The sequence below is a fragment of the Strix uralensis genome, chromosome 9 (assembly GCF_047716275.1).
Source record: "Strix uralensis isolate ZFMK-TIS-50842 chromosome 9, bStrUra1, whole genome shotgun sequence".
NCBI lineage: Eukaryota > Metazoa > Chordata > Aves > Strigiformes > Strigidae > Strix > Strix uralensis.
The window spans coordinates 18,913,790-19,028,663 of NC_133980.1; the positions used below are offsets into that span (position 1 = coordinate 18,913,790).

The 114,874-nt window shown below is 39.0% G+C and overlaps 5 protein-coding genes across 16 annotated transcripts; 2 read left to right on the forward strand and 3 right to left on the reverse strand.

Annotated features, from left to right (window-relative positions):
- Nucleotides 1-3,435: 3,435 nt before the first annotated feature.
- On the reverse strand, nt 3,436-25,214 carry DAW1 (dynein assembly factor with WD repeats 1). 2 transcript variants are annotated; one of them, XM_074878236.1, is made up of 14 exons: nt 25,167-25,214; nt 23,814-23,886; nt 20,875-21,019; nt 17,583-17,641; nt 16,798-16,920; nt 15,038-15,137; nt 12,537-12,644; nt 11,493-11,599; nt 8,188-8,290; nt 7,677-7,791; nt 6,522-6,598; nt 4,422-4,584; nt 3,703-3,778; nt 3,436-3,573 (listed from the first exon to the last, which is right to left on the reverse strand). In XM_074878236.1, the coding sequence occupies exons 1-13, from the start codon at nt 25,204-25,206 to the stop codon at nt 3,744-3,746; spliced, it is 1,248 nt and encodes a 415-aa protein (XP_074734337.1). In that variant the 5' UTR covers nt 25,207-25,214; the 3' UTR covers nt 3,436-3,573; nt 3,703-3,743. The 2 variants fall into 2 exon arrangements, with proteins under 2 accessions (XP_074734337.1, XP_074734338.1); XM_074878237.1 differs by lacking the exon at nt 3,436-3,573 and having other exon boundaries at nt 3,668-3,778.
- Nucleotides 25,215-35,318: 10,104 nt separating this feature from the next.
- Nucleotides 35,319-37,478, reverse strand: CCL20 (C-C motif chemokine ligand 20). Its single transcript, XM_074878239.1, has 4 exons — nt 37,353-37,478; nt 36,979-37,093; nt 36,129-36,206; nt 35,319-35,832 (listed from the first exon to the last, which is right to left on the reverse strand). Exons 1-4 carry the CDS (start codon nt 37,432-37,434, stop codon nt 35,805-35,807), a joined length of 303 nt encoding a protein of 100 aa, XP_074734340.1. The 5' UTR covers nt 37,435-37,478; the 3' UTR covers nt 35,319-35,804.
- Nucleotides 37,479-51,959: 14,481 nt separating this feature from the next.
- On the forward strand, nt 51,960-60,829 carry LOC141947282 (thiamine transporter 2-like). Its single transcript, XM_074878240.1, has 6 exons — nt 51,960-52,061; nt 54,730-54,895; nt 55,230-56,046; nt 57,563-57,755; nt 59,294-59,435; nt 60,650-60,829. The coding sequence occupies exons 2-6, from the start codon at nt 54,746-54,748 to the stop codon at nt 60,827-60,829; spliced, it is 1,482 nt and encodes a 493-aa protein (XP_074734341.1). The 5' UTR covers nt 51,960-52,061; nt 54,730-54,745.
- A 3,776-nt stretch (nt 60,830-64,605) lies between these two features.
- LOC141947038 (thiamine transporter 2-like) lies at nt 64,606-73,344 on the forward strand. Its single transcript, XM_074877654.1, has 7 exons — nt 64,606-64,657; nt 65,159-65,318; nt 65,882-66,038; nt 67,979-68,795; nt 71,056-71,248; nt 71,758-71,899; nt 72,704-73,344. The coding sequence occupies exons 3-7, from the start codon at nt 65,889-65,891 to the stop codon at nt 72,824-72,826; spliced, it is 1,425 nt and encodes a 474-aa protein (XP_074733755.1). The 5' UTR covers nt 64,606-64,657; nt 65,159-65,318; nt 65,882-65,888; the 3' UTR covers nt 72,827-73,344.
- A 2,962-nt stretch (nt 73,345-76,306) lies between these two features.
- On the reverse strand, nt 76,307-111,839 carry AGFG1 (ArfGAP with FG repeats 1). 11 transcript variants are annotated; one of them, XM_074877644.1, is made up of 15 exons: nt 111,584-111,839; nt 102,129-102,222; nt 91,909-92,024; nt 91,221-91,383; nt 90,049-90,205; nt 85,287-85,406; nt 84,590-84,661; nt 83,415-83,624; nt 82,421-82,604; nt 81,646-81,722; nt 81,270-81,362; nt 79,681-79,728; nt 78,121-78,279; nt 77,414-77,505; nt 76,307-77,048 (listed from the first exon to the last, which is right to left on the reverse strand). In XM_074877644.1, the coding sequence occupies exons 1-15, from the start codon at nt 111,748-111,750 to the stop codon at nt 76,989-76,991; spliced, it is 1,812 nt and encodes a 603-aa protein (XP_074733745.1). In that variant the 5' UTR covers nt 111,751-111,839; the 3' UTR covers nt 76,307-76,988. The 11 variants fall into 11 exon arrangements, with proteins under 11 accessions (XP_074733745.1, XP_074733744.1, XP_074733743.1 ...); XM_074877643.1 differs by having other exon boundaries at nt 78,121-78,276; nt 81,646-81,725; XM_074877642.1 differs by having other exon boundaries at nt 81,646-81,725.
- Nucleotides 111,840-114,874: the final 3,035 nt, after the last annotated feature.

Here is a 114,874-nt window from a genome sequence, read left to right on the forward strand (position 1 = left end):
AGTATTTAAAACTTCATTTTTAGTTTGGTTTTGTTTAGGGTGCTTTTGGGATCATTAGAAGTTGAAAAACTATACCTCAATTTTGTCATAACACTGAAGATTTTCATAGCGTCTTCAAGTAAATTAAACATTTTATTGTGGTCTAGGATAAAAATGGTCACCTACGGTTATCCTATTAACTTTTCTGGAAAGGCCAATTGTACTGTTTCTCTTGTCCAGTTTCATGAAGAACTGCATGACAGACAAGCACAGGAATGTCACCATGAATCCTGCACTCTGACTTTCAAAACGTCAGGGGAAAAAAAACAATTGGAATAAAGAGCCCATTGGAGCTACTTTAAAAAACCAAATTCAGCTGAGAAGGAAAGCACATCCGTACTAGCCAATTTAAGAATTTTAATTTAAGACAGAGCCATTCCTAAGCCTTTGCTAAGTATGAGCAAACTCATAATGCCACTACTTCAATTTTTCAAACCCCCTCTAAAGCCAGTCATCAGGAGGAACAGGCCCTCAGAAAGCAACTTGCAGCTGTACAGCACTTAACAGGACAGACAGTTAAATTGGACAGCTGGACTTTCAAACTAAAACAATTTACAGTGAAGACAGGTCTGGCTGATGGATACTGTGCCCTCCTCCCAGCTTCGGCTGAAAATTAGATGGTAAAGTGCAGCAAACTGGAAAATATAACCAAGCAGGATATACTTCACATCCTTTCACTAACTACCCAGGAAATGCAAGTTATCACACAGGAGGAGCTGAAAAAGAAATTCTCACAAAATGCCACTTTTAAAACATGAGTGGGTATGAGTATTATTATCCACACCTCTTCAGAAAAGAATCTGAATCTCAAGAGATACAAAAAGCATACATCAAAAGTGCAAGTACCCATTGTACGCTTACATGGAAATCCTCATCCTTGTCTTGTAAAATATAGGTTCTGTCCTGGAGAAGTTACATGATACAAGCTAAGGGCTTCTTTCCCACAAAACCAAGCTTGTATATTCAGAGAGGTATATACTAAAAGGATTCAGAGGTCTAAAGGACAGAAACAATACAGCAAATATGATTTCCACTGTGACAGCCCTTGCTAAAGCACACTTCATGAGTCTCCTGAAGCAATCCTTTTCAAGAAGGTCAAGTGAATCAAGTTTGCCAGCACTTCAGGGTAACGTTGAAAGCCACATCCCACTCCAACCACCCAGTGATTAAAGTAGTAGCTTGGAGAGTGTAAGGTATGTAGAAGCCAAATGTTTTCATAAGATTAAAAAGGCACCAGACAACAGAGTTAGAGCACACGTGTATGTTATTTCAGTTACAGGGACTGAAGTGGAATTAGAAAAAGGGATTGAGTTGCTACCAGAGACACAGAATGGTTTCAGGATGATACATCTATATAATGCACTTCTAACATGTATCTATAATCTGTTAAATCTATATATGGGCAAACCAAGGTGCAGAGAGCCTAACATCAAAGCATTCATATGATGTTACCTAGAGTACTATTGAAGTTCTTACGAGGTGCCAGGTCAGCACACTTCTCCGCAGTGCTGTGAATCAGACTAGATGTGAAAGTATTTTACATTTGAGCAGGAAACCTGCATAACTTAGCCTTAAAAGCAATTCTACTCACCCACTGAATCTAGGAAGACCCAAAAATAGAGCCCAGATGGCCTCCCAGTCCAATGCTTAGTCTATGAAACCTCAACTCACTCACAATTTCACATAAAAGTAGGACAAGAGCTCAAAGCCAAAAACTACTACAGATGTTTGAGTCACTGAATCATTAGCGTAGTATAAGAGAAAAATCATAAAGGAGAAGGCAACAGAAAATAACCTAATTTGAAAGATTAAGCCAAAACCTCCTAATCACAGTCTGAAGAATTTTTTTACTTTGTGATGGTTACACAGCAAGTCAAATTTGTTTTTAACTATGTAGCAGTATTTGTACACGTTGCATTACACTAGTTTTTCTCCATTTTTGTCAGCCAGAGATCCCTCATGTTCCACCTGTAAGTACAGGTGCAAACTGGCCTAGAGACATTGGGCAGTTCTAAAGTAACACAGAACTGCATTGCCCTTCTTGCCCCTTTCAATTCTGGGTTACTGAGATACACCTTTGATATCATAAGTCTTTGCACAAGACAACAGGAAACACCACACACATTACAGTAACATTAATATCAGCCACTCTGCCTATTGGTAAAGGTTTAATTTTAAATGACTTACAGCACACTGCTTCGTTCTCCCATAACATGACCCTAGTTGAAACTACCAGGATATTTGCCAAGTCATGACAGGCACTCTTGCTTCTTCATTTACACCCAAGAATGCTGGCAAGCACTCAGAGATAGTCAGAACACATCAGCATTACTAACTTCCTATTAAATTTAACAATTAGAAGTCAAGGCTGTAACCACCCAGAGATATACAATATAAACAAAATACCTCCAAGTTCATTCTCTGTTGCACGCTTCATTTCTTCCTTTTTTCTCAGTCATGAACATGCTTTGTTCAATCCTACCCTCTTTGCCTCTTCATCCTTCTTCCAAAGCTGCTAGATAAGACCACTCAGCTCTGCTCCTTAGCCACTACCCTGTGAAGAGCAACATGCCATTTCAGGTGCTCTGCTAGGAAGTGGGGAGAGCTCTGCCCAGGTGAAACCTGTTGGCAATTGCTGATGAGAGGTAAGCCTGGGTGAGAGCTCATCCTACAGTCATAAATAACTTGCAGGAATTCCTCATCCACTTCTCAGTTTACATCATGATCCTTGGCTCCAAATCGTTGGTGTGTAGGGTTTCTTCAGGCTGGCCATAATCTCTGGGCCAGGATTCAGAGTTGGAGCCACCACCCTTATTTTTTTTTACCTCAGGTGAAAATGGGAGAATGAGGGCTGAGCAGAAATGAATGGAATGAATGGAAAGATGTGGGCAAGTATGAGAGGGTCATGACTGGGAGTTTAATTACAGCATGCATGCAATAGTTAACAGCAATGCAGTTCACAAACAGTTGCTGGGTTTCTCCAGAAATTCCAAGGGGACATTCTATTACAAGTAGGGAAACTGGAATTTTGAATCAATATTTTATTATACAACAAAAAAATTAAAACAAGTACTCAGAGCAAGTGCATAACACCACCCCTTTCACACCTGAGCTGAGACTGTATAATGCTGTATTTTTTTTTATTAAAAGGGTTAGAAGTTAAAAGTAACACAAATAAATAGGGCCATCCTACTGAATTCATTCACACTAATGATGATTTCTCTCAGGTGAGTGAGGTAACAGAGACAGACTCTTCTTGGAGGTACCCAGTGAAGAGGCAACATGCATAAATTGAAATACAAGAAAACATTCTGTTTAAACATAAGGGGGAAAAAATCACAACTTTTTTACTGTAAGAGTGATCAAACACTAAGCAGGTTGCTCAGAGAAACTATGGAGTCTCTGTCCTTGGAGATATTCAAAACCACGTCAGTCCTGGGCAGCCCACTTGGTTGACAGTGCTTTCAGCAGGGGTGTTGTACTACATGATCTCCAGAGGTCCCTTCCAACTTCTAGTATTCTGCAATTCCATATCTACCAGACAACAGAAAAGTCAAACATACCAGAATCCAGGTAACTTTTCTACTTCCGCATAGCTGAAGGCAAACAAAAGGTAAAAGACAACAGATCTGAAACACTGCGTTTATTGACTATGAAACTCACAAAGTAAGCATATACCAAACTGGATTTTTCCTCCTCTTCAGTCAGTGCCATATTCTACAGGTGTTATCCTTGCTTCCTAGTAATACACATTGTGAAGAAATAATTTAGCTGTATCACACAATTTATCCATTTTTGTTAACATCTACATCAACAATCTACCCAGAAAGCTGAGGAGCCACAGAAATGTTTTTTCTGTGCATGACTAGCAAGAGACAGCAGAACTACAGCAATATTTTTATCTCAGATCATCCTGCATCCCATATTTTGGTAGTTCAATCAAAAGATCAAAGTAATCACAAATATTCTGTTCATGTCTTTTCCCACTCCCATGACTTTTTGTCTGAAATGAAGGAAACCTGAACAGAGGCCAGTGCCAAATACACAAAAGGTGTGCTCCCATTTAAAAAGCTTTGCCTTTTGCTCATCCAGGCCTCCCTCACTGCAATGCATTGTGAGAAAATGGCTTAGTCACTGGTCTGGTACTAGTATATGCCCATAGGAGAGATGGTAGGGTATGCCCATGACTTTATACAGATTTGTTCATGGCCATATTCACTTAAACCTCAATTCAAAAGGGAGTTTCTAGCTTTTCTTGACTATATTTTAAGTCACTGAATTTGGGATATGGCCCCAGGAAACTTCTCAGACTCTTTTTATTTTACCATAACAAGATTTCAAATGTCTCTCAAAAGAAAAAAAAAATGGAATATATTAGTTACCTGTAATGATTATATCACCTTTGTAATTAAAAGCACAGGAGAATATCTCGTCAGTATGACCCTCTAATATCTGAAGGCAGTGTCCAGTAGCAGCATCCCAGAGTCGAGCTGTTTTATCGGAGCTGGCTGTTAGTATACAATTGCCCTTAGGGTTAAAACAAACCTTTAAAAAAAATTTAGAAAAAAGTAGCAAGTCAATACACCTAGAAAAGGAAGTACATCTAGTGATTTAAAAATGAAAACAGAAACCAGCAACTCTTGCATTCAGCTTTTCAGCTAAAATTAAGTATAGTATTCCACTAGAGTCACCCTGGCAAACTTCCACGGCTGAAAAGTTTGTGTGTATGCACAAAGTTCTATATACAGTGACCTTACTATAGGATCAAGATTCAGAATATCATCCCCCCAAATCGCAATTGCTCTACAACTGTAACTTTATTTAAATGTTATCATTATTCCAATGTAAAATTTATACATATTTTATAGATTTCTCCATCAAACATATGTTTCTGTAATATCAAAACTTCTACTGAAGACAACTCATTTTGTAGTATGTCTTCATATTTGTTAAACATTCATTGCAAAAATTACATACATTTCCAGATAATCAGATATATTTTTATAGCAGTAACCGGACAATACCAGGTTTATTATATAATGTAAAATTGCTTAATAACTGAGGGCAAAATGCCTGTTCCCCAGAAATCTGACTTCTAAGTAATAACCTTCCCAAGTGATCACAGCTACACAGAACATCTGCAAAAATATTCTGACTTTTCAACATGCTCCCAGATGAGCAGATTCTTACTTCCAGCAAAGAAATCATGCCACCACTAAGGACCCTGATAGAAGCTGTCCCTAAGCCACCCACATGTCAGTATGTATTCAGACTGCATTCCTCACTGCATCAACACTGACTGTGAAACATTGCAGTGACTATATTAAGGGAGGAAAGACTAGCCCTTGTGAACTTCCTTCTCTGAGCGGAGTGATTATAATAGTCAAATCAGTACAATGAAAGCATGTGAGTCTTGTTCACTAAGAACCATGCTAGTTTCAAAATATTAATATTTCAGTTACAAAATACATCAAACAAAAGCAGCACAGACTAAACATACTAGTCTGGAAGCTAGTGAAAACTATGCATTTGAAAGAATAATGAAAAGTTGCATAGCAAAGTTTGAAAACAATTTACAGTTTTGGAAGTAACTAAATGTATTTGGAACTGAATTCAAAATCGAGCCAGACAAGCCTTCCAGCAAAGTACATGAGCACACTCCTCATGAACAAGTCATTTTTGAAACAGGCTTTATACTTCCAAGTCCCTTATGCACTTTTGAAAACAAGAGTCTCCATGTGTTTTGCCACAGAAATACATTTTTTCTCTTCCATTCCATAAATCAGGTGTGCAGAGAAATGAAAAAGAGTAAAGAGGAGCAGATCTGATAGAAGCAAGGAATAAGGGTGATGGTAAAAGCCTCATATCAGCCACATCATCAAGAAACTAAAAAACTGATGTTTATTCTGTCAGAGGATCTGGGGACTACAAGGACGTAATTTAGGATAGGTCAGGCAGAAGCTCTGTTAACTATGATTGTTGTAAAAGAACATTTGGACAGCATCTCCCTCTCTGCTCCCCTGTCCTCTGCCAAGTGATTGTGGAGACCCAACCTATGTACTGTTTCAGAAAAAGGAAAGAGGTAAGAAAAACCAATTATTTCAATCTTAACAAAGCCAGGTATCCATCGCTGGGAGGGACAGACTTCTTAAGTAGCTTGTTAACTACCACAATTCTAAAGAATCAAATAGTAAATAACATGAAAATATGGAGAGATGGCTCCTGGTGGAGCCTGTAGGAGTAGCACGCCCTGGGTTATTTTAGCTCAGAAGGGGGGAGTTGGAAACAATCATTGACTGATAACTTTTAGTCAAAAGGAATGTTCTTTTAGTAAAGATAACTTCTTAACCAGAACTATCAATCTTAAATATTCATGATTTTACCACCGCATTCTTTAACAGTATTCCTGTGTCATGGAATAACTAGTGGATTTGATGTCACAAGTAATCAAATAAGAAAGGTGCAAAGCACAAACAACTTACCTTTGAAATTTCACCTCCATGACCTTCTAGCTTTGCAATGCACTTTCTTGTTTCTGCATTATAGACTCTTGCTGATCCTGTAGTAGTAGATTAGGAGCCATTTTTGATTGTTATGCTTAAGCATGCATTTCAATAAGAACACTTTAATACAGTTGGAAGGACCTCATGCTCAGGTTTGTTTTCAAAATAGAAGACAATCTTAACACAGTTTCCCCCAAGGATAAAGTATGTTAAAAAGGGTCTGTAACCTGACTGGAAAAGGTTGACTTCTTAATGGTTTCTGCTGAAAAACTTGTAAAATGTGAATACAAATGTCCACATAGAACATGGACTGCTGAAGTCTATAATTTCAGAATGTATGTACAATATATTCAAAAAGCTTTCATTATATTTCAGATACTAATTCTATTTACTAAGCTGTTAACTATATTTAATAAGCTATTAATATATTTCAGGAAACTTTTTACATTGTCTTATGTCTTAATTCATCAACTACAGCAAAACAGATCCAAACAGTGCCCCCCATCCAGTCTGGTATCCTGCTTCTGAAAGTGCAAATCTAAACACTTAGGCATGTAAAAAATAATATGGTATTGTCATTATGCGCTATAACACAACACTGTGCAGGTGAATACAAAAAACTACTTATTGCGACTCCTAAAAAAATAAGCATGCAAAACTGCAGCCTGCCAATAACAAACCAAAATTGCTTCTTTCACTACCTCTTTGTTGTGTATTCTCTTGCTGTGCATTCGGAAAACCTAGTAGCAAATCCACCATTAAAATTCCAACGACCTTTTTCATTTAAGCCTAAATTTGAGCACCCAAATCAAACTTCACTCAAAAGCTACTTACCTAAACATTTAAAATCCATTTCAGCCACAAGTGAAATATTTACATGCAGGTTTGAAGTTAAAGGGGAAATACATGTTGATTGATTAAAGTGTGAAAAAGAAGAAGATTTTCACTGGGGAAAACTTCTTAAGTTTAATGCCAAACTTTCTATAATGGAACAAACATTGATTGATCTATACTTTTGAGCCATGATACTCCTCCTTTCATCAAGCTACATTCAAAGCAAAACCAAAGGAAAAGGACAAAGGTGTTTCATGCTACTATTGCAATTCTTATAGCAGTCCCAGTCACTTCACTTACCATCAGCAGAGGCAGTTGCAATACGCTGGCCAGCATAATCAAAGCAGACATCCAATATTTCATCACTGTGACCTATTAAAGTTGCTATATGTGTCCCAGTCATAGCATTCCAAAGCTGCATAGATAAATAAGGGTAATTTTTTTGCTTATTTTGACTAATTTACTTGATAGATATCTAGTTGATCCACAAAGCAACATGTATAGGCCATTTCTGATGTCTGATAATGCATTAACATGAAACCTGGGTATAAACCAATAAAGAGTCACTGTTTAGTCAGTTTAATGAAGTCCTATATTTTTTTCTCTTCAGTGTATTGACTAAATGAGCCTTAAAATATATATTGTTATTTAACTGGACTTCACTGAAATGAATAAGCTTAGAGGTTTTACACTTAGTTCTAAATTCTTTAATGAATTACATGTACTTGTTTAAAACAATGCTCTTCCATTTACAAACGATATCTTTTTATATATCAAGTAGCTGTATTTGGTACATACTCCACTTTATTACCATGCATGTTTTGTCCATTGATCCAGTGACAATGAGAGAACAGTCCCAGTTGAACTGTGCACTGCTAATCTCTCCTCGGTGACCCATTAAAGTATGTAACATCCTACAAAAAGAAGAATTTACATTTTTAGTGTGTATTTTGATATACACATATAAATTATAAGTAAGTTTATAAAAGGGTATAGTTAAGGTGTCAAGTCTTCACCATTTTATCCATTAAAGCAATTAAAGGGAGCAGTACAGCTCATTTAAGATTCTAGTACTACATCAATTCCATCTTTCATCTTTGGGAAAGAGAGACAGTAAAGAATAGAATGGAAAAGTCCTCCCTTCTCTTTCAAAAATATTTTAGTGCAGGTATTTCCAGTGAAATGTGATGACTTTCCAGTGCCAGAGACAGATTTCTGTATTCATCTACATACAAAACACATACAGCAAGTTTCTCCACATTACCCTCCCATTATCCTACTTCAACGAACTGTAAACAGTACATTTTTAAAACTCCATATAATCTAAACCTTTTATAAAATCCACTGAAGATCAAATGGAACTTAATCAGGTACTTAATGTGAGCATGTTCTCAAGAAACGAGCAAATGACAGCCAAACTGAAATATGATTTCTAATCCTCATTAATCCTAAACTTCTTGCTGCACAAGATTGGCAATACTAGCTCCATTAAATTCTTCAGCTTTAGCTGAATAGAGAAGGTACAATTAGCCATTATTGCTTCCTATGAATTAATGGCCTATAAGGTAATGAACCCTAAAAAAGATTGTTTTATATATATAAAAGGATTAGTAAATTATGTTATTATCACAATGCTAATATCACTGTATCATTAATAGAAAAGTGCTTTAACTAATGGATAAACCAACAACTAGAAAAACAACTAAATGAGTTTAAGTGACTGAAATGTTTTTATTCATTGCATAAGATATATAAGGGTAACTAAATTAACGTATATACTAAATGAACAGCAAAGCAAATCTCCTAAGCAATTGACTTTTCTTTTTCTTTATGGTAACAAAAACTTGATTATACTCATGTCATTTTACAGAATTACTCCTTTTACTTTCTAACACTGTGAGGTCTGCACTGTGAAGACCTTTTTACAGTAAAAACAAAAATCAACAAGCAGAAAACAACAGTGGAAAACTTCTTAATTTTGTGAACATATTATCTGGCCATTAAGACTGCTGTTATTGTAATACCTAATACCCAAAATACCTAATAATGAAAAAAGTTTTATTTTAAAATTTAAAAGCTTTAATTTCCAAATTTCAAAAAGGCAGTCCAGGCTTCAAGCTTCAACATAAATATCCAATCAATAAGCAAAATAAATAGCAACGTGTGCAACATCTCACAGAAACCACTACCAGATACACAATTAGAAAGAACTCAGAAAACGGGCTTGTGAAATGCCATGAAAATTTTCCATTTAAATTATTAAAAAAAAAAAAAAATCAGCTTCAGTCATGATGATACTTCTTTAGCCTTCAGTTTCCAGTGAAATTTAATACATGGATGCTCTAATATTTGCACCATAATTGCAGATAAGAAGAAACTGTCTCTCTTTCAGCATCCTGGTGTCCAGCACTCCTGACCCCAGTTACAAGCTGTGGATTTGTCAAATGAAGCTCTGCAGACACCTTCAATGGAACTATAGCTGACTATCTGCCATGGAGAAATTATTGATGAAACACAGACCTGTATTACAAAAGCATGTCCCACTCCTGCCCCCTCTTTTTTTTTTTCTTTTAATTTTAACTTTAACATTTTATGAAGAAAATCTTGAAGCTTTCTGAGATTTCTTGTTCCTACATCAACTTCCCTCAGGACAATTCTGGATACCTATCCAGAATAAAACTGAAGAAAAAAGAAACATCAAGTTCAAACTCAAATTTGGAAAGCAGCATTTCTCATATATTTCATATGGCAAAAGACAGGCACACACAACCTCACATACAAGCTTTTTGCAAATCTACCTGAACCTGTAAAGCAAAGCATGATTTGCTCATAGTCTTTGTGACTACAATTTTTCATTATTACTAAATGTAGACATGCCCAACTGCCATCTAAAAGGCTGAATGCTGGCCCTGGCACAATTATATTGCCCACTAGCTAATTACCAGAGCTGCCAGTGTTTAAATGAGAATTTTCTCCTTCATATTCCACTTCCTGGTATTGATGCTGATGTGAAGTCCACATTAATTTCTTAGAAAAAAAGGAATGCAACATGAAAATCCCAAGACTTTGCTTCACTGCAGGCTCAGACAAGAAGCTCAAAGTAGCAGCTCTTTTCAAACAAAAATATTTTTAAGAACACCAGGCTGAATGAAGTTGAATCCAAAGGTCCAAGTTGCTGAATGAGTGCCTCCTAAATATTTACATGCCAAACGTTAAACTGCTGGTGTTGAATAAGCTGAAAACTTACAGGATCAAGCCTTAAATGATGTACTATGTGTACATTATTTTTTAAATCACATGATTATTCTCATTTTGAAGTGATAGACATTGTTTATTACCCCAAGACACCACTATACACACACTTTCCTTTTATATATAAATTTCAGAGATATTCCCCTTGCTCTCAGAAAAAGAAAAAAAGGCATGACCTCTGAAAACATAATAGAATCATTATCTTCATAAATTACTTTGTCAGTAATCAGGGCAATCATTTTATTATTCTACTTATACTGAGTTTCCAGTTGAAAAACCAAGTGGATTTGTGAGGATAATACAAGAAGTTCATATTTAGCTACTACATTATTATTTGTTGGCATCATAATCAAGACATTTTGTTCTCTGCAGTCAGATGGGCCAAATTTTCTCCTCTTTATAAATTTATACTGACATAAAGGATTGTGAGACAGGAAACAGACCCTCTATAGTTTTAAAGACAACATGACCAGACTGATTTTCTATGACATAAACGATACTGTCTTTCTAGTTAAACAGTCTGTTCAGTCTAGACACCTTCCAAATCATGAATTTCCACGTTGATAAAATATCTTCTTATTTGGAGACTTCATCATCAACAAACACAAGATCTGTCCATTCTGTCTGCATCCTCAGTGCTCATAAGATGGAAATTTTGAACAAAAAGCATATAAAAAAGCATTTCATGAGCAGCATTTCTTTTCAGAAGAATCAAGGGAACAGGAGCAACAAATGATAAGATGAAGGAAAGCATACTCTAAATGAAGGAAAAATACAAGGTCTGTAATTTGTAGCTCAACATTGTCTCTCTGATTTGTCATTAAAACATGCAATGTAAAATGGTATTTATTAGTACTTTAGTACCTGCCAGTGTCAACATCCCACACTGCCACTCTATGGTCAAAGGAGCCAGTGATAATCCTATCTCCCGTGGTGTTGAAAGACAATGCAATAATTTCTGCTGAGTGCCCCTAAGAGAATATTTTAAAAGGAGTATGAGAATGCAAATTATGACTTTTCCATTAATGTAGTTTAACAAGCAGCTTTTTTTCAGCAGCATAATCCTTCTATAACCCTTCAATACATTATTTACTGTCTTGTCCAGTATATCACAATTTTGACAGGAAGATCTACTGGACTGCAGAATAGTCAATATCCAAACTGCAAAAAATCAGGCACATCACTTAAGCAGTGAGCACTTATGCACTGATGATATCACTGGACATTTTCTATATTTGCTTTAAACAGAGTCACATTTGTTCACCAATACATACTGAAATCAGATGATTTATTTACAGTAAACTACAGCTTGTCATTGGTGTTGGTGGCGAGGGTTAAAAAAATGAATGTAAGCATATTTTTAGAAGCTAAAGGTTCACACATTCCACTGCTCTTTGCTCTGATCAGGGCTCTGAGGAAGAGAAAGTCAAGGCAGAGAAAATGCCTTCCTCACTCTATAGGCCATACACACCAATATAGGCCAATCTGAACCCGTGGAATCCCAGCAAGCCACATAGAGCAAAGAGACATCACAAGAGATAATTGGATGGCTGTTCTCTGCTTATGTTTACAGGAAGAAGAGCCACACAGATAAGGTGTCTGACATTAATGTTCTTAGAGTTACTTTATGTTAATGCAGAGGAGGTCATAATTTACAGTATAGCGGCATGTTTTAATGAGTGATGGAAGGCGTTCTAATCTATACAAGTAGTGTCACTGAAGTAAGAAAATCTGTCTCTTGATAAGTAGGACTTCTTATAAAATACCATAGTTTTATCATTCCCTTCAAGTTTTCTTAATCTGTTTTATAACTGCAGTCACTGTGGGACCACCTGGTAAAAGAAACTGCAACTGCTTTGAAACAGAAAGCAAGGAACACCTTTAAAAACATAAGGAAGGCAAACATACACTTAAAGTGACTATTTCTTCTCCTTTCTCTATATCCCATAATTTGGCAGTGGTATCCATGCTTCCAGTTGCCAGCAATGTGCTCTGAAGATTAAATGATAAACATACCTGTAGCAAGAAATGTTGGATGGAAAGAGTGAGAAAGGAGAGCATTTATAAATATTTTCTCAATAATTAATAATTTAAACATGACAAGTATGTCTTGTTTTTAAATAAGACAGTATTAAGTCTGACTTAATATTTTATGGCATACAGAAAAATTGCAGAGTTCTTCCAACAGCTCACTAGAAGAGCAACAAATCCTTATCACATATCTCTGGATGACTACTCAAATCAAATGGACTAATTGGCTGCTTTGCAATGGCAATGCATTAACAAGACTTACTGGAAGATTTCCTCTATTGTTTTCTGAGCCTGGATTAAAATTCACTATTTAGGTGCTTCATTTTTTGTCACAGGGAGAAATTACTTAGTTCACAAAGTTTTAATGAAAATCAAGACTGAAGCAGTTTGTTAATTTATTAACAGTGCATAGTTAACTGGCAGTGAACTACATATTCAGTATCAGTATCTGTAATACAATAGATAAACTTATGCAATCTTAATAAACATCTACAAATTTCTAAACCTCTTCCTCTAACCCCAAGAAGTCTCAGTCATACATACACTTTCACATTCTTGCATGCACACTCTGCGAGAGGACGAGTGGGTTACAGGTGCACCCCCCCTTCCTAGGAGTATGTGTTCCCCTAATTGCACACCTCTCCTAGGAGACATGAGTACTCTAGCTTTAGTTGAACCCATGCCACTTCCTACAATCTGCTGATCCACATGCCAGAGAGAAGGCATCCAAATTCACCTATGCACATCTTATGGGGGGACACAACTGCACCTTTTTGTTGAACTCCATACTGAGCAATCCACTAGCCAGATACAGACTCCTCATGGTATCTCCAAAAGGAAGGCTGTGCTCTCTGCTCTAGGCACAGATTGTGATGCCCAGGGTGACTTCTGGAAGCACCAGAGAAGATTTTGACAACTGCTGCTTCCCATACTAATGTGTCCACCACCCTGTTATAAATTGTCTTGATTCTTTTATCTTCTTCTACTTCTTTCTCTTCCTTTATTTCAAAATTCTACTTCTTTATTTCAAAATTTTCTTTGAGATTCTCAAAGATTTCTTTTTTTTTTTCACATTAAAAAAAACATGCAGTCATCTTCCCATTCTCTCTAGTTATTCAATATGATTGTTCTGCTAATAAAGAATAGGAGGTGCCATGTAAAAAGGAAAACAGTAGTTGAGGTCACTGGTGCATTTTCACTATGTCCATTTCTTTTTTTTATGCTGAATAACTATGGACATGCCCTTGCCAGCAATGTATCATGCACAATAATGGCCTTTCAGAAACAGGTCTCGTTCAGAGAAACACATCATTTTCTCCTGGCTATTATCTTCTACTAATTACTTGCTACCACAACTCATAACACTTTGGGTCTAATCTAACCCCTACAGAAGTCAGAAGAAATTGAGAGGCCTTTAAAAACTTAACTAACTGATTAGTGGAAGCAAAATCACTGCAGCCTGTCTCAATAAGCAAACAGGTTCTCCATTGCAAGAGGTAACTGTTTCAAAATATCCAGAGAATCAATAACCCACTGAAACCAACCTCACCTTCTACCAAGGCAAAACACCATTTTCTTACGCTCATTATAGGCCTTGCAATCTACAAATTAAAATCCAATTGTTTCCAGAAACAATTTCCAGAAATGCTTTATTGAATAATGATTGTATAGCTATTTTTGTTAAAAAATATATTCTGCATTGAAATTAAGAGTTTCAGTGGATTTGCCCTGATCTTTTAAATCCGAATGCTGTGCATCAAGACACTTGCTATTGCTAATAGTGCTCCTAGTGCATCGAAAAGGAAACAAACCATTTTTAAGCTTAAACTGTTTTCATTTCATACATCTTTGACATTTCAGCATCCCACATATTCCCAGTCAACACACTTAAAATTTCAGAAATTCATTCTTCTATGGCTCTAACTGCTCCTGTACATGAAGTACAGATCTCAGTGTGAAAGACAGTGATACAAGCAATGATGTTCTTGTGTATTTAGTTCTGCAAACATGAGAGGCAATGCAAGATATCCAGAAAAAAATGAGATATGTAAACAAATCAAGACATAAATATGTGCAATAAATTGAAAATTCTGATTATGTCATTTTTCAAAAATGTTTTAACATTTAGCAAACAAGGGAAATTGAAACAAACTAAAAATATAATTTCAAACTGTATATAATATTTTATTCTTATTTCTTAAGAACCACCAGACTATCTTTTCTTGCAATGCAGAAATGTTCACAATATCTGAATGTGTGCACAGATGCAGCAGAATAGCTGCCCCTTCCAGTGTCAGCTCACTGGGACTTGGAACCCACAACCATCCATGATGGTGTGAGGAAACATAAAGGAATAAGAAACATCCATCAGTACTCACTATTTCTGCACTATGTCCTCTGAAAGTATGATAACATTTGCCTGTTTCTGTACTCCACAGTTTGCAGGTTTTATCAAAAGATCCAGTGGCAATCTTGTCACTAAATGGAAAAATTATGTCATTTTTATTTAGAAAAAAACCCCTCTGATTTCAAAGACAGTAGAACTCACAGAAACAATACCCAGCTGTCGAAGCTCGCATGCATTTTGGTGCATTCTGCCTCACTACAAGATCCTGGAGCAGGATTTCAAACAGAAGATACGTTAAGGGAAAACATTAGCAGACGTAATCAGTTTCTAAAAGAGCCACTGTGGCTATCTATTAGCACAGAAATGTTCACAACTAACCTATGTTAGGAATGAGGTTATCCACTGTACTTCCAGATGTATTTAAAAATTATGCCATTTCATCGGATAGCATCTGTTTATCAACAGTTGTAAACTCTTTTTATAAGTAGTTTACCCAAATTTCAGGGGTCGAACTCCACTCCCACTGAAATCAGTTTAAGTGTTGCGACCAACTGCAGTTAGAGCAAGACTGGAGTGAGGTACCCAGAAAATGTAGCATGGGACACTGTATCGAAACCTGAAGATTAGCAGAAAAAAAAGTTCTTCTTTTGATGAACTTTTAATTTAAAAGTAGCTCAAGGTTCTCATAAGGTTTCTGCTTGCTATGTATCACTTCTCCACTTTTATGTTACAGTTAGTGATCTTTGCACAGATTTTTGTCATACAATAGTTTCTTCAAAGTATATAAAAGAATTTCATTAATTGCTTTTTAAAAATAAAGAATAATATCAGAAGACATTGACATAGCAGGTTCTAGGTTAGATAAAGTCTTTTCATTTAGAAGGAAATTATGATGCTCCAAATAACATCAAATCTTCAAGAGAAGAAATCTTTAAGATTTATTTCCTGATGTTAACTGTATATTGCTTAACTGATAAATAGGACATCTGACAGTGAAAGAAGTAATGTGATTTAATATAAAAATAGGAATTAATTTCTCTTATTTTGCAGTGAAGCAAAATGGCTTACTTACACACTACAGCTTCCTCAGAAAGCAAATGATAATGAAACTTCAGTAGCTAACACGTAAATCCCTTCACCTAACAGGTGGCAATTCTAACCTAGGGCAAACAGTTGTTGCAGAGAACAAAAGATACACAGATTCATATTTGACATTCATACGGCGGCACCCTGTGGACTTTCTAAAAATTACTCAACAGCTGTGACACTTCTAAATCATGTCCTAAATAATAATTAATGTGTAATAGCAAATGGAAAAATCCACTTTTGTTATGACAGAAATGTTATTTCTCCTGAACTAAAACAACACAAGCTGTCACAAGTACGCATCGTATACAATTACATGGAGGCAGTAAAGAATGATTAACATTCGGAACACAATCTGATCACAAAGATACTATTGAAATAAATCTGTGTTTCAATATATTAAACAGACCCATATAGGTATTTTTCAAGACACTGAATATCTAACTGAATTTATGCTTTCAATTTCTAAATTTTATTTTAAAAATTATAGCAGAAAACATGCTTGAATGTATCTCTTAAACAATATGCAGTGTCATCCCATGGCGATTAGCTATAGGTGAACTTTACAAATTCAGAATTTGAGACAATTTCTGAGCTCTTTCAATTTGAGATAGTCTATTTTATGTTAAAGCTTGAGTAACAGTTCCGTATTTGCAAAACAGACTGATCAGCAATTATGATGTAACTAGGAGAAAATAGATTTACCCATAGGGATTATTGAAAGCTATTGCATAGACAACATTCCTGTGTCCCTCCAGTGTACGTAGCTCTTCTCCTGATGCAGTATCCCATACTTTGCAGGTTCTGTCATAGCTTCCAGTGATAAAGCTAAAGTAAAGAGAAATTAATATCTGAATACAGTAAGTATTTTACTGGTCATGGTGCATAGTCAAATGAGTTATTTCCACAGATTTCAGTTATCACTGTCTCAGACCCTAAATCTCTTCTTTCTCTCAAAATTTAGATTAATGACTCTAGAGGTTCCTTTTTTTAAAAAAAAAATATTACTCATAAAAAAACCTTCTTTCTAATCTTTAATGCTTTTCAACTAGAAAGCAAGCTACTGCTTTCAAAACATGAAGGAAAAAATTACTAGGCATATGCCCACAGTGATTTCAATTAACATGAAATTCCACTACAGTGAAAGTCCCAAATGAATTTATGTCAAAGACTCATTTAGCTTTTAGTAATATTCACTTTATTGCCATAAAGATGCTTCTTTCTGAAATATGGTAATTGTCAACAAATTATCACCTTGGAAGAAAAAAACTACACAAATTGAATCTCACCTGCTACCTTTTTGCATCTCCCATTGCTTCTCCCACAGAGGCCTGAAATCTAATCCCCAGTCATGCTTGAAGCTGCTTATAAGCAGCACTGCTGAATTCGTTTTGCAGCAAGATAAGAGCACTGAAATTTCCTTAAAATTGAGTTTAAAAATGCAAAACTTCAATTAGTGATTATGTATTTTGACTTTGAAAACAACTTACCGGGAACCAGATTTGTTAAATGCTACATTAGTCAGTGGCAATATATGTGTTCTAAGTACCTGAAATAGAAGCAGGGGGAGGGAGAAGAAAACAACATTTGATGCAAATAAAAAACCCAAAACAATTGCTCAAAATATTCAATAGGTTAATATTTTCTCCTCCTTCTGTCAATGTAATACATTAATCCCTAACTAAAAAAATCCCCCATGCCTCAGCAGGTTTCAGAGTATCGATTTCAAATTTATATTTTACTTGAATGAACTGTCTTTTCCCCCATGTTTGATTTTTCTCTACCCTCTCTGAGACCAGCAAAGTAACCCTTGACCAGAGCTGAAAGGGCAAAATCAAATGAATGAGGAGACCATGCCTGGTGAGATCACTGATGAAAGAAATCCCAATACTAAGCCTTATATAGTGAATCAAGAGCTCCAGCTGAATTGAGTATTTTAAGTCTTCTAAGTTATGGGATGCTTTCAGCTAGTATATGATTTTGTTTTACAAAACAGGAAAAACAGAAATAAACTACATCTACATCCTATGAGGTCATGACAAAAAAGCAATGCAGAACCATAACAAAGGTACTTATCAGGACAAAATTCAAAAAGGGAATTTAAAATATGATGTGTGCCTGTATTTTGTAGATTATGGAGCTCACTGTTTTTCTAACATTGCTCTTAAGGTCCTTTAATCAGACAGTGTATATGTTTCATGTAAATTGTCTCATAGCCATAATAATACACATTGACATTTATTAAACATAGGTGAAAATGGTGTCAGATACTGCCAATGAAAGCATGCCATGTTACTTTGAAAATCACCCAAAAAGATATAACCTGGTTTGTGTTTTAATAAACTGGCTACTGCATAACAGGGTTTGCATTTGAACAACTTTCACCTATTACAAGCTGGCTTCTGCTCAAGTCTAAAGCATAACAAAATCATAACCTGGGAAATCACAGCAACTGCTGACAGTGAAGTAAAGGGATATTAAAAATACAGCAGTGGTCCACTAGGTCTTCTCTGTAGTGTAAGAATGAGGAAAAAGTAATTTATGAGCAATGCCATTTAATCACTGACATATTACAAAAGCTTCAACTTTTTGTTCTTATCTCTAGCTTTCTCAGCTGCCTGACTACAAAAGAAAAACGAAAGGAGCTCAGAGATCTTCTACTCAGAAGAGCAGGGACCAATCAAAATAGAAATAACAATGATCAAGTGAAGGACACAGAGAGAGAGAGAAACAGAAAACTTATTTTATGTTAGAGAAACAGCAATTTCTGTTCTCTAGAGGAAGTAAGACAAGTTGTACTTTGAGCTACAGCAGTGGGAATGGGCAATCAAGATGTGGAAATGACAAAAACATTTTGGTTTTTTTTGAAGTCAGCCACAGTATACAAATATCTGCATATGAGAATGGATAATTATGGAAATTTATGGAAATTTGATCCATGACATCTCTAGGGCTCCATGCAGGCAGCTCTGAACAACAAACATATTTAACAATTAGGAAAAAAAGGGAGGAAAACAAGATGGGTTTACAGTCAATTTCAGATCATGGGACTAATTCTGTTCTTTCAATGCCCAGTGCTGCAGTTGCTTCATCCACAGAACTCTAAGCCAGCAAGAATTGCTTGTGCAAATGATACAATAATCAAACCCTAAGGCAATATTTAAAAAAAAATGTACCTTGGTTCTGCAAAATTTGCTACAGCAGTCCCTAAAATAAAAATCTGCAAATCACTACAGCATACCATTGCTATGTAATAGTTTAAAACCTGAGAAATTGTTACAAAAGCTTGTTTCTCTGCAGGGTGCCTAACACACCACGATCACCACAATTACTGGAAATCACAAAAAGATGGGTTTATAGACTCATTTAAGATTGTGCTCCAGTGCAACAGGAAAAAATATGAATTTCCAAACAATGCGAACACACGGAACATTTTTTGGTAAAAAAAACCCAAAACTCACTCCCACCCACCTCTTATATTTTAGTATCTCAGAAGCACCTGATATTCATGTTTCATTTACAAGCCTGAAATGGAACTGAAACATAAACTTTTCACACACTTCTAACTACTCTTGAATGAAGGAAATAAACCAGCACTGACTGGATTTGCCTGCCTCTAATAATTCCAAATGTAGAAGATCAAACATGGCACTATACCCAACAAAGAACAAATGCATTATTTACACTGAAATTTGAACAAACATTTAATGATTTGTCAGTCTTTGTGAGGTACAATTTTAAAATCTTGCGAAAGGCATTATCTCAGTTAAGAGCATACCTTAGAACAGAAACATTTAAAATTTAATATGCCTTATTTACATAGCTCTGTTTCCAAGGTTAAATACACAGATCTTTGCAGAATTCTCCCAGATGTGTACCGTTGGTCAAAAGAACCCAAGTTATATCTAGCAACATGTAAAGGGTTTCTTTTAGTCAAACAAACCAAAACTTCACCCTTTTCTCTCTAAATTTAAGGTAACAATCAATAACATAGCACTGACTAGCAATTTTTAGCAGCTACACACTGCCATCTGCTGACACAATAAAGACACAGCACTTAATTATTTCAGATCGCAACATGCAATCTCTGGAAGCAATTTTATTTTTATTTCCACAGTTAAACACAATTAAACCTATTCTCTTCTGACAGGCTGAATCCTGGATTTGAAGTCCTGAAAGGTTACTCTAATAATTGTTCTTAAAAGGCTTATTAATTTAAAACAAATTTGTAAAGCGCTGTCTGTACTGAAGATCAGACTATCAATATTCAAACATAATAGTAATGGCAGAAAGTAATGACAACCAGTATTACTCTATGTAGCAGAACACATTAAAAAAACCCCACATAATTTTCACAAAATGAAGAACAAGTAGACAAGAGTATGACAATATTTGGGGTCTTTCCCAACAGCTAATTTACTTGGGGTCTATGTACAGGTTTTGTTGAAACTCAGCTATGGGTGTTGCTGGTCCACAGAATCTTATTTGACAAATAAGAGAATTATTTCTCTCCATCCAAAACACACCCTTGTACATAAGCCTGTGTAAACAGTGTCTAGGAACAGTTACACCTCCCAGCCTTTTGGGGGAATTCCTGGCAGACATAACCAGGCCAAACTCAGTCACTCTAAACGGCGCAGAGGTGATTGAAAAGAGCCAATAAATTGGTCATAAAGTCCACATTTTGCTCTCAGGCACAATACGCAGCAGTAAAAACATACTCACAACATCAAACTGAAACCCCCAAAAATGCCCAAAATTATTTTTAAAGATGCCACTGACCTTAAAAAGATAGAACTTGTGATCCTTTTTTTCCCCTAGTTTCTCTTGCAATCTTCGTACTAAATGTATGACGTGTTCCTTGCACGAAACTGTGATGAGAGGTTCTCGTTTTTGAATTTCTTCTACTAAGGCTATGACATCTGTGCTAATTATCAGGGGGAAAAAAAAAAAAAAAAAAGGCAAAAAAAAACCAAAACACAAAAAACCAAAAAGCCAAACCTGCCAGATTTCATGCTTGGCAATAATTATAAATTTAAAACTAAGAATATTATTTATTTGCAGAGAAACTGAAGTAAGCAATTAAATGATACACATTTACCTCATTCTGTAATAGCTTAAAGAAATATAGATAAATCTTTCTTGGTTTCTATACTTTCTTCCCTCTCTTACTGAAGTTGTTTGGTAAGATTTAACTTTTAAAAATTTTAGCTTGGCATGAAATTTACCTTTTCAAAGGGTTTCAACAGAGGGTCAGACATGGGAGATGTGTATCCAAAATCTGATAGTTTTAGAATAAATATCTAAATTATTAAAGTGGAATTTCAAAAATTCCAAGTGAATTGCCCACGAAGTAACAATAAGATAAATTATATATGGAAATTGTTAAAATTACCGGTCTGTGGCTTCACAAATCTATGCCTGTTCTTATATATACTCTTAGTTATGATAACAACTTCCACAAACGTGGTCTGCAGTCTATTGGTGTCCATGGAGCTCCCAGGAAGTGATTCACAGCTAGTCTGTGGAATTGGATCATCTCTTCATATCATCAGATAAACTTCTGATTCCTGTCCATCCATGAGAAAGTGAGCGTTGACAATACCCAGCAGTCAAAGCACCAACAAACACTTAAAACTAGTCCTAACAAGAAAGCTTAGCATTTCTGTTAGTATGTAAATTATTGCAGTCTAAAGGGGATTTTCTGTATCAGTCCTCTGAATGGGAGCTACTAACAATCCCATAAATTAGTATCATCTTAGTGGTTATACTCCTGTTAAGTAATACCAGACAACTTATTTCTTTCACAAAGTGACTCATTAGGTTTTATCCAGAGTATTAAGCTGGACAGTTCGAGGTAGACAGAAATCAATAATTTTAAAATTTGGATTTTTCATCTTACATGTGCAGCCTACATTGTCTACTAACTTTGGCCCACATGCAAGGACACTTCCATATCAGTGTTGGTATTGAGACAATCATATTACTTCATGCCCTTCCACCAAATAAACTCCATGGATTTTGGCAACTTTATTTAATGGTGGCATTTTTTTATCTGTCTGAAGCTCTTCCTACCAGAGCTGGCTGAGTAGAGCATGTAAGCTGACTACTATAACCAAAACCATACTAAGGCTCTCAGATTTCTTTTCTTTTTTTCTTTTGGGTGCCTAGAAGAAGCCATTAGCTGGAGAAAAGGAAAAGAAATAGTTTGAGCACTGAATAAAACTTGATAATCGTTGCATGGTGTTCGATGCCAGCCAAAAGGTTCTGTGAAAAAATCCACTAGATATGACATGCAAATTAGTGAAGTGTTCTGTAGTTTTTATGTGTACAAATAACTGATGGGTGGGAATGAAGCAGAGGGAGTCAGAATTTTCTCAGTACTTCCCACTGAGAGGACAAGAGCCAATAAGCACAAGTGATAAAAAAAAAACCTAACCCAGGAAATTCAATCTGAACACAAAAATATACTTTTTTTGCTGTGACAGTGGTCAAACACCAGAATAGGTTTCACAGAGAGGTTATGGAGTCTCCATCCAGGAGATATTCAGAACCCAACTACACATGGTCCTGGTCAACCTACTCTAGCTGTCCCTGCTTTAGATGGTCTCAAGAAGTCCCTTCCAACATAAATGATTCTCTGATTCTGTGACATGCTGTTATATTCTGGCACCAAAAGCACAAAATAGCCAGTCAAATAACCTCTCAAGTACTGGTGCATAAATTACACATTCAGCATAGTAACTTGTTAAGTCAGCTTTTTCATTACAACACATTCATCCTACTTCTCACAAGGACTACAGATGAGAGTTTCAGACTGGCACCTTCCAACTGTCTGAAAGCCAGAGGCAAATGTGACTGAGTATCATCCTCCACATATCAGGTCTCACTTGCTTCCTCGTGAAGTGACCTCTGCCTTCTATCTTATCTAAAGACATCCTATCAAATCTAAACTTGATTTTGAAATACATTGTATTTTTTAATCTTCAATTAGGGCAGTCCCTGATTTTTAGATATATCAAACTCCTGCAATTTCTTTCATCATCTGTAGACTAGAAAATCACATTATGCACTCTTTACTTGTTCCTTCAAAGAAGCCAACTGCAATTAGGTTCACAAAAAACCCCATAAAACTTCCATTACTTGCAACAGAAGCAGATACTTAAGTTTCTCCACACAAATATATGAGAGGGAATCACTTGCCTATCTTACACCACCTTACCTATGGTTGTTATGAGGCTTAATTAATTAACAGGAGAGATCTGAACTGATGTGTAGTTGTTACTTCCAGTAATTTCAACAGAGATCATTTAAACCACTGTAACTGTGGGCTGAGTTAGACCCACTTTTTGAAAACCTTCTGAAGACCAGAAAGACTATTACAGAACCTAAGAACTAACTGTCATTCACCACAATTCAATGTTAAGCGCTAGATTTTTCTGCTGGCTTTGTACAGGCATATTGATAATCGTAATACTATAAGCAGAAAGAGATTTCCCCTCCTAACAGAAAAGCATGATGGTAATAATCAGCCGGGATGCAAGATTCTGCATTTAAAATAGTAGGAGAATGATTTATGTTATTTTCTTTTCTGTGTGTGTGTTTTAGTGAACAAAGACATAGCTGACCTCAATTATGTTTAAAACAGTCAAATAGAGTTGTATATAAGCATGCTATGAAACAGCAGAGAGTGCTGTTTTCTGAAATAATATCATACTTACTCAGGTCTAAGATCAAGTAGATCTATAGATCTGGTCTTTGGGTCACCACCTTGTATATAATCCAGAATAATTCCTTTAAAAAACAAACAAAAAAAATGATAAAAAGGTATGAATTAGATGTCTGGGATTTTGTAACATGCACTGTAGACAGCAGTGCTTCCACTTTTATTGCTCCACTGACTGCAGCAGACCTACTTCCAGTTCTTGGAACTAGAAGGAGGTTGGCTGTTCTTCCTGAGTGTTACAAGGGTGATGAACAACTCTGATGTGTTTATATAAAAGATATTAAACATTATTATTTATGAGCCCTTTTCTACTCCGGAAATGAACAAGCTCTTTTCTCCCCAACAACTTTTTGAATTATTTCATCAGTTCTATTTTCAGAGCAGCTGTCCTGAAGGTACTTGCTGTAGTTTGGTATTCCAAGAAGCCTGGAAAACACGTTTTACAAAACCTGTTATATTTATTTCAGTGTTCACAAAGGCCTGTGTGCAGTAACGTATAGAAAATCATAACACACTTTCCATTTCTAGGTATGCTCTGGCACCTCTGCACCTTCTGCTTGAGCTGAAGTATTAAAATGTTTAACCACATTGCTTCCTGTTTTGATAAAGTTGTTAAGGAGTTCAGATGCTCCTTGGTTTTCTGTGTGAAATGATAATTTTTATGTCATTTTGCATTTTACCAAGTCCATGTGAAAAGTATTTAAATTGAAAGAAAGAGTCATTATTACAATACACTTCCTGAGCTGGCCATCTCTATCTTATTTCACTTCTGAAAATTCATTAAGTCTCCTGATTGAGCTCATGATAAATGATGAAGACAACTTAGCAGCACAGCTTTTGAAAGCGGCGCTCTGCTCAGAAAATTCACTAAACAAAGAAAAGTTAGATATGTGGCAACTTTTTCCTAAACGGCCCTTTTGACCACGCATACACATTTTTTGGTGCCAACTACTGTCACTTTTGAACTCCCTACCGCGACGCGAATGAGACTGCCTTGATTTTGCAATGCTAAACCATCAGTTACAGCCCCGATGGGCCGCGAGCTGCTCCCAGCTGGAAGGCTCCCAACCCCCCGCCGTGCCAAAACACCCGCGCCTGAAGCCAGTTCAGCTGCAGGTGCGCGATCTCCCCGCTTACTCCCACCCTCGCCCATGAGAGGGCCGAGGAAAACCTCCATCCCAGGAGCTCCCCCCACCCCGCGCCTCCCTGGCAGGAGCGCCGGCCACACGCCCAGCGGCACTCCCCAGCGCACGGCCCCGGCCCCGGCCCCGGCCCCGGCCCCGCCATGCCGGCACAGCTGCTGACAGGGCAGGGAACCGGTCCGGCCTCCCCGCGCCCCGCTCCGCACCCGGCGGGTAGTAGCGCAGCAACAGCCGCCTCAGCCTCATCCTCCTCCTTCTCCTCCGTCGGCCCCGGGCGCCGGCCCGCTACCATGACAACGCCCAAACAGCGCCTGCGCGCATGCGCGCTCCCCGGAGGGAAGGGCCGCCGGCTCCCCTCGGGGCTAAACAGCGGGCCGAGGTCAGACATGGCGGGGCCTCTTGAAGCCCCTCTGCCCGGGTTTTGGCACCCCATGGCTGGTGCGGCGGCGCAGCCGGGCCGGGATGAGGACATGGCTGTGTACCTGAGGCCTACGCCTCGGCTGTGTAGCCATGTCCTCATCCTGCCCCAACTGTACAGCCCAAGGCCTCCAGTGAGGGAGCAGGTTGCCGTGAGCTTATATGGCAGTATGGCACTATTTTATTTCCTATTCTCAATTCTTTTCTATTAATTCATAATGTTCATGGATTTTTACCGTTACTTTACTTAGCAGAACTATCCATTATAACTGCAAGATGTTACCAGAGTAGTAATAGCCAGCTAGAAGTCCATCACTATTTAAACAAACAGGTTTGCTTTCTCCCAGGTGCATATATTTTTAATTATCCCCACTGAATTTTATCTACCTTTTATTGTCCTTTGACTTAGTATTGCAAGGCTTTTCTGCAGTTTTCACAGTCGGCTCATCTTGACTACCCTGAATGCCACCAGCTAGAACTGCTTGCACTATGTAATTCATACAGAGCTGCAAAAGCTTCTGATTTATGCCATAGAAAGTACCAGATCTTCAAAGGCTACAGTGCACTAAAAAATTACAAAATTCAGAGTGCTAAAGAGCCACAAGTAATGGCATAACAAAGGTATGAAAACTATTTGAAAAGCAAATAGTCACTTAATTGCTAAGGAAAGCAGGCAAAGAATAATAAAAAAACCCTAATCAGCTTAATTTTTTTAAAGAGAAACTCAGGACAGATACATGCGTATGAAAATACTGTTTCATCAAAGATAGAAGAAAAAATATATTTGAAAAGAGATAACCAACATTGAATTAAAAGATAATTTATTAATTAACCTAAAAAAATTGAGTCAAGCTTTATGCAGAAATGACTGTAGAGCATCAATAGGGGGAAGCAGTGAACACATTTTTATTTCACAAATCTCCTCATAGTCCACATTGTTGACAATGGGTCAACAGAAGACGGTCCCAGTCAGTGTTTAACAATACGTGACTTTTCCAAACCCACCCATATGGCTCCCTACAGCTTCACTTTGAAGACAGTTCTTTGGTTTTTGAAAGCCAGGAAGTAAAATACAATGGCCAATTCCAGATTTACTTTGAGACATGACTGGAGGACAAAGTGGTTTCTGGGTTTTTCATTCCCATTTGTTTGTTTAAGTCTTTTTTCTTATTTGTATGGGGAAAGTCTTGAGTCAGATAAGAAAATTTTTTATTGAAAACAAATAATCTGAGCAGCTTTCCAACTGAATTGACTTACTTGGACCAACCCTATTCTAAAATAAATTTTGAACAAGCCCTAGCCTTGGTGGTCTCCCGTTTCTTAATAGCTTTTTGTATTTGTTTAGCATAATATGCATCCACCCAGGTTAGCATTTCAGAATATAAATATTTTTCCGTTCTTTTAATTTAAGTGATGTGAACAACGAACATGGCATGGACACTGCTTCCTATGTTAACACTGTTCTTCATAAACACACACTCATGCAGCCTTTCTGGTGCCTTCAGTATTACTTAACACCAACTAGAAGTGCTACATTTAATTTATTTAGTCAGATTTAAAGGCTTGATACTTCTCTACAGCATAAATGTGGAGTATCTGTAGTTCAACTGTAAGTTATGTAGTAAGCATCTCTTCAATTCTGTACTTCAGGGTTGTATTTGCATCATTGAATCAATTACTGCAATATTCTTGAGCAATAATTTATTTAAGGTATGGCATATCATATGCCAACAAGGTTTTTTTTGTTTGCTTTTCATGAGACACAGAGCAAATGCAGCCCCAGTCTAAACAGGGGAGAGGGAGGTGGAAAGGTTGCAGAGCTCCATGACATCACAACGCAGTGGTTCAGCAAGTTCTCTCCTCAATTTCTTGCTGTAAAGATTTATATGTGAACATGCACGCCTCACAGCTTGTCATCACCTGGGATTAAGAGGCAATAATGATACTGGAAGATGGTAAATCAAATCAGGCCTTGGCTCTCACTGCCTTTCCTTGCTTCTGTAAGCAGAAGATTCAGGAGCCGTGGAGTCACAACAGAAGTCAATCCCTCTTAGCTCTGTGCCTGCTATCCAGACTGTCCCAAAGAGGCACTGGCAGAATGGCCTTGTTTGCTTTATTCCTATATAGTAACTAGAAAAAATTACTGACCGCCTGAGTGGGAGACAAAGAGCTAACACGATGCTGAGATGAATTTTTTCCCACCGTGCCACCCAGGACAGGCTTGTCTGCTAAATAAATATATAGTAACTAACAGTATGTCTTTCTGACAAAACAGAACCAGGCTGGTAGCACAGGTAGGATTACCTAAGGAGACTTCAGGCAGCAAAGGTAAAAACTGTAGCGGGGGAGTGAAGGGAAGGACTTAAACACAGCTAATTACTTGAGGACTAGTCAAGCAGGGACTCTGATGATACAGGAGACTGAGCTGAAGTCCATACAGCTAAACCTTGACTGTTAAGCAGAAATGCAACTCTTTTTCAAGTTCAGGGAAATGGGCAACTAATGCATACTTTCAGAAGGAAAATTTTTAGATCGCTGGGGCAAAATTGTTGCCCTAATATTTTATAGCATCTAAAGAGTGCACACAGCCTCTAAGCCATGAAAGGCCAGCTTCAGAGAATCTGCATACACACTGTAGAAAGTTCAAAAATATGTACACTGGAAAGAAAAATTAAATGCTGAGACATTCGTCCAGGATCTGCAGCAATTTTTATCTCTAGATTAGATAATCGGCTTTTATGTACAGAGATCAAAAGTTTTGATGTTATCCGCCTGGAAAGATAACTTATACATCAGTTGCTCCACATGCATTTTTGCTTATGTCAGCAGTTTGCAGGAGTGGCAGAAAGTTAAGATACTATAAACCTCACTATCAGCCAATATTGAAAAGCCTTTGAAAGGCTGCAATATACACTTATCTAGAGTGCCGGAGACAACTGTGTTGGATAGCATGAAGCAAAATGAATACAGTTACAATGAAGAGCTTCCTTTTGAGAACACTGGGTTCTTTCTGCCAACACAGGTTCTGAAAATCTCTCTTTTCTTAAGCCGAAGTACCAACCTAAGAAGGATAACAAGAAGAAAGTGTTTCTGACTCAAACACACTCTCGCTTGCAGAGAAGAGTGGGTTTTAGGCTTCCTGATTTAAAGTTGTATCATGACCCACTTGTTCTGAAGTAGGTCAGTCTGTGGTATGCTGAACTAAATCAGAAAGGCCAGCCCAGGAGTAGTCTGAGTTAAGGGAAAGATGTAGAAAGCCACTTCCTATTTCTGTTATGTTAGTAATGGGTGCAGTGAATTTTTTCCTAAGGGGAGTTTTTGCATGCTGTCTTTTCTCATGTGCTGTCCTTTCTCTTAATTGTTAGGTCTGTCAGATGCAGGATTGTGCTCTGATATTTCCTTGTTTCTGCTTGGTGAATTAAATGGGTTTACATAATTTTTTTCAAGGTTGTTTTATTCTGGCGTAGACAACCTGCTTCCTCTTGCCTGAACAGACACTGCTATACACAGACACTTCTCTGTGCGTTGTTAGAGTTCCTTTCTCACTTCTGCTCTGTTATTTCCAGTGCTAATCATGACACCACGGCCATGAAAAATGTTAAAACTATATTACTTGTATAAGGAACATGTTCTTCTGGGAGTTTGCTGTTTGCTAGGTAAGAGCTATTCTGGGAGAAAGAACTGACAGTGTGTTGTAGAACCAAAAACCCTCAATGCAAAAAAACCCAATAAAATATATTTATCTTACCCTCTCTGAGAACCCAGAAATGCCTTTAAGCTTTCTTTCAGTGGTCCAGACTGTAAGGGACTGAAGACCTTTTGTTTAAGGAGAGCTCTGTATCATCCAGTCAAGATGACAAAGCTGACGGTATCAGGTAATTACACAAGTATTCTGCAGTCAGATTGTCTGAGCTGCAAGATGAAAGCCAATGAGTTATCTGCATGCACCTTGTAAGGAAAATAGAGGAGCACTTCTACATATATCTAACACAATTTGAGTCAGGAGGAAGCAAAAAGCTCCTGACAAATAACAGGATTTCTAGTAATTCTGCAGTAGAATTGAAAAAGATAAGTAGTGAAAGCCACTTTGTTTTAGAAAACACAGCTTCATTAATGTGAAAGTGTGTTCATCTCACGATTGTTTTTAATTTAAAAATCAAAATCACTCATTTGGGCTTTTATACTTCATTTTTATAATGCCAGAATTCATCAAGCATTTCACATAAACCATCATGTTTTCTACATATCTATGTGCCTTCACTAAGTGTGGTAGTCCTATTGCATTGTCTCTGTGTTTCTTGTTCTCTAAGTTTCTTTGCCATCATTTTGATGTACTTCACATGGATGTGCAAAACAATATTTATGTATATCATCCATTCATTGTAATTAGCATTAATACAGCCCTACCCACTTTCAAATTCATAAAACATTTTTGCCCACTCTCATACCAATTTGAAGGATGCTATAGAGTGAGTGACATTTGCAGTATCTCAGATATCTTTGAGATTTGCTTCATCTCTGAAAGACATTTTGACCATTTATTCCTAGTTGTAACAATATGAAACATTCAGATGCCCGCTGGAATACATAATCGTATTTCAACCAACTCTAGTAAATGTACATTTGAAAAAATAAATCACTGTAGTAAGGCATATAGCTAAAATATTATTATTTTTCAGATATGCATGACAAACTTTTACATGAATATTCTGATTTGTATTCCTTAAGTACAGCTATATAACAAAGCTTATTCATTCATGACATACTGCCACATTTGAGTGAACAGTTGAAGTCACCACATTGACCACTCTACAGCTCTGATTTATCTGCCACATTAAATCTATCATTCTCGAAATCCCATTTGCCTACTTTGTAAGTTTATAACGTTCTCACTAGCTTTGTGCCTGACCAATGATGCTGCAAGGATATTAAACTACTAGTTTAATCTTCACACTGTAGGTGACAATTTCACTGCAAATCGAACCACTTACTTGAACCCATCTCCACTGACACAACTCTAATTAGATGGCTTGACCGGTCAGTGCATACCACCTTGCTATCCGCTCCCCACCAGGTATGAGTCTGTAGCTTCTTAAAGATTTGTAATGTTTCTCTGCCCTTGGTACCTAATGATGCTGTCTACTGTCACCTCAGTATTTGTTACATGAATTCTTGGTACAGAGTTGATCCCCTTGCAAGCCATGTTCCTTCAAGAACAGTCTATATTTTGATTAAATTTTATCATCCTACACATACAATTTTTGCCTACATATAGATGTTCTGCTTTGGCTTATGGGCACATGGCCAGAAGAGAATACAGTTACAGTTTGCATCACAAATATACCTAAAGTTTGACTTTGTGCTCTGTTTTGTACATTTTGGTGCATGCCTTCACTAATCATGGTACCCCAAATGCACTATCTCAGTGTTTCTTGTTTCTGAGGTTGCTTTATCCTGTAGCTATTAAATGGCTTCTATCATTCAGGCTTTCTCATCAGGGACCCCAAGTGCTGTTCCCATTTCCAGAAGCTGCTTTGTCTCTCTCTCCCTCTTTCTTACCATGAGCATGTCTTACCAAGTGAGGTATTCTTCACAGGCAGAGAAACCCCCAACTAATAAAAAAGCATATCTGAATCTTATTACAACTATCTATGTGTCTCTTCTCATTCGCTGTGGCACAGAAAACAGTTAATGTTAGCCCTTGAGCAAGCTAAATCTTCTCTGAAGCTTGTGGGCCATTACATCCATCTCCAGCAGTAAAGTCGTGAAGGAGAATAAAACCCTATAAACCAAATGGAAAGAACATACACATCTTCAGTCTCAGCTAGAACAGAAATTTTTTTTACTGAAAAAGTGGCTCAAGATCATAATTCCTGATAACTGAAAGTAGTGTTCACTGCAGGAAACATGGCAATAATCTTCCCTTTAAATTTCTGTACTACAGCTGCTACTCAAAAACATGAGTCAGATATCAAAACTTTTTATAACTAGCTTAGGTGTGAAAAGCTGTTGAGATGTTTTTCTTCACCTTTTGTTTTTCAAGGCTTTCTCCATAATTTTGAGGGCTAGAAAAAAGAGTCACTGTGAAGCTTAGATAAGTCAAGATACTCCAGGATGTGGCGTATTGTGAAAACCTGGTACTCTGGAATGCATTGGATCCAAAGGTCGTACAAACAGATTTAACCAAGAGGTTAGGTCTGCAAATTAATACATGTAGGAATTAATTATATATTTAATGAACTTTAGTGATTGCATCTCAGATGTTCCTTAGACACCTCTCCAGTAACAAGAATATTAAAAATTGGGAAGGAACCAAATTTAACAGAACCTGAGATAGACTTTATATCCACAGAATAAATACCCTTACAAAGTCAACTCCCGCTTACATCAGTCACCTCTTCTGAGAGTCACATAGCTCTTTCTCCTTGGATTTTAATATCCCTCTGCTGGCACTGTTAGTCTAGGAAAATCTGCCATGTGCAATCCCTCTTTTCCTTGCTTTTGTATGTGCGGCTGTGTGGCCACGATGGTAGATACAATCCCTGTAGTATAGGACAGACACTGTAAGTGTTTCCAGTACAGTACCATACATGGACACTATATAGAGCATATCTGTTTTTTCAGGGGATCTCAACCCAGACTATCGATTGTCTCCTCAATACAAAGAGAGTGTACAAATAATAGAGTTTTCAATTTCAAGTTAGGGAGTAGCAAAATTTCAGGAACATGGAAATGTAGATGCAGATGCTTACAAATAAAATTGTTACTTTATTTTGGGGGTATAACTGAAGTCACATAAGCAAAAGTATAGAAATGCTATTGTAAATTTAATAATAACGATTAACAATAGTATTTTAGTCTCTACTTCTCCTGTGAAACATTCGCTTCTTAAGCATACGTTATTCCAAATTTCATCTGATGCTTTTACATTAAATATGTATTTAGGATTGCATAACCTTTGAATAATGCTATAAATTCAAGGAAGCTAAAAGACTATTAAACAAGTGCCTGGTTTTATTTACATAGTAACTACCTGAGCAATACACTATGCTTAATATATTAATAGCAGCCACAGCACCATATCTATTGTATATCATATTTCAATGTTCTAACACCAGCAATTCTTGGTGAGCTTTGACTGAAAGTTATCTGCAACTGATAATGCAGAAGCAACAAACACAGCAATCTTAAAACTTTTAACAGTTAGGACTGCAACACTGGACAGTTAAGGCTGACACCGCCCAGAATAGAGCAACCACAAGATCATAGGAACACAGATCATAGTTTTCCATTCACGTACAGTCATATAATAGTAGCTTAGTAAACTTAGCATACACAATGCACTGGTTTTAGTCTGAAGACTTAAAACTTCTTTTATGATTCATATTTTAGTAAAGGATGCTGCCTGTAGCCTGATATTTGGAATAAGACTGCCAGGACATAACACAGCTGAGCTCAGCATACAGAAGGCTTGTTACAATTGATCATCTGTATGGTTTTGATTTTTTTCCAGCTGGATATATGCCATTAAAATCAAGTGACAGTGTCATAAGCCTAAAGCATTTCTTGGTTCACAAATTCCCTGATTCATTTCTCAACAAAATTACAGCTGATGATGCATTCCAGTTCATCAGGAGTGAAGTTGAGTTACATGTGGGCTTGTTGGTATTGGTAATTGAAAATAACTGACCAATTATCAACACCCCTATGAAAGAGCCAAAAGTGTCATTGTCACTAAGGACACCCAGGAATGCTTGGTGTTCAGATATACTTGAAAGCATGCATACCACAGGCTAAGAAGGGCCCTTACCCATTTGTCTCTTGGATTTGCGCATGCTTTACAATCCAGTTCTGTGTGGAAGGTGGAAAAAACAAGAGATGAGGAACAAAAAGCAGTCTTCAACTGATAGCTAGGAGCTACCATCAACTGAACAGTAATACAAGAAGTAACTTGTTAGCACTTGCCCAGCAGATGAACTGTGGCAGGTTTTCTATTTTAACAGCAAAATTAAATCAGCAGAAGGTTTGCTATTCCTTACAAAAATCACTGTCCATAAGTTATTTTATTGCTTTGTGCTGGAGTGGGAGGAAAAAAATATTAAACACAAATGCAGAACAGCCCCATCACAGTAATCAGGATTCAGGTTTTCCTAGAAATGGTCATGAATTTCAGAGCTGTCAGAACTTTTAACTGGCCACTTAAGGTTACTTACAAAAATGTGCCTCTGATCTGATGACTTTGGACATACAGGACTCACTTTTAATACCTATTTGTATCCTCAGGAATGCTATTTTTACATGGTATTTCCTACCAGTAACATAACAACCTTATTAATCTATATTATTGAGCATAGAAACCAATTTTCAATTTTTTTTTTTCCTCCAGTGAGGTTGGTTATAAAAAAATACTCAACTAGAATAAAAGGAACTAAAAAAACCCCCACGAGTCATAGCTCTGTGGATGTGGGGGTTTGTGGTGATGGAGCCATGGCTGACAAGAAGAAAGACAAGTTACAGAAGCAATACAAAACTTTTAACAGGCCTGACCTGGGAGTACAAAGAGCCACCCACAGAATTTCACACATTGGTCTTCACTTTCTTATTTTGCTCCCCTGCTTTAAATTTGCTAGCTTGGACAACAGGCTTTTCTGCACCAAGTTCATATACAGCTCTGGTTCCTGACATCTTCGCCAATGCCTACCTATTCCCAAGGTAGGCTTGAGTAACCTTACCTTCTGACGCTTTAAACACAAATCCATCCATTGTGTCCGTACCATTTTGTTGGTACCTGATTTAGCTTGAGAGCTCTTTGAGCCCAAACAGGCACCCGCACTAGTGCTAGCAGGTATGAGACGGAGTTCTGCAGTTTTGCCTAGAAGTTAGGGGAATCCACAGGAAACATGTTGGGTAATCATTCCTCCCAATTCTTACATGATATCCTTAATATCAGGGACATGGAATCCACCTGCTGGAAAAGAAAGCAAATTAATCTTGCTTCTTCAGAGCTTCACCCACAGAGAACTGCCAGTTCCCAGATTTGCAGATTAAGTTCTAGCAAGTTTTGAAACCAGAAAATAACAGCCTTACAGTCATGAATACCATTTTAAAAACCCAACACCTCTCAGCTCCTTTCTCAGGGACACCAAAGATTCTTTACATTTAAGTTAAATTTAAATTAATGCTTCTATCTCTATGACTAAAAGGTACCAAAAGTCAAGGTGTAGATTTATCTACAAGACTCAGGTGCTGACAATGAGAGGACTACACCTACACAGCCTACTTGGTCACATCCCTGCAGTCCATTTGGACCATGTACCTAAAAAGCTGAGCAGCCTTCCCTGTTCAACCTGCACCCATGTTCTACCTACTCCATGAAGCCCCATTACTTTTATCAGGCATCATTTGTACTGCAGTACTGTCTGCAGACCTCCATCAAGAGATTCTGCATCAGAAAAACTTCATTATGCTGGAAGTCATAAGATACTACAGGAAATGCATAAAGGAGAGGAAAACACTGCAAATTTCTCCTCTAAGCTAGCCCTTTAAGTTGAGAGCAGACTGTGTCACCATAATCATAATCCTCAGTGGACGAGCTAGAAGCTTGCCCTGTAACAATACGTGTAAGGTTTCTCCTGAATAAGTAGAGAAACTAGTAAGAGAAATTCTTTCAAGTCTGAATAAGATGAAGTTGAGCTAAGAACAGGTCTTCATGTTAAGCAAAAGCTTCATATATAGCAGTTGTCCGGGGGAGAAGAAGGAATTCTATCCTATGGAGGTCATAGCTACCCATAGGGCAAACAAAGTGAGCAAGGTGGAAAGTGTCTTTAGCAGGTGTGAATACACTTTGTAATTGTTTCAGCTGGAGGCTTATAAGCAAAGGAATTAATTTCAAGAGGAAGACACCTGTTTCAATTAAGAAAATAAACATATCACACAGAGAGTGCAGATTTTAACATTTATTTTTTAAACTCCAATTTCCATTTTTTCCACAAGCAGACTTTGTTTAACAATAGTTCAAGAAGTATTATAATGCTAACTACAGTTAAAAGGAAACATTTTGGTACAAGACAGTGCCAAGGAAGTAACAGAATAAACAGAATAAATAACCCGCTTTACACATGCTGAACAAAACAAAAATAACTTGCAATAAACTTAATAAAATTCATACTCTGTACAACAGCTTAAGGTAGTCCTTACTAAATAGTACTCATGTCATATTAGTAAAAACAGGAACTTTAACAAAATGCTTAATTCAAGCAAAACAACGATGCAATATGAATCAACTCAAGAAGTTCAACGGTTCCAAAGAAGCCAGAGGTGGTGGTGAGTAAGCACACAACAGTGTACACGACAACGATCTCAACCGAGAGGTTAAACCTAGTGGTTCTTCAGCCACGTCTGTGTTTAGTTCCCTGCTGGAAACCATATCACATGGACATCTTCTTGAGCTTATGGCTGTTAAAACAATAAGAGAATACACATCAATAATGCCCTCAGCCACAGGTCAATTACAGGTTTCTCTCTCCAGCGTATAGCACCTCCTGAGAGAATAGCTCAGGTAGAAAAAGGGACATGTGACATGACTGTCCCTGAGATGACTCAAAAAGGAGTAGCCATGTCTGACAGGAAATGGAAAGACAAATGTGTTCAGCATTGTCATCAGAAGTGACATTCAGGAGATGTAAGAAACGGGCTTTCATACATGCTTTGTTTTCATAAGCCTAGTAGTATTTAGATTTTTAGATTCCTACCTCAGGAAAAGAAGATGCTTCTTCACCCAGCCTTCCTTAGGATTTACACAGGCATTCAGTCCACTGTGGGTGTGGAAACTGGAAAAGAAATAATGATAAAGAGATCAGTAAATCATTAGAAATCCCTGCTAGTAAATACTGTGAAGATTCATTTGGTCAAAAACATGCATCATAGTTACTCTGTATAGTAAACAATAACAACTGGTTTTGTAAATGCCAGTTAGATATGGGATGCTCCACAACCCCTCCAATACTATTTGAACAAAAATAAACGCCTAATGGAATTTAAATGTAATAGCTGCTTCAGTCTCAGGAATCATTTTTTGCACCATAAAGTTGTGTTCAATTTATTAGAACGATTGAGACAAAGAACGTTGCTGGATGTCAGAAATAATTTGTGAGACAAAGGAGAATAGTTGCTGTCAAGCTAAGGTGACAGATCAACATTTAGGAGGGCTAAAACCTTGTGGAAAAAAAATCCTGATCTCTGTGAATTAAGAAAACTCTTGTCACTTATGTGTCAGCAGGTTTTGGCAAGGCAACATGCCGTGTTGGCTAGAGCGGCTCTCAGCTGGAGACGAAGCATATCTTTGTTTGCACAGCTGATTCCTAAACAGTCAGATTTATTATTTACATTGTACAGCTGTCCTATGTGTTAGTAGTCCCTATCAGCTAGAGGTTGTGTATTTTGTTTACAGGTATTATATACAATTTATTCAGTTCATTTAACATTCTGAAAAAGCAAGAATAATCATGCTTATAATGTTCAAATCATTGTTTGTGCCCAAACTGACATCCTAAGGTTAATACATGTCAGAAAAAACAGAGGATCTTCTGAAAAGTAACTTACATGATCGCATGGATATCACAGACTTCACTGGAGAGCTGTTCAGTATAACCCTTCAGGGACCATCGAGGCAGACGCACTTTGGTGTAAGACAGGCAGCAATCCTGGTTGCTTTGTGCTGGAATGAAGGAAAACAACAAAGTAAATAAAACCCATTTGGCCCATGCTGCCATGCTGCCTAGGATACTCGCTGTTCAGCCCCCTGACTATCCAGCTCCCCATCACCAGAAGAGGAGGATTAGGCAGCATTCCTCGCTTCCCTTCCACCCCGCCCTGGTCCTGCTGCCAGCTGTGAGCATGCATACCCGGCGTGGCTGGCACACTGCAGAGCAGCACCCAGAACCGCTGCCTGGGGCCCAACACCCGAGCTCACTCACCTTCCGAGGTGCCACACAGGAGCAGCTCCAGGAGCCCCAGCAGGGAAACCAGGACCAAGCTCTTGCTGCTAAAGCCAGCCATTTCCACTCCACACAGCGGCTGTGCTCCAGTGAGTGCTCGGCTGCTGCCTGCTTGTCCTGCCAGCCTTGCCGCACCTCCACCTGCTTATAAAGGGGTGGCAGGAGCCGCGGGAATTCACACGCGGGCGGGTTCCACTGTCATCAGCGGGTTTTCCCACGGCAAATTCCATCGTGCCCGATTTGGCCTCAGCACACCTTCCTGGTGCTATAACTGGAGATAACAGCGTGCTGGGGAATTTTTAATTTTTTTTTTTTTAAAGTAGGTTAGAAGATTCAGCCAAAAAGAAAAGGAAATAAAAGGCTGTGAGGTAATGGTTCTGTGGGTGAAGCATGTGTGTTTTTAGGGGTAGGAGTGTGGGTTGTGAAATGAAGAAAGTCAAATGTAGGTAACTCTCGGTTACCTACAGAAACTGCTGTGCTCTAGTTTAATAAGCCCAACTTGGGGGAGAGAGAGGTGGGCCTAACCCAGACATTCATTTTAGTATGGCATGCTCACAGGAGCTGGGTAGCTATCTACAATGATACCAAATCACTACATTAGTACTTACTGGTTGGCCAACACAGTAACATCAGGCTTTCCAGATTACTGCTTTCTGAGCTTGAGATTGTAGTATCAGTAGTGACATGTGAGCAACATTGAGTATTCATGGAAATAGGTTTCTTTAGAGTTTCTTTTACCATATATTCACTATAATAACTTTCTGTCAGTTTGTTACACAGCTGAACTATTTCATCTGAATCAGAATTAGCTTAAAAGCAACTTGAAATGGGATCTATATTTTCTACTGAATCTGTACTGTCCAGAATGCATCAATGCTGCTTCATAAGCAATAGCTATAGCTTTTTACTTTCCCATGCCAAACTGTACCTGAGTATTGCGACTCCTGAACATTCAACTAAAACACACACAGTCTTAAAACTGCTTTGCATAGCTCGAGAGAAACCCCCAGAGAGAAGCTCTTGTCATCTCTGCAAGTACACTGTTTGAGCTGCTACTGAAGACTGTTACTTCTCAATGCCATTTAGTGATCTGTGTGAAATGAATGTGACGGCTGAAGGCCATGTCCTTGTTAGCTGGTGTACACAGGAGCTGGTACCAGCTCCAGGTGGTTATAGAGTAACCTGAACTTTAAGTAGCTTCTCTTAAGGTAAAGCTCAGGGACACAGTCATAGTCAGTTCATAATTACATACCTTCTATTCTTCACAGACTGCCAGTACCTCTCATAAAGGGTGTGTTCCTATTATTTCTTCCTAGCAATGTAAAAAAAATTGAACTTTAGAACAGATTGTTATTCAGAGAAGTTAATTTCTCTATATAATAGCCAGAATTTAGGGAAGCTCATATGACTGGGGTACATATAAGCAGCCTTGCAGTGTGCATGGCGTCACCTATGTTGGAGATGCTTCTCCTCAGAGCCACTGCCATTGGCCAGAAGCAAAAAAAATCCCATGCCCTGATGTGTGCTGCTTTTTGTAACTGCTTTATGGACCCTAGTGAAATGCTGTAAAAATACATAAAGATCAATGGTCTCAGTAAGCAGCTATTTCTGAACTGGTTTAAGGACTATCTGTCAGCATTAGGCAGTACTACAAAATAGCTAACTAGAATGATATCACCTGAAATGACGGAAGTTTGGCTTGATAGCTTTTTCCTTTCCATAAAGATAGGAGTAGTTAAACATAAATCACTTACAACTATTTTTAGATTGACAGGTATCAAGAAGCATCAGGTTGGCAATTCTCTATCTTATCAGCACCACTTTTTTTTTTTTTTAACTGGCTGTCCAGTAACAACCTAGGATTTTTTATATACTTATTTTTCAAGCAGGAATTCACACCACCCAGTCTCTATCAAGCACCTATCTTTAAGAAGATATGAAAATTAGGCATTGGGTTATCAACCCGGATTCCCCCACTTCCACCCTCCCATTTCACTCTAGTGTCGATACTAGGAAGTGAAAGTCTCCAGATCCTTTAGAAAGAGAACTTCCTAAGATTGTCAAGATAGTAACTGTATCTTCTTATACATGGATTAGTAAGTATCAAGAGCATCAAAAGCACTAGACATATAATGTTAAAAATTGCTAACAAAGCCTTCTAAAAAAGGAGATCAGTTTGTCTCGTCTTGCTGATGTACTTGTTACTCCCTAAGTTTACCTCTCCCCCATTAGTTTGGAGACTTGAGATGTAACTGATTAGAGTGATTATAATGTTTATTGATTAGGTAGCACAACTTTTTAAAAAAAAGCTAGTACCTTAATTGGCTAATAAACCCACCACTGTTATTAGCAATATTACTTCACAACTGTATCACTCCAAGTAATACTGAGTTACAATTCTATTGCCTACTGTTAGAATTGATACAGTGGTTATATTAATATATGGGTTAAATTCACCACTGCCTGGAGGCAGCCACACTCTTCCTGTCACAAGATCTTCCCATTTCTTGATCTCCTTCTTCATTTTATACCTTATTTCCCATTTTTTTCCTTTTCTTGAACCCACCTTTTCCCCACCCCTGCATCTCCTTTCCTCTGCCCAAACTCCTCTCAAATAAACAAGCTACCCCTAATTCCTTTTCCTCATTGATCCCAAATCTATTACACTCATATCTAACTTTGGTATTTCTTATGCCATTTCCTAGGCAATTACAGCTTAGCATGACTTACCTAGATGGAGGTGGCCTTGCATCTCCAGTCTCTCTTCTGACTCCACAGCTCTATTTCTTCTCCATTCAGTTCTTCGTGGACAGAATCTTCTCACCTGAGGTTTGACACCTCTACCTCCTAACTAAGCACAAGCAGTTTGGATACTAAAGCAATGACATCACCCAGTTAGTGCTCACCCCATACTTCTGCTCTCAGGCAGTTTTCATCACACCTATTCCCACCAGAGGCCATGGCTGGTGTTGTGCCTCATGTCACAGTGGGATTCTTGCTCATGGTACTTCTTTTTTCTCATAGTTTGTTTGATTTAGGAAATTAGGTTAAGATTAAGATTTAGAACAAAAGCCATGAGGAGGGCCTCAACTACAGGAGCAGTGTCCTTTTATTTGTAGTTAGTGTACCTTCAGTTTATTTGCAAAAGGTAGTTCAAAAAAAATAAATCAAAAGAGGTTTAATGCAAATAGCTGAAGAAAGTTGCCTACTAGGTCCTGATATGACTCGTAACCATATCTTATCAGTCTTTACAAGTCCATAATGCAAACAGAAGGCAAAAAATATAAAAACAGAGAGGTACTTATGGTGTTTAGTGTCCTAATACTGATGCAATTAGGAGGCTGCACATGGAGTGGGGGGCAGCGAGGGGCCTGCCAGGTTGAGGGAGGCCATTATTTCCCTGGGCTGGGGCCTGCAGAGCTGCACAGGGAGGGCTGTGTCCAGAGTCTCCTCAGAGGGGCACAGCCAAAGCACAAGTTGTGAAGAGGGAAATTCTTATCAGACATAGTGAAAAACCCTCTTCATAGCGAGGAGGTTGAAACACTGGGACAGGTTGTCCAGGAGGGGATGTGAAACCCCAGTTTGAATACCCTTGGAGATACTCAAACCTCAACTGGACGCGGCCCTTCCCCGAGCATGATCTTACACTTGGGTTTCTTCCCAAGCCACATTATTTTTTTCTGGTTTTCTCATTTCTAATACTCCTTTTCTTCTTTTAGTTTCCAAACTTATTTGTATTTTCCTGAATTTCCTTTGCTGTTTTTCAGCTGCCCTCCCTCCTGTTGTGCCTCCTCAGATCCCCTCACAAACCCTGCTCTCCCTCCCTGTTGCTGCACTCACAGTAAGACAGAGCGCCAAAACACAGATCGACGTTTTCAGCCTCTCCTAAACCTTCCTTCCTGTTGATCCAGGGGCCAGAGGGAACAGGCCAAACCCCTCCTGTATGTATTATAGAAAATGAGGCAAAGACAGCCTTGGTGCCAGTGCTGTAGAGCCATTCAGTTAGAGCTGTGAAAGGAGAGGAAATGCATCAGGGAAAACTGAGCCTTTTCCAAGGTAATACTGGGAAACTGATAGCTCTAAGCAGTTTGGGGATGTTAAAGAGGAGCGCTGCAGGGTCAGACCACTCCCGGACACCAGCTGCAAAGCTACAGCCTCTCTGTCCCTGCTTTCCCTGATCACCAGGCTTCTCTCTCCTCATAATACACTTTCTCTCTTTTATCCCAGAGGGCTTTTACTCACAGAAGTACCTGCTGAAAGCCTGAAGTGCTGAAGGGACTTAATAGTTCAACCTTGATAAACAACCCTGTACCAGTAGAAAAATAGGCAATAGTTCTGGAGGCTGGGCTTACCCCATCACTCTCCACGTTGTGGAGCAGCACAGAAGCAGACACGTGGTTTCCAGGTACACATGGAGTTGTGTCAATAAAGCTACATCTGTTTTCAGTCAAAATCTTGCATATAGGAGCGGTATGCACATGAGAAATTCAGAACTACATTATTTGGAAAACAGTTTGAAAAGCTTTGAAACTATAGCAACCAAAACCATCTCTTACCTACCCTGATGTTAGATGTTATTTATAATATCCTTACCTGTCCCCTATAATAAGACAAGAAGCATATTGACAGTTTTTGACTGGCGGCAGCTCACCAAAATTTCCATTTTTATTCATCCTTGAAAAGAGATGTTGTTTTATTACATATTACTGCCCTTGTCCAAACAGCTGAAAATAATTATAGCAATACAGAAGATCAACCAGGAAGAACAGAATCAAACAGGGGAAATTCCCTTCCGTAATTTCCAGTGGTTTAGGACACCTTTGGCAGAGCAAAGGGTAGGAGAAGGCACTAGTTCAAAGGAACAGGGCCAAATGCAGGGATTTAATTGTTGCATAATCTCCAGTGATGAAATGCATAATAAATCCCAAGCACAAAAGTTCCACAGGAAACTTGCTCAATATCTCTGGAGCTTTAGAGGCTGTGACGCAATACAGTGATTTCATGCAGTTCAACACTTGCATGACTGACAAAAATCATTATCTGAAGGAAGAAACCAATCTTCACTAATTATATGTTGCACTTCATAAGGAACAGATCTAGAAATACTATTGAATGACATTGCTTTGATGCAATTATGGACAAATTATATGCCTGTTGGGAGAAATGAACCTCTGATTGATTGAAAGTGAAGGTTATGAGGAGATTGGTGCATCTGCTGTGAACATCCCAGCATCCATTCTAGCACTGTTGGTTGCTTGCTGCTATGTACATACAGGAGCTGAATATCTGGTGTTCTGAGGGCAGATTTCTCTCCTTCAAAATTAACCCTACTCTGTCTATAGCCCCTTCTGGTAGCCAACCACCTTTTCACAGAAATGGACCTCTCAAAGTTGAAGGCAAAACCTATAGTTGGAAAGAAGGATGAAAAAAATAGTCTGTATTTGGTTTGCATGGCAAGGTTTTGGTAGCAGGGAGCTACAGGGGCGGCTTCTGTGAGAAGCTTCTAGAAGCTTCCCCCATGTCCCACAGAGCCAATGCCAGCTGGCTTCAGGACAGACCCGACACTGGTCAAGGCCGAGCCCATCAGCCACGGTGGTAGCGCCTCTGGGATAATGTATTTAAGGAGAGAAAAAAAAACAACTGAGCAATTGCAGCCAGGAGAGAGGAGTCAGAATATGTGAGAAACAACTCTGCAGACCCCAAGGTCAGTGCAGCAGGAGGGGCAGGAGGTGCTCCAGGCGCCGGAGCAGAGATTCCCCTGCAGCCCGTGGTGCAGCCCATGGTGAGACAGCTGTGCCCTGCACCCAGGGAGGTCCACGGGGGAGCAGAGACCCACCTGCAGCCCGGGGGGGACCCCACATCAGAGCAGGTGGGTGCCCGAAGGAGGCTGTGACCCTGTGGGAAGCCTGTGCTGGAGCAGGCTCCTGGCAGGACCTGTGGCCCCTTGGACAGAGGAGCCCACACTGGATCAGGTTTGCTGGCAGGACTGGTGACCCCGTGGGGGACCCACGCTGGAGCAGTCTGTGCCTGAAGGGCTGCACCCCATGGGAGGGACCCATGCTGGAGCAGTTCATGAAGAGCCTTCTGTGGGAAGGACTCACATTGGAGAAGTTTGTGGAGGACTGTCTCTCGTGGGAGGGACCCCACACTGGAACAGGGGAAGGGTGTGAGGACTCCTCCCCAAGAAGGAAGGAGCAGCAGAGACATGTGATGAGCTGACCACAACCCCCATTCCCTGTCCCCCTGTGCCGCTGGAGGGGAGGAGGTGAAGAAAATCAGGAGGAAAGTTAAGCCTGGGAAGAAGGGAGGGGTGTGGGGATGGCGTTTTAAAGATTTGGTTTTATTTCTCATTATCCTACTCTGATTTGATTGGTAATTTAAACCAATTTCCCCAAGTTGAGTGAGTCTGTTTTGCCTGTGATAGAATTGGTGAGCGATCTCTCCCTGTCATCTCAACCCACAAACCTTTCATTACATTTTCTCTCCCCTGTCCAGCTGAGGAGGGATAGAGCGGCTTTGGTGGGCACCTGGTATCCAGCCAGGGACAACTCACCACATAGTCAAAAGAAGAAATAATTAAAAGCTGCCTACCAAGCTGAGGTCTAAGTTACATTATATTTGCTTTATTGCAGCTCTATCTCCCAACCAAAATTCACATGTGCCTTTAGGCATAATAAACACAACAAAAGAAGCATTTCAACTAATATGTTTTTGACCATTAAAGAAGTCAAGAAGTGCTGATTTTCTGCATAACTTCTACAAAGGTGGGGAAGAAGGGAAGGAATCACTTGAGAGGACACAACAGGTATCTCCTGCAAGGGACTGGGGCCACCAAGTGTCATTTGCAGACAAAAAGGAACCTACTTACAAAAAGAAGTAATGTGATTTACTATGGTCTAACAGCCTGGAATCTTCACCAAAAAAAACCTGTCAGCAACTTTTTAGCACTAGAGTCCTGTCATCACCCCATTGAAACTAAGTCTGAAGCTTCTGGTTTTCCATAGCTCCCACCTCACCTCCTCTACGCATGTCAGTCAGTGCTTCTCCACTGCTGTAGTGTGGTTGAGAGTTTCCAAAAGATGTACAGATCCCAAGGAAGACCTGGAAAAGGAGAGTGGCTGGCACCGAAATCTGCAGCCTGAACATCAAGACAACTTCCAGTACTAACAAATGAGTGTTTGCACTTAAAAAGTATTTAATTCAGAAGGAGGAGAAAAAGATACGATTCCGTGCCAATTATGAAAGATATATGTGACGTTTTCCAGATTTTGACAATCAGTAGACAAGAATAGAGATGGGGGAAAAAAAATCTGGCACTTAAAAATTTCATTAGAAATGCAATTTGAGCTGGGCCAAAGCTATTCATAAATTCAGTTGAAATATGGTGAATAGTTTTGTCTAGAAATTAGAATAATTAAAAAATGTGAAGCTGCTTTTTCTCTCATATTCTATATTTGCTTCCTCAAGTTGACGTAAAATAAAATAAACCCTAAAAAGAAAAAAAGAAAGAAGAACTAAGTGACATGAAGTGGTAAAGTTTTAAATTGACCAAGAGAACTTATTGACTGAAGGTTTCACTAAGTCACACGTGACATGTAGAGCCCTTGGTCACTCTGGGCTACTTAGTACATGATTAACACAGCTGGTATTTTGTCATGTACTACTGGAAGACTAGCTTAAAAATATCCAGTATACCTGCTTATTTTGGATTGCCAAACAAGTTTGGTTTTAACAGATACTAGTTAACACTATTAAGTGGCTGTGTCATAAACACTAGCAGAGCAGCTATGGACACAGGCCTTCTCAAGGCAAGTGCTGCAATCACTGTAGCTTTTCAGCACTCTGCAGTTACATTATAGGGACTTTCTTGTGGGGAGATCTAAACCACAGTTGCCCAAACCAGCCAGTTTGGACCTCCCTCCGTCGAAGAGTCCTGCTCTTTTTCCAAGGAAACCACAGCCCTGGGTCCTTCCATCCCAACTCTTACAGGTTCTTTTGCATAGCACAACTGAGATACTGTCTTTCTTATCCTCCTATACCATTTAAACTCCTTTTCTAGACCTTAGTCCTCACTTCTTCATTTCTGCAAGAGGCATTTGGGGGCTCTAACAGAGGCAGTCTTGCCCTAGCTTCCGTTAAGGAAACATCTGCCAAGGTAATTTTTCCTCTTTATGTACAAGATCTCCCTTGGCTTCTTCAAGCATACCTTGCTTGTCTTCATTTTCAAAGTCTTTCTCACCTTATTGCTGGCCCAGACAACTCCAGTCAGTGCACTGAACAACTCCAGTCAGCCACAGCAGTGCCCTGTTAGTTAGACCCTTGGTCAGGGCTTTAAGGAAGGTGCTGTTCCCAACCACGCAACACTGTTCACAAGCTTCAGAGGCTCCTATAAACAACAAGGGCTTGTTCTGCAAGAACCAGAGCCAGAAAAGCTGCTCAAACACAAGATGCTTTAAGCCAAGAAATCTGGGCTTGGCATAAATCTGCTATTCCGAAATGAACTGTGTTTTATAAGAACTTCTTCACCTTGAGTAGCTGGACTTAGCCTTCCTCAGAGCAGAGAATGGTTCTTTTTTTCTTCATGTTTGTACACAACCTAGTGCACTGAGGGACCTGGGAACCAGGGCCAGAGCTTCAGGATGTGTCACATACACTAAACTGCTGCCTTTGAAAGGACTAACAGGAAGGTGAAGGCACATGGAGAAAAACAAAAAAATTGTTCTTCATGAAAGGGACAAAACCCAGCACACTGGGGGGGGGGGGGGGGAGCGAAGAGGGGAAAAAAAACCCACACCTGCAAGCCTCTGGCAACTCTATTATCCAAACTCTTCTGAGCTGGCAAAAAATCAAGGTATTAGAAGAATCTGGGACATTTAACATACAAGAATACTTACTTTCAATCAAATACTAGCAGCATGATGCATTTATTTTAAGTCTCTCTTAAATATCATTAGAGATTTAGCATTAAATGAAGCTCCCAGCAAATTATGTGCACTTGTCAAAGTGTGATAAACATTCTTCCAGCAGGACTTTACGCTACCTGAGTTGTTGCAATGATTCAAAGTCTCCCACAGTGTCTGTAATGAGATGCACCTTGAGGGCAAAAAAAAATGGTAGAGCAGAGGTGCTGAGCTAAAACTTCCTACACACAAGTTGTGCAAATGCAAATTTGCATCTCTGAAACGAGATGTCCGTCCATGACGACAGGGCAAAATCTGTCACTAGTGGGAGGTTTGTAGGATAAGTGTAGAAGGGAATACATGTCAGAAAGTGATCTTTCAACATGGAAAGTTACTTAGAAATTCTTTCAGGTTTTTCCTCCCATCTCTCTTTGGCAATCCACAGTAAGTCACCATTAGTCACTAAAAGTATTAACCAATTTAAATGAGATCTCTTTGACCTATATATCATTTCCTTTTTGTTACTTAACCGGAGATGAAGAAAGTATGCAAAAGGCTAAAGCACAAGCTAAGAGTGCACATTGAATCAGATAGTATAGCATCATTACAAAAAATACAAATAGGATGGCAAAGTCACCAGGCCCAATCATCAAGTAGCAAACTTGGAGATATGTGGGGGGGTTTTTTTGTGCTGGGATATGCACACTACACACATACATCTATGACTAGAGTGCCCTCCAAATTCTAAAGATGAAGCTTAATAGATTCTTTTATTCTCTTCATCTCCTAAAAGCATGATTTTTACTCATTTTTTATTAGTGTTGAACAATGATTGCACTGAATTAAAAAGATGAGGTTTTTCATTTCTGCCAAAAAAGAATGAGCATGAGTTGGCACAAGCTTCATATCCAGAGACTACTTGACTTGTGGACCTTGGCTGGCTCATTGGTCATGTGGCGCTCATAGCTGTCATGGGAGTGATCGGTGGTTGGCACTGATGAGAAAACAAGCCACAACATTTAGAGCATTTGGTGCTTTATGAAAGTGATTGTTTCATTCTTGCATGTAACATGTAGCTCGTATCAAGGAAGTATTAAGTAAAATGTTCTTATTAGCCACAGAAAATAGATGTGTTTCTCTCAACCACAGTTTGCAGAAGTGAAGAGCTCAAAGCCAACTTGTGAACCACACTGACAATCTTAAAGTGATGGTGAAAGATATTTTTGCTGTCAGAACAAAAATTCAACCACTTCATTCTCACGAGGATCATTTATCCTCCACTTCATCCAGAAATACCAAACTGCTATTCTTCCTTTAAACACTGATGTCTTCTGTGCCATTAGAAGAGCTGACAGACATACTGTGTGGGGTGCATAGGGAAGTCAGAGCCCAGTACACCCACCCACAGCCAGCACTTGCACAAAAGTCAGCTGCGGACCTACAGCAACCACCACATAAAGTTTTAAATAAAAGAAAAAACCCCCAGAGAATCCCACTGACTAAGTAGTAGTTCCTGTCATCTGCTCATGATCTGAAAGGAAAATGTAAGGAAAACAAGAGGAACTACTTAAGGTATAACCTGTTCTTCTGTAAGCCTTTCTTCCCTGCTGTGACACTCATTGAATGCAACAAGAATACTTTCTCCAACTTCCAGTAAACTTTGGATCACACTATTTTTGGATTTCAGTTTTCTGTTTTAAAAGTTTCAAGACAGTATTTTGCTATTGGTACAATTGCAACAGAAATAAATTTGGATGTTAGAACTAAAATATACCCCGATGCCAAGAGGGAAACCACACATAAGATATTCTTTTTCTGCTCAAGCCTGAAAGTTTTATCATCTATTCAACTTACCTGCTTGATTTCTTTTGTTGGTGTTCAAAAGTAGTTTTGAACCATAAAAAACAAGGTTGAAAATGTTAAAATTTAATTTTCCAGCATTCTCAGATCTATAAATCAAAGGAGAAGATACCACAAAGCTCACAAACAGCTTCAGTTTGAACAATGGATTTTGTAGCAGAACAATATCAGCGGATACCTTAAAATGCTGAACTATTTTCTGGCTTGGCTCTGTGGCTCCTCTGGACCACACTGCTTTGCACCTCTCAGCTGAGAGAGCAGAGTGTGTTTTGAGCCAATTAGAGTGAGAAAGTAAAAGGGGGATCTTGCTCAGCTAACAAACCCAGTCTCAGACAATGCGAAACACCTGTATTTGGAAACCTACCAAAGTCTCTGACAGGTTTTCACAAGAGACATGGAGCAAATCGGAGAGCTGCAATGCAGGTCACTGCGATGCAAATAAGGATGCCATATGTCCCTGTAAAGTCTTGGCAATGCTCCCAAGGGGACACCCAGTGTAAATTGGATGATACTTCCCCAGCCTCTCACAACTATGGAGGTGTTGACCAGCCACCTACACTTAATTCAACAATGAAACTGTAACCAAAAAAAGGAGAAAATCTAACCAGTGACTTATATTGTAGAAACTTAAAGATATTGAACTTAACTTTTCCTGGCCACTAACAGGAGATTAAGAGGATAAAGCACTCCTTTCAACCCAGCACTGGCCCAAAGGTAGCAGTGTACAAAAGGGGACATAAAGCATGGCTCTGCAAGCAAAGTAGGTTCAACCAGTCTTTATAAACTCATCACAAAACCTCTACGTGCTCCATGCTGTGTTGGTAGCACATTATAGCAAGAGCTCCAGGTCTTATTTATGCAAACATCCAAGTGTACCACCACCAAAATGTTGCCTGTAAGAAAAAAGAATTAACCCCCCCAAATGTCCCATGGTGGTGATTATGATACAGCTCACTGCTACCAGCAGGCACTACCCTGCACAGTGCAAATGGCAATGCACAATCTCGTGACATGAATAAGAGTGACTGGATAAAAAGGAAGGGCATTAGCCTTATGTACATAGCAGTGTAGTGAAAAATAACCTTACGTTATTACTTTTTAGTAAGGAAGCACTCGTAAGTCTATATTTAAACTAAGTACCTGAAACGTTCATTTGGTTGAATGTATTATCTAACTTACCCCTTGGAGTAGTGCACTTAGTACTTTCTAGCTAAATATTCTAAACTAGACTTTGCATAAGCAAAGTGTCTCAGATGAAAAGCATTCAAACCCAGCATGTGAATGTCTCCCTGTCTTGGGAACCTTGCATGAGTTTCAGCTGAGAGGCGAGTTATGGAAGCCCTCACCCACACACCGTGGGGTTCAGGCTCAGGCTGCAAACAGTCTCATTCTCAAAATGGGCATGTAGTGCACGAGGAAAGGTAAAGATCTGCTCATCCATAAATCAAAAAGTGAACTTGCCCTGTGAATACTCCTGGGTCTGAGGAATCCAACAAAAGGGCAGTTTAATCTTCATAACTGCCATTGCAACCTTTCTGTGCATGGGCTCTATTTGACCACCAATTGAGAAAAATCTTCAGTATTAGCCACAATAATTTTTTTTTGCTATCACTCTTTCTTTAAGGGAGTATAGCACACATTCTTCAAAAAGTATAAGCCTTCAGTTTGATTTGCAAAGTCTTTTCTCCTGAGTTAGGCAGGTGTCAAGAAACAGATGTGATTTGGGAGCTGAAAGTCAGTGCCTAAATCAGCATCCAACCAGACAGTTTGAGAGGGAGACATAACTCACACAGCTGAGGTGAGGCCCTCAGTCTTGATGCCTCCTGTGAAGCACCAGAGAAAATACCAAGAACGAGCCCAAGGGGCAGCAGAGGCAGGGGAAGGGACTGGAGTGACAGAGGTTTGCAGTCCTGTTCTCTTACTGCCTTTCCTTCCCCTTGTCTTCTCAGAATTTTCATGTCTCTTTGATACATTACAGATCATATTACATTAACTCTTTAGGATATATTACTGCTATAAAACTCACCTTTTCTCCAGGTCTTAGAGAGTCTTCCCTTTCCCAACTGAACAGAATTGGGATGCAACTATAAACATATACCCCAGCTCACCCTCCAAGCAGAAGAACACTTCTGCTTTCGACCAGACTACATGCAAACTCAGCATAAAGAGCATGATCCCCTTCAAACACAGCAACCAAACTCTGCTGCAGAAAACTTAGGGCATAGGGCTCAAGTTGACCAAAAACTTGTGTAAGTCTATCATAGTTTTACTGTCTTCCATTTCACATTCAGATGTGAGTCAGTGAAAAAGGATGAAATTTTAGGTACAAACGACATGGACTAAAGAGTGTGGAAAGAACAGCTAATAGAGGATAAAAAAGGATTAGAAAGCAGAAAAAAACAAACATCAATCACTGGAAGTTACTTAAACAATTCTTTCTCATTATTACATTACAGGAAAAACACAGTTTGGGGGTTTTTTTCAGTGCCGAGAAATCTAAGTTGAATTCTTACCTCAGTAATTCAATGCAAACTCAGAGTAATGCTATTCAGTTCAACAGAAGTTCTCTCCATTTTAGCAAGAGCCCTTGAGAGTAAAATCAAATGTGGGTATACATAGTCTCCTCTGAGATGGGCTGTCACCTCCTATAGCTACAGGTTCAATTAAACATGCAGAACCAAAATAGCTCCAGAATCAGTGTCAGACAGTGACTGATGGCTGGGAAAGCACCAAAAGGAATTATTACATCCCTTTCATGCATTAGTCTCACATACATCACAAAAGCTCACACAAATATACAGCAGTGTCCCAGGCAAGATTAGATGGATTCATGGATAACAGGTCAACAAACAAATGATAAAGGCAATAGGCAGGGATGACCCCTCTAACATCACTAATCCCATAACTTTGACTGCTGAGGAGAAGGCAAAAAGGCTGCAAAATGTGGCCAAAGCTGAAGACAAAGGACTGGCCTAGCTGGGCAACTCATCTGACCCAGCAGGGAATTTTGTACATTTTTTCATATTCATGTATGTCTCCCTAAAGTTACTGTACTGTTTTACTGCGCATGAGCTAAGAAGCTGAAATTATTGGATAATTCACTGTTACTTACAAATTTATCATTTTCCTACTGTATTGGTCACATTCCTAAGTAATTATTATATCCCTCATACCAGACCTATATGTTGTAGGACCAGCGTGGGAGTGGATCTAGATTTGTAGGTACATACTTTTTGTGCAAATCTGTACATTTCAGATAGTATCCTTTGCTGTTGTGAGTCCCATGAAGAGGACTATAGGGCCATCTCAATCTTCAGTAGGACTGCAAGAACCTGCCTAAGCAAAAGATTTGGGAAGTTTGCTAAAAACAGTCAAGGGGAAACAGAGAAGAGTGTTTTACTTTTTAAACCTGCCAGAATAGTATGAAACCCCATGTATTTAGTGAGGAAACATTTAAATCTTGTAACACTGGTATTTGTTCTCCCTCATCTCTGTCATTACCCATGCACGGCTACTGCTCCATCTTTACTATAGACCATTTTGAGGCACAGGTGGCTCCCAAGCCATGTACCCTGTCAAATAGATGCAAAATTCTTTGGGAACAGGATTAGCTCTATTGTTTTTGTGCCAGTCAAGCACCAAACTTTAGTCTGGGTCTTGATTTCCTGCTGCCTTTGGGCAAGGACAGGCCAGGATTATCTGGCTGTTCCTTTAAGGGTGCTGAAAGTGAATGCTGAAAGCCAGCTGGAAATGTTTTCAAAGGAGGTGTCATCAGAGCAAGCTGAAATACTGGAAGAACAGGATAAACACAAAAACCAAATAGAGTCCAGTAGTTGCAGTACACACAGCACAGCCAGAAGAAAGACTGGAAATACTAAAAGGGGACCTTTCCCTTGGAAGTAAGAAAGGAAGAGCTCCAGGAGACAAGGTATGATTATATATGTACTTCAGAAATCCTGCAGTGACAAGGGAAAGAGGGAGAAAAAAAAAGAGAGCAGTCTGGTGGGGAACGTGGTGGGGCTGGGTCAGGCCGTATGGGAGAAGAGCTGACAGCTCCGGCACTAACCAAGAATTGATGGGGGAGTCAAGAAACAGAGAATTGTCTTGCTGCAGAACACCACCAAGGCGTCCCACCATCTCCTCAAAAGTTAAGAAAAACCTAGATTTATAGAAGACAAATTGACCATAAGGGGTGACTGAGTGGGAACAAGTTGGATCCCTCCCCCTTAAGCACCAAGGTACAGATGTCGTTGTCAGAGGTTTGTGGTTACCAATGCAGAAAGGAGCAATTATACCAGCAGCCGTCAGAGCTGAGCGGGGGCTGCAGCAGAGCCCTTCACTGACTGCAAAAGGCTGGGATGTGAGGCGGGCGCACACCCCACTGCCAGCAGAGCAGGGCTCATCTCCCACTCCCCAGGGGCAGAGCAGCTGCCCTGCAAGCCCTCAGCCTGCTGCCTTTCCTGGCTCAGCACCAGTGGCAGGTTTTTCCTGCATAGCTGATTAAATCTGGTGGGAAACTTTTCATCTGACTTACCTGCCAGCCTAACACCCATGCCTTAAAGAGTAAATCTACAGAATAGAGGTACATGTCTAGCAGAAAACCGCAAACAGTGCATATGCTGGGACTGGAGGGATGTTTTCTGTATTTTCCTAAAGTTTCTCTGTATTTTCCTAAAGTTTTTCTGTATATAACTCAAAGCAGAAATTACCACGCACGATGGCACAGCCCTGCCACAGATGGGCAGCATCAGAGGTGCAGCACACAGCACCCCGCAAGCCCTGGGAATACAGCAGTTTGTCCCACTCACCTCCCAGTGTGCGGGACCTTTTGAAAGGATCCACGAACCCTGCTGCCTTTGTGTCATGCAGCCGGCTGGGGGCGAGAGCAAACATGGCAAGACCTGAAACAGACTGGAGCAGAGAATCTAGGCTGGGAAGGGGAAAATGTAACCTGGCTAAATCACAGAGCTAACTTCTACAAATGTTCTTCATTACAGTGCTAGAGATGCTCTTCATCCCTCCTCCTCTTGATGCCTTTCTCAGGACCTCTCAGTACCATATGAGGCATTCACATGGCATTAGGGAGCTGTAATGCTTTAAGGATTATCAGGTGAAAGGAGAGTGAGAGGATGTTATGGTGACTAAGTGAGTGTGATCCTGGGCAGGGCCAAAACTGGTCCTGCTAAAGCCATGTCTGCAGCAGGAGCTGTTACAACAACTGGGGAGAAAGGAAGGACAGAAATGCTTCTTTCCTTGAGCACTCCGAATGTGTCTAACATTCCTCCAATACACATTTTTCCTTTACTGGGGTCATCTTGCCCTCTAGTGGTTCACGCTGCAGAGCTGACAGAGTGAAGTTCATTTCTGCTGTAAATCCTGTAATGTTAGTGGTTTCAGCCATTATGCATAAAATGAAATAATTCAAATTCCCTTTGATCTGCACCCATTTCTTAGTGCATCAGGCCATTAGTAAAATGTGCTATCATGGTGTGAAGTTAGAAAAGAAGATGCATAATGCCTGCTGTCTTATACATTATATATCACACCCTATAAGAGAATCCTCTGCCCACTCAGTCTGGAGTGGTGTAGTCAACAGGTACATGAACATTTTTGGTTGTTTTGGAAGAGATCTTTCTTCAACTTTACAAAAAAGTTTTAGGAAGAACGCTGGTGGCAAAATACTTAATTTTTAAGATTAAAACATTTGGCTGAAAAAAAGTTCTCTGGAGGTAAATAGGTAGGCAAAAGCAGAGTGATGGAAATCCCAGCATATAACAAGCACCCTCCAGAGGGCTCCAAAAGATATAAATTGTACAGGTTTAGATTCCTGACATTGCTTATACCAACACAAATATGGAGTATTACTTATTGTCTGTTTCCTTTGTGTGTCCCCCATTACACCCATTTTGACTTCTCTCTGGGCTCTGTACAGCAGAGTTCCAAAGTCTAATTTATTCCATAAGTCTGAGCTAGAGACAAGAGCAAAAATAGCTGCTTCACTTCATTTTAGTGTGAACTATTACCTTTAGTGCCCACCGATGTTTTTTATAGATTGAAAATAAGATGTCTGTATCCAAACTGGACTTCTGATGCAGTTAATTCCAGCTGATGATCTGGCTTCACATCCTTTCTGCATTCATTAGCAAGTCTCATCTGTTATGCTCCAGAATTACTCTTCTGCAACAGGAAAGCAATCCACATCTAGGAAGTGAAGGAGAAAAAGTAGCAATTGTGAACTAGTTACTTGTCATTCAACAAGGTGCTTGGCTGTGACCAGTCATGGTGTCAAGTGAAATCTCAGTGCTCAGCTGTCTTCAGTGACTTTTGTCTAGAAAGGCTTTTCCTGTGGTTAGCTTGATCAGTGCAGATTGAATGACGGTGTAATTTGTCTCCCATCTTCCAAGTCATTCTTGGAGAAACAGCAGACAAATGTAAGGAAAAGCTGTTCACTTTAACATTATGAAGAAAAATGTATTCCAAGTGCCAGCCTCTAAAGAGCACTCCTTAGCATTAGAAACCACAAAATAAAAGTCAATTACAAGACATCTTTGCGCTTCCACGGGCAGTATCATGCTTCTAACAAACTTCCTCCTCAGCTTTGCTGCAGAGGCCATGGGCTGCTGGAAGCAAGAGAAAAGCAACACCTGGACTTTTCCCACCGTGATCCTCTGCCTCTATGGATTCTTCTACATGATGAAACCATCAGAACCTTTCCTAACACCCTATCTAACAGGACCAGATAAAAACCTCACCATGGATGAGGTATGGTTTCACTGTCCCTTTTCTTTTACATGGAGCAGCAAAAATAAAGAAGCAAAACTTTGTTTAAAGTTTTTAAACAACTATAATAACCAAAAAAAAGCACAACTGTAACTACCTTTGGAAGGTTACAATTTGCAGCAGATGGCATAAATAAAAAATCAATTTAATGGATTTAAGATCCATTTGCTGGCTCAACAGTCACATGATGCTTCAGTGTGGTTATATGTTTTATTAATCTCTTCAGAGCAAACACCTCCCCCTACAATGCTATTTAAAATAAATGAACTTCCTTTCACAAAGAATAACAACGGAGAGATTTTCTCTTCTCTTCTAGGTTACCAACCAGATTTTCCCAGTCTGGACATACTCCTACCTTGCACTCCTTTTCCCAGTCTTCCTGATTACAGACTACGTGCGCTACAAGCCCGTCCTCCTCCTCCAGGGCATCAGCTTCATCGTCACGTGGCTCTTGCTCCTCTTCGCACACGGAGTGGTGGCCATGCAGGTGGTGGAATTCTTCTATGGGATGGTGACAGCCACCGAGGTCGCCTATTACGCCTACATCTACAGTGTCGTCAGCACCGATCGCTATCAGAGAGTGACGAGCTATTGCAGGAGTATCACTCTTGTTGCAGCCACCATTGCGGCGGTGCTGGGGCAGCTGCTGGTTTCCTTAGCAGGTGTATCCTACTTTCACCTTAACGCCATCACTTTGGCTTCCGTGTCCCTGGCATTTGTGTGTTCCTTTTTCCTCCCAATGCCCCAAAAGAGTATGTTCTTCCACAGGAAAGATATCTCAGAAACTCTCCCCGGACCAGATAGAGCTGTGGCTACAGTCGGCGCCGACGGGCCACCGAGCTGCCAAGAGGACAAGAGCTCTGTATCTGCTGACAGGGCACCGGCACCTGAGCAGCAGGCTGATAATCCCAAACCCCAGAGTCACATGCTCAGAGTACTGGTGCAGCTGGGCAGGGACCTGAGGGATTGCTACAGCTCTAGGAAACTTCTCTACTGGTCCCTGTGGTGGGCTCTGGCTACAGCAGGCTTTAACCAGGTTCTGAATTACATCCAAGTGCTGTGGGACTTCAGAGCTCCCTCTCACAGCTCTGCAGTGTACAACGGAGCTGTTGAAGCAATAGCAACTTTTCTGAGTAAGTTCGTGTCTAAGCATCAATCACAAAGGCAGTCTCAAGTTTTACTTCAGAAGACTTTTAAAGTACCATTCCATTGCAGGCACTCCAGGAAGCCAGTGTATACAACCTGCATTCAAGACCTAGTTCTTTGATGTGCAAAACAGTTCAAATGCTAGCTCTGCTATTTTTCTTTAGGACTGGGACACTCAACTTTATCCTACTAGTATGCAGAGACTGTACAAATCACACAGACTTTACATCCAGCTGCTAAATCCATCCAGAGGCATCCGTGTTTCTTTGGATGAGGCTGTTGTTTGGCTTCTTTTCCCCAAACAAGTACCACACAGTTCCCATAACAGTGGTATCCGCTTACACAGATGAGAGAAGTTTTTCATAAATATTTTACACAAAAAGAACATAATCCTCTCATTAAGATCTTTGTCTAGTGAAATACTCCTGTTCAGCAGGACAGAAAGAAGAATTTTAGTCATTCCAAGAAACAGAGATTTGCAGAAGTAGGCTGTATTGAATTCATTACGCTACTAATATTAACCATTGTGCTTTTGCACTGGAAGCGGATGCCCAAACCATACAGGCAAAGTAATGTTACAGAAGGGTAACATTGGAGGGTACAACCCTGACTTGGCAGTGTTTCACATGTTCATATTGTGCTGCTATAGAGAGCTTGCACAAGACATTGGGGTGTGATCAGCCAGGGAAAATAAACACGTCTACATCATACCTGGTCATTCAGGTTACCCTTACAACCATTAAGGAGATACAGATATTTCTAAGATTAAAAATTACTCTCATCTTGAGGTAGGCAACTAAATAGACCAACTGAATCATTAATTAGGAGCACTTAACTCCTGTAGTGTATACTCCTTGATGAATTCCTCTTTCTCATGGAATTGCCTATTTCTCAATGCAGAGGCATAGAAGTTTTTAAATTGTGTGAGACTCCTATGGATAGTCAGGTGGCTTACCTTCACAATAGATGTGTCTCTGTAGCAGGCTCACCAAAAGCAAACAGTGCCTATCCTTTTTCATTTCCCTGAATGTATTCACACTTGATACCTCACAAAACCCTTTATTGACAGCTTGGCCCCTTTATGAGCTGCACAGAGTTAAACTGTTACACTAGAAGGTTTACTAGTTTAGCTATAAAGTAAGCTAGTAGAAGCTGGTAGAATTGTTCTTCTTGAGCTCTAAACCGTGTTCCTAATTCTCTCCCTAGAGATACATGCTGGGTACAGACAGCTATATCATGAATCCTTCTACGTAACAGTTTATCCTGTGAAGTGGAATAAAACATTAAGAATGAAATGGCAGAGACTTGATTTATGCAGTTGGCTAAAAATGACCAGTCATCTGCATGATTTCAGAAGTGATTAGAAATGCTTTCAAAACACTTCAGAACTACTCTGCTTCATTATTCAGCATTGTTTTTCAGCATGTGAGGGTTGCAAGACTTGGTGATGTAGACTATAAAACAGATATAATATTTACATGGGTTTTTTTCCTCTTTTTCTAGGCTCGGTAACATCTTTCATAGTACAATATATGAAAATTAATTGGGACCTTTTTGGAGAACTCTCCTTAGGGATCTTCTCTGCAATAGATGCTGGTTCTCTATTTCTCATGCACTTCACTACAAACATCTGGGCATGCTACGCTGGCTATCTCATTTTCAAAGCATGCTATATGCTCCTCATAACAATAACAACGTAAGTATAAAACCTACAGTGCTGCCATTATACACAGAATACTAACCATACTTTAAGTTTACTTTGGGCATCCCTCCTTTTACTCAGAGGTAGCTGATCTAATGCTAGACATAACTGTTTACATAAAGACAAGGACACTTAAGTGTCTAGTTTTGTTATTTTCATTCTTCTAAACAAACATAAAAGAAAAATTATCAAAAGGACATTGAACATTTACTTAGGGAGAAATTAAACAAGGTATAAGTTATCTTTATTACGAAAGGCAATGGTAACAGCGAAACATATAAGCTATTTTCTTCCTTCCTGGCATGGAAGATACAAAGTGAACAATAGGGACAAGCATGTCTTGACAAACATCGTTGAAGATCTCCTTATGTCTAGACCACCTTGCTGATACACTTTTTAACATACTATGAACTGCATGAATGCAAGAAAAGATTTGGCATAGAGTGTTTCCCAACATAACTTTATACATATAATTTTTAATGATATTATGATGTAAAGAAGTAACAAAAGAGAACATCAGACATATAAACTCAGACAAGATCTCTTAGGGGACCAAGCTATTCTGTTGTCAGAAATAGAAAAATAAAAATAATATAACAAAGATAATAGATAATCTGTGTAATAAATATATTTTTATTACTCCAGTTATTTTATTGATTGGCATGTCTTTAGACATACTGCACTATTTCATTAACAAAAATACCAGATGCATTTTTATGTTAAAACCCAAAATTATTCAGATACCATTTTAAAAAACTACTAAAACTATAATGCATGACAAGATTATACCTATCTTGAATGAAGCCAAGTGTTAGTACTGTTAGTACATTATAGTGGATCCCACCTGGACTATTTCAACATATTCTACAAAAAAAAAAAAAAAAAAAGTAAAAGCTTGCACAAAAAAATCTTGCTAAAAATCAATTAAAAGAGTACTGCAGGAATCACACCCTTTTGTTCAGATAGAAACTTTGGAGGTAAATATTGCAGGGAAAATCTACAGGCTCCTGACAGAAAAAAACAGCATGCTACCTCCACTGTAAAGCCACAAAGCAAAAAGTGATTCACAGCATCATAGAAAAGTTGGTTGGAAGGTACCCATAGTGACCTTCTAGTGTAACCTCCCAGCCAGGACAGGACTCCTGCCAGTGCCAGATCAGGTCATGGTTTTGTCTGGCGAGGTCTTTGAAAGCCCCCAACTGTGGAGACTTCACAACCTGTCTGGCACAGTCTGTGAAGGTACAAAAGGAACAAAGGGGAAGGTTAAAGACATCTGATATTCTACTAGATAAAGAAGATCACCTGATAACATGGTTTGGAAAAGCAACACAGAAAAGTACAAAAACGTCAAAACATGCTATGGTAGTCAAGACATTTTTTTAGAGGAATCAAGGAAGCAAACAAACAAATGAAGCACCGTTTACTCTGTCCTTGATATATCATCTGCATGAATCGTTTCTTTTCATCAACTAAATGGAGAGCAACAGCTCTCCAGCCAGTGTGAAGTAACTGACCTGCCAGTCTCACATTAGGTTCCAGATTGCAGTCAATCTGAGCATGGAACGCTATGCCTTGATGTTTGGATTCAACAACTTCATTGCACTGGTGATTCAGACCATTCTTACAGTAGTCGTTGTGGATTCAAGAGGCCTGGGACTGGACATAGTGATTCAGGTAAGTGCTATTAACTTACTTCCTGTTTACTGCTTAGTGAACTCATCTTCAATAGTTCACCAAGAAAGAAATTTCTATGCCAAAGGACAATTTAATTCCCTCTTTCTTCTACAGAAACCTAGACATCTTGCTCTTCCTTTGTATCAGTCATCATTCTTCCCTTTTGCCTTTTAGTGCAGCATTTAGGATTACAGATGCTGGTCTTTGACTTTTTAAAGGCAGATACACAAGAAAGTAAAGAATCAGACCCTGGTATCTGACCAACTTTTGATAATTAATAGCACACTGAATAACAACCTCTCTGCCCAAAAGTTCAGGCTCAGATGCAGAATCAACATGACCACATGTTATTAGGGGAGTTCAAGACCATGAGACACAGCCTAGACTATTGGATTTATTTCAGGTCAAGTGCCTGCTAATTCCAGTTTAGGAGCAAACCTGGTCGGTATCTTAACGTGAATAATAGAGATTTTTACCCATAGTTTGAGCACTTAATTTGGGGTGGGATATCCTATCTCACAACAGTGTCCCTAACTTCAGTCAGCCCCATTCCACTCATGTTGGAGTCAACTGAAATGTCCCAACTTCCTCATTTTCTCAGATGGGATCTCAGCTGGGGCAGCTTCCTACTCCCACAGATTTGAAGACTAAAGCTATTCAGATATTCAGAGAAGGCAAAAGTTACCTTAAAAGAGTAAAGATTGAATTAAACACTAAAAAATAAAACTTTAAAGTGGATGCCAGGAATATATAGGACTTCATAAATAGCCTTGCCGCTGTTGTTGGAAATATTGATACAAAGTCACGATATATTTACTGAAGCCAGTGTGATGATAGCACTGAAATGTGCAAGCAAGAGCAAAAAAGGACCAACTCAGACTCTTCACTTAAATTATTCATGACTGTGTGGGTAATGAATCTACTTCTACATTTTGCACTAATAGAAAAAAATCCTGTTCCTATCCCTCCCCGCCTCTGATGTTTATTAAGAGGCATAAGGATTGGAAGCAGGGGGCAGTTCATTCCTCAAAGATCTGCCGTTTGCTGGAAAAGCTAAGACTTTGCTTAATCACAAAGCAAAACCTTGAACATAGAGAAACCGTGCCAGAATACAGGTAAACAAAGTAATAGAGTGTCTGTCATCTCCAGAAGAAATAGCATTTCCCTGATGTGTTTTTCATTAATTCTTCTGCCTTTTTCTCTCCCCCTCCCAGTTTTTGATTTATGGCAGCTACTTTGCAGTCATAGCTGGGATTTTCTTGGTCAGAAGCATTTTCATGCTTGTCTCAAGCAAATGCAAAAGGAAGACAGCAAGATCTTACAAAGAGCATCTGAACCATGCTGAACATGAATCAAAAGAGCAGATTGTAACTGACTATACGACACGGCTGTAGGAGTCAGACAGGCAGGCTCACGTGGCCAGGCCCGCGTGGGAGAAGAGCTCCTGCTACAGCATGCAAGGAACAGCAGTGCAAGATGAATGTACAACACAGCCCTGAAAAGCTATGCTGAATCGCTACAGCACTTCATTACAACATATGCCAGCTAAGAGATCACCATAATGGCCCTGTGCCAAGAAAAGATAAGTTGCTTTAGATTCTTATTTATTTGCCTATAAACAGGTTATCAGCAGTAATTTATACACAAGAACAGAGCAACCACCTTGGATCCCACCATGCATGATGGCAAAGATCAGCGTTCACCCTGCCCTTGCTTGTTCCAGCTCTTGTATATGGTGTTGGCAAGCTGCTTCCATGCAGATTTGCTCATGCATGTGGGTGAAGGGTCTATCCCCTCCTTTGCACATATCTTGTTCTGAACCAAGGAAGAAGGGATTGCATTTGCATCATTATTTTCTTTCCTAGGCGATTCAGTGACAGACTCCTCCCTTCTAATTTAAAAGCCCATGTCAGAAGTGGGCCCTTTGCACACAACGGTGCAGAAAAGCAGGGTTTGCACAACCTATCTGAGAAGGTTTACTAAAACACTGCTAAGCCACAGTTATTGCTTGGCCCACATTTGAGAGCTGCAACCTAAACACTGTGCTGAGTCCATAGCAATCTCAGCCCAGAAGGGAAAAACTTCAGAATCAAAAAAAATGAAAGAGCTCCACTCCTTTCCTTGTGCTTCCAGTAAAAGTAAATTCAGTTCTGAGTGTCTTCCTGTTTCAACAGGAAAAGAAAAAAAATAAAATCAAAGGGATTGAGTAGTATGGACTGAAGCCAGAGAAGTACATTGTGGAGAAATTTGGCTGATTCTGCACAGGAAAACTTCAGACTGACACAAATATCCAGGAAAATTTATAACTGAAAAGGCTAGCATCATGTGTGCTTTTGAGTGCCAGGTGAGGGAGGCCCACTGACCTTGGCCAAGGGTTTGGCAGGGTCAGCATCTCAGAATTCATCAAGAAGCTTCAAGTCCTATGGCTAATTTAATCCAGCACATAGGACATTTAGTCCAGGAGAAGAAAAAAGGCTGTAAATGAGTTTGCGTAGTGAATGCCTAATTTAATATAAATGATATCCATATATTAAAGTTATTTCTGTACTGTTGTTTGCTTCTAGCTTCCAATACCTACATCTAACTAATAAAAATAGAAAATACTTAGCATTTGGAAAATAGTATTTTTCCTGTAGAGACACAAGCTATCATTTGTACAGACATATGTGCTTTTGATACAATTGTCACATACCGCAACTAGGCAAACTGCCCAGAGGTGAGAGCAGGCAGGAGAGAAACAATTTATTTCAAGTCACAAGAATAATAGGTAGGATTTGACAAATGAACCTAGCTAATTTTCTAGGCTCTTTGCTTACTATTGTGCATTGCATGGACATTCTCTGTTGTAAACTGGCTCTAAGCAGAACAGCTTAGCCAATGCAGTTGTAAAAGCAGGAGATGTACATAGTCTTCACTAAACAGTATCTTTTATCACTGCAGAACTGAGGGCATGATATTCCCACCTGAAGAAATGGGGACAAAGTCCAGCAGAGCAAGGACTATTTTGTTTTACTTGTCCTTGTGAGTAGGAATCTTCTTTTGAGGCATTTAGTTAAAGAACTAGGTGCCAGTTCTGGACTAGAAGCTAACTGGAGTTTGGGTTTAAATGAAAAAGAGGAACTTGGTATTTCCAGCTCCATGGTCTCAGACTGCCTTTGGTGCAGAAAGTTAATAAATATTTCTCCCTATATAGCATCTGACAAAAGGAAGGGAATCAGCAACATGTGAAATTTTTGCTGTTATTAAAAAAATAATGGCAGTAGTAAGTTGGAGGAAAGGAGCTAGAAAGGTAGAAATAACCATAAAAATTCTTCCTTTCTGAAGTGGTCAGAGCTCACTGTCTTTTGTGTGTATGGGATGTCACTGAAGAGCAAAGGAACCAAGCAGACACAATGTATTTGGTTTGCAGCTGTAGAGAATACTATCTTCAGAAAACAGTTAAGACTTTAAAATAAAAAATCTATTGCTATTCTCTCAAATTTTCAAAAGAACGATTCTGAGGTTGGGAGTTGTGGGGAGCGTTTGACGGGGGGGGGAGGAATAGAGAAGGAAGAGGGCAGCTCTTAGGAGCATTAGTAAGGACATGACACATTGGAGGTAGAAACAACAGCAAGAGAAAGGTAAGGCCTTATGTTACCCTCGGTTTTCAGCTGCAAATTGCTGTTAACCCAGCAATCAGAGATTTCACTCAGAACAGTAAGAAGCACACATCTACCTGTGTGTTCATGTACATACACACTCTTTGGAGAGGAGGTAGTTGAGGCTTGGCAGGTTATGAGCAAGGCTGGAACCACAGGCTCTAGTTCTGCAGGAAAACGAAACTGAACAAATCCCCCTCTCCTTGCAGCTTTTAGTATTAAGTACTTACCTTTCTCTCAGCATGATAAAAGATTCTATGTAAATATGAAAATCCAGAGCTGAGTACATTGCTCCCCATAGCTAGACCCCCTTCAAACACAACAAACTACCTTTGAAACATTAGTGGGTTTGGGCACAAGTCTTCAATGAAGAGTCCAGCAAACTGGTAAGGCCAGTTCTGGCCAACAAGGCAGCAAACAAATTGTATCTTTGTGTTCAAAGCAAGCAGGTGTTAACCAAGCACTGTGCAGGTTACCAGAGAAATGCCAGTCAGCAGCCACCTTTCAGCAGGCCCGTAGGCCTACCCAGCAGCATCTTCCCTGTGGTTCTTTTCCTTTCTCAGAAGCCATGGGTAAAGAAAAGAGAATGAAGCGCAGAGGCAAGCCTGGCTTCTCTGAACACTCGCCTGCCTCGTTGCACTACACACTTGAAGCAGCACGAGATGTTTCCATGCATGTAGAACAAGACCAGGCTGTGTCCAGTTCACAAAGCTGCGCTGGGTAGCACATGGGCCCCATCTTGCCAGGGCCACACCATTTGCTCCCAGTGTCAACACACATCCTGCCAACAGGCTTCAGGGTCAGCTCCATCCTCTGAGGAACCTTGGAGGACGTAGGGAGTCCAGTGTAAAAGAACTGGGTAAAGAAAAGCAAAGCAGCATCATTTCTCTGAAGCAGTTGTTTTGATTTTTTAGCTTAAAAGCTAGATTTAGAATCTATCTAGATCTTCTTATCTTCTTGTCCATTTGCCCTTAAGTGACACATTAGTCCTTATATAGAAGTAATTCTTGGCCAACTAACAATATGAGGTATTCGATGTCCTACCTCCCCACACTCCCAGAAAGCCAGGAAAGTCAGAAGACACCATCAGCCCAGAGGCCACTGCACTATGTGCAGGGGAGGGTCAGCGTCAGCCCAGACTGTAAAATGTGTGCTGTGTCTTATCCGTAAGTCAAAGACCAGAGCTTTTAAAGGTATTTATTAACATAAAAATGCAGTCAAGTTATTGCTTCCTTGTTATGTTACTTCTTATTAATCATTAGCTACTGTGAGTCTTAAAACTTTATCTTAAATTAGAACTCAGATTGCTGACAAAACCTGTAAAGGAGAAACATTTCTCTGCAATCCATGGACAAGTTCTGCAAGCAAGAAGAGCTGTAATGAATCACTATTATTACTTAAATTCTGTTAACATTTTATCAAGCTTACGAAGAAGTTTTAGGAAACAAAAAGACACAGAAATTTCTTACTACCTCCAGTCCTAACAGGTGGTTTCCGACTTTTCTTCCAGAAGACAGAAAGTCATCCTAGGAGGAAACTGCACATGGATCCACAGCAAATGCACCACAGCCACAGCTTTGACAGGTAATTCATTACCTTCGGAGCTATTTGGGAATGTGCTGGTCACTCACTTGCTCGGTGCATTTGGAAATGATGCAAGATTCATGTTGATGTTATTGATCAGTCCAGGGTTTAATATATTTTTATCTGAAAAGATAACAGACATCAAAAGATTTCAGAGCAGAAATAGAGTTAAAGATAACACAGGCTATATTTTACATACAATGATTAGTAAGAGAAAGATGATAATCAGAGGCAATAATTTAAAATCAAGTTTCAAGGTTAGGGCTGGTTTTTGTAACATTCCTCTGAGGTCACAGAAATACTGCCTTAATAACATACTATTTATGCTAAGTTTTAATAAATACAATCTCACAGTGCAAGTAGAAACACTTTTGAAAAAGTGCCTGCTATACAATGGAATTCAACAATTCAAGAGAAATAGCTTGTAACAGATTGATTAAACAGTCAGTGCTTTGCTGTCATGCTCTTATGTTTCAGAACATTGTTTCACTTGTTTTCCAGGAACAGTGGAACTGACTTTCTAACACAAACCAAGTAAAATAAGCTTAAAAAACACAAATATCTTTAGACTTCTTTTTGCTGCTAACTACAGTGAAGAAACAAGTCTCATTCATCACTTTCACAAGTGAAGTCAAGATTCCTCGTTTCTAAGTCTGAGCAGGTACCATGAGCAGATAGATTCTGCATCTTTCTTTACCCACTTGAATGGAGTGCAAGAAATATGAGTATTAAAGCATTTTGAAGAAACCAAGCTCACAATGGGTTGTGAGCTGGCTGATGGCTTTTATTGTCTGCAGAAAGACTTGCGCTTCTATTGTTCCACTCAGCGCACAGGCTGACAACAGAAAAAAAGCCTCCTTGATCATGCTGAGAATGAGCTTTAATCTCACAGTTTGCCTACTCATTTATTCGGAAATGAGACTGTAATGGAACTTTATTCTTCCGCTACGATACATCCACTCACTTCTAAGTACGTCATTAAGAACAACCTTTGATAGACAATACAGAGACTGGAGTTTACCACCACCAATTCACCTTGATCCAAGTTGTTCATTTACAAGCTGCATCTGTGATCACTAGCAGGGTTAGTAAGAGAAACATTAGCTGAAGTAGGGTGAGTTAGAAAGTAAACTTGAAAATAAATTTTTATCAACTGTGAAGACCATCTTTATAAACTTCCTGGTGTGCTGGTGTGCTCATTTCTTCACTACCTTTGCATTTTAGGTAGACTATGGATTGCTGGAAGGGAGCCATAGGCCAGAGCTGGATTTATCCCACGCTGATCATCTGTGCGAATGGATTTCTCTCCACAATGAGGCCATCAGAATCTTTTCTCACTCCTTATCTAACTGGACCAGACAAAAACCTAACAATTGAAGAGGTATGTAACTATTCTCTTAAGTAATAATTACAATGCTTAAAGCATCAAGACTTAAAGCAATAACTGACGAGGAGATGAAGTGTTCAATAATAGAGGTATATTTTATTTAGAGATTCATATTTAAGATGCTACAGGAAAAGAGTATGGAGTCACCTCTTTGTAGAAGGTCAAAATTTTAAAGTCCCTACATTCTTAGGACTTTGAAACCACTTTGGTGGTTGTTTAAGAAATTGATATTTTCAGCAAAATAAGGTCAGCTCTTTCCACCTAGAACCTCAGAGGAGGGGCAACACTACGATTTATTTACACTTACTGAGAAATTGATTGCACTGACAGTGACATAGTGATTGCAAATTAATAGAAAACCAGACTTCCCCTTATGAGCTGTTAGATTCGTACCTACATTACAGGACTGTTTTATGCATTCATTAACCTGCAGAGGTCAGATTCGCATTCAAAGAGATGCACTGCAAGTTTTCTTGCTCTGTTCCTCTGTTCAGCACTGGCTGCTTCAGAAGTACACTTCCCAACAAAAGGGGATGTAGTTAACAAGTGGCTGAGTCATGGAGCTAGTTGTATAATTAGAAAACACAGGCTTGGTACACCCACATGCAGCTAATACGAAGAACAGTCATTCCTGATGTGCAGTAGCAAATATTAAGGCGGAGCCTGCTAGCATAGTGTGAACCTAAGGTTTCTTCTGAAAAAAGGTATTTGTAGTTCGGGTTGTTGGGGGGGGTTTTCCCCCCTTTTTTATTTCGTTTTTTAATCACAAAGGGAAATTTCCTCTCTTACATGAAACAGACAAATAGGATGATAGGATGGCTTAATTCTGATTTCAGCAAGAATCCTTAACTCAAAAGTGTAGTACAGATATTGGCTCTTTCAGCCAAACTCTCCTCTGGTGAGCTAATTCCCCAAGTTTCAGTCAAACACTTAAAATTCTAATTAAAGTTCAGAGAAACAGAAGAAATTACCCAGAAAGATATAGTGAACCTGCTGCTCACCATGCAACTCACTCCAGTACCAGTTCAGAAGTAAAAAGAGAACGACCTACTATTTTTCCTCCAGCATTTGAAACAATTCCTTTCTAGTCTAATTGCCTAAGCAGAGAATGAGTGATCATGAACGGATAACCCTAGCAGGTCCAGCAATTACTGGATAAGACCTCTCCAAAACAGGCAACTTGCACATCATGAAGTGAACTTCTTCTATGACTGTATCTAAGGGGATACCCACCCGGGTGTAGTCAAACTGCCTGGGCAATCACTGAGCTTTTGTGGCAACAGTTCCCAGCACCTTCCAACCTGAATGCAGACCAGTTTTAAAACAAAAAGAAATAATGTCTTTTCAGAGCATCTATGCATTGAAGGCCAACTAAACCACAGCAAAATACTGTTCCAAGACTTGCTCTGTTCTTACATGTTAAATTTGAAGAAAACATAGAAGGTGAAGATAACAGTCATACACTTGCTATGTCCAACCATAAGAGGGATGTGCATTTTTTTTTTCTAATTCTAACAAAGGAGACCAAAGGTATACAGTGACCCATGTAAAAGTTAAAACTAAATAGGCATTCATTTTCAGCTACTGTGAGGAATAGGATTTGATGCTAGACAGACTTTCCTCTGACACAAACACTGTTATAACTGTTTTAAACAGCTGCATGTCAAAATATGCCTTCTTGATAGACCTTTACTAGAATTCTTCTTTAAGCCAATCTACCTGTTTATGTAGTGGAGCCTAGCATCACTTTTGCCTGTTAAGGAATACATTTACAGTTTTGTAATTTAAGACAGTTTAAGTCTGCACAATTCACATAATTCACTGTTTCCTGTCACCACAACAATGTTCCTTCATGCCATCATCAGAAGCTTCAAAATCAATACTTAAAATGTATTTTTTAAAACATATTCCTCTTTTATTCTCTTCTCTTCTAGGTTACCAACCAGATTTTCCCAGTCTGGACATACTCCTACCTTGCACTCCTTTTCCCAGTCTTCCTGATTACAGACTACGTGCGCTACAAGCCCGTCCTCCTCCTCCAGGGCATCAGCTTCATCGTCACGTGGCTCTTGCTCCTCTTCGCACACGGAGTGGTGGCCATGCAGGTGGTGGAATTCTTCTATGGGATGGTGACAGCCACCGAGGTCGCCTATTACGCCTACATCTACAGTGTCGTCAGCACCGATCGCTATCAGAGAGTGACGAGCTATTGCAGGAGTATCACTCTTGTTGCAGCCACCATTGCGGCGGTGCTGGGGCAGCTGCTGGTTTCCTTAGCAGGTGTATCCTACTTTCACCTTAACGCCATCACTTTGGCTTCCGTGTCCCTGGCATTTGTGTGTTCCTTTTTCCTCCCAGTGCCCCAAAAGAGTATGTTCTTCCACAGGAAAGATATCTCAGAAACTCTCCCCGGACCAGATAGAGCTGTGGCTACAGTCGGCGCCGACGGGCCACCGAGCTGCCAACAGGACAAGAACTCTGTATCTGCTGACAGGGCACCGGCACCTGAGCAGCAGGCTGATAATCCCAAACCCCAGAGTCACATGCTCAGAGTACTGGTGCAGCTGGGCAGGGACCTGAGGGATTGCTACAGCTCTAGGAAACTTCTCTACTGGTCCCTGTGGTGGGCTCTGGCTACAGCAGGCTTTAACCAGGTTCTGAATTACATCCAAGTGCTGTGGGACTTCAGAGCTCCCTCTCACAGCTCTGCAGTGTACAACGGAGCTGTTGAAGCAATAGCAACTTTTTTAGGTAAGTAAAATATCATTAACAACTACTTTTAATCCATCCTGTGCTGATGGCAGTCTTCAGCAATGTCTTTGGTGCCTGTTTATCCCCTATGAGGACCAAGATCAACAGCAACAGCCTCCACTATATAACACCCAAACAGTGTGCAAAGCATGTTTTTACTGTACAACTTTTGTCAGTGGTGTCTTCAAAAATAATCCTAAAAAAAATATATAAACTTTTCCTTCTTAGGGGAGCTTCATTCCAGCAAATTGTTTTAAGAGTTTAAGTTCACAGCTGTGTTTAGACCATGAAGACCTAAGCAAGTAGTTCAAAAACCCTGTGCAATGACACCTTGTCTATTCCTCCCTCAAAAACACCTTAAGCTCAGCGGTTTAAGCATTAAAATAGCATAGTAAGAGATACATTGCTCTAGATGGTCTGTTTAGACAGTGGATTAAAGATCATTTCAGGATGAGTGCTCCTGAACAAATAGTGACTGCATCTGTATCCTGATCAACGAGTTTGGCTCTGGATATGACATACAAGAACAGGCTGAGAGAGAGGTAATTGTTTAGCCTTGAGAAAACAAGGGACCTTAAAGTGCATAAATACTTGGAAGGGGAGGAGTAAGGAGAATGGAAAGCACTGCTATTATTTAGCCTTGAGAAAACAAGTGACCTTATTAATGTGCATAAAGGCTTGAAGGAAAGGAGTAAAGAGGACAGAGCCAGACTCTTCAGTGACAGGACAAGAGGCAAGGGGCACAAATTTAAACAAAGTTCTATTTAAACAAACAAGAACATTTTTATTGTAAGGGTGATTTAACACTGGAACAGGTTGGCCAGAGGTGTGGACTCTCCATCCTTGAAGATGTTCAAAACCTAGACACCATCATAGGCAGCTTGCTCTAGTTGATCCTGCTTTTTAAGCAGGGCTAGGTGATCTTCAGAGGTGTCTCCCAAGCTCAGTCATCCTGATTCTCAGTACAGTTACTTGGTCCATGCAAATGACATTCCTCTTTGGGCACAGAACAGAAGGTATATGGGTAAAGTGCAACTTCATCTAAATAGCTGTGCAGTACCAATAGACCCTCATTTTGAAGCTCACATTTACACAGCTATGTCTCCTCCTTCATACCAGGAGCCTTATCTCACATTTCTACACGGAACTGTCAGTTTACTTTTCCTGCAATCAGCATGAAAATGCATTTTATTGAAGCTACTCTAATACTCAAGACTACTGGTTTGAGCAGTATTCCTAAGGGCTTTGTTGCTTTTACACCCTCTGGCACTTGATACTATTTCAGAGTACAGAAAGCACTCACAGTACTAGGAACCTCTGGTTACAGCAGTGATGGACCAAAGGAGTAGGCCTCCTATGATTTTTTGAATTCTGATGAATAGCACATACAACCAGCAACTGAAGTCCAATTTTGCACTAGTATGCTAGCCCACCTGAAAACATCTGGGCAAGAAGTCCTCTCTGGACTCCAGTAACTCACAGCTGTATAACCTGCCTGGACCAGACTTCTTTTTGCATTTAAGCTACTAACCTCAACATATCATGTTTCAAAGAGCTTTCATAACCTACAGGAGCCTCTGTGCTAAAGGAGCATAAAAAAACCCACTAGAGGGATAACCTTCTTACAGTAGTAGAAGGTATTTCTCCCCATTGAGATGGGGAGAAAAGTAAACCTCATCATTATTGCAGAGATTTAAAAAAAAAAAAATAAAAAAAATCAAGGCACTGGAGTTTGTATATAACCATATTGCACTCAAGGAAGGGTTTTTACTATATGTCATGGTCAATAAGGCACTGACAGGTGCAGTTCATAAGATTTTTCATCAGAAACTGAAAAGACGCTTTCATGAAAAAAGGAGGCATGAAGGAGTGCAACAGATTTTCATCAAGATCTTCACATGAAGGAACTAAACTCCATTATGCATATTTTGGCAGAAAATGCTTGGTGGGATTGTTCTTCTCCTTGCTCAGTTGTCAAAAAATGGAGTAACAATAGACTGTACACTGCTGCCTCTAGCCTTAGGCACGAGACACTTTCCTAGAGTACTTCAGTCTGTGAAGGCTCTGAAAGCAAGGAGAAAAAACCCAAACAGAAGACTCCCACACCACTAACAGAAAGTATAGGCCACACCATTATCAAAGCCCATTGTGACCATAACAGTCTCAAGAGCTCCTGGCATGATCCATTTACACAGCTATGCAATGGCTCTAGAAGGATGATAACATTTCAGAGTTTTAATTATTACTTTAAAATTCTTAGGTTCAGCAACATCCATGGCAGTTGGATGTATCAAAGTAAACTGGGACCTTTCTGGAGAACTGACTTTGGGAATTTTCTCTGCAATGGATGCTGGTTCTCTGTTTCTCATGCACTTTATTGACAACATTTGGGCATGTTATGCTGGTTACCTTGCATTTAAAGCATGCTATATGTTCCTTATAACAATAGCAACGTAAGTATAATACACAACTGTTCTAATTAAGTTGCTTTAAATCACTGGCACATTTTTAAATTTATCAAAATTTTACTGTAAGTTTCCCTAGATATAAGATTTTTAAATAGGTCATGACAACAGAACGTATTATTTCTAGCTTATATGCTTAAAATTATGACCTACCCATTACAATAGGTTACTCCAAGTCAGAAACTACCTTATTCTGCATTTAGATGTTCAATGATCTATGTACAAGTATTCTCTAAATGATCAAATAAACAAGGCCTTTATTTATCAAAAACATCCACTCAAATAAGATAAGTAAGATGCACAAGAGTGCCAAAGACAGAAAAACAAGGGATTTCTGCTAAAATGAAGCTGATAAAGCTTAATAGCCAAGACTGAAGAGGCTTTATCCTTTGAAGAACCCACTGTGCACATTAAATTATTCCCAAACTTCCTCTTGTAATTAAATTGCAAATGTCCTTGTTCTCCATAGGTTAGTTAACCCGTACGTTAATTTTCAGGTTTCAGATTGCTGTCAATCTAAGCATGGAGCGTTATGCTTTGATGTTTGGCTTCAACAACTTTGTTGCACTGGTGATTCAAACAATTTTAACTGTTGTTGTAGTAGATTCAAAAGGTCTGGGCCTGGATATCAGCACCCAGGTAAGTTACATTACTCACACTGCTCTCACTTCCCCTACTCTCCTCCAAGAGGGTTCTACTCCAAGATTAGCCTTTGGGAAGACACCAGGTAATGTGCTAGCTTAGGACAGTTACTCACTTGAAAAACAGGTTCAAGTGAACTAGCAGTAACTATTACAACCTACTTGTCCTCTAGTCCTGCCAAATTTGCATTTCTGCAATAATTTTAAAAGTATTTTCATAGAGTGGAAGGGAAATATCACCACTCAGGGTTGTTTTGGATTTTTTTTTTTTTTTTTATTTAAAGGCTTACTAAGTTTATTGTCAAAATACCCTGAACAGAAGCAAGCAGCAAACTGCAAGGCAATCTATGGGTCTATTACCAGGGTAATTCTAAGTTACATAGTTTCACTGGACGCCCCTTTGAATTAGTGTAATTTTGAAAATTAACTAATCTCATGATTCCCCATTAAATTTTTAAATTTAAAGTTTCAATTTACATACTGAATGAGGTTCAAGTCTCTAGCTTTCACCTTTTCAGAGAGGAGCCAGAAAGTGCAGGGCTGCTGTCCTCCTCCCTTACTGAGGTGGGGAGGGGAAGCACATAACACAGTATTCTCTCCCCATCTTTTTACAACTGCACACTTCATACAGTATTAAGTCAAGCAGCTAGATTTCTTGAATCCTTTCAAGATGGGATCATTTTGGGGCATGGGTGACACAGAAGGGAAGGCAGCAGTGGAGGGACACCTCTCAAGTTACTGTCTAACAGCAAAAGCTGTTTTTGACTCTTCCTCCTCCTCCTTCCCCATCTCCATTTCCCAGTTTCTCATTTATGGCAGCTACTTTACATTCATATCTGGAATTTTCCTGATTAGAAGCATATACACCATTATCTCCATCAAATGCAGAAATACCAGTGGGGCTGGTGAAAGCACTAATCATTAACAGCAGAGACAAAAGGAATGGTTGCAAGCAGCAGTGCAGAAGTCTGCATCATCTGAACAATGAATTAGGAGAAACACACTGCTCAATCAAGCAAGACTGGTCAATAGTGAAACAGGCTGTTTAAGAGTCTACAGCATAAAGAGCTTTGTCAACAGGATGATGCATTTTGCCCATTTTCTTCACCAGTAGTTTAATAGCAAACAATCCTCAAACAATCTTCTATTTCAACTCAAATTTAGTGATCTGACACCAAAATATCTATTAATGCTCAGTGAGCACAAGTACATACAGATGCCTGAACCTCACAACAGCTTATAGAACACAACCTTTGAACTTTCACTTCTGAGTGAGTCAATTATAGGCAATTTAGCCATAGACATAAGACCTTCAAACATTCCTGGGGAATCTAAAGAAGCAGTTGCCCCATAGCAGCACGATGATCTGTTGGAAAGCTTGCCACAGAAGACTCTTGAAAACTTAAAGACTTTTTCAACTGGAAGTTGTGACACATTTTTAAAGCAAGATAACAAACAGCATAAACCATTTTTTTTTCCAAAAAACAGTACTTCTGGATGTTCAGAGGTGGATTACTACAATGCTATGTAGCACAGCAATACTGCCACTTTAGTTTACAAATGGCCAAATGCAGTCTTTTCAGATTCCACACAGACAATGGACTCAAATCTGAAGTTACAGGACTGTAAGGAAAACATATTATATACAGGTAAACTGCTACTGATGCAGTGACAGCTTTACTGTGAGTTTGTACAAATCCAACACACTAACCTTCCCTTTGAGCGTCTGCCTCGATAAGCACGTGCATTATGTCTGACAACTGCCATGATCCACACACACTTATCTTTGAAACCAGAAGAGCTCCTGAACTAACTACTTCTTTTTAAGCCATGAGGAGACCCTTCAATTTCTATACAAGGCAGTCTTAAAAAACACAACTAAAAGTTTAGATATAACTAAAGCTAATTCGGGAATATTCTTTCAACTGTGTTCAGTAGTGTCCACTTTGGGTTAAACTATATCAGACAGCAGCAAATTCCATTGTGTTCCTTCACCACAATTTACAGATTTGCCAAGAGTCAGAGTAACTGATGATTCCCCCAATTCAGCAATCAAGAAAGTAAAAGTCAGTCATTCCTTAAAAAATACTTTTAAAAGCTGTTTGAGCTTGCCTTTATGCCCCAGTGAGGTTTCACTTCAAGAGAGCAGAATACTTGCATCATATTCTTAGTTCTCTTTCAGGAATCCCAACTAATTTGAAAAGGATGAAATTTAATTTCTTGCCTCAGCATTTGTTTCAACCTGTGCTTGGGAGTTCGCAGCCATTAAATAACTTTGAACTGCAGTACCTGGGCATCACATTGGCCTTGTAGAACTCAGGATGTACCTCTTACAGCATCATTTTACACACAAAAGAGCTGACATATTAGGATTAAAAGTGTTAATCTAGAAGATCTCCAAATTAATTTCTGTACAAGAGTTAAAGTTATCATGTGAAGTGCTTTCATGTTAAAGCAGAGAAGATACTGAAAAACTAGTGCAAGTATAGCTTTTTGGCAGCTATGCTAGTGGCATGAGCAATTGCATGAACTGCAGAGATTTCTAAAGCGAAGACATTTATAATCATGGGTGAAGAATTTTGTAAATACAGCTATTTTAAAAATCTAATCAACAAAACAGCTATGGTGTCAGTTTCTGCTCAATATAAAGGAGACTCAAAACAATACAAGATCTTCAACTACTTGTCTGGAGTTCAACAAACTTAAAATTAGTGAACATACACTAAACAGACATGGCTGTGTATAGGAAGTTATGAAAAATAAGGTATTCCACTATTTCTGCAGCATAATCTAAAATTACATGCCTTGCATACTTAAGTGAATTTCAGTATCTCTTAGCAGTTATCAGCTTCATTTGGATCAGAGCAATTTCAACAGATGCCAATCTCACTAGCCCTTGTCCCAAGCTTAGTTTAAATCAGTTTAGGTGACGAGAGCACAGGATTGTTCCCCTTCCACAAAGCTGTTCATCTCATTGATCAGACATTTGATTTGGTCAAGTTCTCTGCAATAAGCATGTTTAAGTGTTCCACAAGTCTTTCTGAACCTTTGCAGTTGCCCACTCTCTACTGCATTTATGTGTTACTATCCCCAAACAGGTAAGAACTACGGCTATTTATACTATGCTAACAGTGGTGAAAGCAAGGGCATCACTAACATCTTGGAAACCCTCAACTGCTGAGGATTTTTTTAGTGAGTTTCCAGAGAATCTTGGGAATTAAACTATACACCATACCCCATCCAGCAGTCCTCATCAGAAAGAAAAGACAGACTTCATATCTGTTTTAACGTTAAATATGCCAACAGGACAAAACCAGACATTTAAGTGAGGAATGCTAGTATAAAGCTGCCTGTCCCCTGCTTTGGGATCTCCAAAGCTTCAAAAAAAAAAAAAAAAAAAAAGATACAGAAATTACTACCCCCACCACAGGCAGGCAACAGAAGTCAAAAGTCCTGGTGTAAAGGCATTTTTACGAGCAACGGTAACTTCTAGCTACCCTAGAAATAAGCATATCTAACATTCAAACAGTCAATTACAAATGAAATGTCTTTTTTGACAAAATCTAAATGAAATAAATTTGAATTAAATGAATTTTCACTTTTGTCTCAAATGGGCTTGCACATCCTTTTCTCAAAAATCAATCTGATCTTATTTATTCCTGTTATCTTGAAAGCTGTTAGAATTTTATTCTCCAGCTGGTCACAAATCTTTTCTTAAGCTTGCAGTTTATGTATTCATGATATATTTACGTTATTTGCTTAGTTCCACTATTACACTTGAACTCAAGCCAAGTTATCTCTGTGTTTAAAACACCACCACCAACTACTCTGGTGCAGAATTATATTTTTCTTGAACCTTCTTACTATTGCAGACTAGACAAGCCAGACTTTTGTCCTCCCTCTACAGGTTCCATTCTAGTATGGCAGGAAACATTCCAGTAAATAAAGAGATAATTGATTAATATAATATTCCACAGGAGGACTTACTAATATACATCTTTTTTAATAAAAAGAGTGCTACTACATCTGTGGCACCTTGGCCTGCTATTACACATACTGTTCTGGTCACAATTAAGGCTACCCATAATTGCGTGTCTTTTGCAGCTGACCATTTATCGAGTAACTACCCTCCTCAGTGCTTCCAGTGTCCTTCATTACACAGCTATTCTGTCAACATAATCCAAGTTAACTTAACATTTTCCTGGTCGGTCGGTCACTTCACTTGAGCTAGAACAGCAAGCTTAATCACAAGGACACAAAGAAACCTATCGAAGTGAGGCATGTGAAAATTTTAAGCTTAACTCACCTTGAAGCATATTACTTTTGGTAACTCATCTGTGTATGACTCACAATATGTACATTTTAACCCAATAAAATGTTACTGCACAGAAATAATGCTACACAATTGTTTTTTCTAATATTTATTTTTCACCTGCAAACTGTAGCAAAACAAGATCAGCTTTATTATGCAGACAGGTATCCCTCTAACATTAGAGATTTAGGCATGTATAAATAGAAGAGCTCTTAGGAAAGGAAAACATTTTGAGAAATGAACAAACCTTCAATTTAACTTCATGACTTCCAATACCAATGGTTAAAATGATGTAGCTCATTCATTCCAAGAGATACAACAGCACCTTAAAGTGGCTGATCTATTTCCCAGTAACATTTTTCACATAACAATGTGTTAAAGTTACAAATACTGATATGCACAAATAGCTATTTTCTAAGAAAAATATGTACAGTACTGCAGCATAATGAATGTGGTATCTGCAATAACTTATTAGCCAATTTTAATATACATGATACCGCTACTTTTCACCTGCCAGTTCACAGGTTCAAGGATGTTACCACAGCCCTCTGTTTTGCACGTTATTACCTGGTGGGGGTGTTGATTTTCTTGGGTTTTGTGTATTTTTTTTTTTTTTTAATTTTTTTAAAGGTACATAATGCAGGCTTTTATTTTTACTTCTTAAAGACTTCTTTTGTGTTTAAAGCTAATATCAGTGAAACAAGACAACAGTGCAAGAGGCGCAGAGATGTTATGTGACCACATAAGAGTTCTTTTGGGTAAAGTGTCTATAAGGCTATAAGAAAGGATTGGTTGATGAGCTTCCTGTTGGAAATTGTCCTGTTGGTGCACCAGCCTGGGGGAAGATGAAAGAAGAAAGATAAGACAAATTTTTACAATTTTTTTTCTATATTGTAAATCATAAATAGAGGATATATAAAAAAGAAAACAACCTATTAGTAAGTATTTCTCTTATGCTGCTGTCTTTTTTGGTGGTTCTACGAAGTTATGCTACTGTAAGAGCATGGTATACAGGTACCTCTTGATTTGGGCAGCCTTACAAATGTCGTGTCATCATAATACTGAATTGCATTTAGGAGATTCACATGCTGCCTTCCCTTATTTGAAGAAAAAAAATATCTTTGTGTGTCTCTAAACTGTTACAGATTATTCCTCTTCAGACATACAGAAGTTATCAAAATCATGCAACAACTCACTTACCATAAAAGGGTTACTAGATACTCCAACAGCTGCAACTTGTCCAAAAGGAGTTACTACAGGCTTCGCCTGTCCAAATGCAGCAAAACTTGCTCCTTGGAAAGATAAATGAGAAGTATTATTACTGGTAACCTATCTTCAAAGAGTTATTTGCTGCAGCTCCCACACAAAAATAAGTGGAAGCTTGGACTGCACAATCAGCAGCACTGATCCTACTTAAACACTATAGGGAATGTAAGTGTAAAAACAAAATATGGCTGGGCTTTTTGTTTGGTTTCAACTGTTTGGAACTAATCAATTTCCAATTTCTACATATGCACTTTTTTCAACTTTATCATTTAAATTTAGGGAGAAAGTACTTTCCAATTTTCTCTTGCCTGTGTTCTATGAAGTTAGAGAAAGTGTTACAATTTGTTGCAGACACTTCAAAAATTAAGACAAAACAATCCTTCTTGCATAAAAACCCTTTAAACCTGGGAATACTTATAATTTTAGTATCAGATTATGGTAAAATTTCAGTTGTGTCATTGCACACATTCAAGTCAGAAAGCTCAACTACAGAGCCAAAACACAAGTATGGGAACCCCTCATCAATATTATCATTGAGTTTATATAGAAGTAAATATGCACCTATTATTGCTAACTTACAGACAGATCATTTTCTCCGTGTTTCTGATTTAAACAAGATTATCTAAAACGTTTAGACCTACCATTTGGCTGCTGAGCAAAAGCAGTCTGTTGAGGGAAAGCTGCCTGGGTTGGGAACGTGGGCTGCTGGAAGTTGCCACTAAAACTAGTAGGAAGACTGTAGGAGGCAGGAGTTCCAAATCCTGCAGGCATGCTCATGGATGCAGTACCAAATGTTGCTGCTGGTAGGCAAAAAATACCATTCAATTATTTGTAAGAAATCGCTTTTTTCATCAGACAAATTACTACAATGCCATGTTAAGAAAAGTCTCCTAATGCCTCAGTGACCATACAGAAGTTACGTTCAACTTCTACAGCCACTGAACTGATTTGTTGACTTGGATCACCACCAAGTAGGTGCATAATTTACTTTTGCACTTTAAAATGAATAAAATCATTTAAAATATACTAGATCCAGCACATTCAGACATACTTTCTGAAAAGGAAATTATTTTTTACATTCTCTACATTATCATATACTTCCCCCCAAGTTTTTCTGGTAAAAGTCTGTACACATCAGAAGCAAGCACTTTCAGGCAGCATAAGCCCCTCTGTTTTTCTACTTCTGAGAAAAGCATGAAAGGATCTTCCTATTTCAAGCTGCATTACAGAAAGTTACAAGTCAAAAAAAAAAAAATCATAAGGGATACATGCATCCCCTCTCTCTTCATCCCATCTTTAATGTCACTTTAAAGGAAATTCTCACCATGCACATTATTCGCACACAAAGTTCCTATTGCAAACGCTCTTACTGTTGAGGTAAGACTTAAAACAAAAAACCCAAAACCTTTCATCTGATTCTCTGCTGAACGTTTCAAGTAAAGAACACACAGCTCACATGCAATTCCATATGCCTTCAGCAAATAAACAGGAGCACATAAAGTGCAAAAAAATGCAGTAACAAAACCATTATTCAGTCTTTTGGGAGTTATCCTTGAAAGAAGAGTATAGAAGTTTTTCTGGTACAAATACAGACACCAGGCATTTTATTCTAGTTACACATTAGACACAGGACTTTTCTTCTGAAATGTTACAAGTTAGATTTTATGCAAGTTCAACTGTTTAAAAAATTAATGTATGTAACGAATATAGCTTATCAGTTGAAAAATTTACCCCAAAACTGTTCAAGGGCAAGACATTATACATACATAAATTGTTGACAAAGTACATGCAAAACTAATGTACCAACATTTTTCTTGAGTTATAGTTAGCAGAGAAGCTATTTGACAAGAAAACTTGCTAAAACAGCAAACAAAAGCACAACAAAATGAGCAGTGACTTGGGATATCCCAAAAGGCATCAAGCTACTGTTGGTAGAAACTTCAAGAGTCACTCAACTTGCTAGCATTATATTGTGACCATGGAAGATATCAATAATGGTTTTGTTTTAGTTACTTAATAGGTTGTCTATGTATGCTCTTCTCTCCCTTTGCCCAGTTGCCAAATACCCACACCCACTCCATTTTAAAAAAATGGAAAGTCTTTAAAAATTCTACATGCAGAGAACCAGATATCTATCAATAAGCTTTTACAAGCAAGAACAATTAGCCACAAGAAACTTGATACCAAATGTGGCCACCTACCAAAATGAGCCTGAGGAAATATGTGAGAGTGCATTGCTCCCGAGAGGCCTTATGGAAGCCACAAAGAGACCAGACAACGTCAAATCATTTATACGCTCTTGAACAGTAATTTCTTAAGGGTTTTTTTTTATATATATAAATATACACATGTATATGTACCAAACAATTCATCCATAGCATGATCAGCAATAGATTAAGCTAAGAGAGCCATTAGAAATAGATGCTACAAAACAGATCTCCCATGTAATAAATAGCAAAGTTCATGCAGAAAGCTTAGTGTAGAAACAAGCTACAGGTTTACACCTTACACTGAAAGGGGTAGAATATTATCTTTAGTTACAGTCATTATCCCCACCACCTAGCACTTAACATCAAGTATAGCTGCCAAGGGATTGGAACCTCTGCAAGCCAAGGATAGCAGTTTAAAAGATGGAAGGATATTGAGTTGCCATATTCAAACAAATTTATCTAAAGAGGCTACAAGTTCTTAACGATGATACAAAATAGCACAGTTAGGAATGAGATTAAAATAAGAAAAAAAGATATTTTCAGCATTAAATAGCTGAAAAAGTTCAGCTGCATAATATCTCAAAAGAGACTGAAAACAGAATTCATTTTAGCAGAGGACACGAATTTGATCAATTCAGTTTTAACTCAGCCTGATCTGTTTCATTCAACCTACCTAAAACTGAGCAAAGCGCAACTCAACGTTAAAATGCATGCATCAGCAGATTTAAATCTGTGGAAGTCCAGTTAATAGATAATAGTGCCAAAATTCAGCAATGACTTTGGAGAGGAAAATTGGTGTAATCTAGTAGTCATCTAAATCCAAGTTAAGTGTTTTAAAGAAAAGTACAAGTTGCTTTTTCAAAAGAGTGATTAAGTTTTTGTCTATGGAATTATGGTTCTACAGAATCCTCCCCCAGAAAAAAATCAATGTAATTAACGAACGTAAAGATTACATTTAAACATATGCTTTACTATTACAAAAGAGAAAAGTAAAGGACACCACCAGTGTACTGAGTAAGTGGACTAGTGAGAAGATAACAGCCAAAAAGCCTTGTCTTTCCTGGTTCTAGCTTCAGCAATTTGGTTTTGAGGACTTTCAGGACTTTGAAATAATGAAAGAAATTTAAAAAAGCAAGCGTACCAGCTTAGCAGCAGGGCTTTCAAAACCCCTGATTCCAGGGCAACCTGCTATGAAGCATGCTTCAAAGATAAGGTTATAGTCTTGGGAGGTACCCAACTGGTAATACATAGACTACAAATGGCTTAAGTAGTAATAGAAGATCTTAAACAGATAATTTTGACATTTTTCTTGGCCACCATTTGAAATTCTAGGATTGGGCCAGAAACAGGAAAATAATGTCCTTGGCTCAATAAAAAACATCACTTATATCAAAAAAATGTGATTTCTGCAGCCTGTTCATAAATATTGTACTCTACATTGAACAAACACGCAACATGCCAAATAGATTACAGACAGATAATACAGAAAATCTTTAAGGAACAAGTTACACAGCTATGAAGAAAGAATCAATGGAAGTGTTGAAAGAAAGTTTCTCAAACACTTAGTGTTTTTTCCTAACCTGTTGCTCCTCGGCTATTGGTCTGGAATGGATTTGTTGAAGGTGCCACTGGGGCAACAGGGGCAGCTACAAATGGATTTGTGGAAGGTGTTGCTGAAAGATTAAAAACATTTTATTTAATAAAGTCTTTTAAAAATAGCTAATCTGACTCACATTAAGTTTACACAGCTTTTATACAGAGATACATAAATATCTAAAATAGGAAAATAGGAATTTATAGTAAAATGCTCAATTTGAAATGCATCATGACAACAGTACTTTTTTGGCATCCTTTAGTAACTTCAGTATCACTAGTATCAAAGAATAGCACTGTCAACTAAAAATTAGTAAGATGCTTGCTCACAGTCCACAAAAGGTGTTAGTAACACTTATATACCTCCAAATGGAGCAGGCACACTCGAAGATGCAGGCTGCGTCTGTGCAGTAGCAGCCACGGGTACTGTTCCAAAAGCACTGCTGAAAATAATTCATACATTCAGTGAAGTCAGAATTGCTTGTTTAACATTTAAATACAACTTACAATTATTGTTGGTATGTAAAAGAACAGAAAAGGAGTGCTTATGTGCAGTTTGCAAACTGCAATATCATTTACTGATGCCAGGGTCAGAGGCTATAACTAGTGCTGAGCAATGAAAAGTCATCTCCACCAACAGCAGGAGAAGGAATATTGAACAGAGGCCATCAGCGTAAAGTTTGCAAAGCAGAAGCTTTAGGGGCACTTGCAATACCAAGCAGAGCTATAACAGGTGTTTGGTATTTATTACTTTAATGATTAAAAAAGTGGTTGGCAGCAGCATAAATATCTGAGTAATTTTTTGCCAGGGGTGATGCTATGATTCAGTATGCATGCAAATAATCTGTAGAGGAAAGTGTTACCATCTATCAGATTTCACATGTAATGACTAGAAAGGTGCAGAGAACATTCTGCTGACAGAAAGTATTCTTAATTTTATCTTATAATATCCTATCAGGCAGTACTTATTATTTAAAACAAAGGATGCAGTTTCAGTACTACCTCTAAACTCATTCAACATTTCAAATCTGTTTTTATTTCTTATCTAAATGGGGAAAAAAAAAAAAAACAACTTTGAGCTCCTTTTCTGCATATTGCTGAAGTCAATGTAGAAAGTCAGTTACTTCTAACAAAGTACCTGCTAACATTACTGGTGGAAGTATACGCGTTACTAGAGGTTGCTGTAGAGCTGAACACACTGTCTAATTCTGCTAGAGCCGCATACTTGTCTGAAGATGCACTTGACTGATTTGGGGCTGACAACGCAGGACCTGCTGATGCTGACACTACTGTACTGAAGCCACTTCCTTGATCACTACCACCTAAAAAGAAAGGAACCAGATTAAGAGTGATGAAGATGGTTTCACTTTCTGCCCTGCCAACAGTTTAAGTTTTAGACTTAAAAATTAAATATGCACTAGGGCATATAGGAAAAAAAATTGTTTCACAAGCCATTAGCTATTAGCAAAGTGCCATGCTTCTATAGATATTCTGCAGCTCCGAAGAGCCTGTGGTTTTCCTGGAAAATAATGACTCAATACTACTGTCATCTTCAACTAGAAAATTTAACAAAACACATACCCTCAAATAATCCATTTCAGAACAAAGCTCTACATTACAAACCAACAGAAGTTTTTATACACCATTTGAGAAGAAAAAAGTTACAGAATCACTAGCTTTTTCTCCTTAAAGTCAACTAAATCCAAGTATCACTGCTACTAGTTCATTAAAAAATAAAGCCAAATTTTTTTGTTGCAGAGAGGTAAGAAAGCTCTCTGGCAGTCCTCTGCAGTAACTGTAGCTGTCCATTCAAGAGCCTTCACTATAGGTTTCAGCACAAATATATAGACCTATATTTTTATATATTTTTATCATTGCAGTAATATTGCCACTTAAGAGTATTCATCTTGATACAAAGTAGGTTATCAAAAAGCAGTCTTCTGATTACATCCTTTTGGAGTGATGTTAGTCTTAAAGCTTACATCTTACACATTAAGGGTACACTGATGTGAAATTCTCCTGGTAACTTAAAGGACATTTTGAAATACGGTTACTATTTTGACAAGCACAGCCATCCTTGCGGTAAGTATACACATGTAGAATTAAGCACTTCAAAGAATACAGTTTAATACCTTGCCCTGCGCTGAAGATATTATCTAAATTAGCAAGAGCTGCATATTTGTCAGCTGACTGGAGATTCGGTTTATTCACTGCAGCTTTACTGGCTGCAGTTGCTGTTGTGTTGCTCTGAGAAGCATTGAAGGCTCCAAAATCAGCACTGGAGGATTTGGGGAAGTTATCAAAGTGAGCAAAGTTAGCATTCACTGATCCAGCACTTCCACCTGTAACAGATTAAGTTAAACATGATCAACACTCCAAAGCTAGAGAAAGTCTCTCCAACTGTAGCTGATGACACAATAATCCCACCTCTTCGTGGTTACATGAGGCAACATGTTCCCCTGCCCCATTCTACACATTTAAGACCTTTTCCAAATTCCTTCAAAGTTACATTGGATCATCAGGAAAAAAAAAATTTTAAGTATTTTTCAGTCTACAGACCAAGGACAAAAAAAACCCCAAACTTCAACAGCTTATATCAGTCATAATTTGATCTTGAAAAACTGTATTTTATTTATTAGCTGTTAAAGTAATTTCAACAATAATATTTTGCTAGAAAAATAAGTATTTGTCTGGATTTTTAATACTAAAAATCCAGAAGCTTCATTTTCCTGTCATATGTGTCTAATGAAGAGCTACTATTTGCATTTACTTAATGGTACAATGTTTAACCATTTCAGATGTCAGTCATCATTCTAAACAAAAAAAACAGTGCCTAGAAGCCCCAAACTAGTACGATTTCATGACAAGGTTTAGAGAGATAGTTTGGTTCTCTGTTCTCAGATTTTTAGACTACATCCAATCAGGAAAGAGGTGAGGGGGAAGACAACACAGCTCCTTTTATACCAAGTCTCCACAGATGCCAGATACACAAATCAATTTTAAAAATCTGACTTAGGTCCACACAACTGAACTTCAGTTCTAATATGAAACCATGAGCTTCCAATTCTTCAGTGTCCAGACAATTTAATTAGGCAGGTCATGTACTTAAATTTAAATTACTTGTTCCATTAAGTGTATGTATCACATTTTATAACAGTTGGTTGAGGATTCCACTCATACCACAGAACACACAACTTTCTAATAGCATGATCAATAAGCTACAACATATGCAACAGTAGGAATGAAAATGCTATACTATAATGACATAAAATGAAGCAAGCTGAGTTTTCCACTGAGTGGAACTTACTGTGTACAGCCTGGAGAGGAAAAGCTGAAGTAAATTCACCAAAACTGCAGCTAGATGAAAGCGTTCTGAACGCTGGACAGCCAGAAATTGTGTGTGGGTTAAAGTTAACATAAGAAGGGAGAAAGAAAATTTGAAAAAAAGTTTAAAACGACACCACACTCAAAAGAAAAAAAAAAGGAAAAGAAAGTCAGTCAGCCAAAGATCCAGACAAACAGCAAGTGTAAGCTCAAGCAGAAGTTCTAACACATGATCAAATTAAAGGAAAGCAAAATAAATTTTAGCAACAGACTCTACACATGAAGTCAAACATACTGAAGTGTGTGCATACGTTATACAAATGCACAGACACACACTTTTTTTGGTACTGTGACGTGCTTTTGGGTTTACTGAAACACTTCTCTTACAAAATAAAGAGTCAATTTAATAATTATCAAAAGCAGTTTGGTTTACTTTTTTCAGAGTTATTTCAGGTGTAGAGTTAACAAACACATAGTGCCATAAATCAGACTTCTGAGTAGCATTAGGAAACAAAAAAAAGAACACCAAACAGAAGGAATTCATTTTGAGTTTCCCCAGAGCTTCAGATGGCTTGATTGCATTAAAGCAGGCAGATGCAAGAAATAAACTCAAGTACCTTCCAACATAAAGGTAAGGATTATTTCAATTAAGTGTTAATCAAAAGTGCTAGGAGTGCTACCTGTATTTTGGGGCTGAAAAGAAGACTGACTTGCTGTGGGGAAACCTCCAAAATTACTCGAGCCACTAGACTGTCCAAATGCATCAAAGTTTGCAAAACCTGCATTTGCAGAGTTCTGCGCTGTAAATTGCAAAGGAACAAAACATGTTAATGGATATGGGAAATAAACACAAAACAGATGTATTAACTGAATTCATGGTCATGATGGCCTCCAAGGGTTATGTCCTACCTTGTAATTTCTTTTTACATGAAGAAGTTAAACACGTTATTGTACAACTGAAAGTTGTCTTTGAACAAGCTTTCACGAATCACCTGCACAGAGCTGTACCAGTTAAGGCTACCTCTCTCCTCCTCACACATGCTACTCCTCACAACTGCATCACCTGATGAAGTCCAGTTCAGCTTAACCCTAGAGCGTTTCAAGCAACGGCTGGTCAGGGAAAAACAGCCAAGTACAGAATACCAGATGTATACCTACAGAATCCAAACCAGGTATCATTCTAAATGCTACTTTTGAAAACTAGGATTTGTAGACTAACAGAATGTTTCTTTGGAAATAAATATTAGAAAGTATTCTTGTAACATATTGACAATTTGAATTCCTCATATATAAAGTGCTTCTTCCTTGGGTGAGTTTAGTTCAGCATCACTTGAATAGTTTTGGCTAGGTTTGTAAGTTTGTTTCACTGGAAAATTCAGTTTTTAAAAAAACTAAATCAGAGTACAGAAATATGGAAAATCAGTACCAATGTCAAGAAGATAGCATTCATAGAGTGTATCCACAAAATAAAATCCAAGGAAATTTCAAATAGAATTTCAGTTTTCGCCTTCCTTTTGTTCCATACTATAGGAGAAAATAAAAGTTAACACCCATCTAATTTCAAACAGCTGGACATTCAAGCATCTATAGATTCAACAGGAATTCTGTGTCTGACTGATAAGCTCCACAGAAAGTATTAAATACTGTTAAAAAGCAAGGAATAAGAGAAAAAAAATATTTTAATCAGATGTAAAACAAACCCGTATGTATAGGTAACCTGAGTTACTATCTAAAGAAAGCCCACAAAACACCTTCTAGAATAACAGATACAATATATGTTTGGGTCAGGATTTGTTTATTCTGACGATTTTGCAGATTAAGTATATACAAAACCAATAAATTATGCTGATTAAGTACTGTTACTTAATTGCCAGATAATGCTAATAAAAAGTTGCATTATTTCACTTAATTTCTATTTTAAAAGCATCTGTACTACAGATTTATAAACTAAAAGGACATTTTTATACAAACTACTGTATTCCACAATGCTGCTAATATATACAAAAGTTCAAATATTTCCCTTCACAGGGTATACTAGGAGAGAGGCTAAGGTTTGACTCTACTTGATACCACTTTTTATTACAAGCATGCATGCATATTGGGTTTACACGGGGTTTTTTGTTTGTTTTGTTTTTAAACCAGTAGTTTAAAAGGAATAGATTAAGAATTCAATTGCACCTTGCTTTAAAATGAAAGTGACGCTTTCATCCTGATGCATCAATTAGATAGGGGCTACTTGGAGACTAATGTTTAGGTGACCATAACTATAGGCTTGAGTATGTAAATGTCACTCCTAGAACAGTGACAAAATTTCTCATTTTAACCACTCACACAAACAGAATATTATGTCAAGAATCTTAAAATGAAATATATTTTAGGTCTAGATTAAAAATTGGAACATATTATATTACGGGCCACTTTTCACAATTTTATTGCATCAGCTGACACAGAAAATATGATTTGCAAGTGGACCCATGTCAAAACAGTAGAGCTGTAAAGATTCTTCTGCAAAGTATTCAGATGTTAATCTTGCTTTATTTTATGTGGTAAAGTTTGAACTTATGTAAAAGTGGCACAAAGGTAAAGACCAGGTAAGACTTGTACTTTCCTGTACCTGAACAACACGTAGATTGTGTTTTTAAGGATGGAATGGCAATTTCAAAATTCAGATCTCCATGCAGAAACCCAAGAACAACCCTAAGTAAGGAAGGAACTGCAGTGGATTGTAGACTGACATAGATTTACAACTGCTATTGTGACTGTAGATCAACGAGGCAGTAAAGCTAGCTGGCTAAAGCTAGCTCAAGTATGACACCACCAGTCAGGCAATGCAAGCTGTCCCTAGTGAGGTTTGCATTACCTAGTGTGGAATAAAGTCACAAAACGTTACAAGACCAAAAAAACCCTAAAGTCCACACATACTCAATTACAAAATTAAAAATAATTATCTAGAAGGCAGTAACTATGTCATACTATTTTACTTCTCCTGGGTAAAGCCTCTTTTCTCCCTTGTTACCTGTGATAGAGTTGTACTATGTCACTATGCCTTTTTAAAGTCTTTTGCGCAGGTCTTCTATTCCATTAGTTTATAGAAAGTCTACAGGCCAAAAAAACTATCTTTTTTGTTGCTATTACCAGTCTAAACTACAGGGAACAGTTATCTACCATCATCTTCAAAATCTCATCATTTTGCAGAAGTTGTGGAACTTTGTAAATTAAATACAGACTGTAAACGTAAGGTCAGCATGTTTCCCCTTCAACATGCAACAGTGTCCTGAGTCAGCTTAGTACATTAGAAAACTCAGAAAAAAGGAACATAGAAGTTGTACTTCCTGCATAACTTTCAAGTTTTACATCTACACTTTATAGATCGCAGCACAAGTTTGTTAATATCTTCCTATTAGCTGCTGTACTCAGTTGTGCCTTAATTGCAGGAACAGCAACTTATACTAGAAGACCTTAGATATGCTGGTGCTCTTCAGTGATTTCTTTCATTAACCATAGCGTACATGAAGGGAAAGAGAAAAGTCCATCCCCTGTAGGCACAGCTAAAACCAAACCCTAAAACAAGAACACTGGACCATAAACTTTGAGAATGTAGTGTTGGACTAAGTGCAAGCTCTTCTATTCTCTGCAGTAGCGTGTGATTATTAAAAAAAAGTATATGTTTATACAGCTCCTTAAATAAGCATTTAAAACTCATTTTTGCCAAAGTTAACGGACTGATCAACCCTCCTTGTGTTCCAAAGGGAAGAGTCTGTAACATTTCACCAGTTAACACTACCCTGTGGTTACTGCACACAAACAAACCTTACAAGTGTTTCACCCTAGCAAATCAGAAAACACATTCAGATAAATCAGTCTGCAATACACATTCAGCTATCACATACCCAGAATTAGATTTTTGTCTTTTAGAAACTGATTTACCAACCCTGAAACTGTTTTGGGTTCTAAAATTTATGGAAAGGACTCATGGAAATTACCACAATGGTAAATTATTGAAACAGAAAATTAGTCAGTACAAGTGAGTATTCCTCTCAATTTTGATTTTCAGCACTTATTTTGATCAGAAATTAATAGACTCTTTCATAAGATAATACTTATTCTTGAGTGCTCATATTGCTTTTTATCCTTTTAAAAATTACTCAGCAGAGATGCAGTGGAATTTTACCAAGATTTGGAACACAGTTTTGAAATAACGCTCTAATGGAATTTTCATCTCCCGAAACCCACAAAGAGGAATTAAGTGTATATAAATATAGAATCATTCAGCAACAAGTTTGGAAAGAATAAGTTATTAGAAAGAACTAAATATCTGCAGCCTCTTCAGTAGACACTGTACAACACTGGCCAGCCAGTGCAAGTTCTCCCAGTTAAATATACTTCCAAAAAGATGATTAACATAAGATTTCATGTTAAGGATTTTACAAAATACACTGCAATGGCAATTCTTATTTTGTATCACTGAATTCAGCCAATTATTTCACAACATTTTTTTTTAAAGTTGAATTTGAGAAAGTCTTGACACTTTGCTCAGTTCCTCAGGTGGGCCTTAAGTCCCCTCCATTACACTTCCTCTCAGCTGTTAACAATTTCAGGACTGATTTGCAAGAGATCTCTTATTCTTGTTGGCTTAGCAGCATCACATTTTCTCTCAGAAAAACTAGATGAAAAGCCCATTCAGGCAAGGCAGGCAAAGGTACTTTCCCACAATTACAATGCAAGTTAGCAACAACATACTTCAGTGACAACAGAAGCAACTTTTTCTTTAGGATAGACTTCTATGGCTCAAGATCTTTGACTGAAAATAAACCCTAAGGGCTCAATATATTTTACTGAAGTCATTCTTTAAGAATTCAAGGCCTACCCCCATCCTCAGTCAATACATATGCTCAAAGCCTGTTTATTCTTCCTGAAACTACAGAATACTACCCACATGGGTAGTATTCAGTTTTCAAATAGACACACAAAGGAGGAGGTCATTCTTTAAACTGAGGAAGCCTTTTTTTCTTTTAACAAACTGTTATTGTCAATGCATTTGAACTCCCTTAAAGTCTCTATATCTGCTTGTTTTCCATAATTGCTCTTCCTAATAATTTTCAGAAAGAAAATTGAAGGTCTAATATCAGCTTCTCCCTACATTCTGTTACTCATCCTCTCACTCTCTCCCCCAAAGAATTTAAAGTTCTAGTAGTAGGCAGAAACAGTCTAATCATACATCTCTTAGAAAATAGCTATAGCAACTCCCACTTCAAAAAGCAGGATTACCAGCCTTTATGTCCTCAACCTTTCTTTATAAAGATCTAAAGGAAGTCTTGAGTGATACAAATATTCAAGGCAGAGAAATTACATATACCTCATGAAGAATTTTAGGCTGAAATCACCAAAAATTAAAACTACGTTTTATACATTTAAAATGTGTACGCTGCTCAGAATACTTACCTGTATGACTGTTGAAGTGTGCAAAATTAGCAAAATTTGCTGTAGCAGTTGACTGAGGAGGAGCAGCAGCAAAGATATCTGAGCCAAGGTCACTGAGGAGATCAAATTGTTTCTTTTCTTGTTGCTGCTGTCCTTGAGATCGAACTACAACAGGAGACTACAAACAACATTTCAATTAGCTAATACAAAAAAGCTGATATTTTACCAAACTGACTTCTGCAAAATATTAGAAGGATAGACTAAGCATATTTCTTTAACAAGCCATTTATTCCTTAAGTTTATGATGCTGTATACAGCACAGACTCTCCTCCTACAGCACAAGGAAGACAATCTATTTATACTACTATGGTCGCTTTTAAAGGAACTCTGCAGAAAATTTCCATGGATTAATAGGGCCTAAAAGAATAAAGTAGTAGCATCTAGGCAACTTCAAAATTATGTATTTAAAACTGCAAATACAGTAGAAATACAAGCAATAAAACTTAGTTTTACAAGTTGGAAAAGAATTATTCACTGCATTCTGAAAAACAATCTTTAGAATTCAGTATAGGGAGAGAAAAATTGAAGAATTTCACAGCAGGGCTCCAAGCTGCTAATTTCTACTGTTTGAGTCTTAAGAGGTCAATTCAAGAGTTGCCTGTATCCTAAAGGTAAAACAGTTTTTCAGCAAACTGTCTTCCCTCCAAAAGCTAAGTGCATAGTGTTGTCTGGCTTTACAAAACAGCATACAGACACTCCCTGAAAACCACTTCATAAGACAGTTACAGAATGCATAGCAAGTAATAATGAACATGCATGCTTTTCATCCACATATTCACTACTAATCTCATGGTTAACAGTATCAGTCATTTGTTTTCAAATTAAAAAAACAAAACACGAAAATACATCCCATGAGGTTCAAACTTTAGAGATATTTAAGCAAAAGACAATCATAATTGAACTTGTCAATCACACAGGAAAATTCTGCTTACCAAAAATAACCAATCAATTTGGTCAATAGAAACAAGCTTAATTTAGAACCTGATCTGCAAACAACTGTATATTTCAACAAAATATATAAAGTGGTCTTTACTGATCATACCCTTAGGTAACAGTTGTTATAGCAAGAATTCTTGTGCCTCTAAAAAAGTACTGCTGAACATTCTGTGCTCTTCAGCTCTGTCACTACTCACTTGGCTAGGTGTGCCCTTATTTAAGTGCAGTGTGGGTGCAGCTTCTCCCAAGAGAGATTTGAGTGGCTTCACCTCAGGCGTGCTGCTTGTACTACTAGCAGAAGATCCCGATATGGATGCATGGACTGATGCCACCACCTTTGCTTGCTCTGGAGGAACATACCTACATTCAAAAAGAGCAACGGTCTTTAAAAGTTCAACATGAAAAGTTCTGCTCAACGTTCATAAGATTTCAGCTTTGCTATTTTAGTCACTGACCCTGCAAAAAATTCTATCAAGCAGTTTGCAAAATACCCATTATTTACATATGCCAGATATTTTTTAAAAAATGGACTAGAATTCCAAGTCATCAGTATTTTATAGGACTCAATAAACACAAACCACATGTGTCTTCTGCGTCCTAAAAAAGCCTGCAAAACCCTTACTTTATACTGTTGTTGACACCCCCTTAAGCCATTTCTGTTCCATCAATATGAACTACACATTGAGAAACTTCTTTAAATAGTTTGCCTTCTCTGCTTCCTGGAGGAGCTCTGAACAAAGTCCAGAAATCATTTTACTTTACAGAGCTGTGTGATTTAGTTCAAAGAGCACACAAGAAGGAAAGCACTCTCAAGAGTGTAAGGATAACAGTCCATCTTCATTTTTTGTCATAGAGGCAATCTTTATAATTGTAAAGCTATCTTACCATCTTTTCTTTTCATATTTTTCCTGTAGAAATTCCTTTACTTTCTGTGGATCCCTGAAGTCTGGAATTGCTGATGATCTATCATCAAATAGGCCTAGCCAAATCTGTTTGCACACCTTATAAAAAAACAACCATGGATTAATCAGAGAAAATATCTTAATTCAAAAATCTAATTAAGTTTAAAACTGTTATACATCAAACTATTAAAGCATGTGGCTGCACATGTTTTTTTTCCAGACTGAACTGCTTTAACAACTGACTGGTGCACCACGTACTGGTCTAAAGACTTGAAGTTGAAAGACCGTCGATCACAGCAGGGCAAGAAAATCCTAGCATCCTATTTTACCCTCAAATACTGCTTTTACAAAATATTTGTAGTATGTACTCATGAAGGGGCAAAACACTCTATTTCTACTTGTGCTCTTTAAGACTCTTCTCCTTCACCTAATTCTACACATTCCCTTACCGGTACTTATACAGATTCCATATGCCATAAACCCTGGAGGGTAGCTTTTAAATGATCTGAGGTCTAGTATTTATACTTATAATTACTATTTGAGCACAGCAACTTTTTCTTTTTAAACAACCTTTCTTACCATGATGCAGTTTCTACGGTATCACATACATTTAATTTGAATGAGGGTATGAGAGAAGGGGGAAAAGTACTCTTGCTCTGCTTTAATTTTCTAATCGTAGTTGTGAGTGGCTGAAGTACCTGCAAAATTCTCAGTATGTTCAGCTTCAATTCCTGACCAAAACAGGAGGAAAGGTCACTGTTCTCAAAACTAAACACGACACAGGAGCTGTCACACTTAAAGTGTTTTCTTTAAGCACTTAAGACTACTCTGGAAGTAATCTGAATATGCACCCAGACAATATACCAAACATTAGCTACCCTCTAAAAACAGTCTGACATTTTAGACCAGGTTTCTTCCAGAGAAGTGGAGTCAAAAAAGCTTTGGTTTTATGATGCACACCTTTTCTTCTCATACCCTTTCTGACGTAGTCTTGACCATCCCTCTTACACGCTTCCTACAAATGTTGCCCGTTATCCTGCAACGATGTCAGCTTTTCAGCATTGTAGCCCTGAACTTCAGAGGAAGCACATGCTCTAACAAGCAAGAACTGCATAAACCAACTGCCCTGGAAGTTGGCAAATCAAGGTAGAAGCTGCGATACTTCCACTACAGCATCTTCCCCAGAGTTTTCTTCTTTACCTGGCCAGCTAAATTCACCAAAATTGTAGCAACTTAGCATCTCTGGGAGCAGTAGTTATCAAATGTGATAAATCTTATAGGTCATTTCAAAGATTGCTCAGGATTAGAGAGATTAGACAGACAGCATAAGTATGTATTTCATACTTGATGTCTCTATCTTATATAGCCTGCTTGCATGTCCAACACTCCACAGTCCTTGTCATCTACTGGATGGAGACAAACCACAACAATGGGAAACAGATCCAATGACCAAAGGATAGCTCTAAATTAGTGATTTAAACACTCATCTAAAAATAAGATCAGTAGCTCCTACTTCAAATAAATTCAGCTATTCAGCATTCATTCAGTAATTGTACTCCACAAAAGGGTTAAGTTTAACACACTGATTTGAGTTTGTCAATTTAAGCAGTCCTTATTTGCAGTATGGTTAATAGATGAAATGAAACTGAAGGCATTTGTTTAATACTTCTTCACACAAAGTTAGAAGATACAAACTTAGTCAAAGAAATCACAAGTCTGTTCTATAACAATAACTAATAGCATGAAGCACTATTTCAATAGTAGTAATCTTTCACACGAGGACTATAAATTTTGTCAGCAAAAAGTAAAGTCAGAACATTTATGGTTATAGCTTTAAACATCTGCAGTGGATAGTCTGATGTGGCCCAGCAGTAGTAACTTAAGATACTTAAGATTTGCTAGTATAACTGTGCCAACTGGCAGTTATGATTGTGAGGAAGAAGTCCTATTTGTGGCTAGTTACAGAATACCTAGCAGTGGGAGTTGGTGGTGTCCAAATCTACACAGTCCCCCCACATCTCCAACCCCAACTTCAGTATCGGGAGGACCATCAGAAAACACTGAAGAAAAAGTTGTGCCTAATTTCATACGAGTAGAAAAACAAGTGTTAGAACAGCCCCTACTTGATCCCACACCTTAGTGGAATAACACTCAGGGCTGTACCATGATGGTTAGTTTGCATCCAGCCTAAGATGTGCTAGTGAATGAAAGAGGAGGTCCCTCTTCTCCACCCATATCAGACCATTAAATTACTCCTCCTTCTCCTACCACCCAAAACAAGTCAGATCAAAGAAATTCATCACAATTGCCATGTCACTAGTACCACTGAAACCTGTACTGAGATCAACTCACAGCAACAGTCAAACTGCAATCCAGTTTTTCACCTTTCTCCCTCCTGTTTTTTTGCTTCATCTTCACCCTGAAGTGCCTAAGCATTCAGAGTGAGGGGAAAAGGGAAAAAAAAAGCCAGAACAAAACTAAAAACCAACTCCATGTCTCAAGCCTTCCTGAACACTACAGATGATTTCTAGGAGAAATCAGAAAACAAAGTCCTATGTGACTTTAGATCATTTACCAGCTATGCAGCTACAGTAGATAACAGTTCTAGGAAGATGAAAACAGGTACGAAGGAGGACTGTGCTGTCCAAACACACTGTTGGTTTAAAATGATGCAAGCTTCTTAAAGGTGTCAATTCTTGCACTGCATTGCAATTTTTGCAACCTTCAGAAAGCAGGCTTCCAGAAGTGTTTCCTGGAGCAACTCATTTCTTCTAAATACCTAAACACAAAAGCAGTAACAACTGAAATATGCCTTAAGTCACTATTATAATTTAATTAAACCTGCCAGGCACTCTCTATTGGTTCTGTTACTGGTAGCAGAGAGAACAGTATTACCAATGGGCAACACGCAACAACACTCAACCACCAACCAAAAGAACTTAAGTCACACACAATTCAGCATGAAGTTCTCATTTTAACAGAGTTTGATAGCAGTAGCTATATGAACAGGTTAAAACATTTATCACACCAGAAATGCAAATTAAATTTCACATAAGTTCTTGGAGAAAGCACAATTTCTTAGAAGTCTTAAATACAGACAAGTCCTTTAGAAAGCAAATTTTTATAAAACTTTAATATCACACAAGAAACTATTAAAAGGCACAGTTTTGTCTATTTCTGTATGAAGTACCACACAATGCTTTGAACATCAGCAGCCGTTCCAAGCAAGCATTCAGAACACAATAAAAGGCCTGTTGTCTTTCCTTGTTTGCTGGTGACCTGTATGCTCTTTCTAGCTATACTTTTGTTACTATCATCTGACTTGACAGGGATCCACAATACTGCATTGATTATGCTTCAAGCGAGCCATTAACACACAATTTCCAACTATCTGCAAAAAACCCAAATGTCAGTGTGCCGTGAATACCCTAGAATGAAACCAAAACTGGGAATTAAAATAAAAAGAATATTATTGTCAGAGACAGAACTTGCATCATCATACAACTGTTGTTTTTTGAAATAGGTCCGAAACCAGGACATTATATTTCCATAGTCTTAACATAAGTCACTAACAGTACTGAATCTTGTGCAAAGAAAAGTTGGCTGTGAGAAATGTGAATATTTTTACCAATCAGGCCATCTCATTTTTTTTATTTCAAAGCTATTTTAAAGTTACTCTTGTGATAAAGATCAAGGGAATTTATGCCATACATCTTGCTACTGAGTTATGGTGGGGAATGATCACTCAGCATTTATATCTTTGGTACCCTGACTACTCCCCACTAATGACAGCTTTTAAACCCACTATCTGAATTTGACAGCATTTGAGATACTAAAGAGTAATTCTAACAAAAAAAAAAGTGGAAACATAGAAAAATCAGATTAGCAACTTTAGTTGCCAATACTTCAACATGAGCTTCAGTTCTATGCTCTCTCTGTCTGGCCTGAGAGCTGCCAAAAATTCAGAACATATGATTTGAGAAATTTGAATTTGATATCCCAGAGAGCATATATTTCAAAACACCTAACTACTCCATACATAGATCAGACTTGCAGAGCTAATTTGGAAAATGCTACTGCCCAAGTTTCACGATAGATCTTAAGCTCCACTTTAACTCATTCCCTTGCTTTTACAGATATATATGAAGAAGCATCCCAACTCACCACAAAGTTACACAGCATTACTATTAAGGTACTAGGCCTAAAAATTGTATGGCTTTCTGAAATCCTTCTACATTGCACCATTTTCTTGGGGATACTCTGATTCAGCCATGTAATATTAATATTGTTCTTTCTGCAACAGCAGCACAAATAAGCCTCAGCTCAAAAGCTCTGTTCATTCACCAAAAGCCTTGCTATACTCCTCCTTTTGATAACCAAAGCTCTATTAAACAAAATGCTCTGCTTAGGGAAGAGCCTGGTAAGCTGGAGCCAAGAGTAAACATTGAAGTTATGTGGATGCCCCTAGAAACTGTGGAACATATCCAACAATCCATAATCATTGTCTACTGTTCCTGAAAAGTATAATTAGGTCCATGTCCCACTGGTTCACCAATGCAGGAAAAAAAAACCACTGAAGTCAGAATGATTAAGCACATGCAGCATTTGAAATTCTACTTTTGTTGAAGGATTGACAGAAGCAAGACTTTGAAATTTTGTGTCTTTACTACATTGTGGGAGACACAAAGCACCAAGACAAAACAAAGTTTTATCTTGTTAGGTAACAATAAGTAGAAAAGAAGATTCAGAAATTATTTTCAGAAAATTTAAAAGTTTATGAGAATCCTTTTACAACTGGTTTGGGAAGAACAGTACCTGTTCCCTGCCAGCAAGCTCCAACCCTGCAAGGGATGCCACTAGACATTTGGCAACTAGATACTGGGAAGTTCAGAATTAGATCAGTAAGTACAGCATGAAGCAAAGAGGGAAAGAGAATCACAACCAGCTTCAACTTACTCACCCTGACCTACATAAAAACCCAGGAGGTAGCAAGGCAGAAACTGTGAGTTGCCATAAAACTTAAATATATTGTTGAAAGGAGAAATTGGGCCAAGTGCCTATTGTATGTTATAATAAAGTTTTTACCTAATATTTCTCTTCATACCATTGGTTTCCCTGAATCTGCATGCAACAGCTATTCTACTTGAGGGAAAAACTGTTTTTCCCAGAACTGCATTTACTTATCTTGTTTTCCATACACTATTTACATTTGTAGTCCTACACTGAGTAATTACCCTTGTTTTCAACTTTGACAGAAAGGAACAAAGAACTTACACCATTCATTGCACATCTGATACTCCACAAAATAAAGTTGACCAGAAAGGCTTCTGCTTTAAAACCCAGCCTCCTAGTAAGATTTCATGCTTTCAGGAGTTCCAGGCAGGGCTCAAAGGCTAAGAACATAAACATACCTGTTTTACACAAATGTTTAGCTTTTGGTTTTGCTTCTAGGTTTGTTATCATGTTTGGGGGGTTTCTCTGTGTATTTTTACAGAGTTGGGAAGGTGAGGAAGGACAGGCACACTAAAAAAAAACCTTCTAATAGAGAAAAAAAAAGCAGTATCCATCAGGTTTTGCAGAAAGCCTGAGACAATCTGAGATTTCAGTTATTTCTATGCTGGTGCTACATATTTCAATTACCAAACAACACTTTACCATGTCATAAGTATTTCACTGATACAGATCTCCAGTGTGTGTGGGAAGGCGGATATGGGAGAGACAAAGGCCTTCTGCTTACACAACACATTGAGCCACCACACTTTAGAAACTCCTGTTAGCATAGTTGTGCTAGTTAGGAATAATAAAAATTCAGTTAGGCCAGCAAAATTAAGTTTTTACTCACAAAGCCACCTTCTCTTGTATGCAGAGAAGACAGCACGGCAAGGAAAAGCTATGATAGGACAAGTACTTCTGCTAGTAGAAGCTGCACTTCAACTAGGAAAAAGCACACTACTAGACCAACAGCACTTCTTGTTTAGACCCAGTTTAGACCCTAGTTTTAAAAGCTCAGAGATATTACCTTTCAGGAGTCTGGTAAATGACAAATTAGATTTCTTCTTCTTCTCCCCCTTCCCCCCAATAAGATATCCTCAGTTATGCACCAAATGTAATGCTGACAGTGCAAAGAACCACAGATTACCACACAACAAAACTATGTTCCAAAACATAACACTCACCACAGGAAGAAAGATTTGGAAACAGTTCCCTTATGTAAGCAAGTTATAGCTTTGTTTAGTAATTCAGCACTTCTGATGTCAATATTATTCATTAATCTCTGTAGGTTAAAAGAATTTCGTACTGCCAGTGTACTGATTTCAAAGCCAGTTTGGGTCCAGAAGCTATAGCTGCTTTCATAAGCATGGAGTCCAAGCTAGTTAAATCCTGCTAACAAAGACATTGTTCTACACACAAGCAGCTCGTGTATCTCTATATCGTATTAGCAGAACTACGGATGTACTACAAGGACACCTGACTACACAGCTCATGCTGTCAGGACTCATCAGCTCCAGCTTAGTACTGCTCTTTCCACTCCAGGGTTTCTAGGCCACATTCCATAGTAAAGGAGATTCTAGGACAGCATTTCAGTCAAGCTAAACACCAGCTCTGAACCAGTCCAGTACTGCTACTAGTTCTGCAAGTGTGTGGGGGAAACTGGTACTTGCACAGGTGCTATCAAGAGTCAGGAAGACTGGCACCAAAACAAAATTAAGCCCTGTTACACTAATCCCAAGCAGCTGAGCACACCCACACAGCATTCTACTCATTAGCTCAGGTAAACATGGTCTTTGCCACCAGAGGAACACAGATTTTCCAAACACAAGACCATCCAAATCATTTTCTTCCACCATATGCATATTAGAACAGGCTAATTGAAAAGGTTATAAAAAAAATCCGGCACCTTTGAAAAGTGTAGTAGAAGAATTAACTACGTGACTGGTTTGCCTCATAATACTATTTTTCAGCTTCAGGGAAAAGCTTCTGAATAAATATTCACAGCTATAACGGCAACATGAGATTAGTACCACCTCCACTTTCTGCAAACAGCGAGTTCACTTTCTACTACCATTGCACTACTGAATCAGAGGCCTAATCAACATTAACATCATTTGATTATGAGTATTTAAACAGAGCCATCTCCATACCACACTCTCCTCATTATTCCTAACATGAAAATACAGTGTGAAAATACCTCACACTGCTCTTCATGAAGAGAATGAAGAGGGGAAAAATCCTACCTAGTAAGTCAGAATTAGAATTGCCTTTATCCTTCAAAAGGACTTCAGAAGGCACTTGAGGAATATCAGCTTGAAGATGACTCCATTCTTGCTGCAGAAGTGAGCTAACCCCAACATCAGCAAAACCAGAGTCCGGACATCTGTTTATACCTGCAGATGAGTAAACTACACCAAAATACAGATGTCTTCTATTACAGTAAAGAGATTTAAATCTCTATTTGAAGCAGTAAAAATTCATCCAAAAAAAGTTCAAGTTACCTGTGCCAGAAAGACATTCCTTAGAGGTGTATATAGAGGGAAGAAGATGGTGTCTCACACCTGAAGAGAAGCTGCTCTGAATAATCTCTTCCCAAAGCAGTCACTTTGTGGAAGCCTCTTAGCAACTGAATGTTTTACCCACATGTGCCACAAAGATGGTAATTTGCGACCACTAGGGAAAATTTATTATTTCAGATGTTAAGAAATTATTTTTTTTTTTTAAAGAGAACTTCACCCTCATACAATACATTGACCTTATAAATACTCATTGAAGGAGAATGGAAAACTACTTCCTCTAAGAACAACTCACCACCTTTATAATTACCTTATCTCAGGGAAGCTTTCTTGCTATTCAGAACAAGTTCCCTATTGTACCATGATCTCTACTCATCTGGAAGCAAGAAAGTTTACCACAGAGGCCTTGGCCATGTTGGAGAAAAACTGCGAGGACAAAATGGGAATGAAAATATTTTACAAGCTACAGAAAAACTGAAGTTAAACATACCAGATTGAAAAAAGTTGAGGTTTTTTATATATATATTGCTGCAGAACTAACACAGATGAATGTTATCACTTCTAAAGTCACCATTCAGTGACTGTACTTTGCTTCACATGTCTACATTCTAAAGTGTTGGACAGTTCCAGGTTTGAACAAGTTTATCCTAGAAAATTTGATTTCTTAATATATACAACAAGAGCCACCTATGCTGAAGAGCAAGCTAAGCAAAGAAGGTTTTTTGTGAGGTCAGGTGAACTTCATCTGCCCAACACTTTATCTTATCTGCAGGTGAGTATTCTGAAGTCCAATACCAACAATAGAAAGCAAAATGCTTATTTAACTACTGCAACATGCAGCATGACAAAGTGAAAACATGTTTAATTAGGTTTTAAACTTCTAACAGGGTTTAAAACAGCATCACTTCTGTTCAGTATTTGAGCGCCTGTTAAACCTACCATCTATAATCACACATATCTATTCAATGTTACTTTAGAATTAAGGTAATGCACTGCTATCCAACAACGCAAGACAAAACTCAGGAGGACATCTTCCTTTATGAGGTAGCTCATTTAAACCATTCCATTAGTTTAAATAGAGGAATAAGTCCTACAAATGCAAAGACACCCCCCCCCCCGCTTTTGAAACATGGTATAGCATTGTAGAGATCTGCGAACTTTTTTTTGTGTCAGTAATCAATCATGTATCAACTACATCATTATGATTGGCAGACTAGTCAGGTCTATAATGAGAAGAACAACTATACTAATCAACTGAGTAGGGATCACTTAAGGTTCCAGAACAGTGAAAAATGAAGCTGGTAACATTCTCTAGCTGTTGCAGATGCAGTGAAAAACTGAAATTAAAAAAGATGTGGGGAGGGAGGAAGGTACACACACATCTTCCTTTACACTTGTGAAGCTTAAAGCAAAACTAGAGTTTACAATCTAATCTTATGGAAAGATGCCAACATACTACATCTGAAACCACGAAAGAGTCTTTACTATTTTCCCTATGCAAAAGGTCAGCAATGTGCTATACATACATATACACACACACATATATATGCAATGTTATACAGCTGTAACATGTCACAACAATTCCAAAAAAAAAAAGCCTAGCCAAAGCCATTAAGAGTATTTTATAATGTCTGGAAGAGTTTAGACCTTGTTGCAGCTCTCTCTAGAGGAATCATCCACTAACAGTCATTTAAACAAATAATAGATACTTACCAGGACAGAAAAAGAAATTACTACTTCTATTTTCATTCTTCAACCTGACAGTTATGAATGGGCCGAGTTTAAGAAAGTTATGTATCAGCATTTTAGCTAATGATGGGATTTATCCCCACAAAGCTTCACAAGAACGTGTTGATAAGACACTCTGTAGCCTACAATCAATAGTTCTACTAAAACAGAATACAGATCCAATCAAAGTGAAATGGAACTTTTTCTAATTCAGAACTGAGGCAAAAGCTGCCTCTAAAATCTTCAATGCTATAGTATGATACTAAAATACAAATTTCATCCTCAAATTGAAGACAAAAATAGCCACATCCAGGGTTTACATGCTCCATGTGTCCCTATAGAGCCAATACAACATTTACTTCAGATTCAGTTTTCATCTATTAAAAAGAAGAAAAAGGCTGTACACTAGAACTTTTTGTCTTCAAAGCTGCTCCAAGCCACTCTAAACATAGAGGTGCTTATCAGATAACAATCCTTAGAGGAAAAAAATTCTCCCGTTCCTTTCTCTCCAAGAACCTTCAACACTGATATACTTTCATTAAAGAAAGAGGCTACTGAAACTACTAGAAGACTTTGACACCTACTCTAAAGAAATACAGCTACAAGCAACAAATTTATTTTTGTCACAGTACGCTCTTTCAGGAAAGTCTGCTGCACTCAGTCTCAAGGTCTGAGTTTGCAGAAAGAGACAGATGCATATTGCCTTATGCAAAAGAAAACCCGATTCAGAAATACTGATCATGTGAATCTAGCTTGTCTGGGTTGGGCACTAACACGTAACATTATGATGACCAGCTAAGTGAAATGAGCTCTTTAGAAGCATCGCTTCAAATGATGTTGGCTTCAAAAGGTTTCTGTCTACTTTTTGCTACCAAAAAAACAATAATCAAAGTTTTGCTTAAGTAGTGTTTCAAAGTTTTAATATTAAAGTGCTAAAAACACTTGATATTCTTCAAATACTACTTACTTCATTTCCATGTTTCTGCAGAAATTCTATTTCCTGTTGTGTGAAAGTAGTCATTGAAATTGACTTCACTCTGTGGGGTGGATTCAAGCCCCGTCTAAAAGAAGAAGCAAGAAGTATTTAGTTTTCAGGAAATCTGTCATCATACAATCACTTCTAACATTACAACCGGAAGTCGGTCAGTTTTACACTCAAGAGCCATCTCTGTAACACACACTTATTTTGGTACTGCCATACAACTTAAGGCTGTGTGAGCCCACCTCAAAGTAACCTTCAGCATGCAAAGTCAAAAAATTGAGCTTTAGGGGAGACCACTGTTTATAACTGCACACGCAAACTCACTCTGACACTTCCTATGCAAATTTACAAAAACACAATTAGACTTTTTTTTAAATCCTAATCTGCTTCCCCAAACCTGTTCACCCTTACCTCTGCCATTCATCTCAGTCTCGGGACTCTGTTGTAGTTTTCTTTCTCTTTACCTCCTCCCTCACATCAATGTATCCTTATTACAACTTCTACCCAATCACTAGATTTCTTCGAGCTAAACACCCCAGATCAGATTTGTTTTCTCTTGCTTTAACTTATATTTCCTGTTTCCTCCCAGCATCTTTTCCTAGTTTGCTTTTTGTCCCTCCATCCACAGGTCAGTCTTCTTCCTCCTCCTCCTGAGCACTACACAAGTAACAGCGACAAAAGCAAAAAGACAATGTTTTTATTGTGCTCTCAAATGAGAGATACCATTACTGATGCAATAGCTCAAAACTTCAGCAGCTCTGCCTTAAACAAAGACTTGCACCATTCTCACATCCATGCCACAGACTGCTGCAGCAGGGATAACAGAAACTCAAGTCACTTGTGCTGCCAGAGCCTGATGTTGTCAAACCCAGTTCAGTCAAAACCTGCAAGCACAGAGAAAAAATCCTGCTGAGCAACACTGCCAGTATAAGAAAAAAAAAAGCTTTCTTTCTTTTCAAGTTCTTTCTTTAAATACATACTAACTACTGCTTCTGCCCACAAATACTTACAATTAAAATCAAGCCCTGTTTAGCTCAATGGAAACAAGAACATCACATCCCACATATGCCAAACTCGGGCAATACAGTGGGGTTAGTTTAACACTTGAGTTAATCAGGCCTGGATTTTTGCGATACCATCTTAAAAAAAATGAATATACATTAACTCTGAGATATCAAAGAAGACAAAATTCTGTGGTTATGTATATGAAAAGAAAGTTTCCAGAAAGGAAGTTGGGGAAAACGTTCCGATGTAATACGGGGCTAACAAATCAACTGGTAACAATGAGCTTTGTTGCTTATACTTGTTACTACACTTTAATTATAAATTTGGTTCAGATTATTTTTAGCAATTAAAAATCACTGACATCCAATTTAAGACAACTAGTAGTTTTCTTTAAACTCCATGATTATTCCAAGAATGCTAACAATAAATTAAATTGTTACCCATCAAAACAGCATACAACAAAGATCTGATGTTCCAAATATTAACACTTCATACTCAAACTTTTACAGAAAATTTTTAGCACTTTGAGTTTCTGAGTAAGTATAATGGGAAAAAAAATGTGCAAATTCACCTTGACACCTAAATTCACAGTGTACCTGTGAGAAGACACAGGCATGTTTTAAAAAATTTCCACGTTTTTAGTTAGTGATTAGAACACTAAGCAGTAACATGTTAGCCTAAGTTTCAGTTAAAAAAAACAGATTTAAGACAGTGTTTGAAACACTTGGATAAAAATAAACAATTGTATTTTGCTAAGAAACACAATGAACTTAAGAATACCTTAAATTAGAAGGCATATACAAGCCTATTGGTATACGAGAATTAGTTTTACAGAATGCTATTCCCTTAAGCAAATTTTTCAGATCTGAGCATCTAAAATTAGACTCCACGGTTCAGCACCTCGACAAGAAGGCAGAAGTAGTTTTATTAAAGCTAGAGAGGTTTCATGACAGTTTCTTCAACTCAACCATCAGCAAATTCATTTCTTGTCTCAAAATGTTTAAATTCCTTGGTGAACGGGAAATCAGCAATTTATCATCCTTCATCTAGCTGTAAATCAAATCCACATCTACATCACAAATAAACAACACTTATTAAAATACAGTATCATTATGTAAAATTTTTTGAAGTAAATACTCATTTTAAGATGATGCAGCTTCAAAAAAATCTGTAAGAATTCTATGTAGTTAAAATTAATTGTTTCAGAGCTGGTGCTAGTATTAACTTCAGTTGTTTGGGTTTTGTTTATTTTTGGATGTTTGGGGTTTTTTTTTTTAAACACACCTTCTTGGTCTATGTGTTTCACTAAGCAACACTTGCAGAATTGCATATTAAGTGACAGCATAGAAACAAAGCAGACATCCACCTGGCATTTCACATAAATATGCTCCATCAAATATTATATGACAATCACTGTCCCCTGCTTTTACAGTAAGTATAAAAGTGGTTCTGTCTACCTTAGCCTGTTCAATTTACTCTCCTCCTATTAATTAAGGAAGATGCACAGTTAGATAGTTGTAAACTATTTCAGGACTGTTTTAAAAGCCAGGGTTATTCACTAACACATCCACATGCCTTTCGGCACAGGTAGTATATCCAAACTTTCACACTAGCTTCTGCTGGAAATTAATTTTTACAGTAAGTATAATTTAAGTGCTATATTGTACCTGTGTTTGCAATTTAAAGGCACTGCACAAATGTAAGCAGTACCTACACTACACTGACCTACTAGGACTCTTCAAAGCATTTACATCAGCAAACATGTATCTTCAGTTCTGTTAAGCAGCAATATTAAATGTAATTAAAGCATAGACAAGATTTTGTTTAGCCTAACTAGAGACTTCCCACATGCCCCACTCTCTCTCCAGTGAAGACTGTTCTAGAGTTTTAAAGTTCAGGTTATAAAGTTCCCCGATTTACACATCATATCCATGATGTGGGAGAAGATGAATTCTCATTTCTTTTACATCCTCCTGCTAAAGAAGGAGGACATGCCCCACTTCTAAAGGTCAGATCATGACACAGAGGTGTCAGACGTCTTGCATGATGAAAGAGAGCATGTCACCATATCGGTGGTCCAGGAAGACTGGAAATCCTGAACATAACTTTAACAGCCACAAATGCAAGGTTAACTATGAAGTTGCAGTACTATACATGCAAGTATTTATTTAACATGGTAAGCAGTGGGGGGAAGCCTATGAAAAGCCTCCTCTTATGCTAAAGCAATGTAAGTAGTCAGACTGGAACAAGGAATTCAAGACAAGAGGCTGCGTTATACAGCATGCAAACACAGCCCAAAACATCTGCATTATCTTCCTTAGATAAATTACTTTGATTCTACCATTAGGACAGTTAAAGCCCTATTTTTTAATGATTTCTAACTAGCACGAGCTACTTTCAATAACATTATACCCATGAACTGAATAGAATCTCCCTAAACCAGAACAGTTGTGGGATTTTGAAGCAGAACTGGAGAACCAAGCCTAAGTACTAAAGCTACTCTTCCTTCAAAATCCCAAGATATTTTATACCCTTCCTTATCTAAAGAGGTTACTTGACCCAAATGATTCACAAACTACTCATCTACATATGGGGGAAGATTACTGGTAGACAGTCAAGTATAATTATCCCTTATGAAGAATTAACCTTTCTTTATAGGAAAAAAAATAAAATGTATCTACCACTTGCTTTGTTTCTTTCCATGTATTTGACAAGTGTTTTGCACAGTTCTAATGCCTTACAGTATTCCCTATTTAACAGGAGACAAAATGGATTATGAGTCCCTAAGTCCAAATGAATAGTGCCTAAATTTAAATTGACCCTGAACAAATATTTGCAACCTGCACCCATGCAGCAGTACTAGTTACTCCTTCCTCTACTACAGAGTTCCTGCAGAAGACAGCAACCAAACTGTTGCTACTTCAACACTTAATCCAGACTGCAGCTATCTCCTAAGAGGCCCTGGGGAAAGACAACCAAGTTGGACTACTCTGCCATCTGCACTTATCTGGCACACAACAGCTAGAACATCCCACACGTAGATCCCACTCATCACTGCCAACTTCTTCATACTCATTTCTGTGGAACAGCACTATGACCAGAACTTCCAGCTATGAGACCTATCCTCTACTGACCCTCCAATGAATTAGTCCAAGCTTGTAGTGACACAGCCTATCATAGGACAGCTACAGAGAACACGAACATGAGATCTCTGTTCTTCAGACAGCATTGTTAAAACTGGTGCTTTCACAAACAAAGGAAGCTTTAAGGCCACTGACACAAGATTCTGAAGTCTGGCAACTGAAACATTAAACATTCAAAACACTGTCAACAAGCACTGAACATTTGTTACTAACATAGCTTAGTAGCAAATTATGGTTGAACTTGTGATTATTGGCAGAGCAGCCATTCCTGCATTTGTCTCAAACAAATGTCAGCAAAGTTGTCTGCAAAGGCCAGGGCTAGGAGGGGAAAAAAAAATTTAAAGAGTGGGCTCTGCTGGAATAGAGAGTCACTTCCATGGCAGGAACAGTGGGCAGATGGCTACTCAACACCACTAATGTCCCCCGTATCATATTCTAACATGATCCCAAGTCTAAGCCAGCAAAATCTGATCCCCTAAGAAGCAGGAAGTTAATGAGGCAAGCCAAATGCCAAGCCATCACAGAGCAGCCTACATCCTCAGGTGTCTGGAAAAAAACCTTTAGAAAACCCAATGTCACAGCATTCCTTATTATTTCTATGCTATTATTATTAGCAAAAGAGAATATAAGCAGTACTGGCCATTCCCAACACTTGTAGACCTCCCTGGAGACCCTCCACCATCTCATAAGCTCATTTATTTTTAACAGCAAAAGGCTCACACACAGATTTAGAAGCACAGCCAAGGTTAATTTAACTTTTTTCTTAAGAAAAAATAAACATCCTTTCTGAACTGCATAGTATTGCCGTGGCATAGACATGTTCTTTGCTCTCCAGCCATGACACTGAAAACAAGAACATAGGAAATACCCTTTAAAATATATATACACACATACATATAATACACAGAGCCATTTCCTAAACCTGCTCTGAGGGGGGGGGGGGGGGGAGGGACTGGAAAGTCATGTCAACACAACCGTAATCACCTATTTATCTAACACTATTTATTTAGACCATTTGAATTTCTGCAAAACTTCTGGGGAAAGGGACAATAACTCACCACCATTGCACAAAGATTTATTTTCCAGTTTGTTACTAGTATCTGCCATCAAATACTTCAATCTGGCTGACACAGAAGTCCCTTACCCAGGAAAATTTTAAATTTAAAATTGCAACTAGAAATATTATAAGCAGCCAAAAGGCGGCCATACGATCCAATAATTGTAAGAAATAGCATAAAAGGGCTTTAGCATTCCTCACAGTCACCATATGTTCTAAACACTCTTTGCTGCTGCTTCCAGTGCCAACATCTGAACAAGAGACTTACCGAGGAAGTTGGCAAGGGAGGGAGTAAAGAGGGCAGCAGTGAGAAGAAGGGTAGGAGTGTCCTAATTATCACATCAGCAAATATTTTTTAGAGTCAAGATTAAATAAAATTTCTATAGTACAAAACTTGTGGAAGTGGACTCTTAGTCAAACAGGAATATTTTGCATTTGAGAATTTAAAAACATGTTCTTTCTATGAAAGTCAGGAGCGGGCTGACCAAGAGTGGTACAGAAGTGCTTGAAAGCAAGGATACGCAGAGAGAGCTGAGAAGCAAGGCAAAGAGGCATTTGATAAGACAAAGGGAAGGATGTCACTGGATAACACATGGTAGCATCCAGAAACACAACAGACATGGCTTCCAACATAATCCTTTAAACCAAAGGACTTCTGTCAAACCAAAAGAACCTCTCTGCCAACATTTCCCAAACACAGTTTTGCTATAATAAAGAGAAGCCTTCTGGTTTTGTATTACTATAATCCTTGACCTGAGAAGGCTGCTCCTCTAGAGCATCTCCTCCCACTCTCAGGGAAACGGTTGTGTGTATATTCCTACATATCCTATAATCTTGTCCAACACCAAAAAGCTGAATTAGGCACAGCTTGTGTGATGTTAGTGTGCTTTTTTCCACATGAAAAGAGTTGAAACACAGGGGACAAGCAGAAGTATTTTAAGAGGAAGCCACTATCCATGAACTTTCTCCTGCACGCACCATTTTGCACAGTGAAACTTCTGCTCTGGTAAACCCGATCTGATGAGAAAACTTAAAACCTCAATATTACGGAAAAGGACCTCCTATATGTTATCCATACTTTTCACTTGACAAGACTCACCTTCAACATTTAAGTCAAAACCAGATTTTTTTAGCAAAGTCACTAGCACTCCTATCATTTTTAGCAGTACTTGAACAAGTTAAGACATACTATTTTTGAAAGCAGTTAAGAAAATGGCAGGTTTTTTAAAGCTAAATCTAGTAATAAACAGCATTGCTCTCTTTCTACACATAGAATCTTTAGTGGAAATTAATGATGGATCCAGAATGAAGGTTTTGGGCTTGAATAGACTGTACTTGCCAGGACAATGAATAAACACTTCAGAAAACTTGTGAAGAAACGAAGTTAGACTTCAGATTTAAAAACTTTAGCATGAACTGTGTCTAGAACAACATGCCTAAGATGATACGACATTAGCAACCACTTTTAATTAATTGGGAAACCTTTCTGAAGGAGACTTGTTAATGTACTAGTATTGTAATCTTGCATTGGGCACTTCACACTTGAAAAAACTGGTCTACTTGACTCCAAGAATATTTCCTGTATCAGATTAGAAAAAAATTAATTAAAACAAGAAGCAATGCAAGTCATTCACATAGCACACAAACAAGATGAAGTAATAAGATTATTAATGCCTTACAGTAAAGCAAGTATTATGGGGTAGAACGCAAGCAGCCATTAAGAACTACAGAAGCAGCAGTACTTTTACACTTATTTGCCATTATGTGGTTTCTTCGCAAGTCATTTCTCTCCACTGTGGAATTCTACAGTAAAAAGCATTTGGAAATAAACAAGTTGGATGAAGGACTATTCTGACAGAAGTGTTAAAAATAACAGTTTCTAGTTATGAAACAGACATGACCTATCTCTACACTAAGTCTCATCACTAACAAAAATATCCCACTGGCTAGGTTCTAAGGTGTTAACCAATACATATGATCTTGCACACACAGTTTATGAAAGCATTTCTAAGTCAACATGAAAAAATGAGCCCAAAATTTCAGAAGAAAGCTTTAAATCCTCTTAACAGTCCTTTACTCCAGCTTTAAGTGTAGGTGTTACTAGCTGTAACAACTAAAAATGTTGTTTGTGGTTTCTTTTTTATAGCAACACAGAAACACTGCATATTTAGAATGAAAGACCTATTTGCATTTTATTAGACTACCAATACGTTAGCAACTTTTCTTCAGAAAAAGTCTTCCTCCTTTAGGCACGTAACATCCAAATGATGGCCATCTTTACAGCAGCTGTCCTCTGCTTACTAGCTGTTTCACTACATGTACATCTTTTTGGTTACTGTAAATTGGACTATGGACTTCAGTAGTCCGTATCTCCTGGCCAACAGATAAAAGGAACAAATCCTACTGAACCCACACTAAACAACTCAGCAGCACTCATGATATATTTGTCTATTAAGGTCAAGAAGCACGAAAAATAAAGGAAAACACTCTCATGGAGCAGTTTTATCAATGCTGTCAGTTTAACCAGTAACAACATGTGCAACCATTAAATAAGCTCTTTGCAGTAGCTTAAAATAGTTTCACATGCCAGCAAATAACAGTTTGCTAACCGAGCAAACAATAGCCAGAGCTGGCTGATTAAATAGCATGTATATGTCAAAAACTAGAGTCTCTTTTCAATTGCACAACCTGAATGTGTTTTCTATATTTGCATCAAGCCTGTTCAAAAGTCTACACGAAGTAGAAGGAAAAAAAACCCCAAGACTAATTAACTGTCTAGCAGTATAAAAGGCAGTTTGTTCCATGTAAATTCAGCACAGAACTAACATGTTTGCTTTGTTTTGAATCTCAATATAATTACCAACTTTGTTCTAAAACACCAGACCTTACTCGGAAGGCCTGTGTGGGGTACTTAGTCCTTCTTAGTAAGGGAAGAGAAATTCGTTCAGGCTCCTGAATGCCTTTTATGAGCTCAAACCCTTACGAACACAAATCCGTACCCTTTGACATACTACTACTACTTATACTAATACTACTTTGGTCACTCTCTGATTCTGATCCACTCCATAAGCACAATGCCACAGAAACATAAACAAGCAAACAGATTTAGCTACGGAAACAGTAACACTGAGGACAGCAGGGTTCTGCCCCCCAAGTTATATATATGTAACTGAAATTCAGAACTGACTGATCTCAACTCCTAGTTTCGTACACACTGTGTTGGAAGAGGAAGGGTGGAAGAGGGAGGAGGAGTAGTGGGGAGGCCCATGCAGGAATGAGGAACAGGAAAAATGCAATCCATTTTATCAGAGCCAATCCCTTTCCATGGTTTACACGTATAGTTTGTAGGAAGTAATAAAGAAAACACCTTCTGTGACTTTTCTGATCAAATATATTAAACTATTAAGGCTAGAGTTTATCCTCTAAGATAAAGTTTAGAGAGTTGTCTTACAAACTATGATCAGACATAATTTGATACACAAAAGGCCAGGCTGGTGATTTAACTTAACATTAAAGTCAGATTTTTAAACGTCACACTCGGCATTCACATATAGGGTTCGCCTCCCCACCTCTTCAAGACTGTCATGAAAGTGACTTGTTCGGCCACGTGCCCTCTCCCCTTTCCAAAAGTATTCTCCAAACACTTGTTTAATTAACTACCCCCTCCACGATTCCCGGGGTGGTGGCGGTGCTCCCCCCTTCACGCGCGTGCCCTCGGCAAGCGCTTCCATTCCCTTCCGTGCAGGAAAACACCTCCCCGGGGGCGGCCGCGGGATGGATTTGCTCCGGACTGCTGCTGCCGTGCTCCCCGGCCCCGCACACCCACACCCTCGGCTAGCAGCCGCCATCGCCCGGCCGGGGGGCTCCGACGGGCATTTTGAGCGAACACCCTCGGGAAAGCCTCCCGGCTGCCGTCGCCTCCCCCGCCCCGGGAGGGCCCCCGCCTGCCCGCTCCCCTCCGACGTGGCTGACCCAGCAGCCCGGCGCTACCGTACGGCAGGAAGGAAGGGGAAACCCGCGGGGGAAACGGCCGGCACGGCGAAACCGATGGCGAGGCGCTACACCCTGCGGAGCACCTCGTTTCGCGGCCGCCCGGGCAGACGCGTCTCCCGGCGGCGAAGCGAGCCCGGAGGCCGGCCAGGGGCGGAGGTCACCCCGCCGGCCCCGGGGCCGCCCCCCCCCTCCCGGGCCGGCTGGAGGGCCGGCGCCGAAGGCCCCCCCCCGCCCGCACTCACAGGATGCCGGAGCAGGAGGTGCACACGAAGCTGCCCACCGTCATGTCGGTGTAGGTGGGGCCGCGCTGGTCGCAGTCGAAGCACTTGCGGTTGGGCGGGAGGCTGCTCATCTCCCGCAGCAGCTTCAGGTGCTTCTCCTCCTGCTTCCGCTTGGCGCTCGCGGCCATGGCCCCGCCGGCGAGGGGACGGCCCGGCACGGCGCCGGGCCCCGCTCACACCCCGACGGCGGCGGCGCTCCGGGGCCCGGCCGGCGGGAGAGGGGGCCGGGGCGGGAGGGGGGGGGGGGGGAGGGGGAGGGAGGGGGGGAGGAAGGGGCGGGGAGGGCAACCGGCGCCCGCCGAGGAGCTGGGGCGGGAGCGCGGTCGCCGCTTTACGCCGGCCGGTGGCACCGCGAGAGGGCGGGCGGGCGGGGGGCGGGCCGAGGGCCGCGGCGCGGAGGAGGCCGGCGGCGGCGGCGCCAGGCCCGGGGCGGCTGAATGACGAGCCCGGGCGGAACCTGCGCGACACCTTTATGAGATCAGAGGAGGAGATGGCGGCGGCGGAGCGGCGGAGCCGAACGCCCTCGGCGGCCGCAGCGCCCCCTCTCGCGCGGGAGGACGCACTCCCCCTCCCGCCGCGACCCCGACCCCGGGGAGCCGCCTCCGGCGGGGCCGTGTCACCTGGCGTGACCCGGTGGGCGGGGGGCTCGCTCCGAGGAGCGGGGAGAGACGCCGCCCCGGAGAGGACGCGGGGGGGAGGCAGTCCTGTGGAGAATCCGAACGCAAAAATCGCGCTAACATGTGCGGTTCGCCTTTTCTCGGGGAGGAGGGGGTCGCCCCTCCCCGCGGTGTGCTCCGGCCGGCGGCTCCGCGGTGGCCTCCAGCGACGCCCCCGGGGCCACCCTCCCCCCGCCCGGGGTGAGCGTGAGGCGCGGCCGTTGGAGCAGCGGCCGCCGGTCTCCGGGCGCCCCTCAGCCCCAGGCGGTGAGGACGGGCTCAGGCCGGCTGGGGAGCGGCGCCTGTTCCCGTAAAACAGCAAGCGCCGAACTCGCCCCCGCCCCAGCGCTCCCGGCGGCCCTCGGAACCGCCCTCGTGCCCCAAAAGTGGGAAAATTCAGCCGTGGGGCCTCGTGGGCGCAGGGGCGGAGGCGCAGGCGGTCCCGCAGGAGGCTCAGCGAAGCCGGGCCCAGGGCTCGGTGAGAACAGCCAGCGGGGTGTTCATAAGGCAGCGGGATTTGTGAGGAGAACGTTGTTACAGGGCTTTCTCTTTTTTTTTTTTTTTGTTTGTTTGTTATGGAGAGGAAAAGTGCACAGCTTCCCCTTGGGAATTTGGCTGTCAGTGCCCGACTGGACACTTTCCTCATCAAAGGAAAGAAAACAGAGCCAGCAGTCACATATATCTGCTGATATCCTTGAGGAACATGTGGCTCCAGCTTGAACTCGGATCCACCACTGATCTACAAAATATGCATTTGTTCCTTACCAAGCTGCCTAAGGGAATATTTTTCAACAGAGTGCAAAATACTTAAAAAAAAAAAAAAATCAGTGTACTTTATAATTTGGTGATTTAATTTGCAAAACTGCCTGGCAACACTATGTGTGATTAAAATCTTCTAAGGTTAAAAGATTCCCTGTGCTGTGTATTGAGGGTCAAGTTTTGCACTTCTGACGTCAGTACGTATATTAGCACTAGCTTTTTGTAGGAGCGAGATCTGATCAGCTGTATTTTCCTCATAGTTTTAGTTAAAAAAATCTAGGTGTTCAGCTTCAGTAATTTGGCATTCTTCCTCTGATTTCTCTGGATGTGCTGATTTGCATGAGCTGATCAACCAGTCCTAAGTTTTAAACCCAGAGTATAACACACTGATCTCAAATTTTTCTAATAATACGGATGGCAGTTGTTGTTCATAATCAAAAATAAACATCACTAACTCATGAAATAATCACAAATGCTTAAATAGCATTCTTAAAAGTAAACACAAAATATTTCCAGTCTTGTAAGGACCAAATTCTCACTGCTTCCTCTAATTTTTCACTTCTTTCTGAAATGCTGATATTCTTGTTATCTCAGAAGGTTTCAGGTTTTTTGCCTTCTACAAAACATGCTAACATTGGAGGTTTGCCAATGACCTAAATGACCTAAAGTAGATGACCTAAATTGGGGGGGGGGGGGGGGGGGGGGGGGGGGCGGCGAAGTTTAAAGGTTAAAAAACAATTTTTTTTCCTGGAAAATACTTTGCAGAGCAATGATTGGCCACAACACCTGCTGTGGTGGGGAGCTGCTACCTGCAGTTGCATTTTGTTTCAATGAGAGTCAAAGGTGCTTTGTAACTGAAGAGAGAATGTCCAACTTCAACTGCTTGTGTCGCAAATGTACTTACATGGATTTCACATAGGAACAGTTGTTAATAAAAATGATACCATTGTCATTGAAGCTGTCATTGTCATTAAAAGGTACAACTGAGCTCCCAGGGAAAATCCTAGTCCTGCTTAAATCAATCACACCATTCAGTAGGAGTCTTATGGATTTCATATTACACCAGAGCAGGCTCTAATTTGTTTCATGAAGAAACAGTTCTGATGTTATTCATGGTCAGCACCAAGATGGGCTTATGTTAGTAGATAAATTACCTTTATTAACATTCATTTGGGTTAGAAATCACTTTTTAAAAATACCAAGCCTCTCCATTCTATATATTATGAAGCTGATTTACCCCAGAAAACTACATAATGAGACTTCAGAGGGTTGTGAGGATACACCCTTTTGCAAACATCCGTAAGTTCTGTGGGATTTGGGTTCTTCTAGAGACTGTGAGCACATCTGCTCCAAATCTTGGGTTCCTACAATCAAGCATCTAAATCTTACCATCTTGTTTCCCATAGGAACCAGTGTTTCAGAAATACAGCTACTTATGTATAAACGTATGCATTACACTGTTGACATATATAGGTCTGAAAACTGGCTGCATGAACCTCCAGCCCTGTTTTACCTCCCCGCAAGCAATAATGTACTTGTGCTGCTCTTCCACTCCCTCCTTTTCTATTTTTTCCCTGCTCACATCTAGCATTTATTTCCTCAAAGCAGATGGCTTGTGTTTTCTCAAAATTAGTAAGGGAAAAAAATCCACAAATAAGACACATGAATAAAAACTACTCTTCAGCTTTACTCTTTGGTTTTCTTTTCCTTATATATTTTTTTCTGTTTCTCTACCCTAGGACCTGAATTTCCTTTCCTACAGCTTCTCTGTCCAAATTTGTTCTTCATTCCCTCCTCCTAACGACCAGTCTTTCATGGTTGGAAATATACTGGCCAG

Bases quoted from the DNA above. Each gene is read 5' to 3' on its own strand.
- AGFG1 (XM_074877642.1), bottom strand. From the start codon at position 111,750: ATGGCCGCGAGCGCCAAGCGGAAGCAGGAGGAGAAGCACCTGAAGCTG. The intron at 85,407-90,048 runs GTAAGTATTCTG...TGCAATTTACAG, and splicing joins ACACTTCAACAGTCATACAG to CGCAGAACTCTGCAAATGCA. The intron at 79,729-81,269 runs GTTAGGAAAAAA...GGCTTCCATAAG, and splicing joins CAATAGCCGAGGAGCAACAG to GCCTCTCGGGAGCAATGCAC.
- LOC141947038 (XM_074877654.1), top strand. From the start codon at position 65,889: ATGGATTGCTGGAAGGGAGCCATAGGCCAGAGCTGGATTTATCCCACG. The intron at 68,796-71,055 runs GTAAGTAAAATA...TAAAATTCTTAG, and splicing joins AGCAATAGCAACTTTTTTAG to GTTCAGCAACATCCATGGCA. The intron at 71,249-71,757 runs GTAAGTATAATA...GTTAATTTTCAG, and splicing joins TTCCTTATAACAATAGCAAC to GTTTCAGATTGCTGTCAATC.
- CCL20 (XM_074878239.1), bottom strand. From the start codon at position 37,434: ATGGCTGGCTTTAGCAGCAAGAGCTTGGTCCTGGTTTCCCTGCTGGGG. The intron at 37,094-37,352 runs GTGAGTGAGCTC...CCTTCATTCCAG, and splicing joins CCTGTGTGGCACCTCGGAAG to CACAAAGCAACCAGGATTGC. The intron at 35,833-36,128 runs GTAGGAATCTAA...TTGTTTTAACAG, and splicing joins AAGCATCTTCTTTTCCTGAG to CCATAAGCTCAAGAAGATGT.
- LOC141947282 (XM_074878240.1), top strand. From the start codon at position 54,746: ATGGGCTGCTGGAAGCAAGAGAAAAGCAACACCTGGACTTTTCCCACC. The intron at 57,756-59,293 runs GTAAGTATAAAA...GTCTCACATTAG, and splicing joins CTCCTCATAACAATAACAAC to GTTCCAGATTGCAGTCAATC. The intron at 59,436-60,649 runs GTAAGTGCTATT...TCCCCCTCCCAG, and splicing joins GACTGGACATAGTGATTCAG to TTTTTGATTTATGGCAGCTA.
- DAW1 (XM_074878236.1), bottom strand. From the start codon at position 25,206: ATGAGGCTGAGGCGGCTGTTGCTGCGCTACTACCCGCCGG. The intron at 17,642-20,874 runs GTCAGTGGCATC...CTTCTATTTCAG, and splicing joins ACAAGTTCTATCTTTTTAAG to GTACTTAGAACACATATATT. The intron at 3,779-4,421 runs GTAACTAATATA...GTGTATTACTAG, and splicing joins AGGTGATATAATCATTACAG to GAAGCAAGGATAACACCTGT.